This window comes from Chenopodium quinoa, unplaced genomic scaffold (genome assembly GCF_001683475.1).
Source record: "Chenopodium quinoa cultivar QQ74 unplaced genomic scaffold, ASM168347v1, whole genome shotgun sequence".
NCBI classification, from domain to species: Eukaryota; Viridiplantae; Streptophyta; class Magnoliopsida; order Caryophyllales; family Amaranthaceae; genus Chenopodium; species Chenopodium quinoa.
In genome coordinates this window covers 182561-326739 of record NW_018742455.1, presented here as the reverse complement: position 1 = coordinate 326739, position 144179 = coordinate 182561, and the positions used below count along the sequence as shown (strand labels likewise).

Sequence of the window (144179 nt, the reverse complement as noted above, 5' to 3'; positions counted from 1 at the left end):
GATGAGTTATTAGATAGCAACATAGGGCCGGATGTTCAGACCTTTACTACGCTGGTTGACATGTTTTGTAAAGATGGGTGTTTATTTGAAGCAGAAGCGGTTTTGCAGTACATGATTGAGAGAGATAAGGCTCCAGATATTGTTACTTACAGTGCATTACTTCATGGATATTGTTCACGTTTCAAGATGAGAGATGCCGAGAAGCTACTTGATCTCATGGCTCAAAATGGTTGTGAGCCTGATCTTGTCATTTTGAGCACTATGATTAAAGGTTATTCCAAGATTGGAAAAATTGAGAAGGCCCGCAGCTTATTCCAAGAGTTTTATAAGAGAGGGATAAAACCTGATGTTGTTGCCTATACCACTCTTATCAATGGCCTGTGTAAAGCGAAAAAACTCAGGATTGCTCGTAATTTTTTCTGTAAAATGCAAGATCGTGGCATTCCTCCAAATGTTGTCACCTATGCTTCGTTGTTTGATGGCTTATGCAAAAGTGATAGTACTGATGTGGCAATGGGAATGTTGAAAGGTATGGAAAGAAAGGGTGTTCAGCCTGATATCACCATCTACAATATCCTACTTGACAGCTTGTGTAAGGCCGAACGGTATGATGATATGTCGAAGTTGTTATCTGATCTTGCAGTCAAGGGTTTGGATGCTGATGTTAAAACGTTCAATATAATGATCAATGCCTTCTGCAAGAAAGGGCTTATGAGTGAAGCAATTCAGTTACTGACTGAAATGGAGGAAAAAGGCTGCTATCCCAATAGTGAAACCTATGATAATATTGTTAGAACATTTATTCACAAGAATAACTTATCGATGGCATTATACTATCGGGATGTTATGGTTGACAAGGGATTTGAAGCTGCTGCTAAGAAATTACCATTATCTAAGAAATCACGATGAAAGTAGACATAAATTAGAAATGACTGCAGTGATGGGCAGTTCTGTTTTTTCTGTCTTATGTAAATGTCAAAGCTCACAGTGCTATATTAACCATATTACACAATACACACCATTTTAATGGCCTTGCTAAATGAAGAAAACTTTACACAACCATGGAATTAGAATTTAGTATGTTCATATATACTTTCTGTTATTTTGAACCGGAATTCTGGTATGTTTGCTGATATTGCTATCTGAAACTCATATATGCCCCTTGTTTTGGCCGAATTCGGGAAGAGAAAGAGGTGATAGCTGCAGGGAGAATGAGGGATATTTTTGCAGAAAAATATAAAAGTAAATTCAAATTCAAACTTGGAAAAACATGTTTTTTTACACAAGTTCCAAATCAAGGGATCAGACGACCAGTGCATGGCAGGGGAGAAGCTGATGAAATGCAGAATTTTGAAAACTAAAAAAAAAAAAAAAAAAAAAAAAACAGCTGTTCAATCCCATGAATAAATTCACATGTTTTGTTTTATTAGTGCTACAATACATGCATGGATTCTTCTGCATTTGGCTTCTTTCAAATATAATTGATAATTCCAACTGCCAAAACTTCTAAGATAAATCCATCAGACGTTGCTACCAAAGTTTAGAATTCTGAATCTTCTATAAATAACCGTAACCATTTCTTGGTATATTACAGAGCTACCAACTTTTGATCTGACCTAATGTCTCAGATAATACCCAAAGTTCCGAAACAGGGAACAACACAGAGGGGGGTAAGATTAGTCTTATTCCCTCTACCCTTGCAAAGCCATGTTGCACCGATGTTCCATCTAGCCACTCTACTCCACGTAAAAGGTTTCGCAATAACCATCATCCAAACTAAATATAGGGCTCTTGATCCTACTCTATTCCCACACTTCACGTTCCACCTCCTTGACGATGATGGCTTGCCTGATAACGCCACTTTCGGACCATGTAATCACACCACCATCCTAGCCACCCTAAACACAAACTGCTCAGAACCATTCAGAAATTGCATATCCCGGATTTTGAGCAAGGACCACGTCGCTTGCCTTATTACAGATCCTATGTGGTCATTCACAAAGTCTGTTGCCACTAGCTTCGGCCTTCCCAGGATTGTGCTCAGGTGTGCTAGCATGTCTAGTTTTTATGTTTATCATTCACTGCCGTTTCTACGAGAAAAGGGCTACTACCCTCTCCAAGGTACTAACCTTGGCAATATTCTATTTCAAATTCTACTCGTTACAAACGTAATCTTTCACTATATATCCATACATACCAACGTAATCTTTCGTTTATTATAGTACTTTGTATCTGTTAAGGAATCATTCGAGATAATATGAGAAAGATCAAATTTAAACTTACAAAATTATGAAACAGGACAAAAGCCAAGCTAAAATAACTAAAGGCTTTCAAATAATCAATATAGAAACAAAAATAATATGTCCAAACTTACCTATCCAACACGTGTAAATACTATAATATGATAACGAACAACCCAGGGCAACACCCTGGCCACACACGTGTCGATGTACTTTACTAAACTGCTTTGAAACAGTTGCTCATGTAAATGCATCATTACTTGGAATTTTTACATGTCAATGCAATTTGTACTTTATTGAAATCCAATGCACTAACAACTAGCAAATGAAATCCTTATTACATTTCTTTTCTTTCATTATTTATCCAAGTCTATCTCACACACAAAAAATATGATTCAGAGTCCAAGTCAGATGAGCTAGTACCAGAGCTTCCCCCTCTCAAAGTGAAAGACCTACCTCAAGAATCAAAACATAACCTCTTGGTTGATATAATTAGAGAAATGGAGAATACTCCAAGGAATCATCTGCAACACTTTCGACGAACTTGAACATTTTTACATAACAAGAGTTCACCAAGCCCTTCCCATCCCTATCTTTACACTTGGTCCAATACACAAAAACTCACCGAGTTTTCATCAAGCAAGCATATGGACACAAGACCATACATCCATTTCATGGCTAGACACACAACCCCCTAAGTCAGTCCTCTATGTTAGTTTTGGGAGCATGGTACAAGTGACTAAAGCCGATTTTGTAGAGTTAGCCTGTGGGTTGTTCGTCGTGGCTCGATTGAGGGATCAAATGAGACTGATCCACTCCCCTTGCCAGAGGATTACTCAGACACAATATGTCAAAGGGGTAATATAGTCAACTGGGCACCTCAACAACAATTTTTAGCCCATCCTGCAGTAGGTGGTTTCTTGACACATTGTGGATGGAACTCGATCATGGAAAGCATTAGTGAAGGTGTACCAATGCTTTGCCTGCCCTTCTTTGCTGATCAAGATATAAACACGAGGCACGTATGCGACAATTGGAGGATCGGAATGGAGCTGGACAAGGGGATTCAAAGGGGTGAAATCGCGAAAGCAGTCAGAAAACTGATGGTGGAAGAAGATGGTCAAGCAATGAGAAGTAGAGTCAGAGCTCTGAAAGAAAAAGCAACTCTTTCAGTAATAAAAGGAGGCTCCTCTTACAAATCCTTGGAAAATCTCACCAACTATCTTATGTCATTCTAATCATGTACTATACCATTTTAACTGTATTTCCTCTGTTCTTCTGTCCTGTGTATTCTCATTGTTATAATGATATGTACGCACCATATTAACAGCCTCGTCGAATGAAGAAAACTTTACATAATAAACCATTGAATTGGAATTGAATCTAGTATGTTCATATATACTTTCTGATGCTTTGAACTGGATTTTCTGTATGTTTATGTTTACTCTCATAAAAAAGTTTGTAGTGTATGAGCAACAAGAATTGTTCTCCCTCAAATTATTGTCATTTTAGGCTAGGACGCGCAAGTAGATAATAGCGTACTTGTTATTTTTGGTAGATAGTGAAAAAAAAAAAAAAAAAATATTAATAGAATGCTAAAGAGTTGGTGGAGGGTCTCACATCACATGAAATAAAAAGAAAGTGATTCGTAGGAATTTTAATGGTGCATGGTAATCGATTCATGGATAACCTGAGCCAATGGTGAAATTACACTCGGGCGCTACCCCTAATCCTCAGGGGCAACTCACACATGATGAATAGAAAACAGTATATCTACTACACAAGTCATAAGTATCAACATTAATTTCACTTGCACGTTAATTTCTCCATTTTCATGTAAAACAAGCCTTCCTAAAATTACATGTAGACATTGTTACAAGTATTTAGAAATGAAAAGGATATACGTAGTACTTAGATTTACAACTGAAGTACATACTATATTCCTTTTTTTATTCTTTGATACGAAGTAACAAGTACGTAGTACTATGTTCGTATAGTTGCTCTTAAAATCTTTTAAACACATTCAAAGACTATAAAATTGAATTGTGTTCTTTTACACGTATCATCCAATTAAAGAAAAAGAGTTGTAGCCATTTTATTTACATACATTTCATGTTCTTAAAATGTAATGAAAACAACTCACTGAAAACATGGACATGGTGTCATGGTGCACGCATATGAACACATGATCATTGATTCTTCGTCCAATGACACTATAGACTTCAATCATGTCACCAATACCCTTGTATACTTCTTCCGTTCTTTTATTATTGTAATGTTTGTACTTCTAGATACTCTACTTTTTTTTCTTTTTTTTGAATAGTCTAAGTGCTCTACTCGCACTCTTCTTTAACCATGTTTTACAAAACATGGAAGCAAAAGAGAGTTTTTATGGTTATACAATTGAAGTTAATTTAATTTTTAAATTGTGATTAGGATAGCTTAATCCACCCTTACCGAATAATTAAAATATATTTTAGGGGATAGGTTGTGAGCCTGTGAGTACAGTTAGACACACTAAAGCACAATTACTTCTAATCTGAATCTTTTTTTTTTTTTTTTTTTTTTTTGAGGAGACTTCTAATCTGAATCTTAGTATCGCCTCAGAACAAAGAGAGAATTGTGTAGAACAAAGACAAGCCTCTACCATTAGTACTTCAAAGATGGCAACTCACTTCCAATTACTCGAACTTCATTAGAAACAACTCACCAATAACTACAAGTAGATTAGACGGGTTTACATCTTTGAACCCTCACGCTTCAGCAGTATCACTAAATAAGTAAATAGTGAAAGCAGAAGCACAAGTAGGGGCACTCAAAAGACCAAAAAAAAAAAAAGAAATAAAAGCTGAAGCATTGTTACAGACAATTAATAATACAAGTCCAGGGAAACATTAAAATGACACAAGACTCGGGTTCCCAAAGAACGGCCTTCAATTTTGGAAGGCGGAGATGATAAGAAGATACAACCCTCAGTTGGACCATACATGTACAAGGCCGTGCCTGTTTCCAGTATATATCTCATTGCGCTCTTCATCATAGAAGAGAGCTGTGATGTCTTCCAAAGCCTCTGCGGGAGTACTCCTTATCCTTGAAGCTTTTACTCGTTTCTTTGAAGAGCTACCACTACTACTGCTACTACAATAATCTTCCAAATTTGAGCAGTTATCTGCTCTTATTTTTGCAAGGCATTTTCCGGTCAAGATATTACTCACATTAATAGAACCAGCTGCAAGACATATTATGGTTAGAGCATAAAGAAATCTGAAAATTTCAAAAGATAATTTTAGCACACTAGTCTAAGACATCACAGGAATAGGCATTCCCGAAGAAAAATGTGGATCTTCCTATGAGAGCAGTGCGAGCAACCAATGAATAATACTTGCCAACAATTATCCAAAAACACTCAACATGTACAGGCAATAATCAAGTTCATTGTCTATCATGTTTCACGAAAAGTATAATGCGCTGTCAATTTCTCAATTCTAAAAAATTTCAATACTGTATAAACCAAAAGCATCAGAAGAAGATTTAGAGGTTTTACCATTTCCTTCTGACAAGGGATCATCAGAATCTGCCTTGCAGTAGGAAATAATAAGATCTTGGTCACTTGTGATATATATGTTGTTTGTATTGCAGTCAGGATGCCACAAGAGGTGGTCCTCAAAGGAAGTGACAAGCTCACCACGGAAGTTCCACACAGCAACGGTTCTATTCCTAAATGTCAAGAATAACTGGTTCTCGTACAGAAATATAAAAGCAGATGGGGTCATAAAGTCGGTTTTACTGACTTCAGTTAACTCAGAGTTCCGTACCTGCAAACAGTGGCAGCATACCATTAGACATAAATAATATTGTTTCTATATAAGAGAATATTACTTAAAAATAAAAAAAATAAAAATAAATAAAAAAAAAACAAGTCAGAGATTTTTACATCAAGAATCTGAAGATTCTCATTTTCCTGCTTGACAAGAAGCTTTTCATTGAATTGTTCGATGAAGTCCACCTTTTTATTACGATGAATCAGATGATTAAATGATTTCAGAACAGTACCATCCTCAATGGACAGTATTTTCAACGGAACATGGCTGGTATTTTTGGTAAATATCAGTAGCATGATCCCTGGGCTGTTTATAGGAACAGAAAGGACACGTGAAGATCAATGCATACAAGAAGACGAGCAAAGCATGTCAGCTACATAAGCAGAAGGAAATCAACATGCTGAAACATAATAAATCCAACAACATTCACATTGACAAGCAATAAAACATATAACATGAGAGGGAAATCAAGACTTTAATATGCTTTAACAGCAATTGCTTTCATTGAATTGTTCGATGAAGTCCACCTTTTTATTACGATGAATCAGATGATTAAATGATTTCAGAACAGTACCATCCTCAATGGACAGTATTTTCAACGGAACATGGCTGGTATTTTTGGTAAATATCAGTAGCATGATCCCTGGGCTGTTTATAGGAACAGAAAGGACACGTGAAGATCAATGCATACAAGAAGACGAGCAAAGCATGTCAGCTACATAAGCAGAAGGAAATCAACATGCTGAAACATAATAAATCCAACAACATTCACATTGACAAGCAATAAAACATATAACATGAGAGGGAAATCAAGACTTTAATATGCTTTAACAGCAATTGCTTTAATTCACCTTAGAGAGCAGGATTAAATTGATTGATAAGATATAAATTAAGCCAATGTACTATAATCATCTTTTGCCAAAAGCATTATCATAATCACAAATAGATGAATGCAGCCTTAACTAATTCACATTTTACTCTATAATAAACTTGATTCTATGTTCACCAACTTCAGTCAAGCATAAAAAGGGAGTTGCAACCACTTTTCATTTTACTCTTTTCAGCAGCCAAAGAATAAAACTAAATATGAAACTCGCTGGCAAAAAAGCAAAAAACTAATACTTGATAGATTAATTAATAATAAGGATCACAGATCAATAAATTACAAACATATTGTCAAATTATGGTTATCAAGCCAGAAAGATTCACATAAGAGAAAAATTATCATTGCAAGAAGGAAAGATTACCTAATCTTAATCTCTTGAACATTTTTGTCAGAAATGGAATACAGCATAGTATAGTTCTTCAAGTCAAAAACCTTGTAAACACTGAAAATGTTTAACATATATCAGTCTATGATTCACAATGAACACAAGGGCAAGAATGATCAAATTCAACCATAAAATATTAAAAACCCAATCATCAAAAGTTACCTATCCTGAGCAGAATATGTGAGGACCTTTCCATTTACATCATCAAACTCCACAAATCCAGGCCACTTTAGCGACTCAGACTCAAAAAGAGCAAACCCAGCATCTGGTTTTCCTCTCTTTATATATCTGGACAATTTTAACAAACAATTTATCATGATCGAATGGGAGAGCTTGTTGATAGACAAACTACTAAACTAAACCAGGAAAAGAGAAAGGAAGGTAACTCTATAGTTTTTTTTTGCCTTGGTTATAACTATTTTAACACCTCGCAGAAACTCATAAATCAAAAGAGATCTGAAAAGATTAAAGTTTACGCACTCAATCCTAGTCGTTCTGCATTTCAAGGAACTGAAATTGTCAGATGCGTATACTGAAACTGTGATAAGAGAATCATTATTTTTGTTGTAGAATAAGCTTCTTATAACTTCATCTGGGCTGACATTCAGAAAACATATTCTCTGGTTGGTTTCTGCAATCAAAAGCACCCATCATTGACCAATCCAACAATCAAGCACACTATTCAATCAATAGACCAATAATATTTACAGAAAGTTGACCACCAGATTCCAGCCACTGACCTCGGCTAAAAGCTGCACAGATACCGGACTGAGCAAGAGCAAAGACAATGTCATGCGCTGCAACAATTTCAATAATTTTAGATCTCTTCCTGAGAAAAGGCAATATTGTAGGACAGTGACCTTTTGGATCATGCGTGTCATACTCTTCCTGTAGCAAAACAAAAAAGGCTTAGATACAGGGAAATGATATTTTATTATTTTTAATAGATTTAAACTTGCTTGCTTTTTGGGCGGTCTCCAACACATGTTTGACCACCACTAATCGACTATATATATTTAATAATGTACAAATGTAAGCTGTGAATATTCGATACCTGGATACCACACATTGTAACGATTCTAACAAAATCCCATGTAATAAATTTTGTTTTCTATGTAAGTAGCAACAGACAGTCAAAGATTTTTTTAATTAAAATTGGCGCATGACTATGGTTAAGATTAAGATGGAGTGCTTTTGCTTTACCATTACCCAACGCATACATATCCTACTTTTAGCATCGGGTAACGATAAACAAAAAGGTGACAGCAACTGGCCAGCTGATTGAGCCAATCCAACAAGTTAAGAGATTTAAGATTTGAAAGCAAGGAGCAAAATTGGTCTCACTAACTTATTTAGCAATCCAATAGAAGTGGCCAAACTAAATCAACAAGAGAAAAACTTGCCAAAATAGATTTAGAAACAAAAAACTTAATGAATCAAAAGCTAGGAAGAGCAGAATGGAAGATCAACAAGAAGATCTGAACTCTTAAATGAAAGGAACCTTGATAGAACTGTTTCATTACTTGTCAACAACTGCATACTCCGTACTTCTCATCATGAAGGCAGCTAACCCACCCATTGCATTGTCCAGTATCTACCCTAGGACAATTGTTTTCTTAAATAAAGAAGGAAAAAAATTATGATGATATTAAAGTTGATTGACATTCAGAACGGAGGACATGGATCGAACTATATAATGTGAAATGACCACCAAATTATATTGAATTTTCAACACAGAAGTATATTCCTGAAAATTGAACAGAGTTTTTATTTCCAAGTGAGGTGCAATGTCAAAGATATCACCCTTCCCACTCCATTATCCTCTTTCCTTACAACCTTATACTCTAACTATCAGGTTATCTCTGGTATTTCAAGGCATCATCCCTCATCTTATCACTCAATGAAAACAAGGGCAAAGTACACATGTAATCAACTATATCCTCAACATCATATACAGTAATACAGAGTAATAACTACAGGCCATGTTAGATAAAATCTTTAAAAATTCTTTTTCTTAAATGCTTCCAAACCTTTAGACCTTCAAATTAATCAGCAAGGAAGACATAATTATCTTCCACTTAAAGCAAACTGTAAACGCAAAAGCAAGCTATCATAGCCAGTAAAAAATTTAACAATCACCTTTAGAGTCACAGTTAAACACTTAGACTTAATGGAAAGCATAAGGACATAATGTGCATTTGCTTTTTAGTTCCAATACAGATGAGCACCAACTGTATAGTGGACTCATGTAAAATGCCATCCAAACTAAAACTAATTCAAATTTCAAAGGTCACATATATCATACTTAAACCTACATTTCACTTACACAAAAACAAGGAAACTTAAAAGGTAGATTTTGTCAAAATACCAATGCAATGATTCACACCGTGAGGTAAATTTCAGGCCCAATCAAGCCATCCACTCTGTATCACGTATTACTTTGATGACCATCAATGTAACATGTAAATGGAAATCAAAATCAAGAAGCACAAGGAACAAAGATTTCTAAGAATGTAAGGACAAAATGAAGGAAAAGAAGAAATCTAGTTTAACAAAGAAACTAGAGATTAAAAAAAATCTAATTAAACATATTCAATTCCCACTTCCTATGGAAATGAAAAAAAGAAATGCCAAAAACATAAGTTTCCAAAAATTTTAAACAAATTTAGGAAATGAGGAAATATAACTAGCAACTACGAAGCAAAACAGAAATAAAGGAACTCTTAACTACTACATTTTTTTACAAAAAAACTCCCACCCACCCCCCACCCCTGTTTCTCTTCCGAGCATCAATTCCCTCTTCCTACAGTTTAATATACTCCCCCGGAATAGATAAAGAGAGGAAAGGGAAGGAAATAAAAAGCAAGAGAGAGGCTGAGAACACATTTGAAAACTTTATTCTCCACTATTTGGTGTCTTGAATCTGCAAATATATCACGTAGAAAGATAGCAATTACAATAAGTGGTAGGTGCAAAAGAAAACTACATATCTTGAAAGAATCATAAATATAACTCCCCTCAATTGAGAGATGGGATCAATCAATAATCCCATAAGTAGGGTGGGCTACTGGGCTACATGAACCACAAGTGATTATTTCGTATCCAGAAAAATGTTCCTCCTCCAACCTTTACGAGATGGGATCATATAAGGTAATTCAACTACTCTGCAGCCAGCTGCTGCATGCAGTATCTGTTAGGATATTGATTAAGAATGTAATACTTTGCTCAACTGATGATTATGTAACCCTTTCAACTGATCATGAACCAATCAACCCAAAAAATTACTATTATATCTCACTTTTTTCCCGCTTTCAGCAAGGTTATTGAAAGAGAAAATCCATATAAGAAAGGTGATTCATTCCCTTCATCTGAAATATGTCCCGACCAATTCCAGACTTCCAGTAAACTCCTTATTTCCTTTTAGCTTAAAAACATTTTAAGAAAAAGGTCCTCCTTTCTCTAAAACACCACTGAAAAATGCTAAATTTGGGCTTTCCTACCAAAATCCACAATGACTCCACCTCTTATCCTCAAATCATATCATAATCCACACCAAAGCTCATACAATTTTCAAATACATTGCCTACTCATGCTACCACCATTCCTCAAGCTCATATTTGTATCATTCAATTGAGTAGAACATCAACGTTCCCATAAAAGATCCAACATCGGACACAGTTAACCGAAAAATACATGGACAACGACCATGATCTTCAAACCTGTAAATCCCTAACAATACTTCATCCCTCACACGATTTACTCTCACATTTCATCTTACCACTACCATATTCTATCCTACAATACCATACACTCCGAACCCCAATTCAAAACCATACAAATCTCCTCCATTGAAACCCAAGTTTAAATTCAACTAACTCAGTTAAATTATGTAATCCACAAATACAAGCACAACTTTCCACAAACCCTAACACAGCAAATCAAGTAATATAAGAAAACCCAATTGCAAATTTAGGTTTTCAACCCTCAAACAAACAAAACAAAACAAAATTAGGGTTTCATCATGCTGATAAGCTTAAATCAAACGCAAGAAAACAAATGCAAGACCAAAATAAGATACCAAATACCCTAAAATTGGGGGAAAACAGCGAGAAAACCCTAACCTGCAAACTAATATTACGGAATCGTTCTTGAGCATCACTCATACTAAAAGAACGATCACGTTTAGAGCAAATCTCTCTCCTCTGAAGCTTCCTAACACTATTTACAAACCCATCAACACCACCACCTCTCGGCCGCTTTTTCGCCACGACTCGTCGAACGCTGCAAGGCCTAGGGCTCGCCGATATTCTTCTCCCATCCATTGTTTCTCTCTCTACAATTCGAGTATCAAAACCCCAGAAAAATCGACAAATTCCCAAGCTTTTAGCAGCTAAAAACCCACATTCGGCATCAAATTGAACACCCAATTAGTTGAAAAATAAAGGGTTTTTAATTAATTTTTGAGAGAGAGAAAACAAAATCAAAAGCATGAGTTTTTCAAACCCCAGATGAAAATCAACTTAACAGGATCTAGGGCTTTTTTCCTCTTCTTCTTCAACCCTTTTCCTCTCTCTCTCTTATTGAAGTAGTGATTGAGTAACAGTGAAGAAGAAGGAGAGTTTGCGTCGATTACTTTCTCTCTCTTCTTTCTCTCTCTACTCTCTACTCTCTCTCTCTCCTGCGTTGAGGAAGAAGACAGGAGAATGTGGGGAGAGGGAGAAGAGAATTATAAAAAGGGGGAAAAATTTTACAGAGAGAAAACAAGGAACAAAGAAAGAGTAGAACGATTTCCCTAGAAATTGTTTAAATAAAAATTAATTTCCAATTTGCATCGTTTAAAAAACTTATTCCCTAAATAGTGTCCACGTACTTCTTATACACGTATTTTTTTTTAAGGGTAAAATCGCAATCGATGACAGCGGTATTTTTTTTTTAAATTAATTTCCAATTGGGTATAGTATTAGCTTTGTATTTTTTTTTAAGGGTAAAATCGCAATCGATGACAGCGGTTATACAAACTAGTTCTTACACACGTATTTTACCGCATCTGACATCTCCCCCCTGTCCGAGTGTCTTCCACTCTTCCTATTTCTCTCTCCTCAAGTTTCACTGTTGTTTTGTTTTTTCATTTCAAACCTTTTCTTTCTTCTTAGATCTTCTCACTCTTCTTTCTCTCTCTAAAACACCAGTTTTTATTTGTAATTGTATTGTCTTCAAAAAAAAATTGTAGTTTTGTATTGATTTTCTTAGTAATTTCGTACAATTAAAAATTTTGGGTGATTTTATTTTGATATAATCTCACTATTTTTTGGGTAATTTTGTTTTGATTTAATCATTTGAAACACAAGTTTATTAAGAGTATAAAGACGTTGAAACCAAAGCCGACTTATGATGAAATTGAAGATGAAGATGATGTTGAACTTGAGTAGAGTAGAAGATGACGGAATTCATGGATGAAGTTGAGAGCTTGGACGCCATTAAAATTGCTGCGATTTAATATCACTATTTTTTGGGCAATTTCATACAATTATGAATTCTTTTTTTTTTTACTTCATGTTTTAATTTTAGGGAAATATCTCAACATCAACCTCAAGAACTTCAAACAATTTTGCAGAAAGAACATAAAATCGTTGCCAACAATTGCGGTTTTGCAAATGTAAAACCGCTATCACCAATTGCGGTTTTAAACCGAACCCAAAAAAAAATACAAAGCTAATACCCGATCCTACGTGGACACTATTCAGGGAATAAGTTTTTTAAACGACCCAAATTAGGAATTAATTTTGATTTAAACAATTTCTAGGGAAATCGTTCAGAAAGAGTAGATTTGGTTTTCAAATTTTGGGGGTGAATTTTTTTTTTTTTAAGTAGGGAACTTATAATGACCCTTTTGACTATCATATGCTCAAATTTCAAGTGAAATTTTTTCAAAAATCTTGGAGGGGAAATGGTAAGGGTAACCTTAACCTACAATAAAAATCTAGATGGAGAAGTATTGCCGCATAAGGCCTATTTTGCCAATGTAACAAATATGATGATATTTTAGTAAATAATGGAAACATGAGATAAAGTTATGGTACAAAATTTATGGCAAAAAGTACCACTACATGCATAATGGTGCATTAAATGTACCACTACATGCATAATGGTGCATTAAATGTACCACTGTACCATTATGAGGAGGGAAAAAAATTACAAATCCCAAAATACCTTCCTATAAGCATGTAAAATACATAGGCTCTATACGCCTAAATGTACTCAATCTAAATTAAGAAAGATTATGAAGCGATGGTATAAGAAAATAATAATGATACTCCGTACAAAATATCAGAGAGAGAATGGATATATTGTGATTATTTCCTATTTGAAGATGAATTGTTTGGTATTTTCTATCATCTAAGAAATGAGATTGGAAGGTAATGTTATTTTAGTTCAATAAAAATAAATATAATAATTATCTTTAGAGACTTGTAATTTTTTAGAGATAATGTGAGAAATTTATGGAATATTTTGTACCGAGTATCAAATGTGTTTGGTGCTAATAATCATAAATATCATTTTTAAGAAGATTTGTTGAATATTTTCCTTTAAAGATACATAATATAAAGGTAATCTCGTGTTTATCGCTTCATGCTTAGCTAATGTTGTGCGTTAAGACCCTAAAGGAAACATTCATTGCCTTATCGATAAGGCAATGTTCGTTCTTTGATCGGCCTCGCTACATAATAGTTCATTTTGACCGTTGGTTATCATCTTTATTCTTCCACTCCTTATAACTTTTGCTTTATTTCTCTCAAAAAAAAAATCGCTTTATTGCATTTAATGGGTTTAATTAAATATTTTCTTTTATGCCTCTATTATTTATACTTGATGTTAAGACGTTACATTAAGTATTTTTGCTTATTATTCAACCCATTGATTTGGGAGTTACGGGTATTTACAATTTCTTAGAGATCTTGTATGTTCTTAATGCCTTATCATTCTATATATGTAGACTTATAGAGTATATGTGTTAATTGAAAAGGCACACATTCCTTCTGTTCTTTATAGACATAAGTCCATGCAACTCCAAGCTCTCACGCAAGAGTGCATTTGTGGGAAGAGCGACGTGTTGACCTTAGAGAACAAATAGATGAATACCGTTTTCAGGAAATGGACTACCACAACGCAATTTTTCATTGCTGATTTTATAACCCGTCTTTATTCCAACAACTAATACCGCATTAAGGGCGAAGCCGGGGGCTGGTGGAGGGCCAGCCCAACTTTGTGGCTTTTAAACTTACTCTTGGCCTCTACAACATTTTGTACATAAACTAAGTATCTCAAGGTTAAATTGAAGTGTAGCTTTTGGCATAGTGATATTAGGCCTCCAGCTTTAAATTTTCACTCTCCAAGATGCCGTGGTCAAACTTCTTTAGGATTAATCTGCTAGCTTCGAAACTTTGTGGACTATTTACATTAAAGGTAACATTTTTATATTTGCTAAACTTTGAGTGTGAACCTAAACTACTACTATATGCAAAAATGTATAATTACAATTCCAATAAGTGTTAGGGCTTGTTCTCATTGACTGAAATGAGCTGAACCCTGAATTGAACTTATTAGAGCTGAAATGAATATTTTATAAGAGAAAGAAATTAGGAACTAAACTGAACTTTTTAGAGCTGAACTGAACTATCTGATGAGAATAGGCCCTTAAAAAAATAAGTTAATAGTATCATGCATTAATTATAAGCAATTCAACAAATACATTTATATTTTTTAAATTAAAGTATCAACAAACTAACCAGCTTCATAACTCTATAATCTTTGCGTTCCCATTGGCATTAACCATGTTCAGCCATATGATGCAACCATAACCACAACCACCTCACAATTTTTTGATTTTATTTGCAATTTACCACCCATTTGAGTATGCCACACTATTCTTTACCCTCTTTAATTAGCAACTAGTTAATCTCCATCATATATATCATACTTCATATATCTTCAACATCAAAACTCACATAAACCCCACCATAATCATGTGTGCAAGTAACATTCACGGCTACAAAAAGCTCCTATCGAGTCCCTTGTAAATGACCTAACGAGTCGCCTAAAGGCGACTCCACAGCCAACGACACAATAAATTCCAACTTTAGGATTCGTCGATAGCTTTTATATAAGTTGGCTATTAGTTGTTAGGTGACTCTATATGTTAAGCTATTATGTTGCTTGTATTGAAAGAGGTGACTCTATAGGTTAATCTATTGTGTCGCTTTTGTTAAGAGGCGATACGTAAAAAAATCAACATTTTTTCCAGCTGTTTTTATTAGCTCATATAATATCAATGTTTGACACTTTGCATGCTTGATCTCTAGTTCTTTGCCTCGAAGGTTGAAGTTCTTACCATTATGCCAAAGTTATATGTATGAAAAATGAGAATGTAACTATTTCAAATACTACGTAATTGTAACAATCAACCTATCGAATCGCGTCTTACGTATTAGGTGACTTATTATGTAGTGGTCATATATTAAATCACTCTAACAAGTTAGACATTTAGAGTTACCTGTATATAAGGTGCGACTTATAAACCTATCGAGTCACTACATACTTATTAGGCGACTTGTTAAGCTGGGGTTAAAATCAACAAAACTATTATGGAAAATATAGTGTTTTACTACTATTATAGAGAATTTTAACATTAAAACATAGTTTCTCTGGGTTTTTTTTTTTAATTGACACATTTCTATTATTATGCTTGCCAACACATGTTTTTAACGATTAATATCTCAAATTATCATCATTATAAAATTATAAAAAGTGGATATTGATAAAATATATATTGAAACGATTCAAACAAGATCCCACATGAACATGTTTTATCGTAATATATAAATCACAAAAGTTAATCAAAGCGTGTTGTATAAATAGTAAAAAGGTCAAACGGTGTCAACTAAAAAAAGGGAAAATATGCCGCTTGAATCGAACCACATCACAATGGTGGTGATGGACAAGAATGAGGATGTCATATTGTGAGAATTAGGATCATTTTCAACAAATAATTCTCAATTACTTTTCCACTTTATTTGATTTGAATTCTCTTAAGTCTAATTGGCCCCTCAACGTTTTAGCCTATGATATGAATGAGTCCTTTGTTACTATAAATCAATAGATATCATTACATCGCCCACCCACCAAGGAAGAAGCCATAATGATTTAGGAGTCGCTCTATTTATTTTTTTTTATTTATTTATTTTTTTTTTTATTTTTTTTTTTAAGGGAAGCAATGACCTTGATTACGAAATACTTGAAATGCAAGAGCTCTAGCACCTTAGCAAGCCTCTTCATATCCCTACATTATAAAATGTAGAAAATAACTCTTAGGAATAGTGTGCTACCAACTATACTTTTAAAAATATGTACAAAAATGTGTATTTACTTTTTTACCCTCATTAATATGTTTGTCTCATTAATATATTTAATGTTTTTTTTTTCATCAAACATATCATCAATTAATTCAAAAAAAAAATATTTAACAAAATATTGTAATGCCTATTTTAAAATATTAACATTATACTTCATATGTTATTATTATTATTATTCAAAAAGATAAAAAAAAATTGTATTTACGAAGAGATTGTTTATTACCAAGAGACTTTATTTTTACTCCTTCGTGGTTGCTCTTCTTATTTACAATCTTGTCGTCCTTTAATTGCAACATTATTGTTAAGGTTTATTAGCTTTTGAATTGTACGTTGTTTGATGACACATAAATAACATTATGGAGTTTGAATAGGATTCATATGAAATAGTGATATTTAAGCAAATATTATCAAGAGATGTAAAGAACTTAAAAATCCTAAAATCAAGGGAAATCGATGGAAAGAAAAAAAAAAAAAAAAAAAAAAAAAAAAAAAAAACTGGTACGGAGTATTAATTATGAAGAGATTTTACAGGGAAAAATATAACTAAATGGTTATTGATTTATTATTAGATTTAGATATTAGGTGGTTGTAGAACAATAAAATAAAATTAAAAAAAAAAAAAAAAAACTTAGATTATTAAGTTTTTAGCTAAAATGAATATTTCACATAATATTACTCCATATGACCAAAGCTCAAAAAAAAAATCATTTGAAGAAAAACACGCTAGGATTTATTGAATCATGCAAATCAATTAAATATTATTTAATAATAATTTTGAAATAACAATGTCAAACTTTTGAGAGTTTCAAAAAATAATTGTCACCTTTATAATACTTCTACAAAGTCACCACATAGGCACATAAACCAAATTGTACGTACTAAAACTAGCAGGTCTACCACTCAAACCAAAGGGGTAAATATATGCCAATATAACTTCTCTACAAGAGCCAACTCCTTTGTGCACATCACGCGCGTAGGCCACCCTAGTTATATAAAAATTAAGGGATTTGTTAAACATCGCCCACAAATTACTACATAAAGCCCACAAAATTCACTTGGTTTCCCAAAATTGCCCTTGACCTTAAAAAAAAAAAAAACACTCACACTCTCATCACTCATACTTTCATCACTCACACTCTCATTGCTCATCTTCTTTCAACCTCTCTAAAAAAAAAATTCAAAATAACGGCAATGTCGAGGCGGCAAGGCAAGAAAGTGGCGGCGGCGGCGGAGGGAAGGATGTCCCAAGGTGGAAAGGTATATTTTGTTTAAAAAAAAAAAAAAAAAAAGGGGAAAACCGCCGTGAACGCGGTGGGACGCCCTGGCTGGACGCCCAGCCGGCGGTGGTGGCGCCAGATGCAGACGCCGCCACCAGTTGGCTGGCGCCTGGGCTGGACGCCACCGCCACGGTTGTGGCGTTTAGTCTAAGCGCCGCAGCCGTGGATGTGGCGTCCAGCCCAAACGCCAGCCAACTGGTGGCGGCGTCTGCATCTGGCGCCACCACCGCCGGCTGGGCGTCCAGCCAGGGCGCCCCCCCCCATTTTTTTTTTTTTTTTTTTTAATTTTTTTAAAAAATTGTTTTTAAATTTGTTTTTTTTTTGTAATATAATTTTGAATTGTTTTTATATTTTGTTGTTTATTTTTATAAATTTTTTCAATTTCGTTGTATTTTTTCTACGTTTATATTTTGTTTACTATTATTTGTTTGTTTTTAGTGTATTTGATTTGCGATGATGATTATTTATCGTATAAATTTTTGTATGTTTATATATTTTAAAATTTTGTGTAGGGTCGTCATGGTGGGGGGAAGAATATAGAGCTTCTTAGTAGAAGTTATTCAGTGGAGAGGTCGGGGCATAGACATGTCAGATCCCGTGGTATTTCGGCCTCAGTTCGTAGAGAACGGATCCACCGTCGGGATGAGGATGACGATGATGATGCTGAGGAGGGTGACCAGGAGGAGGAGCAGGAGGAGGGCGCAGATGAGGATGAGGATGTGGACGATGGCAGTGGACCGTATGATGATTACGGTCCATTCAGTCAGAGGGTTGATGACATGTACGAGACGCATATGGTGGAGGTGCGTAAGGGTAGAGGTGGTAGGTTTGTTAGTAGATCTGGCACATCATCTGCGTCCACTGTCTCTGGGGCAAGCAGGAAACGGTCGAGGGCGGGTAATGATTCTTGGGTTGTTAGGAGTGAGGTGCCCGGTGGGCCTGTTGACGGGAGTGTGATTCCTAGCTTTCTAGGACACATAGCTGCCCGTATTTGGGAGGACCAGGAGAGGCCTTCAGTTACGGGGTTGTTGAAATGTCATACCCGGGAAAAGACTTGTAGTTTTTTGCGTACATGGGCTGAGGCCTGGCCGGCGGAGAGCGAGATGTTCGAGCGACTGGAGGGCACTGGGGTGAAGCACGTTCCTGCCACCATGCACGATAAGATTGACAGTACGCTGATCACGGCTTTCATTGAGCGATGGCAGCCGGATACAAACTCTTTTCACCTTCCGTTCGGTGAGATGACGATCATGTTACATGACGTCGAGGCCATTCTGGGGATTCGTGTTGAGGGTAAACGACTTTGTGCTGTGGCTGATGCGGATCAGGCAGATTCGCTGGCGGAGTTGTTGGCGGTGGACAGGGCTGCACTGTACACCGAGGCGCTAGGTGTTTGGGAACACGGAGGTGTGAAGATCGCATCTGTGTTGCAGCGGTGTTTGTACCCGAGTGCACGTAGGACGCCCGACGCACAGCTGAGTGCTTATGTTTTTCTACTCCTCGGATGTACCTTGTTTCCGGATAAGAGCGGCGGAAACAAGCTCAGGCCACGCGACATCGTAGAGGCGTGTGACCCCGACAGTGTAGGCCAGTTTTCCTGGGGATCGGCTACGTTGGCGTATTTGTATCGCCAACTAGGATTTGCGAGTCGGGCTGACGCGGAAGGTATCACTGGGTGTCTGACTCTATTGCAGACTTGGATATACGAGTATTTTCCTGCATTGCGACCACATCGTGACCCAGTTCCTATTGATGAGGGGATGCCGCGTGCTTGTGCGTGGAGTCCGCGCTCGGAGAAGAAGTCCGTTGACCGCCTCCGATCGATACGGTTATTGCTGGACAGGCTGTCCCCCTTAGAGGTAACGTTTATTTATAGAGTCTACATTTTATTATTTGCACATATTATATTCATGTTATTATATTTTATATGTTGTAATTGTACAGGTGAACTGGATGCCTTTCGGCCCGAACCCTAGTGTTAGGGTACCCAGGACCCTGTACACGGGACTCATTCAGTATCGTGACATCGTCGAAGCGTACATGCCCCAGCGTTGTCTTCGCCAGCTTGGATTTGTCCAAGTTGTCCCTCCTCCCCCGGCGTGCCCGATGAAGGCGGTCCGACCTGCATCGTCGAGGGAGTACGTCGTGGAATGGCCGGATATCATGACCGGGACGTGGGACCAGTTTCCGATGGTGGCTCGATTATGGACAGCGGAGTTGCAGCGGCCGCCCTCTGGGGTTACTCCCATGTGTGACCATTACTACATGGAATGGTTCAACCGGTATTCGCACCTGAGGTTGATCGCTGATCTCGACCACAGCGATGATGATTATGTGCCACCGCCTACTGCCACGGAAGCGGTATGTCTTTTATTATATTTATCGTTGTCTTTTAATTAAGTTTTATTTGTTGTTATTGTATTTCATCTTCTGTTTTTTGTTGTATGCAGTGGATGGGAAAGATAATGCAAGACGTTCAGAAACTCTCTCTTGAGAAGGACAGCATGAGTGCAACAGGGAGAGCTGTTGTTGATAGTCTGGAACAGACCCTTGCGCAGTGGGAGTCGTCGTCGAGGAGGGATTACTGATGGTTATTGTATTTTATTTATAGAGCATTATGTTGGACATTATGTTGTAAAATTGTAACATTTTAGATTGTTCTTTTAGCTTCCAACTTAAACATATTATCAGTGCTGTTTTTAAATTTTGATATAACCGTTCGTGGATCCGCGCAACTTACCCATGCAACATATAGAATGCAGTAAGCAATACAATATAAAATATTAATGTTCTCATTAAAAGAGCAACGTACAAATAAGATTACAAATAAAGAATGTAAACAAGAAAAACTAAAATGCAGCTAGGGTGTTCCATTCGTGGATCCGGTCATTATATAGCGCATCCCAACCCTCTACGCTCGCTGTGCGAATGTTGTACCACCGAGGTATAATCGGTGGCACCGGAAAATCGGTTGACATGTCTAGTCGGATGAAATGTCTGTATGACGACCCAAGAAACGCAATAGCTAGCTCTCTGACCGGTGTGGTGACAGTCTCACGCGACCGCCAAGGGAGAACCGTGGTACAAGGATAATAAGCTTGACTATGCACTCCCAGGCCGAAATGCATGACTGCGCATTTGTAAATGTTTGCAACGGCAAACAGATCTAGGGGCGCGTCAAAATAATGATTTTCGCCGCAAGGTCCACCTCCCCACCGGATACGCCGGAGAGCGCCATCCAAGTCATCCTAGGAGCCGTCTCATCCCTGATGATTGCATGACCAATCAGAAAGTTCTGGTTCGTTGGAGCCATCCCAACCATCTCAACCAGAGGGAACTTGTACTTGTTTGTCTTGTACGTTGAGTCGATCAAAATCACAAATGGCCAAGACTTGATCATATCAGCACAATCAGGATGCACAAGGAAAATATGAGTCACCTCCGCTGTATCTTCATCAGAATCAAACCAGAACAGGTAACCACGTGATTGTGCCTGGTGTAGCAGCTGCTGTATAGGGTTCCTTCCCTCTGACCGTTCAAACCTGAGTTGCTGTCTGACGTTGTAGATGTGTCTTCGGTTTGGATGGTCTTCTGGAAATTTCTCTAACACAGATGCTAATATTTTAGCAGGCTTCACTTGAGCATCACTCATTTCTTTCACAACTAGTTTCGCAGCAGGACTTAAGCCGCTCAGTTGTCGATGACCCTCTTCATATACTATCATCTCATGGTTGTGATACCCCCATTTAGAGTAACCTATCACTTCCCAACCGTCACGACTCCGTAGTTGTCGAACCTTTACTCTGAACTCACACCCACAACCTTTCCGCTTTGTGTCAAACCGAGTGGCTGTACGAAAATCTCTTTCTTCTCTTTTGCGATAACGGTCACATCTCAAAATGCGATCCATTCTACCATCCCGTTGAGATTTATGAGTTGCTACTACCAAGCAAAATCCAGCTGCAATTGCAACCTGTTTTGCCCAATCAATCGCCTGTTGAGCTTCTTCGAATGGACCATCATGTCCAAATATCTCACTGTAATCATTTCCGTCTCCACTATATTCCTGCATCAATTATATATTACAATAAATACATTTAACGGATAATACATTTAATTTCTATATTTCCACATAATTAACACAAAAAAAAAAAACATAATTATATATAATCAAACTTAATTTTTATAAAAACCCAATTCGAATTTTCAAACTAAATTTAAAAATATACCATTTCGAATTTTCAAATTTAATTTTAAAAAAACCTATTTCGAATTTTCAAATTTAATCTACAAAAAACCCATTTCGAATTTTTTTAAAAAATCATTTTCGATTTTTTATTTTCACAAAAAAATTAAATAAAAAACAACAACAAAATCAAAAAGGAAAAAATAAAAATTAATTATTAAAGGTGGCGTCTGCCAGGGCTGCCACACCCACTGGACTGGCGCCTGGCAGGGCCGCCTCACCCAGTGGAGTGGCGTCTGCCCAGGACGCCAGTCTGGTGGTCTGGGCGTCTGGGCTGGACGCCACTCTGGTGGTCTGGGCGTCTAGCCTGGACGCCACTCTGGTGGTTCTGGCGTCCGGCTTGGACGTCCAGGCTACGGTTTGGGCGTCCACCCTAGGCGCCGTAGCCACTACGACGGTAAACCGTGAATTTTAGCGGTCACTTACCTCGTTTTCCGTCGACGACGACGTACCTCCGGCGTCCCCCGCATCTCCGGCCTGCCATCCGGTCTCCCCCGACGAGCCAGTACGGCTCCACATTTTTTACACCGAGATTATCTCAATTTTAGCAAAAGGGCATAATGGTCAAATCATAACATATTTGTGGGCTTTATATGGTAAATTGCGGGCGATGTTTAGCGTTTCACAAAATTAAAGGGATCTTGCTAACGAGTGTCCCGAGGCTTTAAATAAGGAATAATTATATTAGTTGAAATAATATTAAGTTAGGAATGCATGACAAAATTACGCGTCATTCGGTGTAATTAATGTTAGTTTTACTCTAATATTTTCACTTTTAGTTCTCTTATTTAACGCCCCGGAGCGCTAATTAGCTTTTGCCAAATTAAAATGATGCTATTAAAAAAGAACATGATACACCAAGGTTATGTTTAGTTCAACATATTTAAGGACATGTTTTGATTTTCTGAATTGAACTGAATAGAAATGAAATGAATATTTTATGAGAAAAGGAAATTAAAAACTAAACTGGACTAAACTAAAATTAAGATAAAGAGAATTGGCCTTAAGTTGATATTAACTTATTTAAAAAATAATCATATCATATCTTATAATTTCATTTGTTTTTAATTATTGTTGGATATCTTTATTTTCATAACTTTAAAAAATAATGAAAATTTCATATTTTGAAAGTATATATTAATGCAAATGTAATGAAAGTACATTTGGTAATTTTTGTTTATCTAATTAATTGGCAAAAAAATTAAGTTAAACTTTGGTCGAATTAAAAATCTAAATTAGAAAAATCCAGATCAAATTATCATATTATGTGAATGAACATAATGTAGGGCTTGTTCTCTTCAGCTTAATTTCAATTTAGTTTATTTTCTAATTTTTTTTTCTCTCATAAACAATTCATTTCATCTCTATACAATTCAGTTCAATTTAGATCTAATCAGTTTAGTTTAGTTTAGTTATGTTCTATTCAGATAAGTTTAACTTAGTAAATCAAAATTACCATGTGATGAACTTATGACCATTGAGAAATAAAAAGGGTCGCATACTCGCATATGCATTTCATTTGAGGCTAACGTTAATGGGCCATATTAGCCGGAGCCCGTGAAAATAAAATCATGGGCCGAATCTCTAAAATCATAATTACGTAATTATCTATCCCTAGACTCTAGAGTAGGGAGCTCTACCTACATCCCTACGATTAATCCCTTCTCCTACCTTCATTCCCACTGCACACTAACTGATTTTACACCCTACATATACAAAGAAAAAATAAATCAAAGCCTCCATTTGCATTTTCTCTCTCCTTACCGATTTCTTAGCTATTGTCTCTCTCCTCACCCATTTGCCATTTTCTCTCTCCTTACCCATTTCCTAGTCATTTTCTCTCTAAAAAAAGCTTTAATGGAAATTTTTTTACAAAATTATCACAAGAATTTGTTTAATCACTTCGAAATTCATCAAAACAAAGGCGAAATTCAAAGAGTAAGTTATTTTGTTTAAATTTGGAACGAAAAAGAGTATAAACTCTAGATTTTGCTAAATTTTTGTTGCGATTGTATTTCAAGTACATAATTGAAAAATCAACCATGGAAAATGTATCAATGTAAGTATAATACTATAGTTCTAGTAATTTTTGTTCAAAACTAGTTAATTAAACCAATACATTCTTTATTTTTTTTTATTTTTTTTGCATAAAGATTTAAATAATTTCAAAGAAGAAAAACAAAGATTCTGGAAAAATGTAAGTATTAATACATTTAATTTGTAGTGATTTATTATTATTATTATTATTTTTTTATGAATGTTCATTTCTACTTTGATAAATGTTAATTTATATATTAGTATACTATCATTAACATATTAATAGATAAATAATATAAATGTTCATTTATATATAAAAGTTTATTTATATATAAATATTCACTCATATATTAGTACATAGTCATTCACATAATAATATTCATTCTTTATCATAGTTTAGAGTGGGAAAATATTTTGATAAATGTTTATTATTATTTTCATAGATGTTCAATCACATAATAGTGTATGGTCATTCACAATTTCACATACTAGCATCCAATTATTAAAATTTTGATAAATGTTCATGTTTTTGTCATCTTCTTCAAATATTCCATGTTCGTTTCAATTTTAAATTTCAAAATCTCTTTTCTCATATAGATATATAGTCAATCACATATTCATAACTTCAAAGTGTTTATTTACGTATATATTTTATGTATATGTTCATCGATTATTATATTTCATGATCATTTTCAAACTAATATATGTTCATGTATATATCAATAGATGTTCATTTCCATATTGAATAATGTAGATATGTTCATTTATGTATTGATAGTTGTTCATTATCATATTAATAGATGATCATTTATTATATATATGTTCATTTATATTCTAATAGATGTTACTTTTCACACCGATCATGCTTTATACTCATCCATACATGTTTATATTCATATGAAAATTGGTTCATTTTAAACATTTAGCTAGTCTTGCTCAAATCTAACACAATATTTTTTTTATTGGTTTAAAAAGAATCTTGCATATAGTAAGTTAGATCACACAATAGCAATCAAGGAAAAAAGAAAGACGGCAAAAAGAAGGAAACCAAAAAGGCATGAAGTCGCCAAGCAACATGAACCAATATCACAAGCTTGAATTTTTTATTTGGATCAAGAAGTTTATTGTGTTTGATTTTTTTTTTTTGATAATCTTATTGTGTTTGATAATATATGTGGAATTGTATTGTACATTATTTTAATATCCAATTGTTCAATTTTTGGTGGTATACAATTTCATTTGATTTTTATTAAGAAGGATATGAACTTTTTCTTTTTTCCTTGAGTACTACTATAAATAGTCATCTAGAAACACAAATACAAAAATATAATAAGTTGAATATTATATCATGTCGTATTAGCATAATTAAACAATTAATAATTATTCTAAAGAAATAAACATTTAATAATACATAAGTGAACTTTGCATTGATGAAAATGAACATTTTATAGGTAATTTGAAACTGAAAAAAACAACCAAAATGACGTCATTAGGAAGGAGTAGGGGTGCAGGCAGCTCTGCCTACCTTGGAGTGTAGGCAAAAATTTGTAATAATTACGTGTGTATCATGGACCTAGACTCTAAAATTGGCCCAGCTTATTAAGAATTGACTATTAGAGCTTATAAAATGAAATCAATGTTCGTTTTTTGGGATTAGTCAATGACAAGCGGAATATTTCATCCTTTTTAAATTAGTTGATACATTTAAATTTTTAACATTACTATTAATTTTATTTTGAATAACTTTTATGATTTAAACATAAAGAAAAAATATAATAATATAGGATCCCTCGATGTGTATTTGCAAAATATCAATATTTGTTTTATATAATTTTTACTTTTTGATATTTAGAGATTTTTATAGTTGAGTATATGAATTGTCAAATACAATACGAAGTAAAAGAAAATGTGTTAACTATTTTGAAATGGAGGAATTATTAAGAATGATTTTTCTTGATCATAAGTTCATGACAATCTTACATGTTTTGGAGGTTTTTTTTTTTTTTTTAATAAGTTTTGGAGGTTTTGTGCCGCCAATACAACTAAGGTCTAAGGGCTTCAAAATGGTATATTTTACTAGTTTTTTGCTTCAGCAACCTAATGCTCGGATTTTCATTGATAAATAATATTTTTATTAGTTACTCTAAGTTTGTATTTTTTCTATAGGTTTTGTATACATTTAAATATATTACGGTTATCAAATTATAGATAAGACACTTTGATCTAGAGATTCTCTATTGTTGTAGACCTTGTAGTTTGCTGACAAGTTATGATTTAAGATTGAGTTGGAAACCCTATTTTTAGTAGGAAATGAATATTCATTATATAGATTAACAAATTAAGATTCAAGGGAATATAAAATATTTTCTAATCTTAATATATAATTAGAACTTTTCTAATTTGGTGATTTTATTTGCAACAATAAATTTCGGTTGAATTGATTATGAAATTTAAAGGGTAAAATAACACTATTTTATTATGATATTATTTTTAATCTTTTCTTATTTATTTATAAAGCAAAGAAAAAATATTTTATTTATATAAAATTATATTGTACATTGTTGATCTATATTTTAGGGTTTTTTAGGCTATAGATTTTTTTTTAAAAAAATTATCTTATTATATTTTAAGGGGGAAAAAAATTGGTGGGAAAATTTTAATTATGGAAGCAATACGTGTAATTATGGGATAATCTTGGTGATTACTTTAGTGTAGAGTATTAAATAGGTTATCTCCGTGCGATGCATGGATAGAATTATCTTTCTTGTAGTTTTTAATATGTTGCATTACGTTGTATAAGAAGATTAGAATTAAATTTAAAAATAATTTACATTATTTAAGGGAAGTAAAAAAAAATGAAACCATGATCAAACATCAAACAAATAGGAGAAACTATAGATTAAGAGGGAAACTTGGTTAATTGAATTTTAAATAAACACTTATACATTAAAGTCAAAAGAGTAGATTAAAAATAGAAATAAAAATAGTTATTAATAGTTAATGACATCACACATAGAATTGGAGAGAAAATTTTTAATGTGAGAATGACACGTATGATAGTTTAAGAGTTTATGATGTCAGCAATGTTTTGTTTTAGTATTAGTTAATAATTTTTTTTTATTTTAAAAAAACGAATATTTAGAATTGATGTACAATAGTTTTTTAAAAGATAAATAACTAGTTTGAAATCCTTACTTATATTAAATTTTGATAGAATGACATGTAATACGGTCATAGCAACGTGGTTAACACTTTAGTTTTGAAGCTTAAGGTTGTGGGTTAAACACTTGTACAATCCATATTATGTGATAATCAGATATCTTTTAACATAAGATGTGGCGTGCAAGATACCCTCTTACACACTCTCATCAACAAATTTACAAACCTACACACTTCATGATATCCTATTCCTTATTGAGTTGTATTGAAATCTTATTATCTTCAATCATCATTTTTTTTCTCTTAAAAATTAATCAAGCTCTTTGAATGAGGTAGAGATGACCCAAACCAAAGAATTGATCTTCTAAGTATACCGATAATTATTCCATAAGAAACACAATCATTTAACAAGGATTGACGTAAAAATTGTAGGTGGGTGTGTCAATGTTTCATAGGTTATAAACAAGCACATGTGAGAGAAGCCCCCCCGTATAAGTTGTCCAATGTTGGCTTTTAATGTGTTAAAATGACTTAGATTGCACTATATCATTGTTTCCGTACAAAGGAGATGCATGGAATTAGTGGAAAAACACAAACCTAAGGGGTTGAACTTCTAAGTTCTAACCTATTGTCCAAATAATATGCATGGGTTGAACTTCTAAACTATTGTCCAAAACAAATGCACTTTTTGGGTTCTTTAATGTATGGTTTATTGCTTTTGTCCAAAAAATAAAATAAAATAAAATAATGTACGGTTCATAATTCAGTGAGGGATACCCAGTTAATTTCCCAGATATACATAATTTGTTTATCTGGGGGTATAATTGTCTTTTCAAGTACCAGTGGAGGGGTATATGCGTCTTTTCATGTACTACTTGAGGGGTATATGTGTAATTTCCTCACCAAACAGTAAAAGCAAACAGTAATTGGACATCTCACCAAAAGTACTGAATAAATGATTCTACTTTTTCAATATATTTACAAAAATGCCATCAGATTAACAAAAATTCGTTGATCTGACAGATTAACTTGTATTTTCCCTAATTCATATGCTTGTTTTTACTATTTACAATATAAATATTTGATAACACTTCAATTGTGTATTTTATTAAGAGTATAAAAGTTAAAATTTTGAAACAATACATCAATTCAAATTTAATAGGATTTCAGATGAATATTTTTCTCTTTAGAATGGTCATAATTTAAAATTGGAAAATTTTACACTATAACTCTATGCATGGTATTGACTTTTCCAATTTGTATCCCCTCCTTTTAAAAGTTACATAATGTAACCTTCAACCTACAGTTAATGGTCATTGTTAGTGAGGCCCACTTTACACCTATTAATATTTTTTTCTCAATTTACGTGCTAAAAGAGGTCTCGTTTAAGGGTCTATTTATATTTACTGAAGTGAGCTAAATTGAAATGAACTGATTGGAGCTGAACTAAACTTAATAGAGTTAAAATGAATATTTTAGTATCACCTGAAATCGAGAGGGGAGTTATAACCACTAAAGCTATCTCTCACACTCTGTAAATACGTTGTAATAATTAGATACATTCTTATATATACAAGAACAAAGGGAGTAGCATATAACTATATTCGTATGAACCAAACCCTAAAGGAAGAGATACACCAAGTGGTGATGCATTCATGCAATCATGCGTATACAATTAATAATTTAACTAATTAAGGACCACATTTTGATAGTTAGCATAGTCATAGTCCGACAAAAATAGTATAGTCGAAGAGAAGTTTGACGCCTACATAATGTATAGTACAACTACAACTCCATTTTAACGTTTCTTTTGTAGTTTTGTTCCAAATTATGGGTCCACCCCACCTTTCTTTTTTAGGCTCCCTTCCCAGGGGCCGTTTTTAGCGACGTGTCGAATTTGTCCATCCCTTCTTTACAACGAATAATATTTGCCGAATAAGACTAGTCGATTATAAGAACATCTCTAATAGTTGTAGCTAATGATCGACTTGTCTATTCTGATTCATAGAACTGATCTAAATTGAACTGGATTTTTCATGAGAAAAGGAAATTAGGAAATGAAGTAAATTGAACTGATTGGAGCTAAACTGAAAATAAACTGAACAGAATATACCCTTATAATTTTCAAAAGTCTTAAACTATTAGCTTCATCATTGAGATGAATTGGAAAAGTAGCTTGATCATTTAAGTTGAACGGAAAAACTATTTCATCAAGTTATTTTGCTTGATAAAAAGTGGATATAAGAGGTAAAATGGTAGTCAACCCTCAAGAAGATGTTTGGTGGTGAGCTTAATAAGGCAAAATAGCTAATTTGACCAATTACTATAAGCTAATTAGTGTGCTTATGGTCAGCTTATCTGAAGAGTAAGCTTATTTAAGTATTATAAAGCAAACAAACAATTATACCCTTATTTAACCCAAAGCTCCACCATAATTTAAGTGCATCAATATCATTATTGATTGTTTTGCATACTCAAACAACTTTAAACAATCAATAAATTACAGAACACTTTAATATGGTTAGAAAATACAATCGGTTAATGCAATTAGCTAAGAGTAGTATAGTAGTTAACCATTAATTTAAGATACAATCTAAACAGAAAGGAAATAATTTGATGTCTCATATAACATGACAACTTAGTTTATTAGGCTCCGTTCTCTTCACTTTATTTATTTCACTTTTTATACACTAAACAATTATAAACATACAATGCCTATGTTACATGGACATTTGTAAATCATGTTACATGATAAGTGATTGTTTGGCTACCAATTACTTAGCTTCCACTATCTTTTAGTTACACTCTATTGGCTTTTACGCTAAACACATATACTCTCATTTATTATATTTAAGTGTATTATTTTTCTCAATCAATATTTTATTTAAGGACATCACTTCCTATTTTGAACATCTTCATTAATTTTAATTTCTAAATTGTATCTTTATTTCCTCACATGGTTTCCAGTTTCCACTTCCTTTTCTTTTCTTTTTTTTTTAAAAAAAAAATATTTATCTTCTCTTACATCCCTTTCTTTTTAATAAACTATTACCACACAATATTTTACTTTATTAAACTCATATTCCTAAAATTACGCGTTAATCAAACTGATGCACTTTAAAAAAAAAATACTTTTTCATTTTGTTATTTATGACCTTGTTACATATGTAAACTAGTACTGTATACACGGCGATGCGTACGATACTAAAACCTTTATTTATTTTAACTATTTATTACGATTTTGTCACGCAAATATGGGATTCATATATTAAAGATAAAATATTAGATGAAAATAAATATATTAATTTCCTGATATGAAAGCATACAGGCCAGGTATGTACATTTGAGTTAAAAAAAAAAAAACCGATTAATAAAGTAGATGGTAGTTTAATTTGATGAGTAGTATTTCATCATCCACATATGCAAAATACTATTAATGCGTAGTATAAAACAATATCAAATTTACTGATATATGATCCTAAATTAAGTAATTAAGTTGATTATTTATTTTTTGTTGAAATAATTAAGTTGATTATTTATGAAAAGTGATTTAGATTGTGTAAATTAATTAAATGATTAAATACAAACTTTTGTACGTGGCTGGCCACATGATGCGGCAAGGATTATTTGTAGGGTGTTACTGGTTTTGTCATGGGTTACCTGTAGGTGTTACTTGTATTATGGGGTTACTTGTATTATGGGGTTACTTGTATGAGTGTTACTGGTTTTGGTCGGGGTTACTTGTAGGGTGTTACTAGTTTTGTCAGGGGCTACTTATAGGTGTTACTTGTATTCTAGGGTTACTTGTATGGGTGTTACTGGTTTTGATCAAGGGTTACTTGTAGGGTATTACTGATTTGGTATGGGATTTTGGTCTAGAGTTACTTATAGGAGTTATTCAGAATACAAGTAATCCCACGATACAAGTAACCCATATAAGTAACCTAATAATACAAGTAACACCTTACAAGTAACCCCATAATACAAGTAACCCGTGCCGCACCATGTGGCTTGCCACACTGAAAAACCTCTAATGATTAAAAGTTTATTTAGGTTTATGTGTTCCATAAATTCATGAGCAACTGATATAGCTACACTTGACACACATGACAATGCACTCGTGTAACCTTAGACATATATGATTCAATATTAGTAAAAAAAAATATATAAAAAAAGGGAATATTATGAAACTTTACATTAATACTTACTCCTTTTTAACAAGGCACTTCATGATAAAATTTATTTTTTATGTGTTACTAATATACTATATATAGTCAAAGTTAGTATATGAATAATGAAAAAAAATATTTCAAATGTGTCAATTATTAAGGAACGAAAGGAGTATTAATTGATTGTGTAACACCCCCCAAATCTCCCTCTACGGAAATATTAGTATAATACGTATAATTATCTCATAGGAATAGACTTAGGTGTTTTATCGCCGCATGATTACGCAAGGCTACTCAAACTTACTAAATAAACCAATACTTTCGGCGGAAACTTCAATACTCTTCTTTATTAATAATAACCATAAATAGTAACCAATGTCATGAGTACTCAAAATTTAATACAAGACCAAAAATTCCTAATTTAGTTGAAACCAATCATGGGACTCCAATGCATCAATTATTGACTCCACCTGAAAATAAGCAACATTGCTTACCATTACGGTAAACAGGGCGAACCAAAACAAATAAGAAGTACGGGTTAGCAAAATATGCTAAGTACAATAAGTGCAAGATAATTAAACTCAATTTATTTGCAAACATGCTTTTGAAATCAATTCCAATAATTAATCCAATAATTCCAAACTCATGATTCAAAACTGATTCTCAATATTATAATATCAATAATCAATAAAACCAATACCAATTATTTTAAAACCAATTCCTCATATTAAAACCAATTCCTCTCCTAAGTGTGCACACCCCTCAAGTTAGTCTCCTTATGTTACAAGGCTATTATTTAGGAAAGACCCGGTCATACAAAGTCCAAGGCCTTATCAATAAACCAAATCCGCATAGTGGGATTACCAACATGCTTATAAAGCACAAATAATAAATTTAATTCAATGATTCAATAAATCCTCTTTTAAATCCAATAATTCCAAATAATTCAAACTCTTTTATTAAATTCAACATGCTTTCAATATCAAACCTTTTTAAAACATGAATAATAATTTTAATTATTCAAAACATGATATAAAATCAATGTCTCAATTTAATTATTAAAACCAATCATTTATACATACTTTTATTTCATAAATCATAATTCAATTCAATTTAATTCAAACATCACAAAATCATTCAAACATGCTTATTCAACCAATCACTTTCAAGGTATCTAGCCACCTAACGTACCTTAATCTTCTCTTAGCCAAAAACACTTCAAAAGAACCCTCAAGTAGCTTGATAAAAAAACACCCTACAAATAAATATAACCTTAATTAATATAAGGTTAACAAATAATCACAAATAATTAAATTAAAACCTCCCAATTATATATACATGAACCTTTTGAATTAATTCAACATAAACATTATTAAAATCTGATTTTATATAATTAAAACTACTCATAATAATTTTTATATAAATCTCCCGTAGTAATAATAATAATAATAATAATAATAATAATAATAATAATAATAATTGAATAAGAGAAAAAGGAGAAGAAAGATAAGAAACCAATGAGGAGGGGAGGGAATTTATTTCAATTTTGTTTAGTTTAGTTCAGTAAATCAGAACAAGCCCTTAATCTTTCCTTTTATTTGCTCATTGATTAATCGTTCCTTCTTATTTGCTCATTCATTAAGAACATGTTCGATGGTAAGCCAATTCTTACATAAGCTTGCCATGCCACATAGGACTTTAAGCTATTTTTTCGTGTAGCTATTTTGTGCCCCATGGTTAGCTAATGGCTTGCAATTTAAATGAGCTTAACCTTTTATATTATCTTAAAAAAGTTTAATTATATTAGTATACTAATCTCTAAAATTTTAGAAACTTTTTTTTTCAAGCTAATTATCTTGGCAAAGCTAATTTACTTGACTAAGATAATTGTATTTGTTAGCTCCAATGGTCAAGCTAATAGCTATAGACTTTTGGAAATTGCAAGCAAGTTCAATTCCTAGCTATAACCAATGGAGTTGCTCTAATATTTCTTTTCTTTTTCCCTTTATGTTAATAATCTTTTCCAATTTTGAGAAAAGGGGTGTTGTGGTCATATTAGGTAGACACCATAGCCTCCCATCTTCACTTATATAATAGAGATCATACAAAGACATGAGGGATGGTACTTCATAGCAAAATAGTACTTGTAAGCTTGGGGAGGTTAGGGCAAAATCATTGGCGGAGATACCATTTGCAAGACAATGGGAAGAAGGTGTTGGGCAGAGATATGAGGTAGAGCTATTAGAACAAGACTAGCATGAAGTAGAATTATTGCCTATAGATAAATTACAAGATCGTGTTATTTTTAGTTTATTTTGATGTATTAAATTAGCTATTATAAGGGAAAATACAAGTTAATATGCCAGATAAACGAATTTTTGTTAATCTGATAGCATTTTTGTAAATATATTGAAAAAGCAGGGTCATTTATTCAGTACTTTTGGTGAGCAGTCCAATTACTGTTTGCCCTGGTGAGGAAATTACATATGTACCTCTCAACTAGTACATGAAAAGACGCATATATCCCTCCACTACTACTTGAAAAAACAATTATACCCCCAGCTTGTTTATGTGGGGAATCGACTGGGTATCCCTCCTAATATAAGTAGGGCAGATTAGTTCAAAATCATACAAAATCTACAAAACATAGAGTAAGTTAGAGGTTGTTCTCTTTAGTTTAATTTCAGTTCATTTCAGCTCAGCTCAGCTCCTAAATTCCTTATCTCATAAACAATTCATTTCAGTACTATTCAGTTCAGTTCAGCTCCTAATTTCTTTCTCTCATAAACAATTCATTTCAGCTCTATTTAGTTTAGTTCAGTTTAGTTCAACTCCAATCAATTTAGCTCAATTTATTAAATCAGAACAGACCCTAAATTACTCTGTAAAATAAGCTAATATGAATACACCCGACGTCCCTACCTATATAAAAGATGACAAATTAATAGTGGAAATCTTTTTATTACTACACAAATTATTCTTTGTTTAATTTTTATACACCAATGATGTAACCTATCTCACCTTTTACATAAATTAATGCACAAATTAACATTTTATTAGCATAAGCATCTTGCTTTTATAGCACACTTGGAGACACACCTATTATATATCATGTGCGTCACTTAATTCGACATTTCTTTCAATAACGTAGGCACATCAACTATTCTCTCTCCTCCTTTCTTTCAAACAAAAAAACAGAGCAAAAAAAAGTGTTAAAAAAAATAATGAAGGAATTTGCTGTATTTTCTGAATTCCAAGAATTAATCATAATTTCCCTTTTATTTTGTGGGGTTATTAGTTCTTTGGTTCATTTTTGGAAGAATAATTTGTGGGTTAAGTCTCAAATTCAGAGAAAAAAGCTTAGAAAATATGGGATTAATGGTCCTTCACCATCTTTTTTTCTTGGAAATGTTCCTGAGATGCAGAGGATTCAATCTTTGGTTGCTAAATCTTCTTCTCATGATGAAATTGTTGGCCATGATTATACTTCTACTCTTTTTCCTTACTTTGAACAGTGGAGAAATCAATATGGTATGTTTTTTACTAAATTTTTTATTTATTTAATATTATATTTATGTTTTTTGATTGGTTTTTTTCTATGCATTTTTTATACCACCTCTGTTTCTTATTATGTGTAACAAAGGAATATTTTATGTCTCACAAATAATACCCCTTTGTTGCACATAATAAGAAATGGAAGTAATAATAATATTGGAGTAATGGTATATAATAATACTGTGTTTAGTGGCGGGTGAGTAACGCGTAAGAACTTGTCCTTAGGGAAGTAAAAGAGGGGCAAACAACTTGATGGGTTGTACACTCGTACTCTATCCATTTTAAAAGGCATAACAGACACACGTAAACGATAAAAAATGTTTATGGATGATCTTGGGTTTGCGAATTACTCCGTATACTGCATATATTTTAAAGGGCGTCACAAACACATGTAGTAATATTAACTACGATTTCTGATTCCTAAGAATTAGATAATAGAAGGTCAACGTATTATTTAATATGGGGTATTTAACTAATAAATTAACTATCAAGATACTTCTAGAAGTACACGTGTAGTCTTCTTGTAATAACTTTTTTGGCCTACCCATATTGATTTGTAAAATGTTTATTATGTTATTGTTTTTAAATATTTCCATACTTATTAACTAACCTATAAGGCTATAATAGAAATATAGTAAAATTTGATTATGCTCACCTATTAAGTTGAAAGGCCATAAATTTTTAAAAAAATCTAAGAGATAAAGATCTTTGTACTATACACAAGGGTACAATAATGAGACATTGTGTGTAAGTGACTAAAGTGGGCTTGAAAATTTACTAATGGTTTGTTATTTGTTATTTACCTTTACCAATTTTAGTAGTACAATTATTGGTCACAGAATCAAAGTGTATGGCATAGAAATAGTCAGTCATACTACTATGATACAAAATATCACAATCAAACTCCAGATCAGCTACGACTGTCAAGAAACATGGGAATCATAGCCGTCGACATGACGTAAGCAGGATTCCCACGAAAAAGGGCTGCGGGGGGTCTTTCTCTACAGCTATAGAATCGCACTATTATTGGTTAAGAAACGAGAGTAAAGTAACTTTTTTTTTATGTTCAGCTGACACACACCAAGTAACTTCTAATTGAACGACCCTTGACTGAATAAATAATTCCTATAGCATTAACAAAGTAACTCATATGATAGTTGAACACACGATATAACTAGCCACATGCAATGCGAAAGTGATACCAGCTCGTCTTATATGCGACCGGCCACACCGTGCGACCACTTAAAATAACCCCTATAACATTGATTAAGTAACCTCTGTAATACCAATCAAATAACCTCTATAACACTGACCGAGTTACTCTATAACAATGATGAAGTAACCCTTTTAGCACTGATTAAGTAACCCCCATTACACTAGCAAAGTAACTCCTATAGTGATTGGCCACACGGTGTGGCCAGCCACATATAAGACTAGACTTTGTGAACAAGAATATTATTTGAAGGAAGTTCGTCATGTGAAATGATTCACGTCTTATCACACTTCAACTCGTACAAAGATATTTTCGTCCTTTTAACAAGCATTAGCCATCTAGCACATTAAAATTAAATGTATTGACTTAAACAATCAATAATGATTTATTTTTCCCCTTCTTTTTTTTTTTATAAAGAAAGTTGTTATGCTAGTTAGCTTCTAGGTACGACCTAGCTTAGTTATGTACATGTTTTATAAGGCCAATTATTAGTCGATAGAGTAGCATGATTTGTACATGCTACTCTATGGACTATTCCTATCTATGTCTATAAAAAGAATGTCACAAGACTCACAACTTGCCACTTAATTCTTCAAAGGGCCACTTTCCTAAGGGTCATGATTTGTTTTCATGCTTACATGATTAACTAGGCACTGCAATTCTCTATTTGCTACTTACTGCCTCCTTCTCATTTTATAGTTTTTGTTTGTTTTTTTTTTTTTTTTTTTTTTTTTTTTTTTTTTTTTTTTTAACGGTATTTAAAATATGGAAGGAGAAAGTAGATGAAGTACATTAAAAAAATATGAAAGTATAACTATGGACAATGTTAGAGACAGAAAGTGGGAAAAAGTACAAGGTAAGAGGAAAATTCAAGGGTAATTTAGAAAATTTAATGAATAAAGTTAAATGAGGGTATAATGATCTTTATATACTGTCCAAAAATAGAAACAATGACAACATTTTGGGTCTCCAAAATAGAAAAACAAGAATATAACGTGGGACGGATGGAGTACTGGAGTAGACTTAAAAGACAAGGAACACTTAGAATAATCAAAACATTTTTGACATAGATTAAAAGTCATTAACTTGATATTTATTTGTGTGTAATGTGGGATGCAGGTCCGATATATACATATTCAACAGGAAATAGGCAACATTTATATGTAAATCAACCTGATCTAGTGCGAGAGATGAGCCAAAGCATGACTTTACATTTGGGTAAACCTACTTACGTCTCAAAGGCACTTGCTCCTATGCTTGGCAATGGCATTTTGAGATCCAATGGTACTCTTTGGGCTCAACAAAGGAAAATTATAGGTGCACAATTCTTTATGGACAAAGTTAAGGTACGAGCATTTTTTATTCTATCCAATACGTTTTGACTTTTTATACTATTTTCACAATTTACTAAATGTGGTGAGCTATACTTGAAAAAAAAAAAACAGTCATGTTAAAATGCAACATTATACTTTTCAAATATTAACTTTTTACTGTGTATTGGTCAAAAGTTTGCATTATTGGTTGACGTGCTCAGTAAAATGGGGTACAAACTAATACTTGGATAACTTTTTCTTAACATTAATTATGAAGTAAACATGACTATAAATTTAAATTGTTCTTAGATAAACTATTAATTTGAAAGATTATGATGATATTATTTTGGACAGACCATGATGGGCTTGATGAAGGAGGCAGCCCAAGAAATGTTGGGAAAATGGGAAGCTTGTATTGAAGCCCAAGGTGGGTCAATAGCAGAGGTGAGAGTTGATGAAGATTTAAGGGCAACTTCAGGTGACATGATTTCTAGGGCTTGCTTTGGTAGCTCTTATTCTAAAGGCAAGAAGATTTTCTTAAAGCTAAGGACTCTTCAAAAACTTCTCTCTAAGCAAAATTTTCTCTTCAAGGTGCCCACAATCAGGTTTGCACTTCGTATGTTTTCATATGCTTGTTAAACGGTCTTTTCCGTGTTTTTTAAAATAATATAGATTGTATTTCGTATTTAGTTTTGAATAAGATTAACTATTCAATTGTGCGTGTATCCTATATACCAAGTATAATATGAATGATAAGGGTAACTTTTTACTTTCAGATGTAAAACTGATTATATTGGTCCGTTTGAGTTAAATAAACGTAAATGTACATAAGTTTGAAAACATACTACTAGTAGATAGTTACAATACATAATAGGTGTGTCATGGAAAGACTAAACTCGTATCGTGTATGATAGTTATGGAGTTTTGTTCTAGAAAAAGAGTACTCTATGTACTACCTCCGTTTTATATTATTTGCAATGATTTGACATAAAGAAGAGAGGAAAAATGTCTGGAACGGAGGTAGTAGTACAATTACATTTCTATGAGTTGATGTTCATTAGTGGATAAACATATATTTGCCTTTGTTGATAAATAGATGAACCTTATAATTGACAGGTTCTTGAACACTAAAGTTCAGAAGGAGGTGAATTCCTTGGAAAAAGAAATAGAGTCACTAATTTGGGAGGCAGTTCAAGATAGGGTACAAGAATGCTCTAAGAGATGTTCCTCTGATAAGGACCTCATGCAATGGATTCTTGAAGGGGCAATGAACGATCCAGATTTGGACAAGGGTTCATCCAAGCAGTTGATTGTTGACAATTGTAAGAACATCTACTTTGCTGGCCACGAATCAACGGCCGTGGCTGCTTCTTGGTGCTTGATGCTGTTGGCATTGCATCCTGAATGGCAAGATAACATTAGGGCTGATGTTAATCAATTTTGCAAAAGTGATGAAGATCATGATCTTCTTGTTCCTGATGTTGAGACTCTTCTTAAGATGAAATCGGTATCTCTCTCAACCCTTTGTTCCCATATTTATTTCTTAGTGATTGACGGATTATTAGGGGAGCGAATGTAGACCTGACAAAACTGACCCGACCTGAATGAACTTAAAAAAATTGCAGGTGGCAATGGTAATCCAAGAAGCCCTAAGATTGTACCCACCGGCAGCCTTTATATCTAGGGAGGCACTAGAAGAGTTTCAAATTGGAGATATTTTGGTCCCAAAAGGGGTGTGCATATGGACCTTGATCCCCACATTACATAGAGACCAAGAAATATGGGGTCCCGACGCCAATGAGTTCAAGCCTGAAAGGTTTGCTAATGGAGTTTCTAATGCTTGCAAAGTTCCCCAAGCTTATCTTCCTTTTGGACTTGGTGCTCGATTATGTGTTGGCAAAAACTTTGCCATGGTGCAATTGAAGCTCTTGCTTTGCAACATTGTCTCTAAATTTAGCTTCACTTTGTCCCCCAAGTATATACATTTACCTACTTATAGAATGATTGTTGAGCCTAAGCATGGTGTACGTATTCTTATAAAGAGAATATGAGAACATTTAGTAGTGACAAATATATTTTATAGTTTAATGTTAAGTTTTGAGAAGAAAAAAAAAAGTGTTCTCTCTAGTAAGCTTGGTTGTATTCACAAGAAGTGTCATTTAAAGTTAACCATTCTAGTAGATGAGCAAATGGTAAGGCTAAGGCAAAGGCAAAATCTATTTTTGGCCCTGACAACTTGGAAAATACAAGCAGTATTTAATATAGAAATGACCTAGATTTTCAAAGAACCATTATGATATCATAATATACTACAAGTATGATTTATAAAAGTTACATATAAAAGAAGTTCTATATTTTTTTTTTTGGTGAAATAAAAGAATTTCTATATAATAAAACATTAGCAAGTTCTTCAATTATGCCTAAGGGTCTGTTCTCTTTCGTTGAAATTCAGTTCAGTTCAATTCAGATCAGTTTAGTTCAGCTCTGTTCAGCTCAGCTCAGTTCAGCTCAGCTCTTAATTTACGTCTAATGATATTGCTAATGATATAAAGACGACGACACAACAACAACAACAACAACTATAATAATAATATTAATATTAACAACAACAACAACAACAATAATAATAATAATAATAAGTACAACAACAACAACAAAAATAATAATAATATTAATATTAACAATAATAATAATAATAATAATAATAATAATAATAATAATCAATAAGTAATAAATAATAATAATAATCATCAATAAATAACAATAACAATAATAATAATAATAATAATAATAATAATAATAATAATAATTGAAATAATAATACTAATAATAATCATCAATAAATAATAATAATAATCATCAATAAATAATAATAATAATAATTAATAAATAATAATAATAATAATAATAATCAAAATTAATAATAATAATAATAATAATATTATTATTATTAATAATAATATGTACATTTGTATATACACATATGTATAGTAATAAATAATCAATAAATAATCAAAGATCACTAATCCGTAGTTAGAAATCACTAATTAATAAGTTCACTTCAGTTCAGTTGAGTTCAGTCAATCGGAACAGGCCCTAAGTTTTAAAGTTTCGCCAAAAAATAAGTCATATAAAAATCTACAGTTTCATATGTGATGTTGCTTATAGCTTTACAAAAATATTATAATAATAATAAAAAAAAAAACCAACCTCATCCCTACAAGGTAGTAGGCCACATTTACACGTTGGCAAATCCTTCAAATTTCTAGCATCTATTTAGTGGATTAGAAGTGTACAACATTATCTTCTCAAAAATCAAGATAAAACACAAATCATCAGTATTCAAAACACATCTACTGGTACAATAGTAAAAACCTTTTACTTTTAACTTTATATTCTTTCAAGAGTATATGATGCGCATTATGCTTCCGAATCTAAAGATCTGTTCCGATTTATTGAAAACAAGCAAACAACTAAACTGAACTGATTGGGACTGAACTTGAAACTGAACGGAAATAAAATGAATTGTTTATGAGAGAAATAAATTAGAAACTGAATTAATTAAAATTGAACCGAACTACTCGTAAATTGAAATTAAGCTAAACAGAAGAGGCTCTAAGTTCTAATTTCCACTTCTCTCCTCGGATCCTATAATCCTTTACCCTTATCTAGCGTGTGAACAATGATAAGGTATAAATCAAAGTAAAAATAAACACACGTACAAGCAACCCCACCACAAATTTGAGGTTCAAGAAAACCCAAAAAAAAAATCTTGAAAATGAGAAGAAATGGCAATTTCTATTACATCAACAAACAAACTCATCTCCCCTATTACATGTAACACCAACAACATCAATAACAATGGCAAAAGATTAAACAATAAACTTCCTCCAATATTCATATCAACAAACCCATCACACATTAACATTGACACTTTATCTAATCTTTACCTCTCTTGCAATCACTCTCCTCATCGGTTTCCACTATCATCAGACGGTATCGACAACCGAAAACTCGGTGTTGCAGTGTCTAACAGCTCTGTGGTGGTGTCGGTTTTTGCCGAGGTTGGTGGTGTTGATGACGTGGAGGAGAGAGAAAAGGGGTTGTGGGGGAGGGTGTTGCCGACGGTGGTGACGCCGGAGAATGGTGAGTTGGTTGGGTTTGGAAGGGCAGTTTCTGATCTGGGGTTAACTGCTTCTATCTATGATGTCATGGTTAGTCTCTTGGGTAATTATTTTATTTTTTTATCCGTTTGGTAGCTGATGATTTGATTATGATACGGCCCGTTTGGTAGCCGGTCATTTTAGATAGAATTTGTTTTTTTGGTGTTTAGAGAGTGACAAGGGCGGGGGGATCGGGAGGAAAGTTTTAACCACTTGAGCTATCCATCACTCACTATTTTAAATAGAATTTGTGCTTTGTTTAAAAGATTTGTACTTAATTTTACTGTGTCAATAATGTCTATGTTAACCGTCGATATGGTTCAGATTAGTTTCCTCTTTTTTTTTTTTAAATAGTGGTGATTATTTTCAGGTCATTCCTTCTTTGCGACGGTTGGGAATTGGTCACATGATTGTTCAAAGAATCTTAAGGTTGATTTAATTCCTTGTATCGTGTTTGTATAAGCAGCTATGTTATTCGGACTTTTCATTTCAAAATCAAGTTTTTGTTCAAGGAACTTCAACAAGTACTCTGAAAGGGGAATGAACACTTGACACTACATTGAAGCTAAGATTAGGTTCATTTACATAAATTCCCGTCTCTGACATACTAGTACCCAAGTCCGAGTAACATAGATGCTTACTACCAGTCTATCATACCTACATTACAAATAAATGATAAAACTAGCATACTGGTCTAAGATTTTTTTTTTTTTTTTTTTTTTTTTTACTGTCTTTCAGAATTCTTACTAATAAAGGAATATACGACATATCAGCTCTCTGCTCCGAGGAAGAGAGGTATCGCTCCAAGCACATCATTTTTTCTTAAAAGATACTCCCTCCGTCCTTAAATTACATTCCTACCTCTCTCTATTATGCGAGGAATAAATGCTAGAAGTAGGAATGTAATTTAGGAACTCAGGGATGATCAATGGGAGGATGTATCTCATACCTACATCTTACAGGTTATTCTTCGCGGCATGTGGATTTGGAGACGATGTTTTAGGATCAACAACAATGATGTACACAAACACAGCTTCTAGCATTTCTGACAATGACCGGATAATTACACAAGCTGGTCGAAAACTGCTAGCAGCACCACCTCTAAGACGACCCATTCTGTCTCAGAAACAACCTCCAAACTTAGCTTGCTGAAAGTGAATGAATCTATCCCTTTAATCTGTAGAATATCAGTAAATATATTCAGAAGTCCTTTTATGAATATATATTATGTTCTTAAGCTCAAAATCTGCCACTAAAATTTCTTATTTATTCATATATTCTTCCTATATGTACAACTATCATTTAAATTATTTAGTGGTACTAAAAAGAAGGTTATCCCTTGATTATGATGCTTAATTAGTCAAGGAAACAGCAAATTAGAGGTTATCCCTTGATTTTGATGCACAATTAGTCTAGTATTTTCTTGTCAATGAAGTATTGAAATGATTTGAAGTTTAGAGAACCCCACTTTATTGTCCTTTTTCCCCCAACTTTACCAATTCCACCCAAAACTAGGAGTGAACATATTCTCTCTGCAGTATTTCTACTTTGTTGCAGCTAAGTAAGCATGATGAAGCAATCAGGCTCATTGTCAATGGGGAAGATTTGGGTCGAGGTTTGCCTGATTTCAGCTCGAGGGCTACCTCGATCTTCACTTTGGAAGTATCAATGGTATGCAGTTGGTTGGATTGATCCCAACAACAAGTACTGCACCAAGATTGATGCTTCAGGGAATGCAAATCCTGTATGGAAGACCAAGTTCACGACTGTCATCGATCCTTCAGAGTCAGAGTTCCAAGATATGGCGCTGCACGTTGAGGTTTACAGCAGGGAGCCTGTCTTTCTCAGAGAGAAGCACCAGGGTAGTGCAACTGTTATCTTAAGGGAGTTCTTAGCTAAACACTGTAAGAACTCTGAAGGATCAAATCAGGGAAATGAAGATGTTGGAAGCTTCCAGCTGAGGAAGAAAAACTCCAATAAACCTCAAGGATTTATCGATGTCTCTATCAGGATCTCAGAAGAAAAAGAAGGAACAAGCTCACATTTTTTTCTAGGTAAGCTGATTTTTCTGTTTCTTTTGCATTTCAGAACTATTATTATGACCAATATCATGCTTTGGATGATCCAATATAGTAGGGGCTTGGCTTGGTAAAGCTTGAGCAAATGCTCGGGTTTGTGCTCTATGTTAAGCACAAGCCACAAGGTTTGAAACTCGAACTTGGGCTCGTCTCTCTGTCCCCTTTTTTTCGTGGCTGGAACTGTGGAACATGGAGTGAAAATGAGACATTTACAAATGTAAATTTGATTGATTATTCAAGGGAATGAAAAAGTAAAAGTAGCGTTAGAAAAAGGAAAAAGAGGAATATGTATTTGAAATTTAAACAATAGATAAATGTTGATTAAACCAAGCTAAAAGAACCCAACTTTTTTTAAGGAAAGTGTTTTCAAGTCCAGACTTGGCTTGAGACCAGGCTAGGCAAGGCTGGGATCAGAACCAGGGTCAGGTTGTTGACTCAGCCGTGGTCTAGCTCACTCAAGTCCGTTGTAGCCTAGGTTCACGATATATAGAAAAATGGGATGCGATCTTCAAATCGTTGATGAGGTGAAAATTTTTAACCCAGCAAGTTGTATGTGAATTTTCCAATATAAGTGTTCTTGAATTAATTTGTTGTAAGCATCTTGTAGAAGAGAACACAGTTATTTCGCTACTTCTTTGACATGGCATGATATTTGTGTCTTCTGTCATGGTAGGAAATGAGGATGGATTCAACTTAAGAGACAGCAGCAGTAACTTTAACATGCCGAGTAATGGAGGACCATACCAAGCTCAGCCAGCAGGACAAGCTGAGTTGCCATTTCACCAGCCTGGGAATCCTCGTCCGCCTGTAACTATTCGAAATCGTCCATATAATCATCCTATGCCACACCAAATAAACCATTCAAATTCTGCTGTTGCTGGACCAAGTTACCCACCAGCCAGCAGCTCAAATTACCCGACAAACTATTCAAACCCACACGCTGGCAGGCCAAGTTATCCACCAACCCGAACCCCTGGGTATCCTCCTCCCCCGCCACATGCACCACCTCCAATGCCGCCATCCTCTCACACTGGTTATGTACCCACTTTTCTTCCACGAACCAATGATCCATCCACATCATATGTTAACATGCCATCAGGAGCAGGACGGGGTGTTGGGCCAGGTTTTGGAGTGGGTTTGGGCGCAGGAGCTCTAGCTGCTGGTGCTGTGATCTTTGGTGATGATATTATGTCAGGATATGATATCCCAACTGCAGGAATACGAGATGCTACCTTTGCCTTTGCAACTGATCCTTTCTGATAAAGAGATTATACTATCTTTCTCAAACTTGTAATGTTATAAGAATCGTTTTGTTTGTTAATCTGAAATTGTGATTACAGATATGGTCAGGTTAAGAGCTACGAATATTTACATGTTGAATACCAAATAAGCTTCACAGCCTTATCTGAACATGCATTTTTTTTAAAAAAAAAGTACTCTTAAACATGCATAGTTCACTTCTTTTTTTTTTTTTTTGTATGCTGCATAGGTACTTTTTATGATTCTCATTGCAACCGTCTTTTATAACAGTTTTAAGACATGGGTACCTTTCATAATACTTCACAGTTTGTTATCTATATCTTCTCCTCGTCATTGAAATAGAGACGTAATGGAACTTCTAATCATCAACAGACAAATCATCAGTAATAGGTAATTTTTTTTACCCATTGTAAGCAGCTAATCAGTGCCTAGTCTCCTTCCTGTCAAGATTTACTTTGATAAAGGAGCAATGTCAAAATATTTAAGGTGCACCAAGGCGATTTGGAGTTTTCTGCCCCTCTTTAAACTGCGGCACACCTAAAGAACAGTAAAATTTTGTGCAAAAAAAAAAAAAAGTTGGGTGCCTTGGTGCATCTTCAACAAAATCGCTTCACCCAGACCACGATAAGTGCAAATTTCTAAACATCACATGGAGCCATACAACAAAAAGATTTTACAGAAAAACACCATAATGACTTTTAGTCATGTAAATTAATACGTATGTGCACGTAAGTTTACAAATAGACCAACTGCTTAGAAGCGGGATTTAGCATCTTTCATGAAGAATGGTACAACATAATAAGTTGATGGTTAATTACTTGCTTAACTATGCACATGGATGAATAATCTTCATGTTTGCATGCAAAATTCTCCTGAACCAGAAAAAACTTTGTTAAAAAAGTTTGCAACAATAGATACAAACTCATCTGGCTTTTCTTCATGAGGCAGATGGCCACAACTCTTCATTATCTCAAGCTGTGAGCCAGGTATTGCTCGTGAAAGCCTTTCAGCATTCCAAGAAGGAACAAGCCGGTCACTATCACCCGTAATAATCAGTACTGAAATCATCATGAAATCAGACAAGTTAGTCAACTTTATCATACTACTTCAGAAATCATAAACATACAAAATTGTGAGGGAAATTGATTAACTGTATGGTATCAAAGTTTACGTCTCATTGGCCTGATATTATGATATATCTATGGCTATCAAAATGCTACTAGACATACTAGACAGACCTTTGTAGAAAGCATACATTGACAGATCATACAGTTGATAGTGAAAAAACTTGGAAGTTTTATTTTTAACTGTTCTACACTTCTATACCCTCCATAATAGAGCTTTGTTAAAAATCCCTTTTGGGACGACCCAGGGTTAACACACAACTGTCATTAAGCTTTTCTCTCTAATTATTTTCTAAATTAGGAACCCATGCCTACCATGGCAATCGAGCCCATTTTTTTCTCATCCTTTTCTCCCTCCATATTCTGTGCCCTAAAGCAATGTCATCTCTGTGTTCTAGGACAAAGGAAGCTTTGTTTTTATGCATAGTTGACTCTCTCACACCAGAAATTTGGAGACACCAGTTTCGCAGCTTAATAAACACATACTATGTATATATTTAGGCTGCAATCTATTGAACTAATAAACTAATTACTGTGATAAACCTAATCCAATCCTCACAAATTCCTGACTGCCTCACTTAAATCAAAGCACTCATGATTTGTCTCATATGGGCCACACAGATTCTACAAGAAGAAGCCAAACTACTAATTTCTGTCATATTTTATTACAAGTTTCATTCCTCCTAATTGCAGCTATGACGATAGAGACTTCCTAACACGCCATGCTGGGATAAGGTTTCTCTACAAGTTTCTGCTTGTATACAGACAAATTGGTGAGATATATATTACTTACTGATCTCTATATTACCTGGACATGAAATATTTTGAAGTCTTTTCTCCAACGGTGGCTTCAGTTTAGCTTGAGAATCTGTCAACATAGCCACAGTAAAATCCACGAGAGCTCTATCCCAATCTTTTGTTCGAAGTGGCTGCATCAGAATAGGGGCATTTAATCTCGCTAAAATCTTGTTTAGTTTTTATTGATGCACTTCAAACATTTAAGGAAGAAATAAAAAAATATAAATAAATAAATAAAAAAAAAGAAAGAAAGTGTACAACTCACCTTTGTATAACCATGTAGAATATGGTCAGTAACTTGAGTTGCATCATACCATGCATTTTTAACGGCAGCAATGCCAAACTTGTCAATAATCATCCTTACCTAAGAGACAGGAGATCATTCTCATTTCTCATATGTGATATGTCCCAAGTATGAATAGCAACATACAGACAGCACTACATGAGCTGAGGAAGAATTTTACCAATGTTATGGCTACAGCTGAGCGCAAGATTGCAACTAAAGCTTTTGTGTACAGGGAGTTAACTACATTCAGCATCCCTTTCAACACTTTCATTACTGTGTTTGCAATGTATCTGTAAAAATTTGACAGGACCTGTCCAATCCTCGCAAACAGATTTGGACGTTTATCTGAAGTAGAATTGCTTTCTTGGACTTTATTGTCTTTGTCTGACTGATTTTCTTTAGCAGACTTGGTGGCTGAACGCGGGGCTACTATTGCTGGTGCCACAAGAATCAATGCAGCAACTCGGTCAGGAGCCTCAAAGTATGCTTCCACCGCTGTTAGAGACCCAGCTGAATGCCTAAACATCAATATAGATAATTTGTTAGCTTTAAGGTTTCTTTAAACGGTACAGCTTCTAACAGTATAATTAACAATAAATGATTATAGCTACTGCTCAATAAGGTTGAATATCAGGGGTAAAAAGAACGTAGACGAGAAGCTTAATTCAACCAAAATTGCTTAGGACGGTCAATTTTGTTTTCCAGATGCCATATTTGAAGAAAAAAAAAAAAAGACATATGCCTGTTCTTACGGTATTAGAGTAAATTTATGTTAACAAATCCCATGGCAGGTCATCCACCTCTTACAGTCTTAGCTGCCTTCATTTGAGTAACAATTTTCTTGCTATACTACCCAAATAGGAGTATTTCAGTCACTTTCAGTTGCCCTACTTAATCCTTGTGCATAATCTTTAGCAACACTTAGGAAGACAACAGTATTCACAATAGTAAAGTGAGAGAAGTATTGAGCACGATCATGATTCATAAAGCTCGTGAAAGAATTATGTGATACATAAGCAAATACTCACCCTACAAGTACTGCCTTCTCTGATTTAAGGAAATCGATGAAGTACAAAGTTGCCAGCACAGAAAATGCTGTAGAATATGGGTTAAGAGGCATTGTATCACCACTGGCATGAGAATGTGTTGAATGTCTAACTCTTGATGTCAACCCAAATGCTGGTCTATCAAATGCCAAAACCTTTGAACCAGTTAATTGTGCAAAAGGCTTCATAACTCGATGCCAAGAAAAAGTAGAGGCACCAAAGCCATGTAGAAAAATCATTGGAAAACCAAGCTTTGTAGTTGGAACATGAAGCTGAGAAGTTTCTTGCTCCTCTGACATAGATGGTTCTGCTTCGCATACTTTATAATGTACATGTACCCCTTTAAACTCACAAAAACAGCTGTCTGGATCAGCTAATTGTCTTGGGTCCAGTAACTCATCCTGATCTATCCCAGCTATTTGTTTCTTCTTTACTCGTTTACCAATCAGTTCTTCTAGATATTAGGCAAACAAAAAAGGCATCAACATTTGACATTTCAAGATTTCCAACAATATTCTACATTCTCCATTCTACATGCATATCTCAGAATTTCTCAAACCTTAATCTAAAAAAAGCTAAATACTTGCTAGTAGTTGCCTGCTTGCCTCCCTTTTTCTGGTATAGTGGAAGCATAAATAAAGACCAACAAATGCAGAGGTCTCAAACCTACGTCTCTCTTCTAATACTCTACAAACAAATAGGCTGAAAATCTGAAATCCACAAGAGACAGCATTAAGAAGATGCAAACTACGCATATTCATAGATTTGAGAGTGGGATGATGTCAGTTGATAAACAAAGTATATAATTATTGTTCCCTATCCATAATTATACTGATGATTTTGTATTCAATAGCGTTAATACATCTACTCAAAAGTCAGAAATAAGTCTCCGAACAGGTACGGGGTGGATCCAAGGGTCAGATCCTAATACTATTATCTCACCCTTCTACACTTGCTTTTGGTCTAAAATGCAAAATGTTAATGTGTCAAGTATGGCAAAGTCTCGAGTGATATCAGTGTAAGACAATCTCGCCCAAGCCTTGTTTCTGAAGTATTAAGTTGTCCAATTTGATGCAATTACTTTGTTTGAACTAATACTTCAAGTTGCCACCTAAAATCCCATCCAGTTATCATTAGACTCTCTACCAAAGATAATCCCACAAAAAAATCTCTTTCTTGTATCTGTGATTACTTCTTAAAGCAACTCAGATTCTCTACTTGATCTATAACATTTGCAGCAACATGAATACAACATTGGCAGTACACATTACATAGATATCTGATTATAAGCCCGGAATTAATAGTCACGTATACAATTTTTTAGATATCTGATTACAGTTATCAAATCTTCTTGATATTGTTGTGCGACAGCGGAAGCAAAGGTCGAAAACAAACAAGAAAACAATAAAGAAATTCAATGCAAACAATAAGAACAACACCAAGAATTTACGTGGTTCACTATCGATGTGATAGCTACGTCCACGGGCACCGAGATCGAATGATTTCACTATAAACTGCAAAGATTACAAAGATGATTCTTGTATTTCTCAAGAACGGCTTTCACTCTGTCTCTCTTAACCCTAATACTGATATTAGGGAGGTTTTATATTAATCCCTAATTAAAAGATACTTGGGCAAAAAGATAATAAAATAAGATAACTTTAAATCGTAAAATCCGCGTCTCCGCATTTTTCCTTCTCCGCCCGGTCAGACCGGGCAAGGTCTGCCCGATCGGGCGCGAGAAGAAAACTCCATACGAATGCTTCAACGTATCCAACCCCCACCGCCCGGTCAGACCGGGCAAGGTCTGCCCGATCGGGCGAAGGCTCGCCCGGTCGGGCGAAGGCTCGCCCGGTCGGGCGCGAGAGCAGCTTCTTCAACGAATTTGCCAGGCACCTCTTCTTCTTCCGCCCGGTCAGACCGGGCAATGTCCGCCCGATCGGGCGGACAAAGCTACGAAGTACGAGTCACCTAATATACTTATCAACAATCTCCACCTTGACGAGAACTCGTAGTCAGCAAACGACCCCATCAAGACATAGTGAAAAAACATCTCAAGCCAAACCCGATGCAGGACTCATGCATAAGCCATACATCCCGATAAGTCTTCAACCAAGACCCATCACATACTCGTCTCCAAGTATAACAACTCATAATGCTCCACCTGCATCACAAGCCCCGGGCAAGCTCCACCTTAAGGCCAACACACCTACACCAGGAGCTCCCCAACTTCGCCCCTCAGGGCCTACTACATCACGTAGTAATCAATATTTAACAAGTCTAAGCAATGTTTAAACTTGCTAAACGGAACAGGCTTAGTGAAGAAATCAGCCGGGTTGTCAGCAGTCCCAATCTTCTTCACCTTAATCCTCTTGTCAGTACGTAAGAAATGATACCTGACATCAATGTGCTTCGTCCGATCATAGTGTACTTGATCTTTAGCTAAGCAAATCGCACTTAGACTATCACAATACACTGTAGCAAAATCCTGTGCAATACCCAGTTCACCTACTAGGCCTTTGAGCCAAATAGACTCCTTAGCTGCAGAAGTTAGAGCCATATACTCAGCTTCAGTAGTTGACAACGTAACTGATGACTGCAATGTAGACTTCCAACTAACCACAGAACCACCCAAAGTGAACACATAACCAGTCACAGACCTCCTGGTATCCACATCAGCTGCATAATCAGAATCACTGTACCCAGTGACCAAGCATTCCTTACCATTCCCGTACACAAGACCAATATCAGCTGTCCCTCTCAGGTAGCGAAAAATCCTTTTCACCCCTTGCCAGTGTTCCCTCCCAGGTCGAGCCATAAACCTGCTTACAACACTAACAGCATGCGCAATATCCGGCCTAGTACAGACCATAGCATACATCAAACAACCAACCGCGTTTGCATATGGAACTCTAGACATATAAGACAACTCCTCCTCTGATTGAGGTGACATAGACAAAGACAACTTACAACTAACAGTAGTTGGCGTACTTATAGGCTTCGATTTTTCCATCCCAAAACGAGACAAAATCTTTTCAATGTAGCTTTTCTGAGTCAAGAAAAGCTTACCTCTAGCCCGATCCCTGTAGATCTCCATACCCAAAATCTTCCTAGCTGCACCCAAGTCTTTCATGTCAAACTCCGAGTTAAGCATCTCCTTTAATCTAGCAATATCAGATTTATTCTTTGTGGCAACCAACATGTCATCAACATATAACAAAAGATAAATCATGGAACCATTATCCAGCTTACTATGATACACACAGCAATCATATGAATTCCTGTCAAAACCTTGTGAAACCATAAAAGAATCAAACCTTTTGTACCACTGTCGGGGGGATTGCTTAAGTCCATACAATGACTTTAGCAATCTGCAGGCATAGTGTTCCTTTCCAGGAACTTCGAATCCTTCGGGCTGCTTCATCAGAATCTCCTCCTCCAAATCGCCATGAAGGAAAGCCGTTTTAACATCCAACTGCTCCAGCTCAAGATCAAAATGTGCTACAATTGACAATAACACACGGATAGAAGTATGTCGAACCACAGGTGAGAATATCTCAACAAAATCAACCCCTTCTACCTGACTGAACCCCTTAGCAACTAGCCTAGCCTTAAAACGTATTTGCTCAGTTTCCGACAACCCTTCTTTCTTCTTGTAAATCCATTTACAACCCACAAGCTTCCTCCCTTCCGGTACCTTTACCAGTTCCCACACTCTGTTCTTGTAAAGAGACTGCATCTCTTCACCCATTGCGGCAAGCCATTGCGCAGACTCACTACAACTAATTGCTTGTTTATATGTGGCAGGTTCAAATGACTCTACATCATCAGCTACACTCAATGCATAACCTGTCATCGCATCAACACAGCAATTTCTTCCCTCCATCTCTTCAATCAATCTAACAGGCTTCTTGATAACTCGTTTAGGCATCTCAAGAATGGTGTCAGGTTGACTAGATGACCCCTGATTAGATTGCTCCACCTCATCCCCAGAGTTAGAATGAGTAGGAGTAATCTCAGGTTCAGGAGTACCCGGCACTGGAACATCAGCATCATCATCAATATATTGTACCCGAGGTAAATCAGCAATGGTAGACTGATGTACCTCAAGTACCCCATCTGTCTGTAATAAATTGTCTCCTTCCCTTCTCAAATCTGAAATCTCTGCATTTTTAATTGAATACATGGTGTTTTCATCGAAAGTAACATCCCTACTAAGAATGACCCGACCCTCCGAAGGTGAAAAAATTCTAAACCCCTTCACACCATCCCCGTACCCAACAAAACACCCCTTCTTGGCTCGTGGATCCAGCTTACCCTCAATAACATGATAATAAGCAACACAACCAAAAATCTTCAAATTCGAAAAATTAGGCAACTTACCACTCCAGATCTCAAACGGAATCTTGGAATCAATTCCAGAATGAGGACCCCTATTAATGACATAACAAGCTGTTAACACAGCTTCACTCCAGTACCTCCTCCCAAGCCCTGCATTAGAGAGCATGCATCGAACTCTCTCTAGCAGTGTCTGATTAACCCGTTCTGCTACACCGTTCTGCTGTGGTGTCTTCCTGACAGTATGATGCCGACCTATACCCTCATCTGCACAGAACTGATTAAACTCGTCTTTGCAAAACTCTAGCCCATTGTCCGTTCGTAGCTTCTTGATCTTCCTTCCTTGTCGATTTTCCACCAAAGCTTTCCATTGCTTGAAAACTTTGAAGGCCTCATCCTTTGACTTAAGCAACCTAAGCCATGTGTATCGGGACTTGTCATCAACAAATGACACAAAATAGTGGTAACCTCCCATACCTTCAACTCTAGATGGACCCCAGCAATCTGAATGGATGTAATCGAGCACTGCATCAGTAATGTGAGCACCCTTGCTGAACTTTGACCTGTGTTTCTTACCAAACACACAATGCTCACAAAATTCAAGGTTGGCAACCTTGACCCCGGATAGAAGACCCCTCTTGGACAATAGCTGCATCCCCTTCTCCCCCATATGACCAAGCCTCATGTGCCAAATCTTAGTCATCTCCTGGTGAGATACAGATGCGCAAACCGCAGAACTAGGCAGTGTAACACCCTCAAAAACATAGAGGGTGTTCCTTTTGATACCCTTAAGTACCAACTCAGAACCTCTGAAAATACACAACTCCCCATCTGAAAACACACCATTGTACCCCAATTCATCCAGGGTACCCAATGAAATCAGATTCTTTCCTAAAGCAGGAACATGCCGTACATTAGTCAAAGTTAACCTCCGCCCATCAACAGTCCTCAACCTCATGGAACCAATACCTGTGACCTTACATGGAGCATTGTTACCGACTATAACCATACCCCCATTGCGAGGTTCATATGTATCAAACCAATCTCGACGTGGACACATATGGAACGAACACCCCGAATCTAGAACCCAGTTATCAGATAAATCATCAGACCTAGCAGAACTGACTAATGCTAAATCTTCCTCTGAATTATAGCTCTCATTCGGTTTCTCTTCAACTACAGCAGCCTGGGACTTGTTTTTCCTCACCGGACAATTATTCCTAAAGTGACCCGGTTCTTTACAGTAATAACATGTTTTAGTAGTAGTTTTACTAGATCCATCCTTGCCGTTTCCAGCACCCGACCCAGCATTGTTCCCCTTGTTAAACCCCTTATTCTTTTTAGACTTTCCGGACTTAACAAATAACCCACTACCATTATCCCCATTATCACTCGTAGCTTTCATTCTGAGTTCCCTAGTATGAAGTGCTGCCTTCACTTCTTCTAAGGTTATAGAATCCTTACCAACAACAAAAGACTCTACAAAATTCTCAAAGCTAGACGGTAGAGATACAAGTAAAATCAACGCAGCATCCTCATCATCAATTTTAACATCTAAATTACGTAAATCAAGCAAAATAGAGTTAAGTTTTTCTAGATGTTCCCGTAAGGAAGTACCTGACTGCATCCGGAGGCTAAACAACCGCTGTTTCAGTAATAATTTGTTGGTCAACGACTTAGTCATATACAATGACTCCAGCTTCAGCCACAATCCAGCCGCCGTTTCCTGATCAGCAACCTCCGTGATGATTTGATCATCAAGACTAAGTAATATGGTAGAGTGTGCCTTCTCTTCCATAACTTCTAACTGCGAGTCAGTCGGTCCGTCTCCTGACTCCGAAGTAGTACTCTTTGGAGCCAACGGACGCCATATCTGCTGTTGTTTTAACAGAGCCTTCATCTTAATTTGCCATAGCCCGAAACTATTTTTCCCGGTAAACTTCTCAATTCTTATTGTTGAATCTCCTGCCATTGTTATCTTCAAGAAACTCTCCAAGGATTGAACCTGAGCTCTTGATACCAATTGTTGTGCGACAGCGGAAGCAAAGGTCGAAAACAAACAAGAAAACAATAAAGAAATTCAATGCAAACAATAAGAACAACACCAAGAATTTACGTGGTTCACTATCGATGTGATAGCTACGTCCACGGGCACCGAGATCGAATGATTTCACTATAAACTGCAAAGATTACAAAGATGATTCTTGTATTTCTCAAGAACGGCTTTCACTCTGTCTCTCTTAACCCTAATACTGATATTAGGGAGGTTTTATATTAATCCCTAATTAAAAGATACTTGGGCAAAAAGATAATAAAATAAGATAACTTTAAATCGTAAAATCCGCGTCTCCGCATTTTTCCTTCTCCGCCCGGTCAGACCGGGCAAGGTCTGCCCGATCGGGCGCGAGAAGAAAACTCCATACGAATGCTTCAACGTATCCAACCCCCACCGCCCGGTCAGACCGGGCAAGGTCTGCCCGATCGGGCGAAGGCTCGCCCGGTCGGGCGAAGGCTCGCCCGGTCGGGCGCGAGAGCAGCTTCTTCAACGAATTTGCCAGGCACCTCTTCTTCTTCCGCCCGGTCAGACCGGGCAATGTCCGCCCGATCGGGCGGACAAAGCTACGAAGTACGAGTCACCTAATATACTTATCAACAGATATAATACTTGTGTCATTGTTGTAAAATCATATCATATACTTGCACACAAAAAATAAAGGTCAGAAATTCAACAAAATTTCAAGCAACTGTTAAACAATTCATAAGCTAATTTTCCAGCAACCCCATTTCAAAATCGAATTTTTCACCAAATTAAGCAACAACAATATTAAAAAAATAGAAAAATAAAAGGAAATTATACCAGGATAATCAGCAGCAGAGCCAGCAAGTGAAGGAGAAGATGAGGAAGCAGCTTTAACAGTAAAAATTGGGTGAATTTTACAATTGGGTTTTGTGTTTCCAAATTTGCAGATATTTCCCAAGTGATTTTGGGGTAGAAATCCATTAACCCCACAAAATGATTTAACTGGAGTTGCCAAGAACAGTTGTTGAGAGCTAAAGTAGAGTGCTGACGCTTTCATTTTTAAAGCGTCGATAAGCTGACAAGAAACACGGCGCCTAAGCTTTGGAAAGCAATCGAGGAATGGCTAGTTTCTTTGTATTTTCCAATTTCCACCCCATATTGTTGGACTTGGACACACACTAAAACCAAAAATCAACCAAGGGAAAAGGACTGTAAAATATTTAATTTGAAAACTACAACTATCCACTTGTTTTTACTTGATGACTAGTTTTAGGTTCCGACGGCGTTGAGATTATTAATTACACTGTTGGGTCTTATTTAAATTTTAGATTTTACAATGGCTACAAGCCGGCAATAATTATGTATCTATCAAAATGTTTTGACACAAACTACTCGTATTACTCTTTTCACCTTATAGTAAGTATTTCATGTTACACGATTTTCAAGACATCTTTAGCCATCGATACCTTTAATTAGGGCTTGTTTTCATTGACTGAACTCAACTGAACTGGACTAAACTAAATTGAGCTAAATTGAACTGAACTGAAATGAATATTTTATAAGAGAAGGAAATTAGGAGCTGAGCTGAACTGAACTGAAATGAATATTTTATAAGGGAAGGAAATTAGGAGCTGAGCTGAACTGAACTGAGCTGAAATGAACAGAATTGAGCTGAACTGAACTGAATTTCAACGTAAGAGAACATGTCCTTACTTATTATCTTCGTTATTTTATGGAATGCTCACTTATCACTTACGAAGTATTATACATGATCAATTTAAGAAATTATTGAAGAATGTAAGTGGATGTAAGATAAAGTAGGAGAGAAAATGTAAAAAGGTAGATTATTGAAAAAGTGGAATTATAATGAGTGTTTACTATAATACAAAATACTACTAAATATCATTTACCTCGGATTAGAGATAAGTAGATAATCTTAAGATAAAATCTGGTCTACAGCAGTACCCACACAACCGTCCCCTGAAAATTCACTAAAAAAGGGTCCGAATTAAAAGCGCCAACTCCCCACAGCTTAGTCACACTACTAAATCGGTACAAACTTCCAGGTAGCCATTGAAGAGGGAGGGTGGTAGTTGATTATCAATTTATCATCACAATCAATATTATCCCTCAAATTCTCGTTTTCTCTCTCCTAAATTCCAAAAATGGAGGCAATTGTTGTCCGAAAACTCGGTGATCCATCAACCGCCAATCTCTCCGACGAAAATTCCCCAATTTTTTTGTCGAAGAACGAACCATTGCCGGAGCTAAAATCTCCGACGGCAATTAGGGTTAGGGTTAGGGCTACGAGCTTGAATTACGCCAATTACCTTCAGGTTCTTGGGAAATACCAGGAGAAAGCTCCAATTCCTTTCATTCCTGGCTCTGATTACTCTGGGGTTGTTGATGCTGTTGGTTCTCAAGTTTCTAAATTCAGGGTTGGTGATCGTGTTTGCTCGGTTGCTAATCTGGGTTCGTTTGCTCAGTTTGTCGTCGACGATGAGTCTAAATTGTATGTGGTTTTGTTGTTCATTGCCTTTTCGATTACTCACTCCGTTCTATTTAATTGTTATTTTGATCAATGTTCGTGATTTATACATACGTAAGAAGGGATGAGTTTATTTTGATCAATATTCGTGATTTATACATATTGTTAGAATTGCGTTAATGTTTAATTTTCAAAATATCAACATTTGATATTGAAAATCAGAAGGGATGAGTTTAGAAAATGAATAGGTGTACTAATGTGAATTAACAAGTCCTTTGAAATAGCCTTATTTTATAAATCATTTGCTTTTAAATTGTTGATTTAAAGTGTTAGAGTGGAATTGGGTGCAATGTCATTGATAGATTGCTTGCTGATTTTGATGTTCAAGTTGTAGGAATGCTGTAATGGAGAGTTTTGTAATAATTTAGCTCATGAATTAAGACTATAGCTAAGAAAGAGGTCAGTAGGCTGTTACGACACGTTATATGATGAGCAGAATGAGTTTTACCTCTCTTTTTCTATGATGATATAAGTATTGGCAAAGGAGCATAGATTGGATTGGAGAGGTATGATATTTGATGTATCGGTTTCATGCTTATATAATGGTTCTTTTCTTGGGTTGTAATTCAACATACTCAAGGGGTTTGAATGAAGAGAGGTGAAATGGGAGGAGTTAGAAGGAATTATAGGTCAAAAGTGAAACCTTTATCCTATTTAGGGGATATACCTGGAAGAGGAATTGCTTATGAAAATAGATGGCTATTTTTCTGGACGTAAACCTTGACTTCATCTGTAGTGTTGATCTTAGAATAATGTTTATCAACTAATGATGCAAAGTAGTATAACAAAAGTGCGCAACATATTTATATCAGACTGGAGGGGCTTTTATGTGTATTACACTTTATTCATCTCGATAGTTTTTAATTTTTTCACTCATATCTTTTGGATAACTATCATGTTGGAATCCTAATGCATAGTTTCTTATAGTGCTTGTTTTCCTCCATATTCATAATTGGTTTGTAAGGTTTAAAGTACCAGAGGGGTGTGACCTGGTTGCTGCAGCTGCACTTCCTGTGGCATTTGGGACTTCACATGTTGGTCTTGTTCATCGTGCCCAACTTAAAAGTGGTCAGGTATTGCCTTTTTTTACTTGCTTCTGCTTCACCTCATCTCCTTTAGTGGTCTGGATGGGACATAAATGTGCTTATCATTGGCGATGGGAATATTGTAGGTTTTACTAGTGCTTGGTGCAGCAGGAGGAGTTGGTGTTTCAGCAGTTCAGATAGGAAAGGTCTGTGGTGCCGTTGTCATAGCAGCTGCGAGGTAGTTATTTAAGTGTGTATTAAAGGCAGTTTGGAAGGTCTTGAATGTGATAAATTTTATAATTTGCTTTTTATATTGAACTTTAGGGGGCCTGAGAAGGTGCAATTTTTGAAGTCATTAGGCGCTGACCATGTTGTTGACATAAGCCAAGATAATGTTATTACAAGTGTAAAGGAGTTTTTGAAGGCTAGGAAGCTCAAAGGGGTTGATGTCTTATACGATCCAGTTGGTGGAAAGCTAACTAAGGATGCCATGAAAGTGTTGAACTGGGGGGCTAACATTTTGGTCATTGGATTTGCCAGTGGAGAAGTTCCTATCATTCCTGCAAACATAGCTCTGGTTAAGGTATTGTTCTCAATTACACTTGAATTTGGGTGTTCGGGTGAATGTCCTATATTCTTTTGAGATTAGAATTCTCACTTACTGCATATGTTCTTATTTTTTCTTGGCTCCATTCATCATATGTCAATATGCTACCTGTTGTTATGATACTCTAAAACAGTTGAATTCAGTCTTTTTGGGCATGATATGCAGTTGTTCTTCTAATACTTTTACTAATCTTTCATGTCTGCTTTCTATCAGAATTGGACTATACATGGACTTTACTGGGGAAGCTACAGAATCCATTGTCCAAGTGTCCTTGAATATTCACTCCAGGAGCTGCTCTCATGGCTAGCCAGGGGCATGATTTCCATCTATATTTCGCACAAGTACAGTCCTGCAGAGGTCAGTGGATTAGAACATATGTTCCAGTTGCTAGCTATACCAATATAATATATCTACCATTTTACTTCTTGGGGGAATTTAATTTTTCCTCCCAATCATAGTTATAGACATGAAATATATGCTTGCACTTCCCAGTAAAAAACTAAGAGGTAGATTTTTTGTGAATCTGTGGAATTTTTCTCTGCTGTTGTCTAAACTGGTTAGTGGTTAGACTAATTACTGTTCATAATACAGACCTCTTTCCTAACAATGAAATCATACCTGGGTGGTGGTCCTTGTAAGAAATCAACAAATCCTATCTAGAAATCAGTTTAATATAGTGTCGTTGGATGTTCATCTTTATGTGACAAAGTTAGTTGTGATTAAGAAAAGTTCTTTAGGCTTAAGCATCTGACATGTGATTTTGGATTTTTCTTTTTTCTTTTTCTCTCTCTCTGATGTCATACACTCATACTTGACTATGTACTTTTATTTCATCAGAGGTTCAAAGGCGTGTATGATAATGTATATCGATGGATGAAATAGTGGGTGATTACAGGCTTTACAGCCTTGATCTTACGCAGTATTAGAATTTAATTATCTGGGCTCTTAGTTTTAGCTGAGAGGTTTAGGGAGCCATGAGTTCGGTTGAAATCTCTCCTTTTTTTTCTTTTTTTTTTTTTTTTTTTTTTTGGGGGGGGGGGGGGGTGGGGGATACAGATGATAGTGGTTGGTGTTAGGCATGGTCTTTAAGTTCTTATTTTTATTTACATAATAATTAGTCATGAGCGTAATGCCCGACATAATTACTCATAAATGCCACAACCTAAGCATCAGGAAAGCAGAAAAAAAAAGACCCAAAATTATACAAAGTCAAAGACCCAAGTCAATTTCCATCAAAAACAAAAAAGACCCGAGTCAAGAACTCAAATCACTCAGGTTAGAGTAAGGAGACAATTGCAAAACACAGTACAGGCTAGCCACTCATCTAACAAAATTAGAAAAGATCCATGATTACAACAGAGAAATTAAAGTCCTTTTATAGAATCACCAAATTGATACTAGGCTAGCTAATTGACTGGTGCAGGAGGATGGCGCAACTGCTAGAAGTTGGCTGTTGAGGATGGGGAGACTTTTCTACTACGTATCTTATTTTATGTATCTAGCCACCATATTATCTATGTCCTTATGTTTGTTTCATTCAATTCAGTCGTAGAAGAGGTGAAGGATATGTAATTTTTTTTCTCCAATCCTCCATTCCTTGTGATTTGTCTACTTAAATAACTTTTCTTATTTCATATGGTCTGTCTTTGAATATACCAAAATAATACTTATTATGGAGTAGTTATAATACCAATTGAATATTTAATAATTGCTCTACTTTTTTGAATAATTTGAAAGCCAAAAGTCAAGGAATGGAGGGAGTCTCAAGTTTAGACGTTTAGTTGATCCCTTTCCCTACCAAGGGTTGTCGTGTTTGCATCATGCTTTCATGTGCTTTACAGTATTGCTGTTTTACTGGCTGAACTAAGGGCTTGTAAAAATTCTCTAGCAAGTATCTTACTGGATGCTGGTCAATTTTTTATTGGCTTTTGGTGTAGATTTGTCTTTTGTTTTGCACTTGTGCTACATCTAATATTCTAGTTTTGTCCAACAGGCTAACCTTGCATTTGCTGCCATCAAAGATAGAAAAGCAATTGGTAAGGTTCTTATTACCTTCAATGATCAGAAGGCTGCAAGAGCTAAGCTTTAGGCTCAATGGGTTTTACCGACGGACTGTCAAGCATAGCAGCAACATTTGTTCATAGATGTAGACCAGAGTTGTTTTCCTAATAAAATCCTGTAAAAAAAAATTGTAATACATAATTACATTTGCTTATTATGACTTGGAAGATGTCTGTGACTATTGCTGAGAAGCCTGAGATAGCTGCAGTTTGTCATGTTAGGCATATTGCATATGAGTATATGACTCGGTACATTTTAAGCAACTGTATTACAGATGATTAGATAGCTGTAAGCCTGTAAAAGATGTTCTCTGTGCTTCTGACTAAGGTTTAACTTACGGAACTATTATCAAATAAATTTACAGCTTTTACTCCCTCCGTTTTTGACTAATTGCTGTAGTACAGGATGCATAAACTATATCAATCAGCAATAATATAACAGTTTCCATTAGATAACTTAATAATACCAACTAGTAGTTCAATGGTATACAAACAAAGTACTCCGTAACACTTTCTCTCATCTCTCTTCTTGTTATTCACTTCTCTTGATTTTGTGACAATAGTTATAAAACGAGACAACCTCCTCTTCCAAGTAGTAGTTCCAATACAATAATATTAATATCAATGTCTTCATGTATTCATATCACATGACATGATTCGTCCCTTATTTTTGTTCTTTCCTTTTGTTTGTTTTGTTTGCCCATTTTCAAAATTAACAAAGTAATCAAATTCAAAATTATGGTGTAATTGGGTATCCTTTTATTTTGGATATGATTTAGGGGTACGTTGTGTATTTCCCATGTTGAAGAGAAGGATGTCTCTTCTCATGAGTTAGAATTTTCAGTTGGGCAATTGGAAAATCCTTTTGGGATTCTCAATTTTGTTAAGAAATTAAAGGACGAGGGAAACATGCTCTACAAGCAAAATCATATGGGGTCTGCTATTGCAAAATACTCTATTGCTCTTAAATTGTTGTCTTTTGCTTCAGTCTGTAATGAAGAGGATAAATTGATGTTTTCGGTCACTGTTGTGTCCCTTAATTTGAACTTGGCTGCTTGCTTCATCAAGGTCAAAGACTATGATAGAGTGGGTCAATTATGTTCAGCGGTTTTGTGTTTTGATACTACTAATGTGAAAGCTTACTATAGAAGGGCAATTGCCGTGTTAGGGCTCAATAAACCAACCTTAGCTTTCATGGACCTTGCACAAGCCCTTAAAATAGATCCCAAAAATAGTAATTATTTATCCCTACACTCTATACCATGCATTACACCCTACACCCCCTAACTTAAACGACACCGTATAACCCCTACTACATATTTATCCATGCTGCCATTCCACTTTCTCTAATTATTCAGAATCCGACGTCGCCAGCTCGCCACCATCATAATTGGCAGGGCTAATCTCCTATCCTCCTTTTTTCCTTTTTTTGTTTCTTTTTTTTTATTATTTTTTTTTTTTAGATTTGCGGCAACCATTGTATCAAAGGGTTGGTGATGATACCTTTAATCCTTTTATTGCTCTATGGTTTTGCAAAATGATTTTTTTTTTAAAAAAAAACTATCATTTTTCCAAATCTAAGTTGATGTTTAATTTGATCGTATAGTTGATCTGATCTAGAGTGTAATTTTGTAGTTTAATAAAAATTTGGACTAAGTGAACTTCATTGTTGAAAACTGAATGTTAAACCATATATTTAACCCATATATTTTTAATAACAAGGCTCATTAATATTCATGTCATGTTTATTATTATTTTAATATATGTTCATTTATACATAAGTAGATGCTCATTTACATATAGAAGTTTATAAAAAAAAAAAAAAAAAAAACGTCTTATCAAAGTCTTGTGCTGATGTAGCCAATGTAGGTACATAGTCAAGATATTGATAAATGTTTTTATGAGTTAATTTTTTAGTTCATTTTGATGTAGATATATGTTATCTTGACCATGTACTTAAAAGAGAATGAATTTATTCATTCTCTTTTAAATACATGGTCGTCAAGATATTGATAGATGTTATTTTGAATTTTAAGTAGATGTTTATTCGGATATATATTGCAATGTTCAATCCCATTATTTAGATGCATAGTCAAGATATATATTATTAACTTTCTTTTGAATTTCATAAACTTCTAAAAATTCTAATTCAATAATGTTGATTTTAATTTTGATAATTATATTGTTCATCTATATATTAGTATATGATCATTCACATATTAGTCGACGATCATTAGAATTCTGATAAATGTCCATATTTATCCTCTTTTTATTTTATATATTTTCTATAGATTTAATAAGGACTTTCAATAACAATTTGTAATTTCCTACATTACATGGAAGTAAGTGCGTGATTCTTATAATTATAACTGAATTATATTTTAAGAATGTAAGAATGTCCCAAAATTATAACATAATTCAATTAAAATTGTTAGTCTATCGTAAATGTTCATTTTAAACTTGTTATTAGGTGATTTTGGGCTAGTAAATATAATCTATCATGCAATAATGTACATTTTAGACGGAATTCATGTTCATCAATATATGATCATTTTCACATTAAAATATGTTCAATTGGATTTGATACATGTTCATTATTATTCTCATTGCATTACTTGTTCAATCTCATATTGAATATTCATTATTTGAAATTTAATACCTATATACTCAATTTACTCTTATTAAAAAATGTTCATTTATATTTTAATAATTGTTCATTCTCATATTGAACTGTGTTCATTATTTTAACAATGTGTTCATATTTATTTACAAAAATGAACAATTAAAAAATACATACTAATGGTCATTTACATGAAACATATTGAATATTGAATTTGCCATAAGCATCTATCAGACTATCACTACCCCACACAAAAATTTTCAAAAACAACTTAATTAGCAAATAAATATAAATTTAATACATTTTTTCATCTATATTAATATTGCACAATTAAATGTTCAATTATAAATTATTATATGCTCATTTAAAAAAAAAATCATATGTTCAATTATAAATAAGTACATGTTCATTTATAATAAGCATTAAAATGTTAATTTATAATCTTTAAGAAAAAAGTTCATTTACAAAATATATATATATATATATATATATATATATATATATATATATATATATATATATATATATATATCGCGTAATAAGTCATTTTCTCTTTTTCACATAACATAAATATTGAATGTTCCTTTTTATTTTAGTAGATGTTCAATTACATAATAGTGTTATAGTGTATATGGTCAATTATAATATCACATATTAACATACGGTTGTTCGTTCATAATTCTTTTTGTGGATTGCTAAACATCGCCCGCAAATCTCCACATAAAGCCCACAAATCTATATTGAATTTACCTTATTGCCCTAAACCTAAAATAAAAAAATCTAACCCATACCCACACTCTAATCACCCGAAAATACGGCAATGTTGAGGCGGCAAGGCAAGGACTTGGCGGCCACAGCGGCGGAGGGAAGGACGGCTCACGGTGGCAGGGTTTTTTTTAAAAAAAAATTTTTTAAAAAAAAACCAGAAGAGGTGGGGCGCCTGGCCAGGACGCCCAACCCCTGGTGGTGGCGTCTGCTCCGGCCGTCGGAACCAGGGGGCTGGCGTCTGACCTGGACGCCTAGCCACGGTTGTGGCATTTTCCAGAGGCGCCACCGCCGTGGCTGGGCGTTCATGTCAGACGCCAGCCCCCTGGTCCCGGCGGCCGGAGCAGACGCCACCACCAGGGGCTGGGCGTCCTGGCCAGGCGCCCTACCACTTTTTTTTTGTCTAATATTTTTTTTTTTGGAAAATCAGAATTCTTTTGTTAATGTTTAATATTTTTGTTTTATGTGTTAATGTTTTTATTTCTAATGTATATATTTTTTTTTAAATCAGAATTTTTTGTGTTAATATTTAATTTTTTGTGTTAATGTTTAATTAAAAAAAACAAAAACTTTAAATAAAATTTAAAAAAAATTACAAAAAGTTTAAATAAAATTACAAAAAAAAAAGAAAAATAAATAAATAAAAAAATAACAAATTACAAAAAAAAAAAAAAAAAATTACAAAAAGTAGGGGTGGCATCTGGCCAGGACGCCACAGCCATGGTGGCGGCGTCTGGCCAGGACGCCACAGCCATGGTGGCGGCGTTGACGCCACAGCCATGGTGGCGGCGTCCTGACCAGACGCCACCCCTACTTTTCGTAATTTTTCCCCCGGATTATCTCGCTTTCCGGCGACGATGACGGCTCTTCGGTGTCCCTCGGCGATCCACTCCAGCTCCACATTCTTCGTGAGAGTGAATTACGGTTTCGGTAAAAATTAGAAAAAGGGCAAAAGAGTCAAAGTAAAAATATTTGTGGGCTTTATGTGGAGATTTGCGGGCGACGTTCAAATATTTCATGTTGATTTTAATTTTGAATTTCAATATATGTCTTTTCTCATATGGATATATGGTCCTCACATATTGATAGCTTCAAGAATTTCTTCACATATATATTTCATGTTGATTTGTGTATTAATAGATGTTCATTTCCATAATAGTAGATGGTCATTTTCAAACTAATATATGTCCATTTATGTATTAATAAATTTTTATTTCCATGTCGATCAGGTCAATTGTCTTACTCTACAATATTCATATTTATACGAGAATTGGTTTGTTTTAGTTCAAATCCAATAATTTATTTGTCTTTGTCTATCAGTTAAAAAAAATCGTTGTTATTATGAGTTAGACCGCACAATAGCAATGCAAGGAAAAAAGAAAAATGACAATAAGAAGGAAACCAAGAAGGCATGAATGGAGTCGCCAAGCAACATATATGAGCCTATAATACAAGCTTCAATTTTTCGAATTTGGATCGAGAAGTTTTATTGTGTTTGATAATTATATGTGGAATTGTATTGTATATTTTAATATCTAGTAGTACGTTCAAGTTTTATTATGTATTATAATTTTAAAACTTTGTTATAATATGATCCAATAAAATGTACAATACCATGCGTCAATTCGAGTAATAATCTATTACACAAAATTATCTAATTAAAACCATTAGAAATATTATCATCCACTCCCTTACAACTGGAAGAAATATCTTATTAAAAAGTGATTTTGTATGAGCCTTCAATTAAAGAAATGATGATTTATATAAATACTCAACAAAAGCCTCATTAGAACAAACAAATTTTTTCATTTGTAATGAATTATCATTTCTTCATCTCTTACAAAACCGTCTTTTTTAGTCTAAAACTCTTTCTCTCCTTGCTTAGATTTTCTCAATTCTTTACAAGAAATAATGTCCTTGTTACCCAGTGCATAAATAATAAATGATCAAATTATCAATATATAAATGAGCATAAACAGTAACACATATGATCAACCATTATATGATAAAATGTTCATTAATCAAAAGGCATATGATCAATTACAGAAAATCAAACACATAATAAATCCCAAAACATAACTACACAAAACTGTTCATTTTTTTATTAGACAAAAGAGCATATATAAATTAAGTAGGAAGATCTTCTAAGAATACACAACGGGAATAACTCAATGATCAATAATGAATAACTCAATAACACATATATTACAAAAAATTACTCATATATCATTGTCACAGTAACTGTTGTTACCTCAACATAGTTGCCACGATGTCACCACAACAATTAAAAATCACCATCATTGCAATTCTATCCCAATTAAATCTTCATCCTAAAAATTACGTAATTTTGGATCAGATTTTCTATATGATTCTCGTATTATTTGCTTGTTATTGCTACGATTAGGCTCATGATTTGCTTCTTAAACTGATAATCAATTCGAGCGAACTTGATTGATGTGCGTGTGAACTCAATAACTTCTTCAAATTGCTCTGTTTGCTGCTTCAATTTAGAGTTCCATTTTTTGCTTGATCTAGGGTTCCTTTTGCAATATTTTTTTCCTTCTGATTTCTCCTGATTAATACGATTATAATTTCTGCTCATAATTTGTTATGTTGATGGTGTTGGCTGGGTGAGCGAGGGTGTTGAGGTGAGGGTTGCATTGTTAGTGGAAGCACGGATATTGTTGTTGGGAGGTAGGGGCATCAGTTGTGAAGCGGTGTCGTTTGGTAGGGGGTGCAGGGATTTTTGCCTACCCTTGGGTGTAGCCAAAATTTTGTAAAAAATAGTGAGTCCCAGCAAAAATTTAAGGAGGTGATATCCTTATTGGGTTGGTTTCCGGATTTTGTTGATGAGGCACTAGCAGTAACAAGGAAAGATGAGAAGTTTAGAGATTATGTCTGTTGTGGGAAGGAAGATAATAGTAGGAAGTTAGGGAAAAAAGGGAAAAGGAAGGAAGGAGATGGTCGTGAAGATGGTCATGTTCGTAGGTGTTCAAGTGTGAAAGACGACACCAAAATGGAAAAGGACGTTAGTGGCAATTCTTTGGATTTGGAGGATAAAGTCAACCCTACCAACCAAGATCTTAGGCCCAACGTTATTGATAACAATTGTGTTTTGAAGGGCACTTCAAAAACAAAAAAAACCCAAATCTGACAGGGTCAAGTTTTCGGTTCTCAAGCCGAAAGCGAAATGATTCCTATTTGCGTCTCACTCCAACAATGTATGGAGCGATTTCCAAGGGGCGAACAGTACAATATTTTTGTTCTCGCCAAAAGAATTTTATTACCATCCGAGTAGCCAATCCTTTAAAAAGGATGGATAGTGGTGAAACTCAAAATGTTTCTCCACCAATGGAGTTTAGTCACCCCCCTGTGAAAGGGCACGATAGGTGTGAAACAACTCCAAATTTGATGCAAGAAGATCCATCCACAGGTATGGCAAGTCACGAGTCATCGTGTGAAGCTGGGTCGATACTCCTACCAGTTTCACCTGTTTCTTCCCCTTTGCAGACTCTCGTTCACCCAAGCTCTTCCTCCTCTAAAATATTGTTGGGTTTTGTCTCGTCTTCCCGTCCCAGGTTTAGAAGGAAATATGCCTCTTTGCAAAATAGGTCTCCAACATGTTTTACTAACTCTTTGTTTTGCAGGTTAAGCGGCTCTAAACGAATAGCATCATGTCCCACCGAGTATACTTGGTTTCCTAAACGTAAGAAGTCATTTGGTCCAACCCCCAATGTTCTATCGTGTAATTCTGCTTTCTTTACTTAGTTTAGGTTGTAATCATGCTTTTCATTAATAGTATCTTTGTCAAAAAAAAAAAAAAGAAGTATGGTTAAATTGATATGAATTGAATTAAAATTCGTGGCAATTAATTTGAGATGAGCACTCCAACTTATAACCTAGATAAATGAAATACTTGTATATGTAGTAAATCAAGTGACATAAGTTAGAATAATCAGTTGAAACGCCAAATAATGATTGTTGATTGGTAAATTCATTGTTGTTGATTGTGTAAATCACAATTTTTAAGGGAGAATATTCTTTGTTTAGGTGTGGATGTTGTTACAAAGATGTCAACTTAATTGGACATGTATGGAGCGGTGGAGCTCATATTAAATGAGCATTAAAATTGGTGTATAAGCCGCAAAGACAATGATGTAGAAGATATTCAATCCTAAATTTTTTTTATTTACGTAATATGTTTTTTAACAAGCAATTATTGTCCCACAAAACAAAAAAAAAAAAAAAAATGTCATAGTGATTATATACGAAAGAAATATTTTCATTGATTCAGTTACAAGAAACCTTATTGGATCAAATCGAAATAAGAGTCATCCAATTTAATTAGCAAACAACGGATCTTAAATATAAGAGAAAGGATAAAGGAATCTCCACTTTCAAGTTGCCCTCCATGTTAGTTAAAAATGCCTCACAAATCACAATATAATCATGTTATCAAAATGATTAATTAGTATTATTGTCAATTTGAAACGTATGAAACAATTTACAAAGTTGTAAATGATTACTATTACAACACCACCCAAAAAGTCAGAAGGCTTCTTCCAAACCTCCCTTCTCCTTCTTCCTTCCCCCAAATTTGAGGATTTGAGGATGAATTAACATTCAATTTTTTAATTTTTTGAGAGAAAATAAATTGGGGCTGATTCAATCTTTCCCAGAAAATTGAATCCCAGAATCACTCGCTAGGTAAATAAAATTCATCTCTTTTTCATTCGAATTCATATTGAATTATTATTATTTTTTTTTGTTTTTGAATTTTGACATTGGCAAGCTCAAATTAAGAATTTCAAGATTAAAGGGTATTCAAACATTGAATTTGTTGTTAGGTTTAGTGGGTATAATTTCATATGGGTGTTTTGATCTTGTATACTGGTATCTGCTAAGTCAATGAGTTCAATTGTTTCAAATTCTGAAGGGTTTGTTCCATCATCATTTTTTGATTCATCGAATTCTGGAACTTCTGACCCTTTTCGTCGTTCCGAAACTGGTAACAATGATATTGCTGATGACAATAATGATAATGTTGAATTGTTGAGTGTGTCTTGGAACCAGGACTATACCTGTTTTGCTGTAGGTACTAGTCGTGGTTTCAGGATTTATAATTGTGATCCATTCAAGGAAACATTTAGGCGTGATCTTAAGAATGGAGGGTTCGGAATCGTTGAGATGCTCTTTCGTTGTAATATATTGGCATTGGTTGGTGGTGGGATGGAGTCTCAGTATTCTCCTAATAAAGTTATGATATGGGATGATCATCAAAGTAGGTGCATTGGTGAGTTTTCGTTTAGGTCAGAAGTTCGTGGTGTGAGGTTGAGGAGGGACCGTATTGTTGTCGTGTTGGAGCATAAGGTGTATGTTTATAACTTCTTGGACTTGAAGTTGCTTCATCAGATTGAGACTTTGGCGAATCCTAGAGGGTTGTGTTGCTTGTCACACCATGTAAATACATTTGTCCTGGCTTGCCCTGGTCGTCGTAGAGGGCAGGTTAGGGTTGAACATTTTGGACTTCATGTGACGAAGACTATAAATGCCCATGAATCTCGCCTGGCATGCTTTGCATTGACGTCGGATGGACTCATTCTTGCTACAGCTAGTACGAAGGGAACACTTGTACGGATTTTCAATACCATGGATGGTACTTGTTTGCAAGAGGTATTCCTTCCTTCCCAGAATAAGAGGTTTTTAAGGCTATGCATAAAATATTTAGTAGCTAAATTGGTGTTTTGAATTGCTGGATGATAATTTGTAGTATATAGAATGACAGATGATAAAAATTAAAATAAAGAAAATTTGTTGGACTTTTGGAATGGACAGAGTAATATAATTGTAAAATTCCACTAGGAAACTCACAAGTTCTATATTTACTTTTGTTTGTCTTAGTTTCTAAGCGCTCTTTTATGCGATTTCTAATATTGTTATGCTAATTTAAAGAAGATGTAGTTAAGGAGTGAGCTTTTGAATATTTACCAACAGAAGCAGTCTCTTGAAGCCATGTTTTCTTTATGTGCTTGTAGAGTGTAGCTACCTACCATGTTTACTCTTGCTTTAGAAAGAGAATCTCCTTTCCTTTTTCCATCTAGAGCTTGTGCTCAGGAGGAAAGAAAGCAGGGAGATTCTCTTTTTGATGTTGCAATTTATCTTTACGTAGTAAAAGTAGTTGGAGTCCTGCAGGAGGACCAATTTTTTGTTGTGACAATGTGATGAATGGGAGTCTATGTTCATATTGGATTCGGTAGAAATCTAACTTTACAAATCATCTCTGTAAGAAGATAATTTTAAAGCATAAAGTTGCAATGTAATACTGTAAATCTTTAGTTTGCAGTATACTCCGTATTTTTGAAGCCATAAACAGTTCAAATTCCATCTTATCATTCCTCCCCCCCCCCCCCCCCTTTTTTCTTAAAGTAATATGTATTTTCATTTAATATTAAAGGTATACATTTTACAAAGTATACGAAATAACAAAATATATTTTCTAAATTAATGATAGATATGGAGTTGCTCATGAGTTTCTTGAGTTGTGTTTGAGTTCAACTCAATTTGCCTCTCTAAGGTTTCAAGATCAAGTGGAACTTGTTTTAGTTGGTTGCCTATCAAGATTTGATACTATGTTGATCAAGTAGCTTTTAGTGATTTTGTCTGATTCTTTATAGGTTCGTAGAGGGACTGAAAAGGCTGATATATACGATCTTGCCTTCTCTCAAAACATTCAATGGTTGGCTGTATCAAGTGATAGAGGCACTATCCATATATTCAGTCTTAGAGTCCGCGTATTTGGTAATGTTGAATCAGCTCGGCCTTATTCTACTTCCGAATTGCAGCATCAGAATTCTTCATCTTCTCTTGATTCCCTCATTGCTCAGAATGTCAATGCCGGTGCTAATCCGAGTTTATCTCTTCCTTTTGTGAAAGGTAGGATTAATAGTATACCTGCTATATTATGCGGTAGATATTACTAGAAAAAATTCTATAGATTGTTTCTTGGGTTTGGGGGGGGGGGTGTTGGGGGGAGTGTGGGTTTGTTGGTCAGTTGGTTGTGAACACAATTGAGCATTCAAAGAAGGAAAATCCTTTATCCCTTTTGTAGAACTATGTACTGTTATAAAAGAACTAAATATAATTAAAGAAAATTCTAACGTTTGTCTAAATCTATCCGTGCAACTATCTGAAAAGTTCTATAGTATCAAACTACTATAAGTCTATAAGTGCATTGATAATTTAGTAACTTGTTTTAAAATAGGAAAGAGTAATGTTATAGCAGAAATAGAGGGGAAAAGGCTTTCCATGATAGCAGTCTGTTTGTGATTCAGAAGAGACTTTTAGTGCATCATGAATTAAGCTGTAAAAGGATGTACTTTTAGTAAGTTGCCTTCATTGACCAACATTTTTGTATCCCTTGTTTTTTTGGCAGGAGTACTACCAAAATATTTTAGTTCTGAATGGTCATTTGCGCGTTTTCATTTACCTGAGAATGCCCGATGCATTGTTGCATTTGGATCCCACAACACTGTCATTGTGGTTGGCTTGGATGGAAGGTATATGGAAATTTTTACTCTATTTATGTTGATCTTACGATTGCCCCTAGACTTTGAGTGAATGACATAGCGACATAGCGTAGTAGACTGGGACAGAGATTTTGATTTTTTTTTTTAAATATATTTAATTTATTATCTTTTACATGACAATGACAGCTATATTCTTGTTATGACTTGATGAGTGAAGGTTAAATTACAATTTTTCAATGGCTGACTTTATAACTTAGTGTGATATGGATGAATGTATGATTGATATAGTGCCTGAAAGGTTTCAGTACCTAAGTAGTGTGGCCACATAGATGGATGATGAAATATATGAGTAGTATATTAAAAGCTCTCGCCTTAATTCCAATTTATAGTCCATATTCCATAAGCCATGTCCCAAAAAAGCTGAAAGTGGATGATATTCACCACGTTATCATTAGAAACTTCTAAATACCTAAGTTGTAACACTAAAACATCCTCATAAAAGAGCAAAAGAAGCAAACCAAAATTTTAGTGGGTTGATTTGAGCGAGGAGGTTCAAAATAAATTATGCAAAAAGTGAGGAGTTTTATGAAAAAAGTATGGAGTCAGTAGAGTTGTTAACTTAAGTAATAAGTCTGAATTGTGCTGTGGTTGGAGAGAGATAGGGGAAGAAGTTTCTGAATAGTGTCACTAGTTCAAATCTACAGTGCTACAATCCATTGACTTGCTAAAACTTGCTTAGCGCCTTTGTTAATCGGACTCGGCATTTTGGCCGCCGAACGCGCGTCGACACGACGCGTATGGGATTCGGACACGAAATTCGTGTCCAATTCGTCAACTTCTCCTCGGATTCGGCATAAACCCTAATTCCCAAATTAAACAATAATGAAGAAGTAAAAAGTAATAAAACTATAGGGCTTTTACTCGTGGGTATCTGGTGAGCCAAACGCCATTCTGATTTTGCATCGAGGGTGACGGAGAAAAGAGACTCCATTGAAGTGCAGGGAGTTTTTTAGGTGATTTCGTGGGGCTGGTAGTGGTGGTGGTCTCGTGGGGATTGGTTGTGGTGGTATCATAGGGTGGTAGTATAGGTGGTGAAGCTAGCGTTGAAGGCGGCGGTGGTGTTGGTGAAGGCAGTGCCGCGGTGGTGGTGTTGGTGAAGGCGGTTTTGGACTGTTGGCTGGTCTTGGTGGTGGTAGTGGGTGGTGTTGGTTGGTTTTGGTGGTGGCAGTGGGTGCTTGATTAATTATCCAAATATTCTATCTCCACCTTAATTACATACCCCTAGAATACATTAATTATCAATATCAAATTTTGCTTCGTGAACCGCAAACCCTCCCAAAGTTGCAGAAAACATTTAACGGAGGTAGTATGATAAATGGAAATGGTGGGAAATTATAAATTAAAATAACTAATTATATTAGCAATAAATGATATAAGTATAAGCTATGAAAATAGATTGTAAGGGAAGTAAACAATAATTGTTAATCTTGGGAAAAAAAAAAAAGGTACAAAGGTTGTTATTTGTAATTGATTATACCCATATGTTGCCATTGGCAACTTTCATGCCAGTGCGAGGGCTAACTTTTAAACCTTTTATGACTTTATGTTTCTCCACCATCTAATGTCCACTTTTCGCATAGGAAATCACTTAGGAGGTATCTTGGTTCGTTCATTCTAGTAACCCAAACTGATCACTTTTGTTTGGTGGAGAACAAAGTTGGGTATAGATGAAGTCAGAGTTTATTTTCAGTGTTTCCCCAAATCCTAGCCCATCATATTATTTTTGAGGAAGCAAATTCAGAAAGGATTTATTTATTTATTTTTTTAAAAAAAAAGGCAGCTGTAATTTCAACACGCCATTATCCCCAATCTTCCTATTCTTTCTTGCTGGCTCCCTTACCCCTCCCTTCCCCTATTTAATAGGCTAATGCAGCACAGGCAGTCAGGCAGTGGCAGAAATATATATCCATCACAGCCAGCAATCAATTGTGCTACCGTAACCCATGACACTTTTTTCTACTGCCAATATTGTTACTATGTAATATGATAGTGTAAAGTGGTTAGAGGAGGGGAGGGTATGTGGTGTCTAGAACTCTCAATGTAAAAACCTATTCCCCTTCTATCTATTGTGACATTTTGGTTGAGCAGAGCCTTGCTGGTGTTGTATGGGAAGTTTGTTGCTCTCCCTCAGATTATGATCACTGCATTTCTTGGTGCAGAGGATGGGGGCAGAGAGTTTGATGAGGGAAGGAGAGGATGCATGCGATTGTATAGATCCCCTTGACTTAAAGATTAGAGAATTCCTCTGAGTATGATTGTTCTGATAGCATCTACAATTACAGAAATATCTATGAAACTGAACCCGATTACTGAATTGTTTCGAGAACCCGTCTTTAGCTTTAAGTGCCTCTTTGGTTTCTTCTGTTTTAGTATTTGAAGCGAATGTCACTTTTAGTTTTCAGTTAGATTGTGTCAAAAGCTTTCAGTTAGATAGGGTCTTTCTTTTCGTATAAATAATGGTGCCTTCTTTTATGCGGCTTGCTACTGTTTCACCCTTTTGATTGATATCTGCCATTTCCTAGGAATTTTTATTGCTTTAGAGTGATAGAGTTGGCTTTATTTAATATCTGTGAGATAGTTTGAATAGTTTTTTATGTGTGTGATCTTTAGTGTACTGATCATCAGATTGGGAAATTTGTGATTGAAATTTTTAGTGCTTGGTCAACAGGTGCAAACCTCTATTAGTTCTCATGTAGTGTTGTTGGAATTACTATTACTTTGAGTTGTGTGATTGAGTGCCTTGAACAATCATGTCAGGACATCACTTACCTAAGCTAATGGTCGAAACTATAAAGTTTTCACCATCTTATGATTTTGCTTCCCTTGCGTGCCAATCATGCTGGAGGATTTGTTATGCTCTATGTTGATGGGAAAGAGATGATCATACACATTTTCAATGCTCCTTATTTTCATGCTCCCAAACTAGTCAATTCACTAGGGACTTGAGGAGCTTGAATTGAATAGCTGCTTATATGAATATGCTTGATTGGTTATTGCAGTAGCAAATTGTAATTCTTATGTTTCTTCAACCTTCTATTTTCGGAACTTGTTGGGACTTGGAACTATTTGCTTATCATTCTTTAGGGACTTTATGAGCTGGAACTTGAATCAGAACTTCTGATTATATTTAAATGTTTGATTGTATGATTGTTTATTGCACTAGTTATTAATATTTCACTTGGAAGTATTTTACAGCCTTCTGCTTACTTTTGTTTTTTTCCAACTTCTATTTTCTCCTCCCAGTTTTCATAGGTGCAGTTTTGATCCCAACAATGGAGGGGAGATGTCTCAGCTGGAATATGTTCGCTTTCTCAAAACTGATGGTAGCCCGAGTTAGTCCAACTATATGCAAAATATCCGTGGCTGTTGAAAGTCTCCAGTTGTCCATGTTAACTGTCGTGTGTAGATATTGCTACAAATATTGTTTGATGTTTAAAGTTGGAACATAAAACTCTTTACTAAAGCTGTATATATGTATGTATGTTCCATTACAATCTATTGTTTGGTTAAGTTCGGCTAATATGTAGAGATGCCGACTGCTGTTGTTACTTGTGAATACATAGCGTCATATCTGCATTGCGCTTACTGATTCAGATTTGCCCTTTTAGACAATAAGACTAATCTTAACTTTGGTTGAACATTGGAAGAATTTCTTCGTCTTTTTAATGTAGTTGCTGAAATATTATTTGCTCCTTAATTTTTATTTCTCCTTCCAAAATTATTAGGCGCTTCTGCATATGGAAGGAAAATCAGGAAAAACTTGTCTTGGATTTCCAAATATAAAATTGCTAGTTATCTTGAACTAATTGTGTCCGAGTAAAACGATGGTGGTTAATGGTCATCAACTTTATTCGTACATATGATCAAGCAAAATCTACCTATAAATGGATCAATATATTAGTGAGCTTGCACAAAATGATCATGAGCTGCAATAAAGTTTTTTTTTTTTTTTTTTTTTTTGGTGAAAGAGAGGGGCAAGCCCTCAGATAAAAATAAACAATGAAAACAAACACACCAAACAAACAAAAATTAAAAAAACAGAAGAAAAATAAAAAATAAAAAAAAAACGAAACAAAGAAAAACTACTAGGACTAAGGCTTGGTAGAAGGAACCAATCTAGCACTAGTTACTCCGCACAGCTCCTCCAATAAAACGGTCTGAAGGTCCCTAGGGACCGCCTCAAAGATGACCATCTTCTGCTCAACGTAAACTCCATAGTTAGCTAACCAATCAGCTGCACTATTAGCTTCCCTATAACAGTGACTAATAGTCACCTTCCATTCAGGCCGAGAGATGAGAGCTTTACACTTTCTAATGATGTGAATGAAGGGAGAGGAAGAGGGAGAATCCTCAATCAGTAAAGTCTTGTTTTATTACCCTCTCTATATTTACGAGTAATGGTTGATAGGGTGTATTGAATTGCATCTCTAGGTAGATTGAGTTTTGGTTGTATATGATGATTTTTTTTATCTACCAATTGGGTATGGCCCAAATTGTATAGGCCCAATTGTTAGATGGAGTATTTTATGTATATTGTAGAAGCTTTCGGAATCTAGATACATGTAGCTTGGTTGGTATTGCTTTTCATTTCTCTAAAATTTTCTACTATGCAAGTCACTAAAATAATATAGAAAATTCTTGACTTTGGAACTTTAGAAGCAACTAAAAATATGGTTCATGAACATTCTAGAATATTATAGCTACATGATGAAGGAAATTCTGGAATCTTTTAGCCATTTATTTCATTCTCTATTTTCAACTATAAATGCTTGTATATGTTATGAGCATTCGATCAATATATACACAATAAGTAATATCTATACACAAGTCTTTTTAGCCTCCTTGTATGCAATCCACCTTGTCTCTATGAATCCATAGCTCTCTTTTTGTACTATTCCTTTGTGAGTTCATATAATGAGTTTGCTTGAACTATTTAATTTCATATAGTGGATTATTTGATGCTCGTCGTTTATGGTTTTTTATTCTATTGAGAAATTTTCCCTTGTTAGATATTGTGCGTCATTTCTCTTTTATTATTTCTCACCAACTCTAACAATAAAGCATGTATCTGCTTAATTTCATGTTATATAAAAGTAAAATACTCCGTAATAAGAAAAACACATTAATTTGCATGTGATATAATTAATCTACCCAAGCATATAAGAATAATAATATTATAATAAAGTTAAAAATAAAAATAAAATGTAATTTTACCGGCAATTGTATAGATTAATGCAAGAAATAAACAGTGGAAATAAACCTAAACAAAAACAACACCTACGTTCCTACCCTTTACCTAATAGTGTAGTGTTGTTGGCCTTTTGTTGATACAACTCCAAATCTAACTATTTTTATTTTTCACTGCCCATAAAGCTAACTAACCATTGAATATAAATTTTTGATGGGTAGAAATTGTATTTCTATTAAATTTTTGTTGATATTGTCAATAATTACAAATTGTTTATAATTGAGTATTTTGATGAGCATCAACAAACATAAAAGAGAAAAGAATCAACAAGATATTTCCTAAAAAAAATAATAAAGGAGATGTTATAACTTTTGTTAGAGCATAATTATTGGAAGTGATTCGAAATTGACTTTCACCAATCTAAAATAGCAACGTCATTTGTTTGTTATGTATTGATATAAACATAGTCTGATAGAATTATATTAAATTCATTTCAAATGTTTTATAATTAAATGAATGTATCACACTTCATCACAAAATAAGACAAAACAAATTAGATTTTACACCTGTTTAACAATTTTAATCAAGAAAATCGTTAAGTTTAATTATTTGAAGAAAAAAAATTCCTAATTTGCTCTACTAAAGTTTTCGGGGTCATTTTTTGCCCTTAATAATCTTTTATCAATTTTAAACCTAACTGAAAAAAAAAAAAGAAGACATTTTCAATATGTTTTTTTTTTCATTTTTAACCTAAAGCCAAAATGACTCCTATAAACATCAATTGAACAAAATATTAACATAGAATTTGAAGATTTTTTTTAATAAAAAAACAGATGAAAAGTTACAATTAATGGTTTTCTTGACGAAAACCGTTAAAGGGTGATAATTTTTTTTTTGTCCTTTTATATTTGATAGTATTAAAAAAGATAATTAAATACAAAGTAATCTTAAAAAAAAAAGTACGCATTTTACCCGTGGATTAATTTCATATTAACTGAAATTTTGTCAGAAAAAAAAAATCATTTATAACAATTATTTTGTTAGAAAAAACCTTATAAAAAATTTTTAGGCAGGGAGAAACCAGATTGTAAAATTTTTTTTTGTTGAAGACAACCTGAGATATCTAATCACTCAATTACACCACTAATTTCCCCTTCATTCATTCTTTTTTTTTTTTGAATCATCCCCTTCATTCTTCTGATTACTCATAATTCTCACTAACTATTTAATAATTAAGTTGATTTATAAATTAAAAACAAAAATCACCCTCAACACCACCAGTCGGCCACCCTCTCCTTCTCTACCTCCCATGGCAACAGCCCCCTCCCCTATACCCAGTCACCGCCTAGAACTCCCCACCCTCGCCAACTGACCCCCTTCCTTTCCCTTTTACCCTCGCCACGACCACCCTCCTGACCTCCTAAACCCTAACCCTAACCCGGCCCAAAAATTCCACCCAAAGAAAACACCAACACTAAATCTTCTTCTCTCTCTCTTAAACTTGATTTGTTGTAGTTGTGATGGCATTGTTGAGTTTTATTAGCTTTATGGCTAATAAAGATTCTTGAGAAATCCTTCGGGGAGTTGGAGCGCGATGCGTGGTGAAGGGGTCGTGAAGAGAGAGAGGATTCGATGGACGGATTTGTGTATTTCGAAGTTGTAATTAGATGGGAGGAGAGAGATTGCGGCGTTTAAAGAGTGATTATTGAAGATTGAGGAGGGGATTTGGTTTCGTATGAAGCGTTTTGGGGTGGATATTTGGGATGTGGTTATGGCAGAAGATGGTATTGATGGGTGGTTTTCCGAAGGAGGGTGGTTGGCGAGGGTAAACGGTGAAGGGGGGGGGTCAGTTTGGCGGGGGTAAGGGGTTCCAGTCGGCGACGGAGGATGGGGGCCGGGAGGGGGTTGCTGCCATGGGAGGGGGAGAAGGAGAGGGTGGCTGACTGGTGGTGGTGAGGGTTGTTTTTGTTTTTGTTTTGTTTGTTTTTTTTAATTTACAAGTCAATTTAATTATTAAATAGTTAATGAGTTATGAGTAATTAGAAGAACTAAGGGCAAATTAGTGGTTAATTGAGTTATTAAATATTTTAGGTTGTTTTCAACAAAAATATTTTACAATCTGGTTTCTCTTTGTCAAAAAAATTTTATAAGGTTTTTTCCAAAATAAATAGTTGTCATAAATGATTTTTTCTGACAGAATTTGCTTTACAATATTAATGTAATAAAATATAAATTGACAAGCGTAAAATTCCCCTCAAAAAACATTGACAAGCGTAAAATATTTATATTTTTCTTAAAACTTACTCCATATATATTCACAGCTAACACCGACTTGTCCCACATAAATAAACTTGATAAATTGGACAATACCCAAACATAATGTCGAATAGGTCGTAGCCTAGTAATAGTCAAAACTCCAGGTGCAATCAATCTATCATCTATTCATCCATCCATGTATGTTAAATTAACTTCATTCATTATTTTTATTCATTTATTTATTTATTTATTCATTTATTCATTTATTTTATTTATTTATTTATTCATTCATTCATGTCATATCATATAATGTACCTATCCAACAATTCATTCATTCATGTCATATCATATAATGTACCTATCCAACAATTGGGTGAGTGAGACACGCAAACATAATGTTACATCTTTTTGACTTGTCTAATTTTTGTAACTATTCAATTTCATGTCACCATTGGCCTACATAGGAAAATCTAAATAGAGTCTAATCACTAAAATTGATTTATTATTATTATTATTATTATTATTATTATTATAGGAAAATTCTAAATAGAGTCTAATCACTAAAATTTATTATTATTATTATTATTATTATTATTATTATTATTATTAGTATATCTAAAAAACAAAAGTCACACAACCTACAATAAATTAATGGGAAGTCGAGATACAATCCCTCCCACCACTCCCCTAACTCTAGCAAAGTCTACTCTAGTGAAGATATGAGTTGCAGCACGAGCCCAAATGTCTTGCGTCATCTAGAACATCTGAACCCGCTTCAGCAACGCAGCCTCCTTTTCTAATTCCCCAAGCGAAGAAAAAGAGGACTGAAACCATATACAATCACCCCAACAACAAGCTTCATACTTAACCTGTTTCCGTTGAACCGCATCAGCCACAACCCATCCAGGAACAAAGTCAGATTATTATTATTATTATTATTATTATTATTATTATTATTATTATTATTATTATTATTATTATTATTATATCTTAAAAACAAAATTCATACAACCTACAATAAATCAGTGAAAAGTCGAGATACAGTCTGGGCTTCCACTCCTCTAACTATTGCAAAGTCTACCCTAGTGAAGATATGAGATGTCGCACGTGCCCCAATGTCTTGCGTCGTCGAGAACCTCTTAACCTGCTTCAGCAATGCAACAGCCACAACCCGTCCAGGAACAAAGTCAGCTAGCCCTGTATTGATGAAATGCATGAGGAAAAGAAGAGATTCTTATATGTATTACAAGTACTGGTTTTTAGATTAAAGCTTGTGATACATTTGCCAAGATTTAAAGAGGGTATTGTGAATTATGCATATTACCTTTATCCCATTATGCCTAACATAATCAAACTTAAAGAGGTTATTTGCTATTATCTCTTCCTTTATCCATTACCTAAAATATTGTCCATCCCCATGTTGCAATGTTTAAGAAACAAAGAAAGTATGTCAAATAATATTGCAATAATAACTTTAATTGTGAGAGAGTGAAGGATACTTCAGGTGGTTAGAGTTCCATTCTCGATTCCCAGAGATATTGGGATCGATTTTCATCTCCCCCATCTTATTGTTGTTTTATTTATATTACCTTATTCGTTAATAATCAAGAGATTCAAGACCAATATTTAAATCTCACGCCTAGTATAATAATTATGGATAACCAATTAAAATCCCAATAAATTTAAAGAAAATGAATACATATAAGAAGCTATAAGTGTGAAATATAAATGAAAATATAACATTAATTACATTAAGGGCTTGTTATGATTTAGTGAACTGAATTGTTTATGAGAGAAGGAAATTAGGAACAAACTATCTAAAATGAAATTAAGATGAAACGAACAGTTCCTAATTTGTGCGTGATTTTATCATGCATTCAATACTTATTTTTAACCCAGATCATGGAAATAATATCTTGGTGTCATTAATATCAATTTACATAATAAGCATTAGTTTGAGGCTTTGAGCTAACTGAATATAGTACTTGTCTTTTAAATTGCAAATAATTTCATGGCGTAAAGCAAAAGAACCTAGAGGCCAATATAGATGATATCGTTCTAATGAGTCAAATTCACACCTTTATAAGTACCCAAATTCTAGATGGTTCGTAATCGAAATTGTCCTTATAAACCCTATTCATGGCTGTCTTTAAAATTGACCCTAAATTATAGTAGTATTTGTCCCTTTCGTATGACAAATTTTTATGAGTAGTGACATCGCTCCCACCTCATATCCCTGAGGACTAGGGATCAAACTCATTCAAAGGATCCTCCCTACTGACCTTAAAGATCCCCACCAGCAACATAGTACAATCCAAAGGAGCAATGGTAGGGATTAGGGATGACAATGGGTCGGGTCGGGTCGAATCAGATTGGATTATGCAAAATCCGACTCCAACCCTACAAGATGTCAGATTTTTAATCCAACTCCGATCCAACTTAAATTTCCAACCTCCGACTCCGACTTTATATTTAATTTTGACCCAATTATCAATAGCAGCGCATATATAATCAACTTCAAAGACCTATAAATTCATAAATTGAATAATTAAAAATATAAAAGTACATAGAAAAGTTAAAGTTGCATTTTCTAAACAAAGACGGATTCAGATTATTATTTCTCGGATTTGGTTCGGATTTTTTTTCTTCTTCGGATCGGATTGGAGTAGGGGCGGATTCGGATTGGCCGGATTGCCATCCTTAGTGGGGATGTTCGTTTCATTCTTCTCGTTAGCAAAGCTTTGACTTGCAAAGCTGGACTGATATCGGTCAAAAAACTTAAAACAGAAAAGGCAAACACTGTTTAGCACTAACCTGCTTAAATTAACCTAGTTTAATTATAACCAATCCAATGGCAAAAAGGAAAAACATAACTCCAAAGCATGACATATTCTGACCAAAAACTGGAAAAGAAATAAGGCTACACACAATAGGCTTTTCACAGTTATGAAGATTAAAGAGTGCACCAGAAATCTAGGCTAAACTACTTCAAATCTTTACTTGTTCACCTCAAAAGAAGGAACAAAACATTACAACTACAACTACAACAACAATGTACTTATACTATTATTGGGACCACTATTCATACTCTACTTCATAAACTATACAACATCTAACATTTTCTCTCTCATTCTTTCTGAACTCAATTTTTTTTAATTCTTTTTTGGACCACATTTAACTGATTCCTATATTTCATCTTGACCAAAAAAAACTCCTTTGTACCCAAGCTCTATTAAAAAAATAAGGAAAATCATTGTGTTATATTAAATATTATAAATAAATATATCTGTAAAACAAACTAGTGCTCTGGTTCAAAGTGTCACGTACTATAAATTACTATCATTCTGTTTAAATAAATAATAAAAACTATCACCGTCTCACCACAACCGAGTGTTTTTCCTGTTTGAACAATGACTTTAAAATTGGTAAGATACGGGGTGAGCCCTCACACTATCACAGGAATGGAGGGATTGGGTGAGGACTCGAACCTCCAACCAATTGGGGTGGGGGGTGGGGGGACTAACCATACCTACATCTCCTCATTCCTCTCAACGACTTTTAAATACATAAGGAGTATTATTAATAAAACAATGATACATAGTACGAAGTAATAGTTAATAATTTTCAAACTAAACCTTATTGCCAAAAGAGACAATGTACCAAGAAGTAGAAGTCATCCTTATTTGGTAAAATACCAAGAGAAATTAGGTATTAACAATGTGCCAAAACCAAGCTAGTAGCTAGATCATTCTAATTAATGTGCTGAGATTCCAGGGTAATAAATTGACATTTAATAATTTGTAAAATGTAATCCAATTATATGACATAAGTAAACCCACTAAAATATTGAAAAATTAATTAAACAAAGTAGCAGCCGCATTATTTGAATTAGAAATAAAGCAAGCACAAAGACATGAGCGCGATTTCAAATGAAAATAATATTAGGTTAGGGTTGTACTTGCATCCTCGGAGAACTCGATTAACTGAGCATTTGATGCTAAAATACCCACGAGAATCTCTGAATCTGTACTTGTGAGCAAGTTATCATTAAACTAAGCACATTTTAAGCAAAGTTTTAAACAAATATCACACTAAGTTATTAATTAAGATTGTACTTTTAAAAAGAGTAGCCTGCACCATGCTTACTTCCCTTTACCCTTTTCCAATTCCGTCATAAAAAAGGTAGTTCCACCGCCGAATCAAAGTTGAATGTCGGTTTACTAGGCCAATGAGCTGCTTTGTTCTAACTGCATCTTCTGGAGAGGTGGGAGGAGGTGTAGAAGGAAGAGAAAATACCTCGGCACAATATTCCTGGCACAACCATGGATGCATTCCGGTATCTGGACCGATTTACTCAGGACTTTGGATCCAATGCCTAACTCTAGTAACCCAGACGAGGGACATGATCATTTTTACATAAAAACTTCCATTGAAAGACCATTCACCTGGATCATACATTCATACCACATTTACCGGCCTTCTTAGTAAATCCCATCTACCATAAGCAAGGATAAAAACATTCGGCATGCAAAACTACAATCGCTTCTCAAGGGCGACAATATATTTAAATGAGAAACATTACCATCGTTGTGGGATCAATGAAAGATATTTCAAGATTTCGCAGACATCAATCGAACATTAATCACCAGGGAAATTGCAAGAAGCCTGGAATAGGAAACAATATAAATGCATGTCATTCCCTTGAGAAAAAAAAAATATATAAATGCATGCCACTAACAGAACTAAAATCGCATTTGAAATGAAATGATTTAATCGTCAACTGATCTATAAGAGATGTATTGAGCAAAGATACAAAGCAACATGTACTAGAATTTGAAAGATTCATAGTGTTCTGACTAGGGTACTCGTTTCAGACACAATTGTTAAGTTAAAGGACCGCATTCTGCTATGTAATGACAAATTCCTTATGAAGTTAGTCGAATTGAAGTGTCAAAAATCCGACATGAGTACTTACTAATTAAGGTGAGAAGTCTTACAAACATATTCACCAACACACATTGTGACCTATCTTCACAAAGAGTTCACCCACTGAACTAGAAGACATCATCAGGGGTATATTCACTACAATGACCTCAATCATAGCTTCTTCCGGTCAAAACTCGAGCTTTTTAGACCAACCATGCCTCAGCCAACATAAGTGAAGGTCAAGAACAAAATGTCAACAACCATGTGAAAAAGCTATACCGAAGATATACATAGCTAATTGAAGCGTAGTTTCATCATTTCCTAGAGCAAAGGGCTTGGATTATTAAGCTAAGCAGGAAATTGAAATCAACCCAAAAAAAATTACATGATTCAAACTTCAAGAATCAGGAGACAAAAAACAAAGTTAAGGTTTGTTGCGAAAACAATAGTTGGTGGACATCAATTATGACCATTTAATTGATTTTGATCTCTCCTCAAGTCTCCTCTAATATTCATGTTAAGTGCATAGCAATATTGTATACTTCTAAGATATCGGCAAAGCTCTGAGTATATTTCATGCTGCATTGCAGCCTCTAAGATAAGATTTAGAGCGAACTCAATAGATAAGAATAAAGATCACAGCATAATGTTATGCATAATTTCTACCAAAGACCGAAACCAACACAAACATGAAACATCTACGGCAAGAGATATTGAGCAAAGAATGAAAACATACAATGCCGAACATTAAATGAAGGAAATTCGTTACAAGATCAGAATATATACCTCAAACTGGTATACTCTGAAGCAAGATTGTCAATCAATATCACCACCTGGTCTACGAATGTGACAGAATTCATACACCATGCCGAAATTTCCATGGATTAAAATGACAAAATGATTAGATAAATGTAATATGATCAATACAATACGAAATATAGGAGAGAAAAAAGGCAATTCTAAGTAATTGAATATCACAACTAAACCATGAAACAACATTTGAATTATCATCAATAACAAATTATACAATCAAAACTTGTTCATGAAAATAAGCAATCGAAAAATGCGAAAAAAAGAAGGGAATAGAGAAAGGGAGCTCCCTTCAGTCCAAGCAAAGAGAGAGAAGGATGGAAACTATCTCCCGCATCATTCATGCAATCACAGTAGTACATTACAAATTTCGATAATATTTCGTACTACTAAGTGTTTGAATGAATGAGTCGGCAGATAATTCTATACCCCTTTTTTCCATCCATGAGTGGGCTGAAGGAAGCTCTCTTACACTACTTCTTCATTCCTAACATATCCAAATATATATAAATTCTAACACATGCAATTACAACATAACTACTACTTGTATTAGACAAATTAAACACATGATTTTCGGCTTTCTTCGGTTATTGATTCAATTGAAGAGATGACAACTTAGGAATTTATGTGAGGTTAACAAGGAAGATTGAAATTAAAGATGCATATATATGCTTTATGTCAAATCATTGCACATAACCTGTAACGAAGGTAGTATATAATCAATAAAGAACAATGAAGTTCATGTGATTTGAACTAACAAAGATATTCGGTTTCATTTAAACAAATCAAATTATTGTAAACTAATGGTTCATTTGAATAAACTTAAAATGACTAATAAAAAATTATTATTTAAAAAAAAAAGTTCTTCTAAAGTGTACAGTAATTAATTCAAAAGAGTAAAGACTCATTCAAGGTAAAAGAAGCTAAAAAAATTGAATAGCAGAAATAATATAATTAGTCAAAAATAAAATTAATTAGAATAATATATGATAATATTGCATTAACAAATTTCTAAGTGTAAGAAACAGAAATATGAGAAATTTTCTAAAAAAACTAAGTATAATTAAGCTAATTATCATACAATACAAATCATAAACAAAAAAAAAAAAAAAACCACCACTAAGTTCATCCTTACTGAACATAGCAATTACTTAAACAAACCCTAACCCTAATGCAAAGCTTTAACAAATGTAATAAAAAATTAATTGATATTGTTAATTATTATGAAAAATTTAAAACACATAAAAATAAAATAACATAAACCCATCATGCTAGGGAGAAGAACAAGCAATAAAAAGAGGGGACAGATCAAGTTACTAAAAATTAACATAGGGAGCATAAATCACAAAAGAAAACTGAATTTTTTATAACAAAAATTAATAACTATAAAAATAATTAGTCTAATACTCTAATTTAATTTTGATTTTCTTAAAAATCATTCACAACCATGCAATTAGTGAATCTAAGATTAAAGAGTAGATATGAAAAAACAGGCTGAATTTAGAGAGAGAAAATGTTAGAGAGAGAAAGACAAAAAAGCTTAGATTGATGAAAAAAGAATCTAAAATGGGGAATCATGTAAATCTATTTTAAGGCAGAATACTGACTATTGATATGATCTCACCCTGACCATCAAAGTACACTCTAAATATAATTTTATTCTCAAATTAATTTTAATAATTCTTTTTTGAAAAATAAATTTTTAAAAAAATGTTTTTGTTCAGAGACAACATTGATAAGACTACACAATCATTCACTAAATCCACACTCCACCTGAGAAAATATTTACAACAACCCCACCACCTAAATGTGCACTCTCAATTTTTCCTCAAAAATTTAAATAAAAAAAAGTTTATTTATTTTTTTTGGATTTTAGACAAGAAAGCAAAATTTTAGGAACCCATCAAATCAAATAAGTAAACAAACCCTTAAATAAAGGGAAAAAAAATAACTATACTTACTACAACAAGCAATAATAACAATTTAAGTGTTTATAAAAAAACTCAGAGAAGAGAAGCTAATCGAGCAGCAGATAAAACTCGAGATAAACTCGAGAAGGGAAGCTAATCGAGCAGCAGATAGAGTGTCTCTTTGAGGTACTCCGTACTAGATTTAAGTAAGAGAGGCTCAGAGAAAGAAAGAAGAGGCAGTGAGATTTTTAAGGAGAAGAGTGAAGAAGGAGAGAAAGAAGAATTAATGAATGAATATGAATAGAAGGGTCATTGTCTTTCATGAGAGTCAGAAAACAGAAAGCGACCTTCAAATCTCTACCAAATCTATTTTTTTTTTACACCCAAGTTTTCTCTTTTATTATTTGACTATTCATTTGTGTTTTGAGAGAAATAGTACATTGGACCGACCAATAATCCGGGTTATTTTTATTTATTTTTTGGAAAATGATGATTCAGGTTGGTTGTTTGTCTGGTTTTCTTTCATGGGTTTTTTATTATCTAACTAATCAAGGTTAATTTTGAAGAAGTTACTAGAAAATTTATAGTTTGATGATGAGTGAAAGGAATGAAGAGAGGAAGATGAAAAAATTGGGTTTTGACCATTAAACTACATGTACACTATTATCGTCATCGTATGTGAAATGTGACTACTCTGTTTATGGATACAAAACTTTGACTATTACGGAGTATGAAGTAATATTTTTAACTATTCGTCTTGACTTATACTATTTTAATATTAAATGTTTATAATTTTTACATTTTGGTAATTAAAGATATTAACGATTGAAATTATTCATTAATTTAATAAGCGTGAAAAGAGAAGTGTTGCAATTATAAAAATAAAATAAAATAAAATAACAAGTAAGTATGTCTATTTTTAATCTTATGCACAAAAATGTCAACATTTTTACATAATTGACGCAAAATTTAAATGAGTTAAATTCAAATTATACCCGACCCAACCAAACCCGAACACCAAATGTGAATAAGAGAGTTGGTATTTGGTACTACGGAGTAGTATGAAATTGGTTGTTTCTCTCTCCTATATCTGATCTCTATAGTGGGTTAGTGGCATGTTACTAATATTGGTTTCCCCTTTTTTTCTCTTCGGTCATGAAAAAACCCACAAAAGGCAAATTTGTGAGTTCCCAATTTACGTGGCTACCTCTCTTATTTATTGCTTTTTTATTTTGGTTGGTTATTGTCTTTTCAATGTCGCTTGACTAGTTTAATGCATTCACCTTTACATAATGCTTAAAATGAAATTTAAAAAATTAGGGCTAATTAAGTCCACTTATGTCTATTTAAAGATAAAATAAGGGTTTATTAGATCTGAAATACTTCCTCTACTCTTTTTTACTTGACCCATGTTTTTTATCACGTTTGTCAACGCAAAACTTTAACGATCAATAACTTTAAGGGCCTGAATTCATTGACTGAACTGAGCTAAACTGAATTGAACTAAATTGAAATGAATATTTTATAAGAGAAGGAAATAAGGAGCTGAAATGAACTGAGCTGAGCTGAGCTGAGCTGAACTAAAAATAAACGTATGAGAACAGACCTTAATTCTCTAAAAGTAAAAAATATAAATGTTATATATTATGATAGTTCTCATTTAGACAAATTCAAATACATCCCACATGAATGTGTTTTTCCTTATATATTACTCACAAAAAATGGTCAAAGGAGGGGTGATGAATAGTGTAAAAGTTAAAGCGGGTCAAGTAAAACAGAACGGAGAAAAAGGGTTACATATAACATTTTCTATACATTAAAAGATACATAGGGGAATAACATTTATTACATCTATCTTACTATCTACACGTGATTTTATTATACATTCTTAAATTAATTCCAAGTTAGAAAAAATATACTTACACGTCAAATATTTATTTGTAGCCTGACTACATATATCATACTACCTCCGTTTTTTAGTTGATATGTTTTAACTTTAGCATTATCATACACTCCTCTCTGACCGTGTTTTATGCTTCATACGTAATGAAAGAATATAGTCATGTGAGATTTTGTTAGATTCGTCACGATATATATTTTCAAAATATCAACTTTTCATAATTTTTGTTTATCAGCAATCACATATATGAATGGTTGAAATTGTGCATTGGCAAACATGACTAAAGAAACATGCGTGTCAATTAAAAAGAAACAAAGTATAACCCATGCATGAAGATTTTGTAAAAGAAAACGTTACAAAATTAAAGTTATCTTAATAGTGTGTTTGGTCGTTTGGATAGAGAAAGAGGAAAGAACAGAAGGGGACAAGGAGAGGGAGGAGAAGAGGAGGGTTGGGAAGAATTGTGAGTTTTCCTTCTAAATCTCTCTATTATTGGAATGATCAATTTCCTACAATTTAATCCTTCTATTTCTCTCCCCTCAAATTTTCTTCCTTTCTTATTTATTATACAAATGAATGATACTCCATCTCTCCATTTCTCTTCCCTTTCGTTTCCTCCTTCCTTCAATCCAAATACACCGTAAATATGTTAATTTTCAAACTATCTTACTATGGTGCATGATAATAATAGGATTACAACTCTTGATTAAACCCTACATAATAATAAAGTAATAAATTCATAAAAGAATGAAAAAATATACTCCATAAAATACTCTGTATATAGGTAAGTAGTAAACCTAAAATAAGAATATACAATTACAAGTATACAACCATTGAAGATGCTCAACAATAATCGGCCTATAATTAAACCCTAATAAGTAACCCTCGTGGTAAAGAGGTTTGATTCACGGGGAATATATATTACGAGTAGATCGATTATAATTTTATCTTCCAATGAATCTTTTTTAACCACACTAACAGTCTACTACCTAGTTAGCTATCTAGGATTGGAGAAGAAGACAAGTTACATTATTTTGATCAATCTAATCCAAGCTGCATAAACCAACAACTAGAGTGCTGTTCGTTTATTACTCTACCAGATTAAACAATGAGGTTCTTTCACTTTCACCTTATTTTCTGCGTTTCTATGAGGTCTATTGACTTTATATTCATTTTTATTTATATTGTGTTGTAGAGTACCAATAAGAGTTGAATCGAGTGGTAAGCAGCTTGACACCAGCAACTTGATGCCGCTTAAGGAAGGTTTTGAGTTCGAGCCTCACCGAATATAGAAACTCTTATTGAAAGACTCACCCACCATAAATCAGGTGTGCAACCCGAGTTGAATCTGAATATAATCGGAGCTAAGCTCACCTGAACCAGGTGACGCAAACTCAAAAAAAAAAAAAAAAAAACTACTCCGTAAATAAATTAATTAGTAGAGGTGTAGAGTACATGTACAATTGTACGTCACACACATCTGTACATTTACCCCCTACTTTGCGTCCACGTGTATACTAGAGTAAACAATTTTTGGTTTTTTTGGCTGAATTTATTACTAGGGCCATGTTTAAGTGTTTGCCAAACAGAGGTTAGCTGATTGTACAAGTACATTTGACTGAGTGCCGGCCTGAATAAGTTGACTACACATTCCGTTTAAATTTTAAGACAAATTATAGGGTGGAGACGGGAGACTAAAAGGAGAATTTTATAATTTATTAACAATTACTAAAACAGGAGTTACTGAGATTATCATTGTCCAAGTGTCGTTTTTTCAATAATAATTTTTCCATTTAAATGCAATGATGATATCATTTTTTTTTCGGGTAGCTATTATATTTAACATTTTTGAAATTTAAATATTGAAAGCTTCTACATAATAACTAAAATCTATCAATTTATCGTAGGAAATTGAAACAATTTTAAATAGCACACTCATAAATGACCTCATACATTGAACTATGGATTAAACAACATACTATATCATAATTTTGGTTAAAATAAAAATTTATAATTACAAACTATACGTAATTCTTATTTATAGTCATGTATAATAGCGATTTATTTCTAAAATGTACAGATTAAAAATATGCTTTATATAAATCGTGCATCGCACGAGTTCTAACCTAGTACTCGTATAAAGTATATTCAATACGAATATATTTAATTATTTGTAGGAGAAAAATAATAATAATAAAAAAAGTGTAAGTGACCTAAACATTAGGTCCTTATTAAACAAAGAAAAATAATAAAATAGTAGTGAGTCCTTATTAAATAAAGAATTGTTGCAATTATTGTGAAACTGACATAAGATGAAAGTATTACGATTATTACGAAATGGAGAGAGTATGTAGTAGTGGTGAATCAAACCATATCTTTTTATTTTAAATGAAGAGAACTAATCCTTAAAAGTGACACAATAGGGTAATCCTCTCCCTCATACCTCAATACCATAACAAGTTTTTCATCAACTAATATAGTCATATCAAAGTTACAAGGTAAATCTTTGCAGCAAGAAAAAAAAAGTTACAAGTAATGTAGTTTACTACTACTTTTTTGAAAGAAGGAAATTTGTTTTTTTTTTAGTGTTTAGAGAGCCACAAGAACAGGGGTGAGAATCGATACCAAGATCTCATGAAATCGGGATGAAATCTCTAACCACTTGAGCTATCTCTTACTCTCTAAAAAAAATAAATAGTGGAGCAAAGTTATAATTTGATTTATCTTCTTTTTTTAAAAAAATAAATAAATAAAAAAATCAGGCATAGGCCCAAATATTTTAGATACCTAGTATAAATTGGAATTTGGACAGTGTTCTCAAATCCTCATTATAATTTTTTTGATGCTCCTTTGAGGCTCTAACAATGTCCATATGGGTATGCGAAGCCAGCAAAGGGGTTCTAATGAAACCAACCTCAAGTAGTCAAGTGTAAAAGAGAAACAAAGATATACAATGAGTCGATTAATGTAACTTAATTAGGTGTTTATTAAGCTGACATGAAAAAACATACATGCGAAAATGAGTAGTATTGTATATGGAGTAAATATTTAGGAATTATGAAAATGGTTTTATTGACAAAAACATAGAAAATTGTGAAATTCCTCTCTTTCTAATTCCTACAAAGTGGAGGAAATTAACTGTGTGGATCGATCCATAAGTTAAGTAATAACTTTTCACAATCAACAAAACAATTGTTGCATATTAAAACTTTACACGGCAAATTATCTTCATTAAAGTGGTAGTTCTAAATCTCCATGTTCAACCAATCAATCGCTTAACTTTATATGGAATACATGTCCAAATCAAAAGGGTAAATTACATATCAATTGGCTTATGGTGACCACTATTACAAGGTTACCTTTCTAAAAAAATTCAAATTGTCATCATTTACTTTTCATTTAATTTCCCCCATTTTAATTTTTTTTATGATGAAGCATACTGAAAATACTAGGCATGTGAAGTGTGATCCAATGAAAAGCTGACCATTTTTGTTGTTGCGGCCAACAACTTGGTGGCAGACATCTCAATGAAAGTAATCTTCACAATTTGCTGGCCGTTTGTTTCATGTCAACGACACCCATATTATTATGTCTTACAAACAAATTGTTTAACAATCACAACTAACGGAATTGTGATCTTGTGAGTATCCAATTCAACCAAAATTCAACCTAAAATATAACTTTTAAGGGTCTTTCTCTTCGGCTTAATTTTAGTTCAGTTCAGCTCCTAATTTTCTTCTCTCATAAACAATTAATTTCAGTTTAGTTCAATTTCAATTATTTCAATTCAGTAAATTAGAACAAGCCCTAAGTTCATTATTATTAATTTTTTTTAAGACAAAGTTGGAGAGGTTGTATTATTGTAAAACCAATTTTCTTCAAAGTGTTTATGCTTTGAGAGAACTATATTTGACATTACATCATGAGGATTCATGGCCTGTTTGATTGGTATATGGCTTTTCTTTGGCTGTTTGATTGACTTTTGACAATTTTATTTAATTAAACATCCAAACTTATTGTTTAGGAAATGGATTTAAACTGTTTCGGGGTTTTCTGATGTCCTGCGGGAGAGCTACAATTCCGAGACTGGAACCGGACGCCTGTACCTGCAAAATAACGGAGACTCCTGAGAGCTCCGCCTCCAACGGTCAAGTTAGTACCTGATTAAGGAGTAATTAATACAGAAATCAAAGTAATAAGGTCTCTCTAGGTGAGAGTATTTAATGTAGGTAATCTGCTTTGCTAGCGAGATCAGCCGGTTATTAGTGTGTTCCGTAATGTATTCGGTCCCTTGATTAATGAGGATTAATCGAGTATTTATAGCCTTGGGAAGCGTGCAACTCTCTAGGTTTAAGGTAAACCTAGGGCCGAACGGGCTTCTAGACTGAAATGGGCCTTGATGGCCGGTTGTCCCATTTGGCATGGGTGGACACGTGGCGTGTCTTAAGTGGTCCGTGGAGGACGCGTGGCGGAACCTGGTTGGTCCACTTGTCAAACGGCGCTTGGTGGATAAAAATCCCCTAATCATTTGCCCCTCACAGGTGGCACGCGACTGGTCACGTGTCGCCTGTGACAGGGGTCGCACGGTGACAGGCGACGGCCCGTTACAGGTGTCACCTTGCAGACGGCCGGGAGACTCTCCCGCCCAAATTTGAATTCGGAGGCGACCCTTCGCCTTCTCATTTTGCCTATAAAAGGAAGTGCTGACTTCGGTCATTTTCACATTTGAGAATTTTTGCGAGAACATTCGGACCCCTGAACTTGCTCTGACATTTTCGGACTTTTTCTGCCTACCGCCTGTTCTGACAAGCCGACTGACCCGAACTTTCAGGACTTCATCAACTGTCATCCGTTCAGGTAACTCAGTTCTCTTACTCTTAATTTTCTTTTTATTTTTTGAAATGGCACCATGGAAGCACACGACACGCCCTAAGTTAGTGATCAGCCGGTCACCGGGGACGGCTGAATCTAGGACTAGGAGTGCCGCCTGCCCTTTTCTGGACCCATCTTTGCCCTTTATACAAAGTCCGACTGAATCTGTGTCTATGCAGAACGTGATGGCCAGAACAAAAAAGACTGCTAGAATATCAAACTCAGACGGCTCCTCCCAAAGGGTACTCCTTAGCGAAACATCTGACCAGGCGCCAGATGTGGAACGAGGCGACTGTCAAGCTGACAGTTCTGAGAGAGGGACCAAGGTGTTCCCTTCTCATCTAACCGTGGACATGTCTAATTTACCTTCTGCTCCTTCTAAGGGAGAGGAGGCGGGCCCCTCTAGGAGAGGGGAGGAGTCGTCCTCTTCGGACTCGTCAGGGGACGAGTCCGATTCCAGCTCTTCTGACCATAGTTCTTCTGACTCAGAAGAAAAACATAACCGCCTACAAGAGGCGAGAAGTTCCCATGCAGTGGAGAAGGGGGATAATTGGGCAGAGCCGTCCGCCTCTTACAGAGAGGAAAACACCCCCTACTACTGCAGGGTGCCCCGGGGCCGGATCGCAACCATGCGAGACAACGTGGCGAGCTTTATTGCTAACCACAAAATGGGCCCGGAGTATTTACTGTTTGTGCCGGATCCAGAAGATACTGTCGTCTGGCCGGCTGGTACCAGCTATGGTGACGGCTGTTTTGGCTGCTATGTGGCGGCCATCAAAGCTGGTCTGCGCTTCCCATTACATCCGGCTGTTCAGCGGATTTTAGATGGGTATGATCTGGGGTTATGGCAGTTAGCCCCCAACTCTTGGGTAAACGTACTCGGCTATGTGGCCGGGTGCGAACTGAACGGGGTGGAGCCAAGTTTTGAGGCTTTCGCCCACATGAACTATCTCAGCCGGACCCCTAAGTCGGGAGGTACCGGCTGGTATCAACTAACAAGCCACAGGGGTTACCTCATGACGAGAGGTAAGGCAAACAAATGGAAGGATTGGCGGAACACCTTCCTTATTATCGAGAGTTCAGACACGGAGCTGAACAAACGTTTTAACAAGTGGAACAGGGATCCGCCTCTTCTTGCAGGCGGCCGCAGCATGCCGCCTGTTCCCCCAAAGGCTAAAAGAGAGATCCTAGACAAAGGACTCTTCAAAGTAGAGACTAGGGTGAACTCTACTTCAGGGGTACGAGAGCAAGTACCCCTACACTGCGTCCCGAGCTTCAAGTGGCTCTATGATGAGTACTTCTTGGCCGCCTGTGGCCTCGGCAGTCGGTGCTCTAGAGGTAGCCGGCCTGACGAATACTCTGTTTTCTCACGCCTTGTTTACTTGGGATTTTTACTAACTTTGCTGTTTATTTCTTTCAGCCGACGCCATGAGTAAAATAACAGCATCTAAGACTGCGGCGGCCATGCTGCGGGTTTCGCTAATGAAGCAGTCGTACGCCGACTCCCCCAGCAAGGAGGCACCCTTGGTAAGCTTTGAAAACTCTTCCCCTTTAAGTTGTATTATGCATATACTAACTCTTTTTGTTTTCAGTCTGGCACTCCAAGGGCTTCTTCCTCGCAACAGCCGGACCCCAAGGCCCGGAGAACGACTGTTGCAAGCTCTCCTGGGTCTTCCAGGAAAACAGTGGCGGCTGAGAAGCAGCCGGCCACTTCCTCAAAAACCCAGGCGGGGCCGCCTAGATGTATGGACACTTGCTTGTAAAAACTCACTCTTGCTTCCTTCTTGATTAGGTCTAACTTGTTTTTCCTTTTGCTTAATGCAGCCGGCCCCCAGGGACTTGACTTGGTTGAGGTAGCCAAGTCAATGGTTAAAGTAGTTCCTCCCTCTGACAGGGAGGCGGTCAAGGGTGCCGGCACCCTTGACCTCGATGGAATTTCGGGGATCCTAGCTGAGGTATACCCTTTTGAAGTTCCAGGACGCCTGTTAACCCTTATGATTGGAAACTGACGCCTGTTTTTCTTTGTACTTAGGCCCTGCTCCGAGTCAACAGCCTTCGCAAGCCGATTGATCGGAAAAACAAAGAGGTAAAGGCCGCAAAGGCTATGGCCGCCTCCAGCTGTGATAAAGCAATGTTTCAAATTGCCCAAAATGAAGTACTGACCATTGATCTTCTTTATTATCAGGCGCAGGCGACCGCCGCTGTTCGGGCTCAGCTAGAGGCGGCCCAAAAGAAGGTTGACGAGCTGGAGGGGACCGTCACCAAACTTAAAGCCGAGCTGAAGCCCCTTCGTCAGAAAATGCACTCTTACGAAGCCATGGAGAAATCTTTGGCTAACGTAAAAGAACGCCTGGTGAACCAGGAGAAGAGTCTTACCCAAGAGCTCTCGGACAAGGCCGAGCAAGAGAAACAAGAGCTCGTCCGGGAGATGGTGGAAGACTCCGCCCAAATCCAACGCATGACCTGGGAACGACTGTTCCCCAGTGCCGACTTTGCCTCATGGGAAAGAACGTACCGCCAGTGTTCGGAAATATATAATCAACAGATCCTGGCGGCTGCTGAAGAAGAGGCGATGGACGGTGCGTTGGAGGAGGAAGAGCCGGTTGTGGCGCTTGTGCCACTTGGGGGAAAGGCATCAAAAGATGATGCAGCGAAGGCCGAGTCCAGCAAGAAGAGTGCTGACCAGGCGGCTGCTGCTGATACTGAACTGCCCCCTTCTTAAGCTTTAAGTATATTTTTTCTTTTCACGGCCTGCGTGCCGTTTGCTTTGTAATTACCCGGCCAGGGGGCCGGGGTTTTGAATATTCTGCTGGTCTTTTATGGCCGGCTCATTTTAATAAAATTTTTTGTTTTTGTTCAAATTTGTCTAAGTATTTGAAATTTGCTCACTAGACAGACTGTTGTGCATGGCCGAACGTTAAGACAGGTACTAATAGTAAGTATGCCGCCTATGCCCCTGGACGACTGGTTGTCTGTTTCCAGGATAGATGATCAGTCGGCCATTTAATCAATCGGTATTCGAACTCTTTATTCAATTTGACCAAGTAAATAGAATTACCAAGTAGCCAAGGAATTTAAGTAGGAAAACAAGCGGCGGGTACCGGTTGTTTCCCTTTATTGCCAATGTTGGCCTCTAATTTGTTATTTGTTAACCTAGCAAGAGTATTGGTTGAGAGCCTTTGTTTATTAAAAACAAGTGGACGACTCGTACCTTTTAGGCTCAGTACTAAGTTTGAGTGACTATTAAGTTAACATAGGAGTTACTTAGTCTTCGTCACAATCTTGATTGAGTAGTAAAGGTATCAGGCGGCGTAGGCCGGCTAGACCCCTTGATTCACCAATGTTTGTTGGCTATTTACTCAATAGGTTATCCAGTAGGAATAGGGGTTCGAGTGCCCTTGTTTGTATAAAACAGGCGTACGACTCAAACTTTTTAGGTTCCATACCAAATTTGAAGGAGTGACTATGAGTTAACTTTGGAGTTACTCAGTCGCCGTCACTTTTGTTTGAGAAGTAGAGGTACCAGGCGGCGTAGACCGGCTAGACCCCTTGATTCGCCAATGTTTGTTGGCTATTAACTCAATAGGTACCCCCTGCATTTATCCCAAGTAATACAGGCGGTCATCTGACTCAGATGTCAACTGCTACCACTGGTTTGGTTAGTGATAGAGTTATCCTTGTCTCAAAAACGGCTACGTGGTTGCCCTTTGGGACAGTCGTATAGGTGCCGTGTAATTAGTTTATAGAACAATGTTCCACCCAAAAGGGAGCTGCTCTCTGCGACGAATTTCATCCGAATGGATGCCGCCGGACGCCTGCTATAATGTTGGGACAGGTCGGATTAGTTTTTAAAAGTTAGATCAGTTGACTAGGCGCCTGGTCTGATCATTCGGCCAGTGGCCTTGGTATGTTCTTGGTGAACGTATGTGCTAAGTAAAAGAAGGGTAGCCGCCTGTTAGTTACAGGATCGGCCAGGCCCTAAACTTTTTAGCTAAGTATTGTGAGTAAAATACTCGAGGGAGAGTAGCCGACTGTAATGGAACAGACGGCATGCCCCTGTAAAGATAGAGTGAAACTCAATGGAGAGTAGTCGACTGTAAAGGTACAGGCGGCATGCCCCTCGTAATACAAAATTGAATAGTAAGTGCCAACTTTTTTAAGTAGCTCTTTACTTTACATCATTCAAAAGAAATATTTCTTAAGGTTATCTACATTCCAAGTTCGAGGCAACGGTTGTCCGTCTGGTGTTTCCAGACGGTAGGTACCGTCCCTGACTTCCGCATAGATTCGGTAGGGTCCTTCCCAGTTGGGAGTTAGTTTGCCAGACTCGTTAGCCCTACCAACTGCTTCCATTTTTCTAAGCACAAAGTCCCCTACTTTGAGTGGACGCCTGTGCACTTTTTTGTTGTATGATCTAGTCATTCTCAGGCGGTAGATTTCATGGCGCAAAACAGCATTGCCCCTCTTTTCAGGAAGTGAATCTAATGCCAGGCGCATAGCTTCCCAGTTTGCCTCTTCTTCATATAGCATTACTCGAAGAGTCGGCTCGTAGTGTTCTATTGGAAGAACAGCTTCTGCACCATAAGTTAGGAGGAATGGAGTTTCTCCAGTCGCCCCTTTTTCAGTCGTCCTAATGGCCCAAAGAACATGTGGTAGTTCATCTGCCCATAGGCCGCCTGCTCGTTCAATTTTTTTTCTTGAGACCGTCTGAGATGATTTTATTAAAGGCTTCTACCTGGCCGTTTGCTTGTGGACGGCCGACAGATGCAAAGTAATGTCCAATTCCTTGGTCTCCCAACCAGCTTTTGAGAACAGGCGTCTCAAATTGGGGACCATTATCAAAAACCATAGACATGGGAACCCCGAACCGAGTGATGACGTTTTTCCAAATGAATGAAATTACATCTTTCGTCTTGATTCCCTTTACAGCCTCCGCCTCTACCCATTTAGTGAAGTAGTCAACGGCAACAAGTATATACCTTCTGCCGCCTGTAGCAGGCGTATATGGACCCAGAATGTCCATGCCCCACTTAGCAAACGGTAGTGGGCTGTGAATGGTAGTGAGGTCAGTAGCCGGACGGTGAATTAATTTGCCAAACCTTTGGCACTTGTCACATTTTTTCACCATCTCCATTGCATCTGCTTCCAAAGTAGGCCAAAAGTAGCCCTGCCGCCTTGCCCTTTGAGCAAGCATCCTACCACCTATATGGGAAGCACAGAAACCAGAGTGAAGATCATCTAGTATCTCTCGTCCCTTTTCAGGAGTAACACACTTTAAGAAGGGTTGAAGGTGCCCCCTCTTGTGCAGTTCCCCCTGTATCATTTCAAAACAGGAGGCTCGTTTTTTCAGTAATGCCGCCTGTTGAGGATCATCCGGCAGTGTACCGTTTGTCAGATATGCCCTGATTGAATCCATCCAGGTTGAGCTTCTGTCTAGAATTCCAATAGGATTTTCCTCGATGCTTCTCTTCTCCATTACTTCCCAAAACACAGTTCGAGGAGTATCGGAGGAGGCGGATGATGCTAATTTCGAGAGTGCATCTGCCTGGTTGTTTTCTGATCTCGGTACTTGGATCAGATGGAAATCCTCAAGGGAGCCGACTGCTTGTCGGACCGCCTGTAAATATTTGATCATGGCCGGATGTGTTGCTTCGTATTCGCCATTGTACTGACTCACTATCAGTTGTGAATCAGAACAGGCGTCTATTTTCCTTGCCCCGGCCGCCTTACACATGCGGATCCCGGCTAGTAAAGCTTCATATTCTGCCTCATTGTTTGAAGCCTGGAAACTGAAGCGTAGAGCATACTCGAACCTGTCGCCCTCTGGAGATTGACATACGACGCCTGCTCCACAACCGTTTGAAGTAGAGCTTCCGTCCACATATACCTTCCAGACTTGGTCTGGAACTTGAGAGTCAGGAGGACGAGTCATCTCTACAATAAAGTCAGCAAAGGCTTGCCCCTTCACTGCTTTTCTAGGCTCGAAAGTAACTTCGAGACTCTGCATTTCTATGGCCCATTTGATCATTCGTCCGGAGGACTCCATGGTGGTAAGGGGCCGTTTGATCGGTTGGTCGGTATACACGACGACTGCATGTGCCAGAAAGTAGGGCTTCAATTTTTTAACAGCCATGAAGAGTGCAAGACCAAATTTCTCCACTAGGGGATACCTCAACTCGGCATTTTTCAGTACGTGACTGACAAAGTAGACCGGAAGTTGACAGCCGTCCCTTTCAGCAAGGAGCACCGCGCTTAACGCATGATCAGAGACGGCCAGGTACATGTAGAGATTTTCTTTGGGCAAAGGGCTGACCAGCCTTGGCAAGGAATGCAAGTGAACCTTTAATTTCTGGAAGGCGGCCTCAGCATCCGGCCCCCATTCAAACCTTGCCTTTTTCTTAATTGCCTGGAAAAAGTATAGGCATTTGTCGCCTGATCGGCTTAGAAATCTTCCCAAGGCCGCCAGACAACCTGTTAACTTCTGAACCTCTCGGACGGTACGAGGCGACTGCATGTCAACGACCGCCTGTACCTTCTCAGGGTTCGCCTCTATTCCTCTCTGGTTGATAAGGAATCCGAGAAATTTCCCAGACTCAACTCCAAATACACATTTCTTGGGATTGAGCATGACATGGTGCCGCCTGAGTGTGGCGAAAGTTTCTCGGAGGTCCGTCAGATGATCTTTCTGAAGTTTAGTCTTAACAATCATATCATCAATGTATGCCTCGACGTTTCTCCCAATCTGATCAAAGAACACTGTGTTTATCATTCGTTGGAATGTAGCCGGGGCATTCTTAAGACCAAACGGCATGACCGTATAACAGTATAATCCCTGATCAGTGACGAAGGCCGTCTTCTCCTGATCTTTCTTCCACAAAGGAATTTGATGAAAACCAGAATAGGCGTCCATAAAACTCATCAAGGCATGGCCGGCTGTTGAGTCGACCAGGTTATCAATTTTGGGCAGAGGGTAACTGTCTTTGGGGCACGCCTTGTTCAAGTCTGTGTAGTCTACACACATTCGCCAGGTGCCATTCGGCTTTTTAACAAGTACCACATTTGCAACCCAATCTGGGAAGTAACATTGCCGAATGAACCCTGCATCAAGTAATTTTTTGACTTCGGCGGCGGCCGCCTGACCTCTTTCTTCACCATGGTTCCGCTTCTTTTGCCGTACCGGCTTCTTTTTCGGATCCACAGCGAGTTTGTGTACTGCCAGATCAGGACTAATGCCTGGCATTTCATGGACTTCAAATGCAAAGATGTCCTTGTATTCTTTCAACAGGTTGTGAAAGTCATCACCAAGGTTTCTCAGAGCAGTCGTCCCAACTTTGACTGTTCGGTCAGGGCGGGAGTCGTCTAATATCAGGTCCGTATGCTCACCAGCCGGCTGAGGGCGGAACTCATCCGGCCGGTCCTCTGCCAATGATTGCTATTTTCTTGCCTTTCTGGCGGACTCTGTCTGGGACGCCTTTCTTTTTCTGTCGCCTGTTTCTTGAACAGGCGCACTTTCCTTGACATTGTCAAGGTCTGTTTTTTCTCCACTTGACCCAGTGGCCTTAGCAGTGGGTTTGACATCCGAGAGATAGCACTCTCGGGCCATCCTCTGATCTCCCCTAAGGGAGCCGACTGTTCCATTGTCCCTTTCAAACTTAAGCAGCATAAGTGACGGGATTATAACAGCCTTGGCACTATTCAGGGTTGGGCGACCCAGAATCATGTTGTAGGCAGAGAGTTCCTCTACAACTAGGAATCGGACTACCATGTGTCGTCCTTCCCCTTTTTCGCCCAGGCGGACGGGTAGATCAACTCGTCCCAGTGGGTGGACGACTCCTCCTCCAAACCCTATTAAAGGGTGGGAGGCCGGATGTATGCAGTCCGTCTGATATTTCAGTTTTGACAGACATTTGCTGCTGATGAGATCTGAAGAGCTCCCAGTATCTATGAGGATTCGACCAACTCTCTGGTTGGCCACTTTACATTCAATAACGAGAGGGTCGTCATGCGGCCCCCTTATTCCTCCTAGATCCTCTTCAGTGATGACAATCTCAGGAAATGTATATTTGGACGGTCGTTCTTGGTGAACGGAATTTACATCTAACCGCCTTATATTATCTTTGTTGCCCCTAATAGTGGGGCCGCCTCCTGAGAAGCCGCCTGCAATGGTGTAGACGACTGCATCATCTGTATCGGAACTGTCGGCCTGTTGATTCTTTTTGGCCGACTGCTTTTTTGAGGAAGTATTCCCCGTAGATTTCTTGACATAAGTGTCAAGATCACCTTGATCAGCCAAGCGGTCTAGGTACCGCATGAGACTAATGCAGTCGTTGGTGTGATGACCAATGTCATCATGATAAGCACAGATTTTGTCTTGGTTCCGGTTGCTCGCAGAACCCTTCATGGGGAGCGGTTTCTCAATTGAGAGCCGTCCCTTTATTTCTTTTAGGATAAACTGGTTATCCTTGTTAAACACATACTTTGGGGAGTATGGTTTGAATTCCTTTTTCTTCTTGGCCGGCTGTTTAGAGGAATCAGCCGCCCAGACCCCTTTTCTTTTTTCATCTTTGTTGGACGACTGTTTCTGTCGTCCTTCTCTATTGTCGAACCTCTTCCCGTCCGACTGTTTCATTGTACACAGATCAGTCGCCTGTATATAGGCTTCTGCTTCAATCAAGGCCTCTTGAAGAGTCGCCACCCTTTTTCGAACTAAATCAAATTTGAAGGTAGACCCGTCTTTGAGACCTCTAAAAAAGTCAGTATAAGCTACCTCATCCGGTAACCCTTGAATCTGTATTCTCATCAGGTTGAACCGCCTGATGTAGGAACGAAGCCCCTCCTTTTCACCCTGCTGAATTGTTCCCAAATCAAGGGTCGTTTTCTTCGCAGGGATGTTCATTGCAAAGTTGGAGGCAAATAAGTAAGCAAGCGTCCTGAAACTGTTTACACAACCAGTCGGCAGGTTGCCGAACCATTGCTGTGCAATTCCCTTGAGAGTTGCTGGGAAACACTTGCACCAAGTGGGATCATCCAACCCTTGAAGGTACATCAGGTTGGTGAATGCCATCAGATGGTCTTCCGGGTTAGTAGTGCCATCATAGGCGCCTACTAAAACATTTTTTACTTTGGCCGGCTGAGCGGCTTCAGTAATTTCCTTGGAGAAGGCCGACGGCTGTTCACCAAGTCTAAGCAGCCGTAGCTGCCAGTCCATAGGTTGGACGTTTTTTGCTGCAGGTCCACCAAATGGAGGTGGCTGCATAAAATATTGTTGTTGCGGCACAAATGGTAAATTTGGTACCGCCTGCGCACTATGAAAGCCAGACTGACGGGAGGTGCCGCCTGACTGACTCTCATGGTACGACTGAGTTGGCCTCATCGAGGCATTTCGCAAACTGTCCTGAAAATTTGAAGTAGAAGCCGACTCTGATAATCGGTCACTCTTCTTCTGCTCTAGCAGGTGCCGAGCATCTGTGAACGTTTGCTTTGACCCGTCCGCCTGAATATGACGAACCGGTTTCCTATTTCCCGTAGGATAACGGAGTTTTGTGAAATCAAGAGCAGACGGCTCCCGCTTCTTAGATTTAGGATGGGGAGTCGCCTCTCGCCCTTGAACTGGCTTCCTCTTCAGTGAAGTGGAAGGTTTTTTGGCCGCCTGCTCTTTGACTGAAGCAGGCGGTTTTTTGTTGATCAACTCTTGGATCTCTCCCTTGAATCCCCTCATGAAGGTCATGAGTTCGTTCCTTGTGATGGGAGCAGACCCATCAGTCGGCTGTTGCCGAGCAAGCGGTGCGCCTGCTGGCTCGCTTCCTGTTTGAAGATACTCCCGTTCCCTTATTTCAGTATGACGGGTACGGCGGGCCCTTAGGGTCCCGTCTGGAGCTGTATGAGTTTCAACTTCAAATTCACTTTCGGTATCATGGTCCGACTGAACTTGAGGGTCGTCTAGGGGACGCCTCTCTTCTGGGGTCGGTACAGACTTGGATGCCATCTCTGAAGTACTCTCCCCACAGACGGCGCCAAATGTTTCGGGGTTTTCTGATGTCCTGCGGGAGAGCTACAATTCCGAGACTGGAACCGGACGCCTGTACCTGCAAAATAACGGAGACTCCTGAGAGCTCCGCCTCCAACGGTCAAGTTAGTACCTGATTAAGGAGTAATTAATACAGAAATCAAAGTAATAAGGTCTCTCTAGGTGAGAGTATTTAATGTAGGTAATCTGCTTTGCTAGCGAGATCAGCCGGTTATTAGTGTGTTCCGTAATGTATTCGGTCCCTTGATTAATGAGGATTAATCGAGTATTTATAGCCTTGGGAAGCGTGCAACTCTCTAGGTTTAAGGTAAACCTAGGGCCGAACGGGCTTCTAGACTGAAATGGGCCTTGATGGCCGGTTGTCCCATTTGGCATGGGTGGACACGTGGCGTGTCTTAAGTGGTCCGTGGAGGACGCGTGGCGGAACCTGGTTGGTCCACTTGTCAAACGGCGCTTGGTGGATAAAAATCCCCTAATCATAAACCAAAATGAAAAGATTGCTTGGAGACTTGGACTTAATTTGATTTTTGTGTACACACCTTAATTACTAAACGACCAATTTTACCAAACATATTTTTCAACAAATAAAAAGTGAAGCATTCAATATAATACAAATCATTCGCCAAACCAGTTGACAATTGCCAACAAGGTCTGTGTATCTCACTTTGCCATACAATAAGCTACATTGTGCCCCGCTCGTTGCACATGAGGTCATGAGCTACATCAAAAATTTAAACAACAATTTATCTTCACTAATACTACGACCCTGTTCTTTTCAACTTATTTTCATTTTAGTTCAATTCAATTCAATTCAGTTCGGTTAAGTTCAGCTCCGCTCCAATAAGTTTAGTTCAGTTTAGTTCTTAATTTTCTTATCTCATAAAATATTTAGTTCAATTCAATTCAGTTCGGCTCTAATAAGTTCAGTTAAGTTCAGTCAATCAGAACAGACCCTATGCACAAATAAAAGAGAACCCACGTTGTGGATACTTCACTTTGGCCCTGTACTTTAGAGCTGCTATGCTCTGCACTGCTGAAATCTGCTCTGCTTTGCCCTGCCCTGCTCCGTTCCGCAGTGTGTGGAAGCCTAGCCCTGCTCTGCTGAAATCAGCTCTGCTTTGTCCTACTCCGCTCTGCCGTGCCCTAATCTGACCTGCCCAGAAGCAAAATAACAGGGCCTTTGTTTACCACAATGAGTCAATGATAATTTAGTTTATGTTACTATACATATGTAAAAGTCAAAATATTGCTCTTAAAAAATGAAATTTATAAATTGAAATAAAATTGGTAAATATTACACCATAACAAGAAATATACATGAATTTGTGATATTTTCTCCATTTAATATTAGATTGGAAACAATTTTTTTGGAAGTGAATTTGGAAATTAATATTAGATTAGAAACAATTTTTTTGGAAGTGAATTTGGAAAATACATCCAACGCGACTCTTTTAAATTTTAGGAATTTAGGGTTATGACCTATGTGTAGTAAAACAATGATCCATTATTATTTTGGGATTTAGTTTAATTTAAAGAAACAGGACCTAATATGTTTTTTTTAAAAGAAAAAAAAATTAAAATTAACCTCCAAAATATCTCTCACCTCTGGGTACAGTGTACTCAACCGAGTAAAGGAAAAGAAAAAAAAGGAAAGGAGGGGAAAAGAAAGGAAGAGAAGGAAATTTTATTTCCAATGTTTGATTATTAAAAGGTAATGACAGAAAGAGAAAGGAAATGTGCTTCTATTTTCTCTTTTCAGTCGAATTCCTTCAATATTGGGAGGAAGGGAAAGCTAAAATTTGTAAAGAGGTTTTCCTTTAACTTCCTTTCCTTTCCTTCTTACTCCGTATGTCATTCATCAAACCAAATATGGGAACAAATTAACGCCTTTTCCTTTCTTTCTTTTCCGGCCAATTCCCTTGAACCAAAAAGGGTCGAAGTCTTGAAGACAATAAAAGGCATATAATTGAGAAGAAAATACTTTCTAGTTGCCGAGTAGTTTGCCTATAACTCCAAAGCAACAATGACCCACGATGCCAGCAAGAAAGCCACAAAAAGTGCGAGGTTATTTCTTGTTTACGATATATGAATAGCAGAATAGTACATTAAGTCAAATTGTACCAGTTATTCTAGTAATCGAGTTTTACCCAACCAAAGCAAACACCGCGAACCCGAATGAAAAAAGGGCACAATCACCTACCCTAAAAGGCCAAAAAAGGAGTCCTAATTTATAAGATGAAATAGACATGAGACAAAAGCGTAATGGTCCAGGGCATAAATATGGGGTGTTCGTATTAGTGTTCATGTTGTGGGACTTATCGGCTACACTTGTTCTAGCTGGAAATGGAACCTTGCTGTTCCCCATCAAGCCAACTAAAAGAATCAATGAAGGCTCGATTCCCTTTCAAAGTTAGTGCTTTGCACCCATTATTTGAACCATAGATTATTACTTCACTTTCACAACCATATGATATTTTGTATCCTATCACACATTTTGTGTGCAAGTTGCTATCATGGGGAACATAGCTTGTCCTAAATAACAGTAGTCATACGGCTCACGCCTTTTACGAGCGATAAGCCAATAATAATCTATGAACCCCTTAATAATACAATGATAATAATTAGAAACACAATAATAATAATAATAATAATAATAATAATAATAATAATAATAATAATAATAATAATAATAATAATAATAATAATCTAGTATATGTAGGTATGTAATCCTCGACCACGAACGGTGACGGCTCGAGAAAAGGAAAAGCAAGAAATAAAGGAGCAAAAAGAGCATTGTCTAGGGATCAAAGGCAAGGTATGTTCCATGGGATGTAAAGGGTGATGCATATTGCAATGAAACGCACATGGGGTTTACTTTATCATTGTTTTACATGAATTGATTGTTGATTAAAGTGTCTGAAAATGGGGGAAATGCTTTAGGACACACAAATACTAGCATCATCACTTGAAAAAACTAATGCAGTCTAATAAAGTGGTGAAAATATTTCTTAACCTCTCCTTAAAAAGTACATTATTATTTCCAGAAAATTATGCAAAGTTGGATGCCATAGATTTATTAAAATGCTGACTCTGACCAAGAACGACATCCATAAATTTACAAACTAGAATTACACACCGGTTGGTAAGCCCTTCGTTAGCCTCTCCAGTTATCTTTAAGTTTCCTTATTTCCCGAAGGGCTTCTACTGGGGAGTTGAGACCAAGTTTTTTCTGCAAAATAAAAACAAAGGAAAAAGAATATATGAGAGAAACAACAAGACACCTGAAAACATGTATTAGACTCTTTAAGGTTGTTTGAGAAAGAACAGCTCAGTTCACTCTTTTTTGTAGAAAATCTGGTATCAATATCTCAAACTTTAGCTGTTCCAAACATAAAATCAGTATGGTGTACATACATTTCGAGAAACCAACCTAGCATAATTCTGTATATTGTTAATTACACCAAAACTTACATTAAATATTACACCCAAAAGTTCAAAATTCAAAATGATGATCCCATTATTTTTTCTCAATGATGTCAAACTTTAATACTCGCGTTCTTTTTAAATGAAAAATATACATAAAATTTTTCACAAGTACTCTTCTAATTAAAATAGGGAGAATTCTCAAAACATCAGTGTATTTTGCATGTTGAATTACTAATTAGATAGTGTTTTTTTTGTCGCTATTAAACAGCAACTTCACATTTGACAGTGCAAAATAATACGGAGTACTTCGTAACACATACCCACTGGACCACTATAACTTTAATGAAATCAATGCAAACTAATAACAAGGCAAAATTTTAGAATGCAAAAATTAAACATGTTTAAGTCACTTGTAATTATCTAAGTTTCTAAGAGTCTAGTACATGTAAATGATTAACATTGCTGTTGTATTGTGTCATGCACTCCAGCAATCAGCAGTAAATAAATAAAAAAAACAAAGATAGGTGATTTTTAATTATGAAATAGTAAAAATTTATTTCATAATTATTTAAATAAATTTTCTTTCCATAGCATAACCCAAACAAATGAAAACTATAATAGGGTAAATTTTTCTTTAAACATTGTCAAGTTGGGATATATATAGATTTAAACATTGTCAAGTTGGGATATATATAGATTTAAACATTGTCAAGTTGGGATATATATAGAGAGAGACCCAGTGAGAGATTTATTTTGAAGAAAAAGAAAATGAATATTCTTGTAAAGACATATAAATTTTGTATAATATTGAGATATATTTTAATACACTCCCTCCCCGTCTCAATTATTTGCCTCATTTTCTTGTTTTTTATGTCTCAAATTACTTGCCCCATTCTTTTTTAGGGAAAACCTCTACTCTACTTATATTTAAGTAAGTTTGGTTCCACAACCCACACTAACTCATTCACTTCTAAAATATTGTGCCTTCTGCTCATGAACAAATAAATTGAGATACAAAGAGTAACAACTGACCTTTATTTTCATCTATACTCTCTCTGTTCCACAAAGAACTACTCACTTTCTACTTTCATCTATTCCATAAAGAACTATTCATTTTAATCCGATTTTGGAACAGTAATATACTTTATTCATACTTGGCCATTTGCAAAAATTGTGCGTCTACAGTGAGTAGTTCCTAGTGGAATGGAGGGAGTATATTCAAAGATTATAACAATCTAACTCAACTATGAAATACAATGACAAGCACATAGAACCAAAGGTGGAAATAAACAATCATCGTCATCTTAATTGACAGTAAAGGTTCTTAATTGAGTCTACAAATGAGCTCTATACTTATCAAATTATTGTGTGAATGAACTTTAGACAACTTTTAACATAACATTAAAAAAAGATCCAAACTCAACCCAGATAGCATAGATCGCAAATTGAAGAGATAATGTGCGACACAAATACCTGAATCTCAGGTATGTCAACCCGCATGAATGGGTTAGTTTCTAGCTCCTCTGCAATGGTTGATGGAATAGTAGGCAAGCCAGCATTTCGCTGGTTCTGAGCCCATGCCAATTTCTCCGCTATCTTTGCATTTTCGGGTTCCACTGTCAAAGCAAACTGAAGGTTCTTGACTGTGTACTGCAATTAGAAGAGAAAAGGTGAGCAATAACGACCATCACTTATCACAGAGAAAATCATCAGCAGTTCAGCATATTTGTATGTCCTGCGTTATTGTCACAGCATTGGCAGGAAATAAGGGTAACAGCCTTCCTAAGATACAAGTATCTTTCATTTTCAAACAACTAAAACAAAGACCTCCCCCAAAAGCCCAGGCTACAAAGGAAGTAATCATCTTCTCGATTTGCAGTCCATTGGACACACTGTGACATTGGTAGCTTGAAACTACGGAGTATAATTCTCAACAGAAGGGGAGGCAAAGTGAACAATTCGTTTTCTCTTGGTTGGGCAGGGACTCTAGGGAGACCGAATTTCCTTCTTTATGATACCATGTTGAAAGGATCTGGATAGAAAAGTGCAGGAACAGCTCATAGGCACATTTCCCTTTCTTTTGCCATACTCATAACTTTGATTGACTAATATAGTCCTTATATGTATGTGCACCTCCAGATTTTACTAACAATTGGCAAAGTATTCAGTCAACTGTATCAATTGTAAAAGGTTTGCATAAGTCCAAAAAAGACTAAAGTCATTATTGGAGCAAACAGGGATTTCAGACTGCAGATAGCATGGTTGAGGTTCTTAATGACTGTGCAGGGGGGAGAGGTTTTCAAAATTAAGGGGGAGAAAGCATCAATTATGCTGATGGAATGTCTTAAAGAACTACAAAAACGAGGAAGTCAAGACACACACCCATGATTCTGAGGTGCTTAGTTCTATGGAGAAATGAAGATACTGCAAATAATTTCAGTTGTAGTGGGGCAGATTCAGATTAATGTTCACATTTCAATTGGTGATAAAAAATTTATTCAAGAATAGTCATATTAATGTAAGCTTCTCTTTCCAAGATTTTCTGTGATTCTGCAGAAGTTTCAAACCGACAAGAGTTTGGCAAGACAAAGGGATGAACAGATTAGGACTCATTTGTCATCCTTCTTGCAATCTTGCAAGTATGACCTTGGGTATTCAGGAAAGACTAAAGCCCCAGGGCCAACGTAGCCACCACCAATCCATTATGTGTTCATTTGAAAAATCAAAGGTAGGAAATTTTGGGTTTCTGAAAGGATTTGGGTGATTCTAGACACAAGCAACAAAGATGAAACAAAGTTTTAGTAGAATCAAGCAGCAGCGCTTGCCAAAAACTTGCAAACCGATTATCCTAGGCTTTAATGTAGCTTAAATTTCTTTTTCCATGGTTTACATTTATTTATTTGATAAAAGCTTGTTCCTTATTCCACATCAATAGTTTCTGATTTTCTGTAGGTCTGTTAAATGGCGCACCCGATGAGAAATAAAAATTGTGAGATCAGAAGCAATGGGACCTGCTTTTCTGAAATATAAGCCAAGATTCAGAGACAAATGAAATCAAACAACTACAGAAGATCTTAGAAAATCATTCACCTCATGACCGCAATAAACTCTAGTCGGCTTTGGCAAAGAACCCAATGTCACGCAGAGTGACTGATACATCTGCTCTGCTGTACCCTCAAAAAATTTGCCACAACCAGCAACAAACTGTCAACAATAATCAAAATAACATATGAGACCATTAGCTTTTATAAATGAATACAGACATGAAGATAAATGGGCTTGGGCTTGATGGCTCTAATAAAGCATGAAATCAATATCTCGCAGTACTAGGCAGATGCGATTACTAATTACTACAACTACTATTGTTGAGAAATATTTTTGTGTACTTTACAAATGAATCAACCTTTCTTTACTTGCCACAAAACCGGTGAAGTAATTATTATTATTTTATTTTTTTTGAAAAAAAAAAAAAAAAAGAACAGCAAAGCAATGAACTAAAAAAATAAGCAAGAGTAATGCCTCCTGTCATACTACCAACAGTCATACCATAGTGTCTCCAGTGAAAACAGCAGGGCTCTCATCTTCTTTGCCAGTCACATAGTAACTTATATGACCTTTGGTGTGGCTGAGCAAGACAAAGATAAGCAAATTCGTTACACAACTGTAAAAGAATGATATTCCAGTAATATCTCATGCAGACAAATTAAAATAACCATAATCACTTCATAGTTCATACTTATAATTTCATGCAAGCAAAAAGGCTGGTGATGAGCCATCATCCTTCTTAGGACGACTAGAAAGGATTGGATTCTAAAGTCAAAACTAATAGGATGCAAATCTAAAGATAGAAAGTGTGGTTCTATCCTTAAAAAAGGAACAAATTCATCGCAAACAGCCAAAAACAAAAACAATCAGTGAATATAGATGAGGCAAGTCAAACATACTCTCTTGTCCAAATTTAAACCTCCTAGTTTAAACAGCAGTCTTTAGTTATAAAATAAAAGGATAAGAGATAATACGTACAACATAATAATGGTATCTTCATTTTCATTACGAATCCAATCAATAAAAAGTATCATGTTAAGAATATGCATGAATCCAACGAATAAATTGTCAAGTTCCCGGGGGGGGGGGGGGGGGGGGGGGGGGGGGGGGGGGGGACAACTGTCACTAACAAACAATTATCGACATTATGGTAAAAGTGGATGACTGTTTCCATACTTAAGTAGTCCATTTCCTCCACTTAATGACAAAATTGTTGGTAGCTCACTTACATGTGAGCCTTTAAAACAAGTCATGACAGATATGATTTCTTCCTGTAAGACACTTATGGGCAACATACAAGAAGGTGCACTCAAGGCACAATTGAGTACTGAGTTATGAGCAAACTCACTCACCAAGGTGTATGAAGAGACAAGATGTTGACTTCAGCTCCCAACGAGACCTTATCACCATTTTCAATTTTATTAGTGCATCCTTTCACATTATCAATCGAACCACCATAAACCTTGATTGCAGGAACCAGCTCTCTTATCTTATCATTCCCACCAGCATGATCCCTGAAAATCAGGGGTTTCATATTCAATTAGGAAAGACAAATAGTACCAAATCAAGATACTAAAATATCTTAAATATGCCCCAGAAGTAAAACAACAAAAGTATTCTCAAATGACATCAACGAACACAACATTATGGGAAGTGGTAGTCCATACAACAATACCATACAGATCCTTAATTAGTTCTATAATTAATAGCACACAGAAGTTGCTGTGTATTAGACAATAAATCCTTTATGGCATGAACGCATACTGGAAAAGGGGGGCACCTATGTCTCCCTGTAGATTGTTTTGGCAAACTAGGTAATAATTGTTGTGAAAATTGTAAAGGAGAGGAGAGAGGACCCAATGTCCAAAGTAAATCCTTAACAAATTTCTAAGCCAACAAGAAGTCTTCAGACTAGGTTCCCATTATGCACCCCTTAGTTTTAAAAGGGCGCAAATGGTCCTTGCAGCCTAGGCGAGCACCTTTTGTATGCAAGGCGCATGTATTTATATATTTATTTCAAATTATTTTTTACTTTGATTGTACTTAATACCAATTAAAAAAATTCATAATAAAATAAATTAAATAATGATATATGTAAAGCTAAGGTAGTCTGAATTTGAAAAAATGTCTATCATTCTTCAATTTATAAGTTAAATCTTAGTTATTTTCCTTGAGGCGCAAAGGCGAGCCTTACCAAAGGCGCTTTGAGGCGTGCGCCTTCCGTAGGTGACTGAGCCTCGCCTAGCTAAAGCCCATTTCCCACAGCCTGGGAGTGAGGCGCGCTTTTTAAAACCAAGATGCACCCTAGAAAAAACCTCTTATTCTCTGGAATCCCACTACTATGACACCTACGTGCACTCCCAAAGTCGCAATTTTGTGCACAAATTACACCCTTGACAGGTTGAAACAAGAGAGCCCCGTACATATAAGCAATCAACTGGATACTATGGCAATTAGACTCGAAATTAGATGTTGAATACCAATGTGATTCCCATTATATAACACACTGAATCGAAATTTAACTACCATTTGAGCCCAAAACCAAACCGTGCCACTGTAATCCAAAAGGCTACAGAGAGAAAGAGAGATTGACTATCCATTCTTGTGTATATAGCATATACCATAACACTCTTCTAAGCCTTTCTTTTCAGTCCTCCCACCCATTCTCTAGTCTTTATTGAAGATCCACCACATGAAGTGTCAAATTGCAACGCCAAGCAAACGTATGCACATCTTAGTTGTGTCAATGGTCAACACAACACCGTATAGCAACATAAATGCAGGTGAAATAACAACTATAAAACCAAAGGAAGGAATGACAGATTAACAATAGACTGATTAGCACAAGCAATGTATTATCATGAATAATATCATCATGCAAACACATAATCAAAAATATAAAACCATTGTCACAAATACAAATTCAAAATGCACAATGTTGGTCCTTGATTTTTGTCTAATTTGAATAACCCAAAGGTAATTACTTTTTAATTCAATTTCATTCCGAAAGACTTCGAAAGGTACTTCTTTTTGAATTAAACAGGCAATTAACCAAAATTTGATAAACTAATGTATCTTGTTTGTCATTTACATAGGATTAGATGAACTTCAAATCACTCCAAAACAAATAAATATTCTTTTAGGTCTTCATATCCATAATCAGCAATCATCCCAGTCAATTTCCAACATAAAACAAAATATTATTGCAAAAAATAAGCTGTCAAAAACCCTAATTGAAACAAAATTGTTGAAGAAATATGATTATCATTCTAAAAATGAAAGAAAATTACCAGTGATGGTGAGTAGTGAGAACAAATTTGACATTAGCATCATTGTTCTTAGCAACTTCTAGAACCTTCTCTGGTTCAACTGGATCAACAACTGTAGCTTCCTTCGTCTGCTCATCAATAATCCTGTTCCAAAAAAATTTTAAAAAAATCCACAAAGTAATATTACTTCAAACAGAATTGAATTGAAAATTGAAATCTACGAAACCCTAATTAAGGAAGAAGGAGATTACAAGTAAGAGTAATTGTCATCCAAACAAGGAATATGAAGGATTTTCATTGTTTGATGTGATGAGAGGAGAGAGAAAATGGGTGTTGTAAAAAGCGCCAAGAAAGAGAAAGAAGCGTCGTTAATGTTGGTAATATCAAAATATGTATAAATTTCGACGCTAAGGTGGCAGTACTGTGGTTGGACATGTAAGATTGGGTTCCTTGTTTAGCTTCTGCTTTACGCGCGAGAGATCCTCTCTTTTTAGTGACTACAGTGAAATTTTACGGGAAAGCTTATTCGTTAAAAAAATCACTACGTTCATTTTTTATTTGGAAGGAATTGGAATGGAAGAGTTTGAATTTGGTTTATTTTGAGCCGATATATTTTAATTTCAGATCAAATAGAGTGTTTTCATTATTTAAGTATTTTTATTGGACTTAATGTACAAATCATGAAATCAATGCAGTTGAAGAATAGATTGAGGAAAGAGCTAAGTGAGCAAGTCGGGTTTTAGGTCGTGCTTTGTTATCTTGCGGGTCTTGCAATGAAGCATCGTTGGATATTTATGTTCGTAATATCGTTTCTTAGGTCTATCTTACGTCCCTACCCATGTTATGTCATTATTAGGTTATTATGTGAATGAATTGAGAGATAAATAACCTCTTGTAAATTTAATATTATCCATGCTCTTATACTATGTAATTAAGATGTGTGAGCTATCAAATGTAATTGAGAGCTTTTTAATAAACACTAGGAGTGCTTATGAAACGAGACAACACGTGAGCTACTCGAGTTCGATTTCAGTTAAAACTCGACTCGTATATCATATATATTTTTCATATGACAAAATTAAAGAGAATGAAGAAATGTTACACTAAAAAAAAAGAGTTTTTACTAAGACGAATCAAATTGCAAGCTACTCGAGATCGACTCGATCAAATTTAGTAAAAACTCGACTCAATTAAAATTGACTCGATATGCGAGTCGAGTCGAGCTACCCCAAACTTGAACTTGAATCGCATCATAAGCACCCCTAATCAACACCATCAAATTTTTCTCCAAAGTGGATGGTGTGTTTTCTCTTGCCACTTGGGTTACCACAATAAAATTTCCTTGTTTCATTACTTGCTTGTTCAATCCTTCATTTTTCATTGTTGTTGATTATTGCAAACTTGCTAGCACAAATCAATCATCAATATTATTATTATTACTATATACTAAAAGACACACCAGCAGCAATGACATATGTCATCTTCGGGTGTGTCCTTAACTATTTTTCTTTTTTTTAATTGAAAAAATTTATTAATTAAGGAAACAAGTCATTTACAAAAATATAATATTATTTTTTTATATACATATTCTATATTAATGTAGTAATTATTATATCCAAAATTAAAAGATTTTACATATCAACTCTTTTTTTTAAAAAAAAAATTAGGCAACTATAAACAAAAAGTATATTCTTAAAATAATTTGTGACCTATTTTACAATAAGAAAAAGATTGCTTTTTTTTTTCTAAACTTCAATTTAAAAATGCAAATATCAAATCAACCTATCACATAATTTGTTATTCCTCGACTAATTTATATTAATACTTATCAATCAATAATCTATAAGTATAAATGTAATTATAGATCACCGTGCATGGCACGGGATCTTACCTAGTTATATACTATTATTAATGTAATACCTCGTATTTTCATACGTATTTTAATTAAAATAAGTATTTTGAGAAGTATTTAATTAAATTGGATTGTTTTATTTAAAGTATTTTCATTATTTATTTTAAATAAGTTTGGAAATATTTATAAAAGGAAAGTTTCTTTAATTAATTAAGTTGGGGTTTGATTTTAGGAAAGTTTTAATTTAGTAAAGTTTTATTAGGGATATGATTAGGAAAATTAAAAGAGAAAAGTTAGGGAAAAAGGGTTTGTAGAGAAGGAGTATAAATATCCCACTTATGAGGCAAATCAACTTTGCCTACAGTGGAGAAAACCCAAGGTAAACTTCTCTCTCCTTTCTCCTTATTTTCTTTCTCTTTCTTTTTCCTTTTCCCCTTTTCTTTTTTTTCGGCTGCCCCCTTCCACCACCACTGTCGACCACCGGTAGTAGGTGGCCGCCGACGTGGTGGCTGCCGCTGCTCTTCCCCTTTTTTCGAACATACATATAAAAAAAATTAAATCTTTAATGGTGAAAACTAATCTATGCTTAAATCTAATTGTTAATTATGAATTTTGGGATTTGATTTTGATGTTTGAATATAAGTATTATGTTAATTAATTTTCAAATTATGTTTTAAATTAAAAAGCCCCAATTTTTTAAACCCTAGGTTCTTGATTTGTAAATTATTGAAGGGTTATGATGTATAATGGTTTAGACCTTTGATTAAAGTGTTTTAAGGCTTAATTACAACAAGTTTTAATTAAAATATAGTGCTGAATTTTTAGTAGAGCATTTAAAATCAAGTTTCTTTAAAGAATTTTAATTACCCATTAATTGGGATTTAAGTATGATGTTTTAAATATAATTTCAGCTTATTTTAATTAAATTATGAAGGGTTTTATAATAGTATATATTGCTAGAAGTTTGTGTAAAGTGGATTTTAATACATACTCTTCTATAATTTTAAATTGTAGGAGACTTTGAAGTGAGTGATTTTTATTAGTCGTGGCGATTCTAAGATAGTACACAAGGTACGTTCGCGTACTTAGCACAATTATGTTAATATAATAGCATGCTAAATGTGTTTGATTGATTACAAGTAGTATCATGCTAGGTTGGATTGGAAATTGTGATTTGAATGTTATTGGTGATTGGACTATAAAGAATGATTTATTTGTGATGGATTATAGGATGGAAATTAAAAGTTTGGAATATTATTTATGAACCACATATTTATTTATGGCATGTTAGAGAGCATATTTAACTAAACTAAATGTTTAATTTGGTTTGGAATATTGAAAAGAAATTTTATTATGGTTCATATAATTTTTATTGATGCTATAAGCATGACGAAAGAGCTATATAAGTGTTTATGTACACGAGGAATAAACTGTATGTTGGTGTCTTAGTGCACTTAAGGTGTTTTTAACATTGAGGGATAGGATTTGTGGTGCTTTATGCGTTTAAGGTGTCATTGGCACCGAGGTAGAATTAAAAAGCATTTAACATTAAATGTTATGTAGTCACTAATTATTCAAGAATTAAATTGGTATATTTGATTGCTTGAATAATTATTGTTGATTGAATGATTACGATTTGAGAGGCATCACCAAGTTTAATAATCTGTAAATAACGTAAAGTGAAAGAGATTACACACCAAACTCTTGGAACGTATATACCTTAAGTATAAACATATGGGGGAGTTATGTGACTTATATTTGATCATAACTTCTACTGGAGTACCGGACGCTGTACATTCCTTTTATTATTATTATGCGCAGGAATTCCGCCACTTACGAGTGGTTATTGATGTTGGCACGGTTATCTCCCGTGTCAGTAACCTCAAATTTATTTGGGGGAGGTTGAGGAGGAAACTCGTTCGATGCATAGTCAACATTCAATAAAATTGTGTAGAGTCTAGTGAGAACTTTTATTGAATGTTGTATGCTTGAAATATAGGTGCAATGAGGTAATTTGTGTGTTGATAGGAAATCGTATGTTAGTGTGTTAATACGCTTATGTACTCAGCTTTGCTGATTGTGTGTTTTGTGTGTTTGTTAGCCTTGTCTTTATCTTGGCCCTGATGGAGAGTAGTAGAAACAAGTAGAGATAAGCTTTTCAGGTGATGAAGCATTTTCATGAATGGGCATGAGTGAAGAGCGAATTGAATCATGCTAGTTTCTATAAGTATTATGGATGTGTTATTGCTTTAATTATCTATGACTTTATATATTATATGTGACTAACAAAAGGGTTTTGAATTTTGGTTTTGTTTTAATAAGGGTCTACAATGGTTCCAAGTTGTAGGTTGACTTTATTTTACTTCGTTTGACTTTGGTTTGACTTTACTTTCATTGTTTGATTTGCAATGTTGACTTGGTTTGAAATGTTTTGAAATTAGTCTCCCGCTGTGTGTCTTTGATAGTTGCCTTAATCGTTATCACGGTGGCGGTAATGTCTTAGATATTCCTATTTAAAAGTTTTAAACAAGGTAAAACAGGTATTTTAAAAATAAGGAATTTCTAATGTGTTACAATTAACACTTAACGCCTTAACCTTTATGTTTGAATAACTTGATCTCACGTGACAACTTTTAACCAAACAAACTAGTATTTGGGCTCGGGTAATGCCCCGGATCATCGCACATAGCTAACCATTAATATACATACAGTAAAATTATGAATCAATTATCAAATCTTGCAATTGAATTTGCTATTTATATTGTCTATCACTAAACAATAATATATTGTGGGGATCATAAAAGATCATAAAGTATGACATAGGTTGGTGGTAAGACATTGAGTGTGTTGAATTGGAGATCACGTGTTCAACGTGCTTACTAAGTTACTCAGCCCAGTCATGCACTTTACGTACTCCTCGCAACCCCTTGTGTTGACAAATGTACTTGTTGCACTTAATGCGTGCTAAGCAAAGCCCCTAGGTAGAACTAAGAGTATACCCAACCATTGGTTATTGAGGTTGGTTATTAAGAGAGTGAAAGTGAAATAATAATAAAATAATAAAGAGAGAGAAATTTTTGGGGGAAATTTTCAATAACTTGGTTAGTAGAATAACCGGCTATTGTAGGTTGGTCATGGAATATTTTATTGTTTTTGATAGTGACACATAATGACAAGGCTTCTTGAGATTCTGACACCTATTCATTTAATCAATGGCTGAGATTTGATCTGATTTTATTACCGTTGTAATTTTGTAACGGCAATAATTTTTAAAATACAATTTAAAAAAAAACACCAACGGCTCTATTTTATTTTTCTCTATAAAATGAGCTCAATATTGAGGTTTTTGAAACAATTTTATTATCAAATTGTGTAGAGATGAATATTCCAAAATATAATAGAAAAAAAACCCACATTATTATCGAATTTAGTAAAGTTGCAATTATTGTGTATTTCTTAATTAACGACTAATTACTTACTAATTAAATAATATAATGCATTAATTTTAAACATAAGTCATTTTATTTAATTAATGTATGCTAATAATAATTATTAGTTTTAATTGATTATTACCAAGTGTATTAGTTATATATGATAGGATTTAAGAGAGATATTATGTGGTGGGGTTGGGTAAAAGTAAGAGAGATAAAATGTATAACCAAAAAGATGTGGTTAACTATTGGGAGACATTGGTTATTAAATGGGTACAAGAGTGGTTATAGGTGAGGTGGAAGATGTAGAAATTAATAAAATAAGCAATAACCACAATGGTTGTGGGCAACCATTGTGCATGTTCTAAGCACTCAGTTGGCACCCTCGTGCCTTAGTTTCTTCACACACTCTTTGTGGATGAAAGAAGATATTGAGTTTGTGTAAAAAAAAAGAAAGAAAGAAGATATTAAGTTGCAAGAGGACATAAGTTCTTAAGATTGTGTCTAGTATTGAACTTCTAACTTATTGGAATGTACAAATGAGCCTAATTGGAGTATATTTATAGAACTCCATCTTACTTATAAGGTTTCTCAAGATTCTTCCTAACCTCTTCAAATGAAGGATTCTAGACTATAACTATCAAGAGTGTTCCCACGTCCAAAGAAACATATATAATACACATCCTCCCAAGAATGTACAAAAGTGCCCTAGAACACCGTAGAATATAATAACACATATGTACATACGTAACACTTCATAGAGACATTATTCTACCTTGTACAATACTTTACTTGAATATTCCAGAGCCATTCTCTCTAGAAAACTCTTACAAGAGCACCTCATAGAGTTGTCAGAACTTTCTAGAAGTTTCTTGTGTTTTTTCGAACTCCTTACTGTTAGAACTTGTATTCCAATCTCTTTTCAAAAAGTTGACACTTCCATGATATTTCTTTGCCTAAACTACGATAAATTCCCAAAATTGTTCCCAAATGACCCATTATTATATTGTTGTTAGGATAAATTTTATATGCCCCAGATGTACAATAATTTTAGTGTACATCCAAGTTTCCCGTACGTGTGAACATTTTTCTTTTGTGTATTTTCCAAAATAATGAACTTTGATTTATTAGAAGCTCGAACTATCAAACGACAATGGAGGAGATAGAAAACATGAAACAGGAGAAAGAAAATGCAAGAGCGAATGGGGAGAGAGAAATAGGGGAACCTCTTACCTCCAATTTTCGATCATCAATGGAGAAATCATTTAATTTCAAAAATTGTGAAAACTTAATTCAAGTTTTTATGCAATCACAAAGGCAAATTCAAGCACCATTAATGGAAAATCTGAAAAGCTCGAAAAATCCTATAGATTTCGACCTAAATCGCATACGTTACCCTTATAAGAGCATAGTTTTCCCTTATTAGCTTAGTGCATAAGTTACGCTTTTAAGAATAAAAGTTATCCTTAACAAGGCATAATACACTCTCTCTTATGAATAAAAGTTACCCTTATATAGTGTGTCTTGCATGGACCCGATCCACATTAACTTATTGTGGACCGAAGCCCATTACTCCATTAGTGACATATACCCAGCCAAAATCCAGTCATTCTACTTTACTTCTTCGTCTTCTTCCCCCATGCTCTACTCTCTATCTATTTTAGGGTAAAATTCTCTCTTCTCAAACAATTTTAGGGATTTATTCTCTCTCCTCTCACTATTTTTTTTGCAAAAACATGTCAAATTATGTATTACAATTTACAAGAGATCTAAATCAGTATATATAAGAAGGCCTTGTACAATTACAATCATTATTAAACTTCAATTTGATGCAATCGGAAGCAATTATGAAGGTAAATGTCAATATATTTGTTAAAATTCGTTCTAATTATAAAAAAATTGTTGATTATTAGTATTATTTGTAATGTAGAAAATTTAAATAATCATCCAATTGAATATGAAATTCAATAAGAAGATGAAATTGTAGAAGATTCAATACAAGGTGTAATAATGATGTACTTAATTGTAAATCAGGTTGAGAAGGGAAATCAACCTATAATACAAGCTCATGCAAATATTTGTTATAATTAGTTTTGATTTGGCATAATCAGCTTTGTATCAGTACAATCAGTTTTACAACACAATCAGTTTGATATGATATAATCACTTTTTATTTCTTATAATCACATTTATTTTGATATAATCACCTTTTTTTTTAGTATCAAACTAGTATAGAACCCGTGCAATTGCACGATTTTAAAAGTTTAAATACTACACGAGTAAATCCTATAAATTTAAATTGTAGTAGTTAATTTAATCCACAATAATGAAACCCTATGTTATTCATTATTTCGTAACAATCACTATCACAATAACGTGTGCCCATTTATATTCATGTGTATTGTTGTCTTAATCATGCGTGTCAAACCCAACCCGTCGACCCGTTTTAATGGTGACTTGAGTTTATTGATTGAGTTTGATTTATTGTCTACACTTAAATATCTAGTTTATTGATTGAGTTTGATCATTTGTCTACCATCTGACATTCATTTCCTTGTCTCATTTATCCATTTCATATAACTCTTACACAAATCCATAACAACCTCCAACACCAACTATCAATCCACACCAATTGCATTTGCATAACCCACATTATTGTCATGCCACGTACGTTGACCTAGCTTGGCATCTTCCTTTAATTTTGAAATGTTTAATTTTTTTTTTAGGCCAAATTAGAAAATAACACCTGCTAAAGACCCCGATTTTGTTTTTAACACCTGTTAAAAAAAAAGTTTAATTATAACACCTCCAAAAATCCCAAAATTTTGGTTTCACCACCCACTAACAGATTTTTGGATGGAAACCGTTAGTGGGGCCACCATGTACACGTGTCAGTTGTTAATTAGTTTAAAAAAAAAATTTAAAAAAAAAAAAAAAAACCTAACCCCCTAACTCAGCCAGCCACCGCACCGGCACCACCTGCGGCCAGCCACAAACGGTGGCCTTCTCCCCTGCCTACCCCATAACCAACCAACCACCGACCACCAGCCATCGATTTTCGCCGCCGAACCACCTCTAACACCGGAAATCGGCTCCCCCACCCTTAACCCACCTCGAAAACCGCTATCATCCTTCACAAAGCCGCCAAAGTACGGTTCCCCTCCCCAACGCAACCCCCTTAAATGGACCTCCTCCCTTCCCGCACCGCCGAAACCGGCGCCCCCTCCCTTCCCACACCACTGAAACCGGCTCCCCTTCCTTTCCCTCAACCCAGAAACCGACCTCTTCCCTTCCCACCTTCGAAAACGGTCCCAAGCTCCCGATGACTAAGGTTTCTGGGCTAGGTTGGGGTGGGGGAAGCAAGGGAGGTGTCGGAAATTGGTGATTGGCGCCGGAAATTGGGAATCAGGGTAGGAAATAAGGAAGGGGAAGGGAAGAGGCGAATGGCCGCAGGTGGTGCCGGTGCGGTGGCTGGCTCGATTAGGGGGTTAGGTTTTTTTTTTTTTTTAAATTTTTTTTAAACTAATTAACAACTGACACGTGTACATGGTGGCCCCACTAACGGTTTCCATCCAAAAATCTGTTAGTGGGTGGTGAAACCAAAATTTTGGGATTTTTGGAGGTGTTATAATTAAACTTTTTTTTTAACAGGTGTTAAAAACAAAATCGGGGTCTTTAGCAGGTGTTATTTTCTAATTAAACCTTTTTTTTATTTTCATTATTATTAGTTATGAATTGATGATGTGTTTCGTAATGATTTATGTAGTAGGCATATAATGTCTAAAAATAATATTACTGAGGATATTCGATTAAAAAAAATTGAAAAAAATAATAGCAAAATAAATTAAATAACAAAAGTATTCTACACTGTTGGGTTGACCCAAAGCTTTGGGTTGGACTTGAACATATCTTAACCCGTGAAATAAAGTGACCCGACCTAAAATGACTTGTGGTCTGAAATGACCCGACCCGATTGACGGGTACATCACATGTCCATATATTAATCAAACTTATGTAAGATATTATTTTAAGTATATGTAGATTCTTATTTACAATTTTGCGTGAAATTTGATAACTTTAAAATAAACAGTATAAGTTACATTTTTTGGCAAAAAATTGACATGAAATCAATATTTTGACAATAGAATATATTACAAAGTATATTTGTATATTGACATGATAGGATGAAATTTTGTAAAACATTATAAATTTTAGGAATTTTTTCAATATGTATGAGTTGTTAATAATAGTACGTTTTAAACTTAAATAGTTGATACTTTGTTAAAAATATGTGTAAATTAAAACTGTTTGATCAAATATTTTCGTCAATAAATTGTAACTTACTAAAATCTAAAATTATATGATGCCAAAAATATTTACTAAAAAGTAACCATATGTAAGATTTGTAGAAAATATATAAAGGTTTTAAAAAAAATTGATATTGAAAATCAAACTCTTTAATTTATTTAATATAGCGGAAATGGGCGGGATTATTGGAGCGTAACAAATTCTAACAATTCTAACTTTTATCTTCCAATTTTCTTTGAGAGATGTGAAATTGTTAATCATGTTATATGCCATTTATATAAATGATAAAACTGCAAATTTTAGTTATTGTATCTTAGGGTGATAGTATTATGTCATTATGTGGATGTAAATAGGTAATAAGATCAATTTTTTAACTGGGTTAATCACTATTATTGCACACTATTATAGGAATATTATATCATAATTTAATTTATAAAATATTTTGTGCAATCACTTATTGAAATTGTAATATATTTAGTGCAATCAATAAATAGTGTTAATGTATTTTGTTATACTAATTGATCTTATTAGTATAAGAATATATTTTCAATTATTTATAGTGATTTACAAGATCAGAATAATATTTAGTTGATATTTGTAAGGTTGATAGAGGAATAAACTAGTCGTTAATTGCCTATCCCAAAATCAAACACTATTTTTAAAATCCTAAACCAACCTAAAACAAGTATAGGTAAGTATAGGGTCGAACCTAAAGGAGTTAGTTGGTGTTAACTTTAGCCTAAATCAAGCTATTTCGGAGATTGAAGTGAGAAAATGGTTGGTGTTATGATAGCAAAATTAGACTAATCAAGTAATTCAATAAGCTAAATGCTAGGGATATTGGTTCCACATGCTAGTTCAATAATCGTGCTTATCGATAATTTCTTCGTTTGATTCAAGCATTGCAAAGGACAAACAATAGAAGCAATCAAGAGAGTTCAAGAGCTATCTTCTAGAGGCCAAACTAGGGGTCACTATGAATGGCTAATCAAGGAAATTCACAATCAAACTCAATCAATTAAAGCAATTCTCAAATTGATGGATCATGTCATTAAGAAATGCAATGTAATCTAGATTAATCTTATAGGTTGATCATTCCTAATCTAATAAATCACATGAAAAACTATGTCAACCAATTTAATTGCAACAATTCAATCAATCAAAGATCATCAACTAGCACAAATTATCAATCAAGCATGCTTCCCCTTCTCCCTAGCAACTAATCTACTCACTAATCATGGTGTAACTCAAGAACAAATCACTAGAATTAACATTGATCATCATTCTAAATCAAAATCAAGAGAAAACAATATCAACTACAATATCCAATTCAAATCCAAGCAATACAAACAATCAAAGATGAAACTAAATCAATCAAGTAAAGAGATGAACTAGAAGAAGAAAATCTTACTAACATTAATGATTGAAAATGAAGAAATCCAAGCACAATTGATCCAATGTTGAAATACAAATCCAATACCAAGAACTTCTCTCTCTAAAACTAAGCTAATGAATATTATCTAAAAGTTGTCTTCAAAAAGGAATTACAAGTATATTTATAGGCAACGAAGAAAAACGGGATTCCCTCGCCCTCTCCAATAAACCCTGCGCCCGCGGAAAAATGGATACGGAACCCATTAAAAACTCCGCGGGCTTTCTGGGCAACACCCGTGCCCGCGACAAATGCACCCGCGCCCGCGGAAAAAGCGCAGCGAATCCCCTGCTCCCAAACGGTGATCAAAGGGCTGCGGTCTCTCTGGTACGGAGCGGGCTCTCCAAACTACCCGCGCCCGCAGGGAGCCCGCGGAGAGTTCCTGGTCGAAATCTGCTAATTTGGTGCATATGAGCCCGCGCCCGCGGCCTTCAGTACCCGCGCCCGCGGCAGACTGGCAGGGCATAATGCCCTCTCTGAGCCCTCTCCAAGCCGATTACTTCCTCCTTGCTTAGTCATATAGCCCATCTTGATCCCCTTGCAAAGACAAATCCTAGGGACCTACAAGAATAAACAACGAAGAATAAAAGGGAAAAAGAACCAAATAAAAGGAAAACACGAAGAAAACACGAAAAACACAAGGAAAGAAAGAAAGAAAGGAATTAAAGGAAAAAGGGTCAAAAATAAGATAAGAAAGCATAAAAAGGAAGATGAAATCATCCTAAAAGACTACCCTATGAGTGCCATAAATGACACTCATCAAAGGTAAGAAAAATAAGCGGGAAATTTTTTAATCACAGAGTGACATGTGTCAAGTTGTAGGTTGAGCGTCCTCTGTTTTAGTATATATATATATATATATATATATATATATATATATATATATATATATATATATATATATATATAGATGTATTTTGTTATACTAATTGATCTTATTAGTATAAGAATATATTTTCAATTATATGAATATGCATATTTATAGTGATTTACAATATCAGAATAAGATTTAGTTGATATTTTTAAGGTAAGAAAAATAAGCGGGAAATTTTTTAATCACAGAGTGACATGTGTCAAGTTGTAGGTTGAGCGTCCTCTGTTTTAGTATATATATAGATTTAGTTTAGTATAATCACTTTTTTTTATTTTTTATTTTTTTTATTAATCACATTTAGTTTAATAAAATCACTTTTTATTTTCAATAGTCACATTTAGCTTGATATAATCACGTTTTATTTCTTATAGTGACATTTGGTTTGATATATTCAGTTTTCATTTAATTTACTCCAAATGATGATCGTAATCCTTTTCGTTTACTCCAATTAGATGAAATTTCACTTCTAGCTTTGAATCGCCATTGTTGATTTTAATGAATTTCCTCCTCTCGTCTTCACCATTGTTGAAGTGTAATACAGAACATCAAAGGAGGTGAGAGAAAAAAAAATAAGAAGAGAGAAAAAATTAATAATTTGTCAAAGAGGAGAGAGAAAATGAAAAGGAAAAGATAGAAGAAAGAATGAAAGTGTGATTAAAGCTTTAAAAAAAGGGTGTAATAAATCATGTGATATTTACTTGGTCCACATTAAATTAATGTAGTCCGGGTTTATTACAGACTTTATCTTAGAAGCGCATACGTTACTCTTTTAAGAATAAAAGTTACCCTTATAAGCACATATATAAGATACTCTTTTAAGAACAAAAGTTGACCTTATATGCGCATAAATTTTAAGTTACTCTTTATACGCATAAGTTACCCTCAAAAGCGCATAAGTTACCCTTAGAAATTAGAAATTGAACTTGCACTAGGATGAACATCACCAAACTCTAAATTTTTACTCTTCTTCTTCTTCTTCTTCTTCACCATTGCTGAATTTACTAGCTAGTAAATAAGCATTACAAATTAAAAGAGGCAACAAGAAAATCAAAACACCTAAAAATCTAAAATAAAATCCACAAAAATATAAAATTCCAAAAAAAAAAAAAAGAAAAAGTAACAAACCTGAAATTAGCGAGATAAAAGTTCGGAGAAAGTAGAAAATCAAATTAAATCGCAAAAATTAAGGAAAAATAAGATGAAAATGGAAGAGAGAGAAAATAAAGTATGGAGAAGAGAGAGTAAGCACCGTATGAAGAAGAGAAAGAAAGTAAATTATGAGGAAGAGAGAGAAAAATGTTTGTCATAACTTTTACCAACCGGTAAGCACGTGTGGAAGAATTTGGTAATAAATTTCTTTCCTATTTGTTACTGCCATACACTATATTAATGTACATCGGATTTTTTTAAAAGTTTGACTTGTTGTTAAGTGGATGTTCACTATAATTACAGGACAAATACGAGTACAAAATGAAACTCTAAAGGGAAAAGTGTGTTGTCAAGCACCTAGGACAAATACCCTAGCTACAATTATGCCTCAGGACCTGTTCTCTTTAGTTTAATTTGAGTTCAGTTCAGTTTAGCTCAAATCAGTTCAATTTCTAATTTCCTTCTCTCATAAACAATTTATTTCAGTTTAGTTGAGTAATTTAGAACAGACCCTTATTGTCTTGTACAACTACGGAGTAATTCATTTGACGTCCATCCTTGATGTGGGAGATGAGCCTTGACATTGGGCTCAACTGCTCAACACAATATTGTATCATATACTGTACTCAACCATTTCTAAACAATGAAGCCCAATTTACCTACCATCGATGAAATCTCCCTCGATTTCCCCAAATTTTTAATTTTTGCTTGGGTTACAATTTCCTTGACTTGATCTGCAACAAGGTCGCTGCTATCAGCAGTTTTTTTCACCAAAATTCTCCCAAAATCGAAGGATTCTAAATTCCATCAATAACAATGAAGTAGCAACCTTTAGCTCAATTTTACTTGTAATTTTAAAGGAAAAAAAATGTCGAAACCCCAACAAAGAATCATCAAAACTCTTCTCAAATTAAACTTCAATGTAATTCACAATCAAACCCAGATTTCTTCTTCAATCGCTAAACCCTCAATTCATCATAATGTACGTATGTTTTCAACTAATTTATCAAATGGGTTTGCAAATTCAGCTGCTAAATCTTCCAAAACCCTCCTAAATCCTGGTTTTCCATCTTCAATTTCAAGACCCATTTCTTCAAATGGTGTTTTATGCCCAAAAATTGGTTATTTCAAGTCATTTTTGGGAGTTTATTGTAGGAATTACTCAGCTGCAAATGCTAAATTGAATGGAATTTCTGCAAATACATTGGGTTTTAAGAAATTGGTGTTTAACCCACTTAATATTAGGCAGTTTTCTACTAAGATTTCAGGTTTTGGGAATGCTGGTAAATTGAACAAAAATGCTGCTAAAAAAGTGGTTGAGAAGCCTTTATCGGCTATTAGCTCGACGTTTTCGCGGTATAAGAGTGTGATTGGGCTGCAAATTGAGGGGTTTTGGAAGAGGAATTTCTTGTTCATGATGGGGGCAGGAGGTGTATTTGTTTGCATTGTACTGTGGAGGATTATGTTTGGGATTGCCAATACTTTTGTTGGATTGTCTGAGGGGATGGCTAAGTATGGATTCCTTGCTCTTTCCAGTGCCATGGTTGCTTTTGCTGTAAGCCCTTTGCATATTCTGCAGTTAAATTTGAACATTATGTTTCTTGTTTCGGTTTCGTATGATTATATTGGCTTATTCTTGTTTTTGTGCTGGATTGCTTGTAGCACCTATGATAGTAATGTGTTTTGAACTTGGTTATGCAGAATTTTGCTCCATTTTGTGTGGTACCCTTTTGTGCATTATGTTCACTTTGCTCATTCCCAATGCTTTTGTTTTGCTGGATTTATTGTTCTCTTGATCTCTTCATAATCGTATCGAATTATTCCATGTATACTAGTATGTGTCTGTGATTCGCAAACAGTTCTTACTGAGGGGCTTGACTTGCTTTTAGTTATTGCTTGTTTCCGGTTTCTATTTCATCTGATTGATTGTAAAGACAAGGATCTAGCAGAATAATTAGCCTATTTTGTGGGCTTCGCAAAGGCGATTACTCAGATTAGGGAGCTGCTAGAAAATTTTATACAATGATTCGCCTTGTTCAACTATAATCTTTTCTTGAGAACATTTGCCAAATTATTTGAAGTTAGAAATAACTATTATTTTATTTGATTGATTTGCATTTCTGGAAGTTGCTCTGTATTTTACAGTAGTTAATTACTGTTGCCTCCATCATGTTACTTTGTTACACTTGTATTGAATTTTAGGAGTGTACCTGTGATTTTCCGTTGAGTCTCTTGAGGGTGACTAAGCCTTCATCTGAATTAGATGCAGTTGCTGGTGATTGTTTGTTTAGTTCCTTCACCAGAAGTTTGTATACTAACAGTGAATTTATTGACTCTTGCTTGAGTATTTATTGTCCTGGGTCCAGTATTCTTGAAAGATAGGGTGGTTTGGATTCTGAACAATGTACTTTATGAGCTCTCAGATACCTCTTTACAATTAACAATTGCACTTGAAGATTGTAGCTTCTTTGATCAATATCCCTACTTATGGGTCGCGAGATTCACAAGACTCGTGACAATCTACTAGAGGGGCGCTGCTAGGCTATGTACTTCTAGACCTCCCTAAACCTTGCAGCTGTAGGATTGCATCGGGCTTTTTGTATTAAACTCAGAACATGATTGGGAACAGCAAGCTGATAGGATATCTTACGTTTTAAGTGATGTTAAAACTAAAAATATGTTGTGCTGTCAGGTTGTCTGTATGATGAATAGAAAAAAGATAGTGGTTTGAAGATTTGATTCTAATTGTGCGTTTATCATATTTTGTTGATCAAACTTTCTTTTGCTGGAAAAGAATATGGCACAAAGGTGTAATAGACCAGATTTCTGACTCCAAGATTAACACAAAGAACAGTAATTTTAAGGCTTAAAGCTTGAGTAATTAATTGCTAATGATTTTGGAATACAAACTAGGAAAGATAACTATAGCTTTAGGCTAGCTTGAGGCTACTACTCTCATGAAGAACTCACTGAACTCACTTAATTTCTGGATAATTCAACTACTAAGCTTAAATAGCTAAACCAACCTAAGACATTGCTACTGCTTGTTGCTTGCTTTCCCTAACTTCTCCTTAATGGGTTTTGTCACTTTGCTCTTTGTTGCTTGTTGACTCAAGTTTCCCTTTTCTTTGCTTCTGCTGTCCCCTTTTCATCGGTTGCCGCTTCTTGACTGTTGACCTTCATATGGTGATCCATCACAAAAGGTTAGATGTTAGTTTATGGGTTCACCATAAATAATTGGTCACTCGTGAAAATGGTTTTGCTGTTCAACTAGCTTCCCTTTTCATAAAGTATGTTCATATTGGGTCTTAGATCTTCACATTACTGGTTTGTTGTTATGATGCCATTCACGTTACTGTAAAATTCTTTCCACCTATCTTTTTGTCAGAATATAGATAATAAAATAGACCTAGACTAAATATATCATATAGCTTAAACGCGTACATGCATTTACTTCGGATACCTTAGGGCTCCATCTCCCTTGTTTAATTCTTATCAAAGAAGTGGTATGAAGATATTCAGACCACACGATTTCTGACAAACTAGCTGTCAATTGCTAACCAAAAACTGCTGAAAAGCCTACTCCGTGTCCTAATTCTTCAACTGATAGTATTTAAGATTTTGTCACTATAAAAATCCTTAATTTTTCAAATGTGTTCTCTTCCTCCCTAGTATTCTATTATGAGGATAACAGTTGTGATTTGGATGAAGCTATAAATTGATATAAATGAGAAGTTTTTGAATGTGAACAAGACAAGTTGAAGCTCCTGACCTTGTGAATTTCAACCCAGTCTCTCATTTTTATGGGAGAGGGGGCAGGGCGTTCTAAATGATGATTTTTTTGTTAAAAAGCTTTTCTCTAAAATAAGCTCTATTTGTCTTTGGAATGCGTTAGACATGAGAAAGTACTTAGTTTCTTCAGGTTCAGAATTCTTCTGTCCGTGTCCAATTTTTTGTTGTTTCCTTCTTATAACCATATGTGATGAGCTGAAACTTATAGTATATAGGCCATAAACCATGGAAAAACCTAATTTGAGCCTTTTCAAGTAGATTTTATATGCTATATGATGGAAGGAATCTATGGGACAGATTCTATCTAGTGGCTTGCTAAAGGTGTGGTTTCTCTTGATTTTGGAAGCCATTGAAAGCAAAAAAAGTCAATTGATGGATTGAGCGTTCAACTTCAGAATTCAGATTGTTATTCTGGAGATATAAATGAGTCCAAGGTTAATGTAAGCTTAATTTGAAGTAGAGACATGTTATCAAACTCTCAAAATGGTTAATAAGGCTAGATTTTAATAGTTGTCTTCAGGTCGATTGCATCATAGGTTTGTGCTGTGGTTGGCCAGTTTTTCAGTTCAATATCTCATTTATAATGAGGTATGCTCTATAGAATCAATATCATGCCTTTGTTTCTTAGCTCTGGTGTAACAATAGTTTATAGGGTTCCTGTTCAGCTTAATTTTGCCTTCTGGCTACTTATATAGAAGAGTTGGTTGTAGTGGTCTTTGTAAGGACATTATGTTATGTATAGATCCCTTTGTTTATGACGTAAATTTCTACTCAGTTCTTGAGCATTTTTATTGGTTTGCTTTATGGGGTATATTGTGGCTAAGAATAGGTTGAGCCCGGTTTAGGAATTCCAACCTAGCTCCTTTTTGAATATAAGAGTGGAATTATGATCCTTAACATTTAGAGACTTTAGGTTCTGCTGAATGCTTCTGTATTGTTACATTTTAGTTATTTTTGTCAGTGAACACTAATTTATACTTCGTATGCAATTAGATTTGGCTACCTTATCCTAATTTGATTGACTTTTATTTATCTATATTGGTGGCTGTTTGTGTAACATCTTGATTGGGAAACTAAAGGAGAAGAATAGTACTTCCTATTGCTACTTATCTTCATCGCCAATGAGTGGTTCGGTGAGCTTATACTGACCAGTGATCACCTTATCCTAAGAGCTAACATAAAACTGTATAATGACTTGTATCTATGTTGACTCATACTTTAGTATTTACTAGTGGCTATGTTGTTGGACTGTCCAACGACTAGATTTTTCCTGTTGAGTACTTTGGACTAGATAATTTCTTTGGTACCATTTGTCAGCTGTTTAGAGTATGTTGCTGCTATTTAATCCTTGGAAAACAGCTCTGCTTAGAACATGGAACACTCCAAAAAGGATAATATGGGAATAGGGAAATGTGGTTTGGCAGGGTCACTTATTTTATGGAATGCAGAGCCGTAAGTCTAATAATTTTGTAATTAATTATTTATCCAAAAATTAACTTCACTTTTTCCTTTATTTTTCCAATATAACTTCATATCTTTTTTTCTATCTTTTCCAACACCTTCTAACGTGTTTTTTCTCTCTTTACCCACTTTAAATATCTTTATTCTATGTTCACTTTTTTTATTCTCCTTGTTGATCCCAAATGTAAAGATCATTTTGGGATGAAGTATTAAGCAGTTAAGCTCGTATTGTTGTTTAGGAAAATAGTTCATCTTACCTGACAGTAGAGTATAAACAAGGTTATCGAAACTTGTTATAACATAATTGAATGTTTATCCCTTGTCTTCTCATGAGACTATTGAGATGGTTTGTAAGCTATAAAATTTGCTGTATGTGCTCTTGCTCCTGATTAGGATAGTGTTTTAATAATCGGATTGATGATTCAATCTGGAATTCACTCACTGATAACTGAGTTCTGACAACCTTCTTTTTTTCCTTCCGTATACCACAGTTAGATCTTGCATCTGTATTTTCCTCGCTTTTGTCTTCTTTAAAAGTATTTGTTGATTATTGAACATAAGCAGTCTTCTCTCCTACTTGGCTTTGTTTGCTGGCATTATCATTTCAATTTTGCGGGTGGGAGGGTTTGAGGAGAATTATATTCTGGAATAGTAGATCAGTAGATTGTCACTTGTGTTAATTTAGTAACCTCCCAAGAAATCAAAGGTGTTGTTAACATGTGTTGTGTAGCTAAAGCTACATTGCCTTGTCACCCTTGGCACACTCCTGCCTAAACTGATTAATTTTTTACCCCTTATATATCTTCATTTTATTTCCTTTAGGGCCTTTATCTCCGTTCAAGGTATAATATCAACCCAGATAAAGTTTATAGGATGGCCATGAAGGAGCTCAATACATCTGCAAGCATTCTTGAAGTTTTGGGTGCCCCTCTTGCTGGAACTGACTTGAGAGCATATGTGATGTCAGGAGGAGGGCTTACAATGTCCAAACTCAAACCCAGGCTGAGGAGCAAGCGTTGTTTTCTTATCTTCCCTATACGGGGCTCTGAAAGGAAAGGGTTAGTGAGTGTTCAGGTCAAGAAGAAAGAAGGCAAGGTTTGTTTCTATTGTCTATGCTAGCTATGTACTCTTCACTTAATTCTAGAGGTTAGAAATATGCTTATCATAGTTGCTTGTTCATTCAGTTACGCTTAGTCATTGTCATACACAAACACAGAATAGAAATCTAAAGACGTTAGTACATAACAAACTCTGGTTTGTCAGTGTTCCCTGCTAAATGATTATGAAATAGGTTGTTTTTTTATGTATTGCATGCATAGTATGTGTACTACAAACTGGCTGCTCTGGGATTATCGTTAGCGTGTGTATTTTACTTGATGATTGCCTGCCTGCTTCAAATTCCTGAAGCCGGTAGCCTGCTTTTGTCTTGAAGATTTGAGTGTTAATCAGTGTATTTTGTATGGTTGGAGTTCGGAACAATTTAGTTTCCTCTTTTAGGTATGTGAAGTCTACATTGCAACTTCTTATTAGCTTCAGACCCATAAATTTTTTAAGTTTATCAATTACCATTGTGCTTTCTTGAAACTACTTTCAAGAGTAAGACCCTATTTGTTCATGCTTGTAGTTCTTTTAATTATAGCTATAATGCTGCATTTTGCTGCGAGGAAGATACTCAATTTGCAAACTTTTTCCTTAGATTACTTTTATTTTCTTAAATAACTTGTTTTTTATTCTATATATCTGTATGAGATATGGGTTTTAGCAAAATGAGGTTGAGGAGTGTTGAGCGATGTAAATCAATATGCAGTCTTATGGGGATATGGAAGTCATAACCCCTTGATGAAAATATTTTATTTCGGAAGTATTCTTGCTGCTTGATTCATATAAGTAAATCACAGCAAGAGAATCATCCGTTGTGGATTTGCGGGGTTCAATTTTAATAAAAATAATAGAAACAGTGGTAGAAGGCCGTCCTTTAATTCTGATGGAGGTTAAAGGGAAGATTCATTTGTATAAACTATAAAGTATCTGTTTTACGATGTTTTAGTGGAACATTTTCATGTATTCTCTTTATCAACACCTTTGATCAATGCTTCTAATTACGTTCTTCTATTACTTTCATCCATGATTGACCCAGTCAGCTGTGATTCAAATATACTATTTCGGTTGGTATGAGCCAAAAGATATTTACTTGTTAAGACTAGAGTTTTTTTTGGTGGAATCTAAGCTGATGACTAAAAAGTGGGACTTGTATTCATTTGGCAGTATAATGTGAAATTACTAGCTGTGGACATTCCAATGGCATCAGGACCCGATCAGCGATTATTCTTGATTGGGGATGAAGAAGAGTACAGAATTGGCGGAGGACTGATTGGAGAGCTAAGAGATCCTGTAGTTAGAGCAATGGCTGCATCCAAAGAGTTGGAAGAGAGAGACGACATTGAGGCAGAAGAAGATGAAGAAAGAGAACTACAGGAGGCAGAGAGGAAGCACCAGGAACAGGTAGAGAAGCTTGAAAGAGATAGAACCCGGTGAATGTCAATCATACAATAGTTCTTCACTCCTATATTCAAAGGTTTCCTTTGCGTTTTTCGCTTTTTTAGGAGGATTCCCAAGTTGTTCAACATGGTTGTCCCTTCCACTAGTGCATAACTGAGTTGGGGAATGATTTCATGGCTTTTTTGGTTTGTAAGGAAGACCCTTTTTTAGCAGCCATAAAACTCAGGTGTATACAACTGAGACAAAATAGGTGGGGTTGAATTGTAGCCTTTCACCTACTTGCTTGAATGGAGCACATAAATTTGGATTTTTGATATGCTCCTTCATTAAAGTTAAGAAATAAACAATTTTTTACATTTTTGTTCAACATCTCACAAAGATATGATGTGTTTTTTCTAAAAAAATCCACTGCGATAATTGTATCAATACCTCTTCTTGTTCGATCAAACTGGGTTACGATAACTTTAAAATCATTTACAACTTATCATTACTTTCTTATTAATTAACAAACACGTGAAAGTAAGTTTTGATTTTACGGAGTAGTAGGGGAATTTGATTTTGTCATTTCATTGTTTCAACATTTCTCATACATAATGAAAAATTACACAAATACATAATACAATCGTATAATATCAGAAATATGTACTAATCAATTTGAAAGGATTCTATGACAATAAACTAATCATTATTATGTTCTCTAATTAATCAAGAAATATCAGAAATATGTTTTTAAATGTAGTGGTAAGGGATTTTGAATTTTTGATATTGTTCTTTTGGAAACAGGGGATTATGATATTGCTATTTCAATATTTTTCACACATTATGAAATTTTACTCAACACAAAAAAGGAAAAAAAAAATTATAAAACTTTACGAGTGTATCAAAACTATTTAAGAACATACTCAAGAGTAATTCTTTTATTACAGTGGATTATTATAATTTCGTTTAAATTTATACTTCCTATTAAGTGTGTCGATTATTACGAAACGGATAGAGTGAGTAAACATGGGCTGCGGGAGTAAAAGCAAAACGGAAAAGTAAAAAAGGGAGTTAAAAAGATTAGCCGCTTCGCGAAGGGTCCTTTTCTGCAACAACAAGTTTCCTCTCCATTTATAACTTCCCACATTCCCCATTTTCCCTCACTCACTTCCATTTTTAACCTTCTTCTTCATCCTCCATTTTCTCTCTCCTCAAACCTTCATCTTCCTTCATCAATGGCGGCCGTTGAACCCCCACCACCACCCACCCCAACACCCGAACCCAACATGAACCTTCGCGAAGACCACCCCAACCCCACCCCTCTCTACACTCGCATCCGTCTCGCCACCCCTTCCGACATCCCTTTCATCCACAAACTCATCCATCAAATGGCCGTCTTCGAGAAACTCACCCACCTCTTCCAAGCCACTGAATCTTCTCTCTCCTCCACCCTCTTCAACTCCCCTCCTTTCCAATCCTTCACCGTCTTCCTTCTCGAAGTTTCCTCCACCCCTCTCTCTCTTCACCACTCTCCTACTCTCTCTCTCTTCCAACCCATTCACAAAACCCTCCAAATCCCACCTTCTAACTCCATCTCTGACTCTGAAGAGCTTCTGTTTCGCACTGATGAAGGCGCTACCATTGCTGGGTTCGTCCTCTTCTTCCCCAACTACTCCTCGTTTCTTGCGAAACCCGGGTTTTACATCGAGGATGTGTTCGTCAGAGAGTGTTACAGAAGAAGGGGTTTGGGTGGGTTTTTGATGAGGGCTGTTGCGAATCAAGCGGTCAAGTTAGGGTATGGAAGAGTTGAGTGGTGTGTTCTTGATTGGAATGTTAATGCGATTAACTTTTACAAGAAGATTGGTGCTGATGTTATGCAGGAATGGCGGATTTGTCGACTTACTGGCGATTCTCTACTTTCTTATGGTCAGCCTAATTACTGATGATGATAATAATAATGATCATAGTAATGATTTAATTTTATGCTATATTATGGAAGTATATGCTAATCATAGTTCAATGTTGATCGGATTTCATAATTGCAAACTTTTTGATTTGATTTGGGTTGTAATTTGATGTATCTGTTCTAACTCAATCAGGTTGGAAAAGTTGTAATTTTGTGAGATTGAATTGAATTTTTTAATTTTGGGTTTTTGCTGAATGATTTTGCATTTATTGCTTGCTAGTATTTTGATGTGTTACATATCAATTGTGATTTGATGTTTGTTTCATGGTGTATTTATTTTTGTTCAATTGGATTTGATTGTGGTGGTTGATTAGGTTTTGTTGTTCTTATATGGCTAATAGTATGATAGGAGTATAGATTTTTTTTTTTTGAAGGGATTAAGGTTTTGTACCTAGGATTGTACCTTGCTCAAGCAGGGTTTTGTTTTTTGTATCTAAGGTGTAATGCAGATGTTTGTGTGAAAAAATTATGATGGTGTGAAGTATTGAGAGTAGTGGCTGTGGTGGGAGTGTAATCAGTTCAAGCATTTGTGTGAGGCGATTAAATTTCGTTGTTCCCCGTGTCTTTGGTAAAATGTGAGGCGAGTAGGCGACTATGTCGTGGCTGTGGTGTGTGCAACAATAATTGTGTTGTGCGAAGGGTGGGTTGGATTTGAGGTTTATAAAGAGTGAACTATGTTTACAGGGCTTTGCTGTAATGATGTGTATTAGTAGGGGAAGATGTAGCAGCTTAAGATTACTGGCAAATTTATTATCAATATTTCTTAATGGAAGTAGTAGATGTTATACAGACTCATCTATCAGATTCAGGTTCGGGTATATATTCTGGTGCCACCGTGCCAGATTTGGTTAGGAAAACTTTGTATGTTTATGGCTTGGAGTAGTGTGTTCAAAGTCCGTCCATACCCACATTGGACTTTCGAATTTCTTGCTCAGGAAATTAGGTGAGTTATGCTGTTATTATAGAGTCTTGAGTGAAATGATTTTCTGCCTAGATGGTGACTGAATCCTTGAGTCATTTGAATGAAGGGGCTGGTAATTGCCTGGTACTAATTTTTAGTGAGACAAACACTGCTACTTTAACTTCTGAGTTTCCGACTCCAATCTTTATTAGAGGCAGCGTGCATTGTAGGCATGCTTACAGCATTTATAAGGATTGTTCATTGTTGATTAGAATAGCTCTGATCCCTCATCAGTATCCTATATTTTGAGTCATTAAGTAGTAGTTGATGTCTGGTTGCTCTTATTGACTGAGAGGTAAGAGATTGGCTTGATGATCTTGAATTTAGTCACATACCATTTTGCCGAGGCCATTATAATGGATTCCCACCATGAGCAGGGGATGTTATACGCCAGTATAGCGTGGGTTTCTATTTTGCAGTTGCCTCTTAGAATAGTTCACCTCCTAGTGGGTATACTTGAATGAAACAAGTTCAAGTATTTGTCTATGATCTCATTCATTCATTAAATATCTTTGTGCCCTGTTTTCGGAAAGTTTAGGGAAACTATGTTGCGTGCTTTAATTAGTGCGTTGTTAAGAGCTTATATAGAATATGAAGCATTTAAAGAGTAGGTTGTGTAGAGTGTTGACAATGAGAGAGCTTTAATGTGATTTGGTTTTGGTAGTTCTAGTCTTACAGATAAGATAAGATGATTAGTTGGATACTATTGAAGCTACGCGTTAGAATTGGGTTTCATATTCAAGTGTAAATACTTGGTTCGTTTATGAAGTTTTGCATGATTTCATCCGGATCGGAGTGTTCTGAGTTCGTATTGATGACGGAGTTGTTAAGATCTGACTCGGGAGCTTGGGTTGGATACAAGAGTCAAAGTATGGAGTAGGATTCATCAATAAGTTAATACAATTATATGCTTAGACTCTTAGGGTGAGTCACCTCTCATTTTATCTGTATATGTTGGGAGGCAGGTGATTGTCAGTTATAGCTAAGTAAGTTTATCAATTATAATGGGAATCTGTATGTGAAGTAACTGTGAAGTAAAGCAGCTTATTCATTAGCGTGATTGAATCTGTTTATATTTTATAACCTTTTTCTTAGCCTCAGCAATAGTTTGTTTTGTTCATTTTTATAATGTATGAAGCATTACAGTGAGTGAGCGAGTGATTGGGCCTTTACCCCAATCCATGGTGCATAGGAAGTAGACACCTTAGGGCTTGTTTGACATTGTTTTTTGTTTTCAGTTTTTTTTGAAAACAAAAAACCAAAAACAAGAAACAAGAAAAAGGTGTTTTCACTTTTCAGTTGTCAGTTTTCAAAATTAGCATGATTTTAATAAGTTTGACTAATTTTTTATTCATTATATGACGTATATCATACACTTTTAAAATACAAAAAACCAAAAAATTGAAAACCACAACAATGCCAAACGAACTCTTAATTTTCTGTATTGGGTTTTTATCGATTCATTTCCTAGGCGCCGTTTGGGCGAATGGGTTGGAAGTAGCTGCAATCCTCTGTCGCTTTCTGTGTTGTACAGAGTTGATAGCATCTTCTATCCGGACTTGTTTAGTGATTCAATTAAGGGTGCCTAGTAGGGAGCTTCAATGAAGCTCCTCTTGGTTATTGAGACATTTTCATTAGTACGATTGTACGAAAAACATGATGCTTGTGGTTTTGAAAGTAAAAATGGCATATCAGATCCTTGGAGCGTTGGAGTTACAGACTGATATTTGTTGGCTTACCAATTACCATTTTGCAACTTTCTCTTTGATTTTACTTTTTAGGCCATGGGAATAGGAAAAATTTTATTAAGTTGAAGAAGTTTGGGCTTCATTTGATAAGTAGAAGAAATTGGGCTTTGAATGGGTTTGTAGGTCCAAAGTGGCGTCAACATTTAAGCCCGTTTTCATAAAGATTTATACAGTCTGCATGTAAAATTTGGGCTTCAAATGGATCAAGGTCCATTATTCTTATAAACTAATTGCTACTAACATGTAGTTAATATCATCATTTTGAGAGGAGTGAGGACTGAGGAGTGGAGTGATGGTTAATCACTCCATCTCCCCTAAGAGTGACCTGGCTGGCATCGACTCCTCATCCCCACTTCTGTGAATCTGTGATAGAGGAGGGGGATCTCCTGGATCTTACCGTTGGAAAAAAAAACATCATTTGGAAACGTTAGAAAATGAGACTATTGAAGTTACGTGATTACTGAGCTATAAGAAGGTGATGTGTCACATAAAAAGGGCATGTTTTCTTTAGATTATTTTCAGTTCAGTTCAGTTTAATTCATAATTTCCTTCTCTCATAAAAAATTCAATTCAGCTTCAATAAGTTTAGTTCAGTCAGTACAGGCCCTAAGAATATGCGGTGTAAGGAGCATATATAAAATATCTTCAAGATTTATTTAGAAATTGTATAATTAAATATTTAAACTAGTATTTAGGAGGTTATCATAAAGACGTGTTAGTTTGGCAGAAGGAATTGTAATTCATCTTTAAGATGAGGCTACTCATGGGTTGAACTGAAACCTTTGCACATTGGATATAAAGCTAAAATTGTATCACTTTAAGGTGATTTTAAGCAACTAAATCCATATTTGTAGGAGTATATCTTACATTAAAGAACGAAATTTGGTTTATCTCGAGTTCTACTTAAACTTTGTCTTGTGTGAATTTGGAGGAATAAAGCTCAAAACAACAAGGAACGTCCAAACTCATGCAACTATGCATTTATGGTGAAATAGATTGTGATAAAATGTTGTCCTATTAATGTTGTTTTATCAAGGATGGTGACACTAGACATTTTGGGAAGCTAGCATGCACGACTTACTTGGATTGTGCGGAGAAAAGGAAGTAGCATGCGACAGGGAGGTTTTCTAGTCCCTATCAATACTAGCATGTCAACTTAAGTATCCACAATCAAGGTTTGCGTTATTGGGTGATATGTGTTGTGTCACTTTGCCATGATCTACAAAACTTTCTCGTCTATACGTTTAAAAATACATACGATAAAGATAAATTGCTTCATTTCCTCCATTGCCACATTTTGTGTGACTAGTTGCCCTAATTCAAGAGATCTCTATCAATACAACCTTAATGTAAGGCGCCTCAATATGAGGCTTAATGTAAATTAAGTCGAACCTGATACTTAATTGCTTAGCCCATGAGCTATAAACCTTAGTGCCTAGAAGGAAGTAAATGGATTTTATGGTGCATCTAGAGGTTCACGCTGCTTTACACTCGCATGAAATATTAATCACCGTGGTACTTATCTGTTGGTTACGCTTGGAATCTTTTTATGAGAGAAAAATGATCAAAACATGACCAATAAAAAGGAACAAAAGGAGTACTACGTAAGAAAATTGAGAAGTCAAAATATTGAGAAATATAACAAGATTCCACATGATTGTACTAATATTTCAACGACATTATATGATAATGTACTTCCTCCGTTATTTTATTATTGCACCACTTGCCTTTTTAGGAAGTTTCACAAATATTGCGCCATTTCCTCTTTAAGAAAAAAATTATTTGTGTTCACACTAAAAATACCCAACATACCCTTGCTTTTTCACACTTACTTCTTAGTTTATCAATATGTCACATGGGCAATTTTGTATTTTTATCTTTCTCTCTCTTATTTTTTTCCACTACCAAAATATTTGTACCCAATTCCTATAGTGCAATAATAAAAAAACGGAGAAAGTATATACTACGTATTAATATATGTAGAACGATTAATCCGTAGTAGAAGAAGTACTCAAGTATCAAGTATGTACATGATTTGAAATGAGGAATCGGTCAAAACTCGAAACTAAACATGTTAGTTTGTCGAGTGGTAAAACATATATACATACACTGATTGAAAATTGAAACCCTTTTAGCGTTTATTAAAACAAAGCTCAATGTTGTGTTGACTTGTTGCCAAATTGCCATGACGTTCAATTCAAGCCACATGGTCACCAACACAAACAATTCAATAATCATAGTGATGATATGATAGTCAGACAGAAATTCAAATCCATCATAATTACTTCTTTTATTAATTTTTTTTTAGTCTCATTACATCTAAATCTAAAGGCCAGGTAAGGTATAATGATCATACTAATGCTAAAAGATTCAAATTTGTGATCATTTTAATCATAGAATCTAGAATTTTTTAATATGTTAGGATTTTTCGAGTATGATGTACAAATGCCCATAAACCATTAGCTGCTTGTAAGATTTAAAATTTAGTCTGATTATACCAAAGTTGTTCGATTTTTTATTTTTGGAAGGTAATTAAGATTCGAGGTAAACATTAGGAATGTCTTCTTTTTACAAGACCGCGCCCTAATCCTAGAGTAACAAGAAATTAAATACTAAATAGCACTTCAATAATAGTGTGAAAGTGATCGCTCATTTTGAAACACTTAACAACAAATAAAACCTATATTAGTGTGTTTTGTTGTGCTAGACTGAGCTGTATCGTGCCCTATCGTACCCTTGCTTTTCTAAATAAAAGTGACTTAAAGTCTTAAACGCGCGACCTATGACCTAATAATAATGGTTAATGATTTAATATCCCCATAACATTCGTATTCGAGACGGTGAGGAAGTCTTTAATTAATGTATGGAAGTCGAGATCATGTTCCGCTAGTGAGCCCTGAGTGGTGACGTAGGATGAACTGTGAAAATGTGATTCCATCTCACAGTCAATTATTATTAGTCAAAGGAAGAGACAATTGATAGCGTAACTTCAACGGCAAATTATCCTTATTACGCTTCCTTAAGTTTTTACTACTGGACTACCTCCAAGAAATATTCTTTACTAAGGTTGCACACTTGTACTCCGTATTATAATGGTAAGATCCTGTTACGTAGTATATTGGATTTCAATGCTTTATTTATTTATTGTTAGTTGTTACAATGATTTCAATGCTTTACTTATTTATTTTTACAATTGATAAAGTTTGTTCGTATACCAGGTAAATGTCATTCTCATTCTATTTGAATTATTCTTAGAAATCACATCTTTGTATTCCACATAAGTAACAGGTACTTGGCTAAAGGTCTGTTATGATATACTGAATTGACCTGAACTGAACTTATTAGATCTGAACTAAACTGAGTTGAACTGAATTGTTTATGAAAGAAGGAAAGTAAGAACTGAGTTGAATTGAATTGTTTATGAGAGAAGAAAATTAGGAATTAAACTGATTGAAACTTAACTGAAATGATATTAAGCTAAAGAAAATAGGCTCTGAATGATAAGATTATCAATCCTCAATAAAAAATTTGTTGGTAATAGAGTCATAGAGGTATTAAAAACTAACTTAAACAATCTAAGCACCTAACTTGATTTGAACTGAAAAAAATATCTGATCTAAATTTTTTATTTATGTGGACATAATGAAAAACATGACTCAATTTTGAAATACTCTACAATTCATTAATAATGAATAACACTTTCATATATATATATATATATATATATATACAAATCAATTCATTAATAAAAAGCCATTCGACATCTACAAATGAAATTTACATTAACAAATACATAAAATTGAATCAAATTAGGGTTTTCTTCATCAAAGCTACAATCGTTGAAAAAATCTTGCACTGTGGTACATCTCTCGTACACATCGCTGGAATATACAACCTTTTTGGAGAGAGGTCTAACGATTTGTTGTAGCCGTAACGATGATTTTCATGTGATTCGCTTGAACGCATTTGAAAACTTGACAACTGTCGCGATTCCGAACAAATCTTTACCAAAGAGTTGACAATAGGGCAAAAGAGGATTACCTTGTTGATAAAACCTAACACACAAACAAACCCTAAACATAAACAAACAATTAAACTAACAAAAACTAACGACTCCACCATAGGGAGACGGACGTATCTACAGTTACTCGTGTAGATATCCTTTTATATATGTTACTCCTACTTGGTATATTATTACTAGTATTTGATTAATTCTCTAATTTGTACTCCGTATTTAATTTTTAGCTGTTTTTTTTTAAAAAAATAAATCTTTAATTGGTTTATAAAAGGACATTCTTAAAATCTTGATGAAGTAATAAAATAACGGTTAAAAAAAACAAGTACTTCTCCGTAAAAGAAGATTCCTTGAAGCAAATAACGGTTAATAGCATCTCGAGGTCAGTCCTTTACAAAAAAAACAAGTAAAACCCACAAAGTGAACAAACAACGCAGCAAAACCGCAATTGTTTCCCCATTTCTGCACTAACACATGACACAACACTCCAATCCTCATTTCCTCATCTCCAATTTTCTCTCTCCTCACCACTTTGCTCATCCCTAAACCTCCCTAACTTCACTACCACTGTACTTCCCACCCTTTTTTTCCCTTTCTTTTTTGACCAATCTTCTTCTTTATTCCTCTCGATGTTTTTTTTTAAGTGCATCACTTTTCTAAATCGAGCGTATTTTATTATTCTTTATTCCCCTTGAGTTTTCTTTTTAAGTGCATCACTCTTCTAAGTCGAACGTATTTTATTATTCTTATATTCCCTTCGAGTTTTTTTTTTAAGTACATCACTTTCTTAAATGGAGTGTATCTTATTTATTTAACAAAGGGAGTCCTGTACAAAACTTGACACTACTGAACTGTATCACACTCACTAGTCACTATTTCCTTTTTTTTTTCTTCATTTTATGCCAAAACTAATTTCCCTTTTTCTCTCTCTTCTTTTTTCTACCAAAAACTTTTGTTCTGGGTCCATCACAAAATTCCCTCTTTTTCTTGCTTTCTCTCTCTATTAATCACTCAATTTCAATAACTCTTTTATTATAGTTGAGGGACT

At 35.3% G+C, this 144179-nt stretch overlaps 14 protein-coding genes and 1 long non-coding RNA gene across 19 annotated transcripts in view; 11 read left to right on the top strand and 4 right to left on the bottom strand.

The window, feature by feature from the left end:
- The window catches only part of LOC110717302 (putative pentatricopeptide repeat-containing protein At1g12700, mitochondrial), a 1572-nt gene extending 663 nt beyond the window's left edge, over window positions 1–909 (top strand). The window contains exon 1 of the mRNA XM_021895957.1: window positions 1–909. This exon is cut by the window's left edge and continues 663 nt beyond it. Coding sequence (XP_021751649.1) covers window positions 1–909 — 909 coding nt within the window.
- An 809-nt stretch (window positions 910–1718) lies between these two features.
- LOC110717294 (UDP-glycosyltransferase 76C2-like) lies at window positions 1719–4253 on the top strand. The gene is made up of 2 exons (XM_021895950.1): window positions 1719–2044; window positions 2986–4253. Exons 1-2 carry the CDS (start codon window positions 1719–1721, stop codon window positions 3476–3478), a joined length of 819 nt encoding a protein of 272 aa, XP_021751642.1. The 3' UTR covers window positions 3479–4253.
- A 533-nt stretch (window positions 4254–4786) lies between these two features.
- LOC110717942 lies at window positions 4787–12092 on the bottom strand. Its single transcript, XM_021896744.1, has 8 exons — window positions 11454–12092; window positions 8073–8220; window positions 7813–7963; window positions 7495–7620; window positions 7309–7389; window positions 6175–6367; window positions 5785–6055; window positions 4787–5469 (listed from the first exon to the last, which is right to left on the bottom strand). The coding sequence occupies exons 1-8, from the start codon at window positions 11652–11654 to the stop codon at window positions 5213–5215; spliced, it is 1428 nt and encodes a 475-aa protein (XP_021752436.1). The 5' UTR covers window positions 11655–12092; the 3' UTR covers window positions 4787–5212.
- Window positions 12093–34656: 22564 nt separating this feature from the next.
- LOC110717931 (cytochrome P450 714A1-like) lies at window positions 34657–39902 on the top strand. The gene is made up of 5 exons (XM_021896734.1): window positions 34657–35161; window positions 37518–37744; window positions 38066–38316; window positions 38828–39218; window positions 39337–39902. Exons 1-5 carry the CDS (start codon window positions 34855–34857, stop codon window positions 39760–39762), a joined length of 1602 nt encoding a protein of 533 aa, XP_021752426.1. The 5' UTR covers window positions 34657–34854; the 3' UTR covers window positions 39763–39902.
- A 1383-nt stretch (window positions 39903–41285) lies between these two features.
- On the top strand, window positions 41286–43215 carry LOC110717923 (uncharacterized N-acetyltransferase ycf52-like). The gene is made up of 4 exons (XM_021896723.1): window positions 41286–41925; window positions 42245–42303; window positions 42613–42669; window positions 42837–43215. Exons 1-4 carry the CDS (start codon window positions 41500–41502, stop codon window positions 43024–43026), a joined length of 732 nt encoding a protein of 243 aa, XP_021752415.1. The 5' UTR covers window positions 41286–41499; the 3' UTR covers window positions 43027–43215.
- Window positions 43216–43358: 143 nt separating this feature from the next.
- On the top strand, window positions 43359–45398 carry LOC110717916 (protein SRC2 homolog). The gene is made up of 2 exons (XM_021896713.1): window positions 43359–43928; window positions 44626–45398. Exons 1-2 carry the CDS (start codon window positions 43442–43444, stop codon window positions 45210–45212), a joined length of 1074 nt encoding a protein of 357 aa, XP_021752405.1. The 5' UTR covers window positions 43359–43441; the 3' UTR covers window positions 45213–45398.
- A 409-nt stretch (window positions 45399–45807) lies between these two features.
- Window positions 45808–56012, bottom strand: LOC110717902. Of its 2 annotated transcripts, none has more exons than XM_021896700.1 (6): window positions 55662–56012; window positions 48449–48917; window positions 47599–47938; window positions 47400–47498; window positions 47145–47265; window positions 45808–46270 (listed from the first exon to the last, which is right to left on the bottom strand). In XM_021896700.1, exons 1-6 carry the CDS (start codon window positions 55879–55881, stop codon window positions 46062–46064), a joined length of 1458 nt encoding a protein of 485 aa, XP_021752392.1. In that variant the 5' UTR covers window positions 55882–56012; the 3' UTR covers window positions 45808–46061. The 2 variants fall into 2 exon arrangements, with proteins under 2 accessions (XP_021752392.1, XP_021752384.1); XM_021896692.1 differs by having other exon boundaries at window positions 48449–48920; window positions 55662–56011.
- A 765-nt stretch (window positions 56013–56777) lies between these two features.
- Window positions 56778–61442, top strand: LOC110717892 (quinone oxidoreductase-like protein 2 homolog). Its single transcript, XM_021896683.1, has 6 exons — window positions 56778–57336; window positions 58337–58445; window positions 58544–58635; window positions 58722–58980; window positions 59218–59361; window positions 60998–61442. Exons 1-6 carry the CDS (start codon window positions 56990–56992, stop codon window positions 61091–61093), a joined length of 1047 nt encoding a protein of 348 aa, XP_021752375.1. The 5' UTR covers window positions 56778–56989; the 3' UTR covers window positions 61094–61442.
- Window positions 61443–67737: 6295 nt separating this feature from the next.
- On the top strand, window positions 67738–68272 carry LOC110717072. Its single transcript, XM_021895716.1, has 2 exons — window positions 67738–68027; window positions 68097–68272. Exons 1-2 carry the CDS (start codon window positions 67765–67767, stop codon window positions 68215–68217), a joined length of 384 nt encoding a protein of 127 aa, XP_021751408.1. The 5' UTR covers window positions 67738–67764; the 3' UTR covers window positions 68218–68272.
- A 645-nt stretch (window positions 68273–68917) lies between these two features.
- LOC110717883 (autophagy-related protein 18d-like) lies at window positions 68918–75677 on the top strand. Its single transcript, XM_021896671.1, has 4 exons — window positions 68918–70122; window positions 71124–71382; window positions 71882–72005; window positions 75279–75677. Exons 1-4 carry the CDS (start codon window positions 69358–69360, stop codon window positions 75370–75372), a joined length of 1242 nt encoding a protein of 413 aa, XP_021752363.1. The 5' UTR covers window positions 68918–69357; the 3' UTR covers window positions 75373–75677.
- A 6948-nt stretch (window positions 75678–82625) lies between these two features.
- Window positions 82626–87791, bottom strand: LOC110717873. Of its 2 annotated transcripts, none has more exons than XR_002510815.1 (3): window positions 85192–87791; window positions 84062–84144; window positions 82626–83924 (listed from the first exon to the last, which is right to left on the bottom strand). It is a non-coding gene; the product is annotated as an uncharacterized LOC110717873 (long non-coding RNA). The 2 variants fall into 2 exon arrangements; XR_002510816.1 differs by lacking the exon at window positions 85192–87791 and adding an exon at window positions 84455–85182.
- Window positions 87792–104779: 16988 nt separating this feature from the next.
- Window positions 104780–114207, bottom strand: LOC110717849 (hydroxyacylglutathione hydrolase cytoplasmic-like). Of its 3 annotated transcripts, none has more exons than XM_021896635.1 (8): window positions 113916–114207; window positions 113686–113808; window positions 111748–111909; window positions 110897–110975; window positions 110441–110554; window positions 108824–109000; window positions 107061–107153; window positions 104780–105077 (listed from the first exon to the last, which is right to left on the bottom strand). In XM_021896635.1, exons 1-7 carry the CDS (start codon window positions 113960–113962, stop codon window positions 107079–107081), a joined length of 777 nt encoding a protein of 258 aa, XP_021752327.1. In that variant the 5' UTR covers window positions 113963–114207; the 3' UTR covers window positions 104780–105077; window positions 107061–107078. The 3 variants fall into 3 exon arrangements, with proteins under 3 accessions (XP_021752327.1, XP_021752333.1, XP_021752341.1); XM_021896641.1 differs by having other exon boundaries at window positions 104780–105072; XM_021896649.1 differs by having other exon boundaries at window positions 104780–105067.
- A 13140-nt stretch (window positions 114208–127347) lies between these two features.
- LOC110717838 lies at window positions 127348–134816 on the top strand. Its single transcript, XM_021896625.1, has 3 exons — window positions 127348–128265; window positions 132786–133058; window positions 134229–134816. Exons 1-3 carry the CDS (start codon window positions 127579–127581, stop codon window positions 134496–134498), a joined length of 1230 nt encoding a protein of 409 aa, XP_021752317.1. The 5' UTR covers window positions 127348–127578; the 3' UTR covers window positions 134499–134816.
- A 736-nt stretch (window positions 134817–135552) lies between these two features.
- On the top strand, window positions 135553–136602 carry LOC110717828 (probable acetyltransferase NATA1-like). Its single transcript, XM_021896616.1, has one exon. It carries the CDS (start codon window positions 135677–135679, stop codon window positions 136382–136384), a length of 708 nt encoding a protein of 235 aa, XP_021752308.1. The 5' UTR covers window positions 135553–135676; the 3' UTR covers window positions 136385–136602.
- Window positions 136603–143464: 6862 nt separating this feature from the next.
- LOC110717820 (probable inactive receptor kinase At5g58300) overlaps window positions 143465–144179 on the top strand; it is a 7180-nt gene continuing 6465 nt past the window's right edge. Inside the window, exon 1 of the mRNA XM_021896605.1 lies at window positions 143465–144179. This exon is cut by the window's right edge and continues 219 nt beyond it. The gene's annotated coding sequence lies outside the window, so the exon portion shown is untranslated.

Coding starts and splice junctions, on each gene's coding strand:
- LOC110717294 (XM_021895950.1), top strand. CDS start 1,719: ATGTTCCATCTAGCCACTCTACTCCACGTAAAAGGTTTCGCAATAACC. Junction 2,045..2,985: donor CTTCCCAGGATTGTGCTCAG/GTGTGCTAGCAT, acceptor AAGTGACTAAAG/CCGATTTTGTAGAGTTAGCC.
- LOC110717942 (XM_021896744.1), bottom strand. CDS start 11,654: ATGGATGGGAGAAGAATATCGGCGAGCCCTAGGCCTTGCAGCGTTCGA. Junction 7,621..7,812: donor TGCAGAACGACTAGGATTGA/GTGCGTAAACTT, acceptor AAAATTGTCCAG/ATATATAAAGAGAGGAAAAC. Junction 7,390..7,494: donor ACATATTCTGCTCAGGATAG/GTAACTTTTGAT, acceptor AAACATTTTCAG/TGTTTACAAGGTTTTTGACT.
- LOC110717931 (XM_021896734.1), top strand. CDS start 34,855: ATGAAGGAATTTGCTGTATTTTCTGAATTCCAAGAATTAATCATAATT. Junction 35,162..37,517: donor ACAGTGGAGAAATCAATATG/GTATGTTTTTTA, acceptor TGTGGGATGCAG/GTCCGATATATACATATTCA. Junction 38,317..38,827: donor TTCAAGGTGCCCACAATCAG/GTTTGCACTTCG, acceptor TATAATTGACAG/GTTCTTGAACACTAAAGTTC.
- LOC110717923 (XM_021896723.1), top strand. CDS start 41,500: ATGGCAATTTCTATTACATCAACAAACAAACTCATCTCCCCTATTACA. Junction 41,926..42,244: donor CTTCTATCTATGATGTCATG/GTTAGTCTCTTG, acceptor GATTATTTTCAG/GTCATTCCTTCTTTGCGACG. Junction 42,670..42,836: donor CTCTGCTCCGAGGAAGAGAG/GTATCGCTCCAA, acceptor TACATCTTACAG/GTTATTCTTCGCGGCATGTG.
- LOC110717916 (XM_021896713.1), top strand. CDS start 43,442: ATGATGAAGCAATCAGGCTCATTGTCAATGGGGAAGATTTGGGTCGAG. Junction 43,929..44,625: donor AAGCTCACATTTTTTTCTAG/GTAAGCTGATTT, acceptor CTGTCATGGTAG/GAAATGAGGATGGATTCAAC.
- LOC110717902 (XM_021896692.1), bottom strand. CDS start 55,881: ATGAAAGCGTCAGCACTCTACTTTAGCTCTCAACAACTGTTCTTGGCA. Junction 48,921..55,661: donor CTCTGCTGCTGATTATCCTG/GTATAATTTCCT, acceptor CCTAATATCTAG/AAGAACTGATTGGTAAACGA. Junction 47,939..48,448: donor GAGAAGGCAGTACTTGTAGG/GTGAGTATTTGC, acceptor ATTGATGTTTAG/GCATTCAGCTGGGTCTCTAA.
- LOC110717892 (XM_021896683.1), top strand. CDS start 56,990: ATGGAGGCAATTGTTGTCCGAAAACTCGGTGATCCATCAACCGCCAAT. Junction 58,636..58,721: donor GTTGTCATAGCAGCTGCGAG/GTAGTTATTTAA, acceptor ATTGAACTTTAG/GGGGCCTGAGAAGGTGCAAT. Junction 59,362..60,997: donor ACAAGTACAGTCCTGCAGAG/GTCAGTGGATTA, acceptor TTTGTCCAACAG/GCTAACCTTGCATTTGCTGC.
- LOC110717072 (XM_021895716.1), top strand. CDS start 67,765: ATGGATAGTGGTGAAACTCAAAATGTTTCTCCACCAATGGAGTTTAGT. Junction 68,028..68,096: donor GTCTCGTCTTCCCGTCCCAG/GTTTAGAAGGAA, acceptor TTTGTTTTGCAG/GTTAAGCGGCTCTAAACGAA.
- LOC110717883 (XM_021896671.1), top strand. CDS start 69,358: ATGAGTTCAATTGTTTCAAATTCTGAAGGGTTTGTTCCATCATCATTT. Junction 71,383..71,881: donor ATCTCTTCCTTTTGTGAAAG/GTAGGATTAATA, acceptor TTTTTTTGGCAG/GAGTACTACCAAAATATTTT. Junction 72,006..75,278: donor GTGGTTGGCTTGGATGGAAG/GTATATGGAAAT, acceptor TTCTCCTCCCAG/TTTTCATAGGTGCAGTTTTG.
- LOC110717849 (XM_021896635.1), bottom strand. CDS start 113,962: ATGAAAATCCTTCATATTCCTTGTTTGGATGACAATTACTCTTACTT. Junction 110,555..110,896: donor TTTTCACTGGAGACACTATG/GTATGACTGTTG, acceptor TATTGTTGACAG/TTTGTTGCTGGTTGTGGCAA. Junction 107,154..108,823: donor TTGACATACCTGAGATTCAG/GTATTTGTGTCG, acceptor TTTATTTTGCAG/AAAAAACTTGGTCTCAACTC.
- LOC110717838 (XM_021896625.1), top strand. CDS start 127,579: ATGTCGAAACCCCAACAAAGAATCATCAAAACTCTTCTCAAATTAAAC. Junction 128,266..132,785: donor GTGCCATGGTTGCTTTTGCT/GTAAGCCCTTTG, acceptor TATTTCCTTTAG/GGCCTTTATCTCCGTTCAAG. Junction 133,059..134,228: donor TCAAGAAGAAAGAAGGCAAG/GTTTGTTTCTAT, acceptor TTCATTTGGCAG/TATAATGTGAAATTACTAGC.
- LOC110717828 (XM_021896616.1), top strand. CDS start 135,677: ATGGCGGCCGTTGAACCCCCACCACCACCCACCCCAACACCCGAACCC.